This window comes from Elgaria multicarinata, chromosome 7 (assembly GCF_023053635.1).
Source record: "Elgaria multicarinata webbii isolate HBS135686 ecotype San Diego chromosome 7, rElgMul1.1.pri, whole genome shotgun sequence".
Classification (NCBI taxonomy): Eukaryota; Metazoa; Chordata; class Lepidosauria; order Squamata; family Anguidae; genus Elgaria; species Elgaria multicarinata.
In genome coordinates this window covers 113345400-113459225 of record NC_086177.1, presented here as the reverse complement: position 1 = coordinate 113459225, position 113826 = coordinate 113345400, and the positions used below count along the sequence as shown (strand labels likewise).

General features: G+C 47.4%; 1 protein-coding gene across 1 annotated transcript; it reads left to right on the top strand.

Moving 5' to 3' along the window:
• The first annotated feature begins 373 nt into the window (after positions 1-373).
• LOC134401875 (1-phosphatidylinositol 4,5-bisphosphate phosphodiesterase gamma-1-like) lies at positions 374-109197 on the top strand. The gene is made up of 32 exons (XM_063131195.1): positions 374-684; positions 38503-38652; positions 43454-43547; positions 44508-44555; positions 58189-58273; positions 59051-59131; positions 59902-59936; positions 61739-61811; positions 65216-65317; positions 67540-67658; positions 68057-68142; positions 69014-69134; positions 69402-69570; positions 72530-72649; positions 74321-74428; positions 76002-76189; positions 77837-78037; positions 80718-80837; positions 82585-82768; positions 85737-85814; positions 88164-88267; positions 89313-89409; positions 91060-91126; positions 93854-94017; positions 96235-96331; positions 97721-97945; positions 100584-100732; positions 100873-100987; positions 102147-102308; positions 104182-104270; positions 106910-107094; positions 108597-109197. The coding sequence occupies exons 1-32, from the start codon at positions 453-455 to the stop codon at positions 108646-108648; spliced, it is 3900 nt and encodes a 1299-aa protein (XP_062987265.1). The 5' UTR covers positions 374-452; the 3' UTR covers positions 108649-109197.
• Positions 109198-113826: the final 4629 nt, after the last annotated feature.

Genomic DNA, 113826 nt, shown 5'->3' with positions numbered 1-113826 from the left:
TCCGCTGCGATTCCAGCTGCTGCTCCTGGATGGGTTGATGCAGCCCCCTCGGAGGATTTGAGCGCAGCAGCCTCTCCCGAGCTGGAGAATCCCTCCCTCCCTCTCTTCCTTCTCGGATTCGACCTTCGAGGACCACCAGCTCCTGCCTTCTTCGCCGCCTCTTCCCTTTTCCACCCCACTATCCGAGGGTGGTCCATACGCCCCCACCATCAACCCCCCCCCCAAAAAGAGTCCTATGCAGTGCTTGGAAAAAGACGCAGATCCAGCGAAGACCCGAGAAGGTTTTTTTTTTAATAAATAAATAAATAAATAAATACATAAAATCGCAGATTTGACCAGCCAGGGGCTTGGAGTTGTGCATCGCCTCGAGCCAGACTCGCCTCCTTTTCTTCCCCTGCAAAGGCCACCGGCCTTGACTCGCTCGCCACTAGCCCGGCCATGTGGTGAAGACGATGTCTCTGTCCCGGCTGAACAGCTTTGCCAATGGCTTCCTGGAGGACCCCTCCGGGATGGAGGCCGGAGGGGCCGACATCGCCCGGGTCCTCAAGTGCTTGGAGATGGGCACCGTCCTGACTTTGTTCTACCAAAAGAAATCCCAGCGGCCTGAACGGAGGACCTTCCAAGTCCGGCTGAAGAGCAGGCAGGTCGTCTGGAGCCGCACGCCCGAGAAGGTGGAAGGGGATGGTGAGTGTGCGTGCCCCGAGGTTTGGGTGGGGGAGAGGTGGCAGTGGAACCAAGCAAGGTGATGGGTTGAACCTATGGAATCTGGGGCAATGCATGCCTCTGTTGCAGGATGCGGGAGAACCATCTGGAGGTCTTGGGTGGTGGATCTTCATCTGGAAGCGCCATGATCTCCAGTAAGCCTGTATACTCCAGTTGCTGGGGAACATGGGTGGGAGGGTGCTGTTGCACTGTGTCCTGCTTTGCAGGTCCCTGGCCGACAGCTGTTTGGCCACTGTATGAACAGAGTGCTGGACCAGATGGACCCTTGGTCTGATCCAGCATTAGGGCTCTTCTTATGTTCTTATGGAATTTATTCAAATAGGTTGTGGGCTGGACTGGTTCATCCCCTGACCAGCTGCCACAGGAGGCTATCACCTGTGTCGTGTACCTGGTGTGCAAGGAGGCTGCTGGTGTCCCAGTGCTGGTGTTCATGTTTCCTTATCATACTGCGCACACGCGCATGTCTGTATGAATTCTTTGATGGGAAGTAAGGTGTCTGCTCTGACTGAAGCTCCTTCCATGGAAAGGGAAGATGCAAAGTCTTGTTGGGTTTGTCAAAGCTTTGGGGCTCTGAAGTCCCTTATGAGGCTGTTATGGCAGGAAGGAGAACAGGTGCATTGGGTTGAGTTGGGGCCATTCTAGCTTCTTATGGCTTCTCACTTGTTTGCATCAGTCATCGCTGCTTTGCAACAGGGAGCAGGAGCCATTATTGTCTACTACATTCCACCCAAACCTAGGCAGTGTTTTTTTATTATTTGGACTGTCACTAGGGCAACTGGAGCAAAAAAGAGGGAAGGAGCACAGCTCAGCCTTAAAACTGACACTGAGTGGACTTTAGGCCTGTCTCGTCGTTTCTCCATCCTCCAGGTAATGGTGTGTGGGGCTGGGGGCTCAGAAATCGTGGGTCATCCAAGGACTCTTTGGGTGGCCTTGTGCCCTCCCTTTCTCCGTCTGTAAAATGCGGTTGGCGACACAGATCTACCTGCAATGGGAGAGTTGGTTGAGATCCCGGCGTAAGCAAAATGCATTGTATGTGTTTTGCACAAACCAACCATAGCTGAAGGCTGGTGGTTTCCTTCAGCTCAGTACTTCCAGCTCTGCTGTCTTCTTTTGTGCTCTCTCTCATAAAGTATTTTTTAATCCCACCCTTCAATACCAGGTATTCATAGAATCATAGAATAGTAGAATTGGAAGGGGCCTATAAGGCCATTGAGTCCAACCCCCTCAATGGAGAAATCCAGGCTAAAGCATCCCTGACAGATGGTTGTCCAGCTGCCTCTTGAAGGCCTCTAATGAGGGAGAGCCCACCACCTTCTTAGGTAACTGGTTCCACTGTCGTACTGCTCTAACTGTCAGGAAGTTTTTCCTGATGTCCAGTTGGAATATGGCATCCTGTAACTTGAGCCCATTATTCAATATACTCTGGGAGAATTGAGAAGAGATCCTGGCCCTCCTCTGTAACAACCGTTCAAGTATTTGAAGAGTGCTATCATGTTTCCCCTCAGTCTCCTCTTCTCCAGGCTAAACCTGCCCAGTACTTTCAGTCGCTCAGAGATGCTTTGAGGTGGATTCCTGCATTGAGCAGGGGGTTGGACTTGATGGCCTTAGAAGCCCCCTTCCAACTATATTATTCTATGGTTATGTGAATGGTGTCTGGGCAATTGTGTCCAGGGCCACACCCAATAGCTGGGTAGCTCCACATATAGTTTTGGATATGGCCCCACCCATTGCTGGCACATGACCTCGAAGGTGTTTGCCCAGGACCAGTTTGGCCCAGTAGGTGTAAACAAAGTTCCCAACCTCTGCCGTACAACATCTTTTTCATTTTATGTGGTATTTGTAAACTTGCATTTTTTGAACTGTTGTATTTCATGGTTTTAATTGTGAACTTCCCAGAGAGACTCAGCTATTGGATAGTATAAAAATTCAGTCAATTATAATAATAAAAAAATACATAGAGCACTGGCCTTAAATTGGGCCTGCACAACTTCTGATTGCTGAAGTGGAAGTTTGAATTCAGTAGAAAAAGAGCAGGCGTCAAGCAGGAGGTGTGCCCACCTGACATAGGTGTCATAGAATCATAGAATAGCAGAGTTGGAAGGGGCCTACAAGGCCATCGAGTCCAACCCCCTGCTCAATGCAGACAATGCAGTGTCCGGGGAGCGCTCCTCTGGTTTGCCAACACCTGCCATGCTCTTTAATAGCACTGGGGTAATTTGTGGTCATTTGCATGGTGAAATTCAGTCCAAATGTTTTCACAGGTTTCACATGGCAGCACATATGCACAAGGCATGGTGTCACTGAAAGCTCTACTCAAACAGGCACTTCTGCAGCGGAGCACAGCCGTTGTCTAATTCCACAGCCTGCCATGGCAAACAATCCATGTTTGGAGAGTTAACCAAGTCTGGGTGACCCTATGGAAAGGAGGACAGGGCTCCTGTATCTTTAACAGCTGAATAGAAAAGGGAGTTTCAGCACGTGTCCTTTGTCCTTTGCAGCACCTGGTGAAATTTCTTTATCATCACAACAGTGAAAGCTTCAGGATTAAGGGACGGGAGCATCTCCCCTATGAGGGAAGGTTACATCAACTGGGATTGTTTAGCTTGGAAAAAAACGAGGCTGAGGGGACACCTGATAGAGGTGTACAAAATTATGCATGGTGTGGAGAAGGTGGATACGAAGATATTTTTCTCCCTTTCTCAAAATACTAGAACCCAATGGAGTCCTCCCATGAAGCTGATTAGTGGGAGACCCAGGACAATTAAGAGGAAGTACTTCTTCACGCAAAGCATAGTTAAATTATGGAACTCACTACCACAAGATGTGGTGATGGCCACCAATTTGGATGGCTTTAAAAGGGGGTTGGATAAATTCCTGGAGGAGAAGGCTATCCAGTGGCTACTAGCTCTGATGGTTGTGTGCTATCTCCAGTATTCGAGGCAGTAAGCCTGTGTGCACCAGTTGCTGGGGAACATGGGTGGGAGGGTACTGTTTCTGTCCTGCCTTGTTGGTCCCTGGCCTACAGCTGGTTGGCCACTGTGTGAACAGAGTGCTGGACTAGATGGACCCTTGGTCTGATCCAGCATCAGGGCTCTTCTGATGTTCTTCTGAGCCCTGCCCTCTTCTGTATGTGGTCACTCTAAAATAATAATAATAATAATAATAATAATAATAATAATAATAATAATAATATAATAATTAATAATAATAATATATTTATTTATTTGTTACCCACCTCTCCCTCTGGATCAAGGCAGCGTACAACTGTAGCTCCTGCAGCTTTAACTGTTGTGATGAAGAGGGAATTTCATGGGTGCTGCATGCATACAAAGGACACCTGCTGAAATTCCCTTTTCTATGCAACTGTTAAAGATACAGGAGCCCTGTCCTCCTTTTCAGAGGGTCGTCCTAACCCATCCGTGTCTGTGGAAAAAGGCACAGATCCCAGATAAGCCGATGTCATCTTAAATATTTTTTTCCTTTTTATTTTGAATATCAACAAAACAGAACAGAAAATACATCATGTAATAAAAAAAAAACATTACATATGTAGGAATATCATCATTTTTCATCTTGTGTACCATTCATTCAAAAAAGGGAGGGGGGAGTTATACACAAGTTTCAAGAAAAGCAGACCACATATCCAGGTATTTATCCACTCGCAAGTTGCGCCTGTATAACACCCGTTCAAAAGTTTATCGTGGTATTAGGTTCCCAGTCCATTGCATTATGGGAGAGCCTTTGTCTTTCCAATGTGATAATATAAGTCTTTTGGCTGTCGTAAGGGCCCTGACGATCCATCTTGCTTTTGATTTTACTTTTCAAGCAGTGTAGCATCAACCAAAACAACACCAAGACCCTGGCACTGGCTTGCCTGATCAGGAAGAGCAGCTGTGCCCTCCCTGGTTCCATTTTCTAAGTCCTCGGCTTCCTCTCGTAGTCTTTCAGCCTGTTGTGGCATTAAGTTGGCAATCAAATGCTATTCTTAGAGCTTGTCAACTGAGAAGCGGCACCCGGACTTGGGTACCCAACTGGGCTCATGGAGGCTTTTAATATTTTCTTCCTGGCAGAAAAAAAGTTTGGCACGGGAGAATCTGCACCTGTTGGAAGGCCAGCCCTTCCGGGCAAAGGAGGTGCATTAAGGCCCAGTCCTCTGCATGTCCTACAACTCCTGGCTGGGGAATACTGGAATGATTTTTTTCTGTCTAAACATTCACAGGATTGCGCCTTTCAATCACAGGTGGACAGAAGGTTGATTTTCAGATGTTTTAGACTTCAACTCCCAGAAGCCCTTGCCAGTATGGCCAATTGCCAGGAATGCTGGGAGTTAAAGTCCCAAACATCTGGAGATGCACCTTCTGCCCACCCCTGCTTTAAAGATATGCTCCGCTGTTGCACACTTCTACCGCCACAGGCCATTAGCACCTGCTTTATGTCCCGTTTAGGGCCTGGCAGAGGCATACTTCAAAATGATGAAAGCAACATAACATGCAAACAGAGAGAACTACTCTGAGTTGTACGTTTGTAAATCCAGCCAAGCGGGTTTAGGTCAGGGACATTCCGTTAATGGCCAGATGCTTTGGGGTGCAGATGAGATGTGCTGACGTGAGGCTTTGCTCTCATCATCTGGTTGTGTTTCCTTCTTTTCCACTCTTCTTTTGTACTTCCGGTCTTCTAGAATGGGCTAAAAACTGACTATTTCCTGCTGTTGTTGTTTACGTCCCTCCAAGTCATTTGTTGAGCCCTTGATGATTGATACGCTCAAGGATGTTCTTAACTGCTGAGAAGGAGGAATGGGTTGTAGAATGTTAATAGGCAGTGCAGCTTCCGTGAGAGAAGTGAAAGGTCAGGGCTAGGTACAGTCAGTTGGCTCACAGGCAGGCAAAGGGTAGGCAAGGAGGCTGGGTGGGCTGAGAAATGGGAAAAGAGCCCAGGAGGTGAGGAGGCTAATGAGCAGGTAGGCTAGGACGCAGCATGGTTGAAGGAAGAACCAACGGAGACGAAGGCTGGCTGAGAAGCAGAGACCTAAGAGAAGTATGGGTGGAGTGAGGGAGAAGGAAGAGTTTTTCATCATGAGAGGAGGCGCTCAAGGGGAAATAGAGGTGTGATGTGGACAGGAAGAGAGTGCGTGAGAGGGCTGGAAGCTTGAACACTCTGGGCTGCAGCAGGATGAAGAGATGAGAAGGCTGGATAACTAGTTGGGAAAAGAGGGGGAGGTTCTTGGGCTGCAAAAGGATTTTTATTATTTATTTATTTATTTATTTATTACATTTCTATACCGCCCAATAGCCGGAGCTCTCTGGGCGGTTCACAAAAATTAAAAACATTCAAAGTATAAAACAACAGTATAAAACCATAATATAAAATACAATATAAAAGCTCAACCAGATAAAAACAGAAGCAATGCAAAATTACAAATTTTAAACACCGAGTTAAAAAATTATTTATAGACTGTTAAAATGCTGGGAGAATAAAAAGGTCTTCACGTGGCGTCTAAAAGCATATCATGTAGGTGCCAAGCGAACCTCCTTAGGGAGCTCATTCCACGGCCGGGGTGCCACAGCAGAGAAGGCCCTCCTCCTGGTAGCCACCTGCCTCACTTCCTTTGGCAGGGGCTCGCGGAGAAGGACCCCTGAGGATGACCTTAGGGTCTGGGCAGGTACATACGGGAGGAGGCGTTCCTTCAGATAGCCTGGCCCCAAGCCGTTTAGGGCTTTGAATGTCAATACCAGTAGTTTGAATCGGGCCGGACCTGGACTGGCAGCCAATGAAGTTGTAAAAGGACTGGCGTAATGTGATCTCGCTGGCCAGTCCCTGTTAGTAAACGGGCTGCCCTGTTTTGTACCAGCTGAAGCTTCCGGACCGTTTTCAAAGGCAGCCCCACGTATAACGCATTGCAGTAATCCAAACGAGAGGTTATCAAATCATGGATCACTGTAGCTAGGCTATCTCTGTCCAGATAAGGATCCCTCGGTTTACACATAGAACAGCCTTGCTCAGCCTGTTGCCCTCCAGATGGTGTGAGACAGCATCCCCCCAGCCAATGCATCCAGAGGGCTGTGCGAGAGGGGTATAAAATCCTGCACGGTGCAGAGAAAGTGGATAGGAAGGATTCCTGCCCCTTTTTCCAAATACTGGTACCAGTGGGGGGCATCCCGTGAAGCTGAGTGGCAGGAGATTCAGGAGGGCAGGTAACAGGCAGGACTCCTTCCCGCAGGGCAGACTGATGGCATTTGTTTCCCAAAGTCGTGGCTGAGGGCCAGAAGCTTAGATGATTCTGCATAGAGGATCAGGCTATCAATGGCTACTGGTCGCGATGGCTATGTTTTAACTTCAGGATCAGAAGTCGTCTGCGTCTCAATACTGGTGAGTGGACACGGGCGCTGTTGCCCTTCTCTCCTGCTTGTGGGCTTCCATTCATCTCACCTCAGGCTCCTCACCTGGGTCCAGAACCCTGCTGCCCAAACCATAGAATCATAGAATGGCAGAGTTGGAAGGGGCCTACAAGGCCATCGAGTCCAACCCCCTGCTCAATGCAGGAATCCACCTTAAAGCATCTCTGACAGATGGCTGCCCAGCTGCCTCTTGAAGGCCTCCAGTGTGGGAGAGCCCACCACCTCTCTAGGTAACTGGTTCCATTGTTGTACTGCTCTAACAGTCAGGAAGTTTTCCTTCCATTCCTCTTTCTTCTCACTCTGGCCCTGTGATGCCTCTTCCTAGATTCCCTCTGCTGACTCCGTGTCTCTTGACCTCCAATCTCCCCTTAGGCTTGCCTGCCTCTAACCCTTTGCTCTTCTCTGCTGCCCGTGACCTTCACTCCTCCAACCCCACAACTCTTTCTGCTCAAAGGTCTCCTGCGTCCTCAGAACAATCTGCTCCTGCTTGCCTGCCCTTATTTTATTTATTTATTTATTTATTTATTGTAGCACTTTTATCCCGCCCTTTAGCCAAAAAAGGCTCTCAAGGCAGCTTTGCAAAAATATTTCTTAAGACAGTCCCTGCCTTCAGGCTTACAATCTAAAAAACACGACACAGAAGGAAAGGGCATGGAGGAGGGAGGAGGGGGGAAAACGAAAACAAATTCAGGCACTAGGATTCTTAGTTGCAAAGTTCAGCAGCTGCTTCCTCTCCCTCTCATAGCCTCATATAGATCCAGGCACGATGGAGGGATGCCTGGCTGTTGGTTCCTTTCCCTCTGATGGCCTCAGCAGCAAGAGTTGGTAGCATGAGGGAGGGGGCTCTCAGCTGGACCCAGGCGTGATGGAGAGGTCTGGAACTGCCCGCCAGATAAAGATGTGGACACTTGGTCTGATCCAGCATGGCACTTGTTATGTTCTTGTGTGGGAGTGTGGAAGCAGGGATTGGGGGAGAAAAGCCAGGACATTTGAAGAAAATGTGTTTCTCCCCCCAAAATAATTCCCTGGGGGTAAATGAGGTGGGGATGTTTTAGGGTGGATTCCTGCATTGAGCAGGGGGTTGGACTCGATGGCCTTGTAGGCCCCTTCCAACTCTGCTATTCTGTGATTCTATGTGTATGTTTTTTCTGAACTTTTCTGCCTCTCTGCATTTTATCTGGTTCCCCTGCCACAGGCCATCAAATCTCTACTACCGTATTTCTTCGATTGTAAGACGCCATCGATTGTAAGACGCACACTAATTTCAGTACCACCAACAGAAAAAAATCCCTAAGACACACCCGCGATTCTAAGACGCACCCCATTTTTAGAGATGTTCATATGGGAAAAAAGTGCATCTTAGAATCGAAGAAATAGGGTACTACTACTACTACTACTACTACTACTACTAATACTACTACTAATAAATTATTTCTTACCTGCCTCTCCCTCTAGATCAAGGCGGGGAACAACATTAAATACAATATGCTAGTGAATGAATAGTTTATTTGTTTGTAGCACAAAAACCATTACAAAATACAGAATTGCTCACATATAGAAACACATTATTTAAAATATTCAAAATATTTGAGGTACAATCCTTTCTCGACCAAGGAGTCAGTCAGTGGGTCACTCTAGGGGTGCTCCATTTGTCTGCAGCACCCACCCTTTGCTATCACGATGGTGACATACATAAATACAATATAATACATAAAACTAGTTAAAAGCGCATATAAAGCCGATACAATATTAAAATAACAATCACAACATCTTAAAAAAAATTATGTTTAAAATTCATCTGGGTAGGCCTGCCGGAAGAGATTAGTCTTTATGGCTGTCTTAAACTCAAGAGAGAGTATTAAAGTGCTGAATCTCTCCTGGCAGGCCATTCCAGTCGGGGGGGTGGGCAGAAGAAAAGACCCTCTGGATAACAGTTGTCAGCCTAGTTGTGTCTGACTGGAGTAAACCCTTCCCAGAGGACCTGAGTGTACGGGAGAAGGCGATCCCGCAGTTAACCTGGACCCCAACCATGTAGGGCTTTAAAGGTAATGCCCTCATCTCTCACACTTCTTTCAAATTCCTCCACAAGGTCCACCTTTTCCAGGAAGCCTTTGGTGTTCTCCCCACTCGTCCTCTCCTAACTAAGCCAGAGTTAATTGAATTAATTGTGCGTTCTCCTCGTGCTTACCCCTGCTTTCATCACCATCCTCTGTGGCGTCCCCGTGTGACTTTTATTTTGTAAGCCTCTGGGGGCAGGGACCTGCCCTCTCACACTAGATAAAGTGCCGTTTAGATGGATGGGGCGCTACAAATAATTGTAATAATATATATATTTTCTGATGGCAGAGAACAGTGTAGAGGCGGAGCTGGTGGGCTGCCATCCAGAGCTTTGCACTGTGCCTTTTAAAAATCATGGGTGGCGTGGGAAATGAAGTGGAGGCAGCTTCTCCTGACCGCTCTACTCTGATCTCTTAATTTTTGCCTCCACCCACCCTGCCTCTGCTATAGCAAGCCAAATACCAGAGATGCGGCATTGCAAGGTGGTGGTGGTAGGGAGAGCAGGGAATACAAGGCCCAGGGAAAGGGATACAGGTAGGCGTTGAGGCTGCTTTATCTCCCGCCTGCATTAGGCACGGTGGGAATTTCCAAGTTGCAACCTGGCAAACCAGGGCAGTAGATGGGCAGTTCTATGCCCAGGTCGGCAAAATGCCGTCTGAAGAAGAGGGTTTTCCAAAGTTTGTTCTTACCTCCACACTCTTCCTTCCTGCTCACTCTTGAACAATAATTCCCTGTTTCCGAACAAACTGAAAATCCCACCCACCCCCATTGACACCTTTCGGTCTCATGGGTCCTGTTGTCCACGATTGGTGGACGGATGTGGGAGGCCCAGCTGCAAGGAAAGACAATTTCATTGTAAGAGGATGGTGCTTCTTCCAGCATGGAACACACACCGTGCCCCTTGTGATTTGCCTTAGAATCATAGAATAGTAGAGTTGGAAGGGGCCTACAAGGCTATCGAGTCCAACCCCCTGCTCAATGCAGGAATCCACCCTAAAGCATCCCTGACAGATGATTGTCCAGCTGCCTCTTGAAGGCCTCTAGTGTGGGAGAGCCCACCACCTCCCTAGGTCACTGATTCCATTGTTGTACTGCTCTAACAGTCAGGAAGTTTTTCCTGATGTCCAGCCGGAATCTGGCTTTCTGTAACTTGAGCCCATTATTCCGTGTCCTGCAATCTGGGAGGATCGAGAAGAGATCCTGGCCCTCCTCTGTGTGACAACCTTTTAAGTATTTGAAGAGTGCTCTCATGTCTCCCCTCCATCTTCTCTTCTCCAGGCTAAACATGCCCAGTTCTTTCAGTCTCTCCTCATAGGGCTTTGTTTCCAGACCCCTGGTTATCCTGGTTGCCCTCCTCTGAACATGCTCCAGCTTGTCTGTGTCCTTCTTGAATTGTGGAGCCCAGAACTGGACGCAATACTCTAGATGAGGCCTAACCAGGGCCGAATAGAGAGGAACCAGGACCTCACGTGATTTGGAACCTATACTTCTATTAATGCAGCCCAAAAAAAGCATTTGCCTTTCTTGCAGCCATATCGCACTGTTGGCTCCTATTCAGCTTGCAATCTACAACAATTCCAAGATCCTTCTCGTTTGTAGTATTGCTGAGCCAAGTATCCCCCATCTTGTAACTGTGTATTTGGTTCCTATTTCCTAGATGTAGAACTTGGCATTTATCCCTCTTAAATTTCATTCTGTTGTTTTCAGCCCAGCACTCCAGCCTATCAAGATCCCTTTGAAGTTTGTTTCTGTCTTCCAGGGTATTAGCTATCCCACCCAATTTGGTGTCATCTGCAAATTTGATAAGCGTTCCCTGCACCTCCTCGTCCAAATCATTAATAAAAATGTTGAAGAGCACTTTTAGGAGTGGAATCCTGGGGGGCCAAGTAGGACTTCCGTGGAGCCTCCGATGTAAAGACAAGGGATTAGGGCTGGAATTCCCACCCTCCCCTCCCCCTCCCTTCCCCTCCCTTGCTCCAGCTCCACTGGGGATTATATTGATTCATTGGGAAGTCCGATTTGCCGCTTGTCAGATGGAGCTGACCTCCCTGTTAGGGGTGCTTCCAGTTGTAAGTTTCTTTCTTGTCTAGTTCCCACCCTCCCACGTTAATCCTGTCAACTAAGCGGAGGGCTTGAAATAAAGGTCAGTTTTGCAGGCCGTCTCCTGATCTGTTTATTATCAGGATAGGCAGGGTAGGGTGGCCGTGTCTCCTACTTCACAGAGGACAGCCCTCTATTTTAAGAGACCGGAGTCCTCTACTTAAAGCCATTGGCTGTTTGGTGGGCTGTCCAAGTCCAGTTTAAAGACAAAGGCTCATTAGAAGAAGTTGCAGCTAGTGCAAACTGCAGCAGCTAGACTGCTGACCGGTACATCTCACAGGGACCACATAACACTGGTCTTAAATAATTGCACTGGTTGCCTATACGCTTCTGGTCGGGATTCAAGGTGTTGGTAATGACGTTTAAAGCCCTAAATGGCTTGGGACCTCGATGACTGCCCGAGACTTGAAATCTGTTGGAGGAGCCTGTGGCGTTACACCCCACAAGTCAATTCCAAATGTATGTCTGCAGTTTGTAAGTCTCTGGTTTGTAGAATGTTGGCCTGAGTGGGCGGAGTTAGAATGTCTTGGGAGGGGGAGGAGGGATATATAAGGGAATGACGGAGGGGATTGAGAAAACTTTCCAGGGAGACTGGTTAGGGACTCTTAGAGTCTGTAGTGCTCTCTGTGTTTATGGTACTTAAGTTCTGGGAAATCTGAGAGTCAGGGTACTGAGTGGTGTCTTTAGAGTGTGGTGTGCATGTAGTGGAAGTATATTAATCAATACTGATAATAAAGAAAGTTCAAGAGTGATTGTGTGAGAAAAAGGAAAGTGCGATTGTGAGAGTGACAGGATTGTATGGAAGGTTTCAAAAAGGTTTTTAAATGTTGTTATTTGAAACAAAGCTTATGAACTTTTAAAAATAAATTTTGATTGTTTTGTTTTTAAAACCACCACAAAAATCCCACGTGTCTGTTTGGCGTTTATCTTCTTAAGTTTACACATTCAGCACCCACTCTGACAATCACTCACCTAAGCAGATATAACTCACAGCGCATTATTATATATATTAAAATCCATTCTCCATTTTAAACCCCTTTCTCCACATAGTTTGGAGGAAGGTGGGCTTTATCCCTTGCCTCAGGCGTATCAAGTGGTGGTGCTTGGCTTGAGCAGGGAGCAGCCTCGGCCGGGTCTGGTGTTCAGAGCCTGTGTCATCCCATAATAAGTGGTAGCAGACGTGAGGTCTGGTGTTCAGAGCCTGTGTCGTGGCAGAGCCCTCCTCTGTGTCCCACCAGCGCGAGACATACGCTATGGTGGGACGTGGGAGAGGGCCTTCTCTGTGGTGGCACCCCTGCTGTGGAATGCCCTCCCTTTGGGGGCCCAACTGGCGGCGACACTGGTTTCATTTCAGTGCCAAGTTAATACATGGCTTTTAAACAAAGTTTTTAATGGGTAATTTCACCATACATAGTTCTAATTGGTTTTACTGTTTTAAATTCTATACCAGTTTTTGCTTATTAATGGTTTGATTTGTTTTTAGCTGTGTATATTATTTTATTATTGTTTGTTTGATTTTATCTGTATGCCGCCCTGAGATCCTTGTGATATAGGCTGGGTCTGTGGCAGTGTGAAAGTTGCTCATTCAGAAATTTGCACCTAGAGAGCAGACGCACAGGTCACCTGCTCAAAGCCCCATGATATTCTGATTAACAAACTAGTTAAAACTGGGCTAGATGGAACAACTATTAGGTGGATACATAGTTGGTTACAGAATCAGACTCAAGCTGGAGCGTGTTCAGAGGAGGGCAACCAGGATGATCAGGGGTCTGGAAACAAAGCCCTATGAAGAGAGACTGAAAGACTGTTTAGCCTTGAGAAGAGAAGACTGAGAGGAGAGATTATAGCACTCTTCAAATACTGGAAAGGTTGTCACACAGAGGAGGGCCAGGATCTCTTCTCGATCATCCCAGAGTGCAGGACATGGAATAACCGGCTGAAGTTAAAGGAAGCCAGATTCCAGCTGGACATCAGGAAAAACTTCTTGACTGTTAGAGCAGTATGACAATGTAATCAGTTACCTAGGGAGGTTGTGGGCTCTCCCACACTAGAGGCCTTCAAGAGGCAGCTGGACAACCATCTGTCAGGGATGCTTTAGGGTGGATTCCTGCATTGAGCAGGGGGTTGGACTCGATGGCCTTGTAGGCCCCTTCCAACTCTGCTATTCTATGAGTGCTCATCAACAGTACCTTCTCAAATTGGGGGGAGGTTACGAGTGGGGTACTGCATAGGGTGACCCTATGAAAAGGAGGACAGGGCTCCTGTATCTTCAACACTTTTATTGAAAAGGGATTTTCAGCAGCTGTCATTTGTATATATGGGGAACCTGGTGAAATTTCCTCTTCACTACACCAGTTATAGCTGCAGGTGCCCTGCCCTCTTTTAAATCTGGTCACTCTAGTATAGCTCCTGCACCTTTAACTGTTGTGATGAAGAAGGAATTTCACCAGGTTCTCCATATGTACAAATGACACCTGCTGAAATTCCATTTTTTATGCAACTGTTAAAGATACAATAGCCCTGTCCTCCTTTTCATATGGTCACCCTAGTACCGCAGGGCTCAGTCCTGGGCCCAGTGCTCTTCAACATTTTTATTAATGATTTGGATGAAGAGGTGCAGGGAACGCTTCTCAAATTTCCAGATGACACAAAATTGGGTGGGATAGTTAATACCCTGGAAGTCAGAAACAAACTTCAAAGTGATCTTGATAGGCTGGAGTGCTGGGCTGAAAAGAACAGAATTTCCCTACAGACTTTAAGGGAAATGGCCAAAACACTTTTCCATTCCAGAGGCCTTTCATTGACTTGCTTTTCTGAGCCTCTTGGAAGGATGTCCTCTTGGAAACCTCTTCTCTGTCTCTCTCTCTGCCTGTGATCTGGCTTGCGCCGGCTGATTTGTTCGATGGGTGGACCTTCCTTTTGGGCAGAGGTGTATCTGCACTCTTCCCCCCTCCCCAAACTTTGCCAATCAGCTGAGGTTTGTGGGTGGGGTGAAGCGTCGATGCTGTGGTGGAACGATACCTCCGGCTTCCAAATGCCTGGAGCCGGAGTTCCAGAAAAAGCCATCACTGCTGGCTCTTGGCTGTGTGCGCTGTGGTTTCCTTCTAATGCGGAGAGTGGAAGCTCTCAGGCTGTTTTTAATGCTGCTAAAAGCTCCAGGGTCATGCCCTCCTTTAGTGCCTGGTCAAACTCCACGTCCGCCAGGGAAGCAGCTGTGTGTGCATTTGGCCCCTGAAACCCCCTTGGAAACGCTCCGGGTTACTTGCTGACCATTAAAGCACAAGAGGGAGGTTGAATTGCACCTGGAGCTGGATTCCCAAATGTTTTGCTAGCTGCGAAGGCACCTCCCTCCCACTGCCCTCTCCTGCCCTGGCACCAGGTGTGTTTTTGGGCAACGTGGGTGAGGGTCACAGGGCGAATTTGATCGTGTCAGAAATGTTTTGTTGTTGAAAAGCCAGTGCAAATGTGTTTTGAGGGAGTTGTGGCGATGTCCGGTCTGCAGCACCCATGGCCAGGTGTAATTTTGCACTTGGCACCCAATCATCTGCTCGCAGCCAATATATCAGATGAGTGAACAGAATGGAAAATGGAGAATCATAGAACAGCAGAGTTGGAAGGGGCCTACAAGGCCATCGAGTCCAACCCCCTGCTCAATGCAGGAATCCACTCTAAAGCATCCCTGACAGAGGGTTGTCCAGCTGCCTCTTGAAGGCCTCGAGTGTGGGAGAGCCCACAACCTCCCTAGTTAACTGATTCCATTGTCATACTGCTCTAACAGTCAGGAAGTTTTGCCTGATGTCCAGCTGGAATCTGGCTTCCTTTAACTTGAGCCTGTTATTCCGTGTCCTGCACTCTGGGAGGATCAAGAAGAGATTCGATTGTAATTTATTAGATTGTAAGCCTATGCGGCAGAGTCTTGCTATTTACTATTTTACTCTGTACAGCACCATGTACATTGATGGTGCTATATAAATTAATAATAATAATAATAATAATAATAATAAGAAGAAGAAGAAGAAGAAGAAGAAGAAGAAGAAGAAGAAGAAGAAGAAGAGATCCTGGCCCTCCTCTGTGTGACAACCTTTTAAGTATTTGAAGAGTGCTCTCATGTCTCCCCTCAATCTTCTCTTCTCCAGGCTAAACATGCCCAGTTCTTTCAGTCTCTCTTCATAGGGCTTTGTTTCTACACCCCTGATCATCCTGGTTGCCCTCCTCTGAACACGCTCCAGCTTGTCTGCGTCCTTCTTGAATTGTGGACCCCAGAACTGGACGCGATACTCTAGATGAGGCCTAACCAGGGCCGAATAGAGAGGAACCAGGACCTCACTCGATTTGGAAGCTATACTTCTATTAATGCAGGCCAAAATAGCATTTGCCTTTCTTGCAGCCATATCGCACTGTTGGCTCCTGTTCAGCTTGCGATCTACAACAACTCCAAGATCCTTCTCGTTTGTAGTATTGCTGAGCCAAGTATCCCTGCACTCTGGGAGGATCGAGAAGAGATCCTGGCCCTCCTCTGTGTGACAACCTTTCAAGTATTTAAAGAATGCTCTCATGTCTCCCCTCAAACTTCTCCAGACTAAACATGATCTTCTCCTGCCATGTCTAGCTGTCAGCTCACATAAGGAGAAACTGAGGCTCTGCAGCCGGGATGCAGGAATCTAATAGGATAACTTTGTGCAGCCATCCCCAATCATGGGAGTTGTAATCCAACACACCTGCCTGCAGCCAGGGTGGAGGCAGAATACATTGAGAAGTTGGTTGGAGAAGCAGTATGCCCAGAGCAGAGCAGTCAGACGCAAGACTGAGAATGGAACTTAAAGAGGGCCACTGACTGCAAACGTCTTAAGTTCCTGTCTTCATTCACATGGCAGTCTCAAGAGAAATGGTTGTTCTCCTTCTTGGTGACTATTACTTCTTCTCACCTGATGCCACTGGACTCAGGGCCGGCACTACCATTAGGCCAAATAGGCAGCCACCTAGGGCACAGACCTCAGAGGGGCGCAGTACTGCCCTTTAAGGGTCACAGTTTTATTCAAATTAGCTGTTTTAAGAAAAAACATAATAAAAGGAAATTATAATAGTTCAGAAATTCTTCTTGAACAGCTGAATTGAAGTTGGCAATTTTGGGGGGTGGTGCAAGTAGCTCACCTTGCCTAGGGTGCAAATAATCTGGCACCGGCCCTGACTGGACTGCATGTAACTAGACCTTAAGATCAGCCACAGGGGTCCTTCTCCGAGAGCCCCTGCCAAAGGAAGTGAGGCAGGTGGCTACTAGGATCAGGGCCTTTTCCGCTGTGGCACCCCGGCTGTGGAACGAACTCCCCAGAGAGGTCCGCCTGGCGCCTACACTGTACTGCTTTCGTCGCCAGCTGAAGACCTTTTTATTCTCTCAGTATTTTAACACTTAATTTTAACTTAAATTTAAATTTTACTCTTCTAACTCTGTATTTTGATCTTATATCAATTTTTGTTGCGTGGTTTTATCCTGGTTGTGCTTTTTATACTGTATTTTGTATTTGTGTATTTAACCTGTTGGTTGTTTTATTATGGTTTTAATTTTTGTGAACCGCCCAGAGAGCTTTGGCTATTGGGCGGTATAAAAATGTAATAAATAAATAAATAGACGACAGGATTTCCGTACTCCTTTATCACCATCTTTGTTCTGTTTTTTAGACTCATTTCTCCTCGGCTATCCTGTTTTTATTCCATCATATTGCTTACAGGCAATATGATGTGTACATATTTTTGCAAGGGTGGGTGCAAATCAACGCGTAGCTCACTTATTCAGCCCTCCCCAGGGCCTAATCACAGCCAGAAGCAAATCACTGGAGCAATGGAATCAATCACTGATTCCATTGTCGTACTGCTCTAACTTCCTGACTGTTAGAGCAGTACGACAATGGAATCAGTTAACTAGGGAGGTTGTGGGCTCTCCCACACTCGAGGCAGCTGGACAACCATCTGTCAGGGATGCTTTAGGGTGGATTCCTGCATTGAGCAGGGGGTTGGACTTGATGGCCTTGTAGGCACCTTCTGGCTCTGCTATACTATGATTCTATAAAGTCAGGGCCCCTGAGTCCCTGGTAGGTGTGGAGTCCCCACCTGGGGCAGGAGAGCCCATCGCTCCATGGTAAAGTACAAGCCATCTCATTGAGCCGAATATCCACCCCAGCTGTGCGGCATTTCGAAACCGACTTATGCATTTTGGACTCTTGCTTCTTCTTTTCTTTCTTTCGTCCAGTTTTCTTAGTGAACAAAGCAATCAGTGTTTTTCAAGGATAACATCTCTCGAACCCTCCCAGAAGGTTGCTTGCAGATCTGAATAAGCACTGAATGGAGAGGCAGATACGTTGTTGTTGATGTTGTTATTGTTATTTGTTGTTTCCAAAGGCAAAAGGAGCTCCATTTTCATTATACCAACCCTCTCCTCTTCCGCCCTGCCCCCCACAAGCCCCTCCACCCAGCCCTGCGGAGACGCCATAGCCGCTTGCATATTGCACAAAGAAGAACTTTATTTGTAGCTAAATAAATAAACACTTGGGGTTTGGCAGCTGTGAGCCTGGGTGCCGTGGAGGACACGGGGCTATTCAGAGATCGGCCCTGCGGCTGGCAAATCTTTGCCGGGTATTACTGGGGGTAAGAGTGCAGTCAAATGGACCCCAAGGTAAAAGGGGAGATTCTGTCATCAATGGCCCATCCGAGTAGCAGGAGGCTACGTCATCCTTGAGGCCCTGGGCCTCCCAAACCGGTATACTCACACACCCTTGACCTCCCCTGTTGCGATGCTCAGGCCGGGCTTCTCTGACTTAGCAGGAGCAGCTGGACTCTTAGTTAGTCAGGGCCACGAGCAAGCAAAACACAGAAGCTTGTGGGAGTATCACTTCACCCACATTGCTCTGTTGGTGCATGGAGGCTGCCTTGTAGTGTGTCCAGGTGCCCTACTTTACAGGAGACAGTCCTCTGTTTTGGAGAGCTGGCAGAGGACAGTCCTCTCTTTGAAAGCATTCTTTGTTTGAAGAGGTATCCAGTCAAAGTCTGGTTTGAAGCCAAAGAACCATAGGGTCGTGGAGCAGGGATCATCAACAGTTAGCACCTGGAGAGATCATCTGGTCGTACTCATCTTTGCAAAATCATGGAAGACGGGTGAGGTGCCAGACGACTGGAGGAGGGCTAACGTTGTCCCTATCTTCAAAAAGGGCAAAAAGGAGGCACCTGGGAACTACAGACCAGTCAGTCTGACATCCATCCCTGGGAAAATTCTGGAGCAGATTATAAAGAAGTCAATCTGTAAACACCTTGAAATCAATGTAGTGATTACTAGAAGCCAACATGGATTTGTCAAGAACAAATCCTATCAGACTAATTTGGTCTCATTTTTTGATCGGGTAACCTCCCTTGTGGACTGTGGGAATGCTGTGGACGTCATATATCATGACTTCAGCAAAGCTTTTGACAAAGTGCCCCATGATATTCTGATTAACAAACTAGCTAAAAGTGGGCTAGATGGAACAACTATTAGGTGAATTCACAGTTGGCTACAGAATCGGACTCAAAGAGTACTTATCAATGGAACCTCCTCAAACGGGGGAGAGGCAATGAGTGGGGTACCGCAGGGCTCAGTCCTGGGCCCAGTGCTCTTCAACATTTTTATTAACGATTTGGACGAGGAGGTGCAGGGAACGCTGATCAAATTTGCAGATGACACCAAATTGGGTGGGATAGCTAATACCCTGGAAGACAGAAACAAACTTCAAAGTGATCTTGATAGGCTGGAGTGCTGGGCTGAAAACAACAGGATGAAATTTAATAGGGATAAATGCCAAGTTCTACATTTAGGAAATAGAAGCCAAATGCACAGTTACAAGATGGGGGATACTTGGCTCAGCAATACTACAAACGAGAAGGATCTTGGAATTGTTGTAGATCGCAAACTGAATAGGAGCCAACAGTGCGATATGGCTGCAAGAAAGGCAAATGCTAGTTTGGGCTGCATTAATAGAAGTATAGCTTCCAGATCGCATGAGGCACTGGTTAGGCCTCATCTAGAGGATTGCGTCCAGTTCTGGGCTCCACAATTCAAGAAGGACGCAGACAAGCTGGAGCGTGTTCAGAGGAGGGCAACCAGGATGATCAGGGGTCTAGAAACAAAGCCCTATGAAGAGAGACTGAAAGAACTGGGCATGTTTAGCCTGGAGAAGCAAAGATTGAGGGGAGACATGATAGCACTCTTCAAATACTTAAAAGGTTGTCACACAGAGGAGGGCCAGGATCTCTTCTCCATCCTCCCAGAGTGCAGGACACGGAATAATGGGCTCAAGTTGCAGGAAGCCAGATTCCAGCTGGACATCAGGAAAAACTTCTTGACTGTTAGAGCAGTGCGACGGTGGAATCAGTTGCCTGGTGAGGTTGTGGGTACTCCCACACTAGAGGCCTTCAAGAGGCAGCTGGACAACCGTCTGTCAGGGATGCTTCAGGGTGGATTCCTGCCTTGAGCAGGGGGTTGGACTCGATGGCCTTGTAGGCCCCTTCCAACTCTGCTATTCTATGATTCTATGAGAAAGAGGAGGAGGAGTAAGACCAGCTGGTGACCATGAGCATGTCTACATGGGACTTTTATCCCAGGGTTGTTCCTAGGTCATCCCTGTGCGTCCACATGACGCAGAGGGGATCCCGGGGGCAACGAGGGAAACCCCCTCCATTTTCACAGGATCACTGGTTACCCAGTTATCCCAATTTCACCCGTGGTCTTGGGACCGTCCCGAGACCGCAGGAGGTGTGGGCGCCCCTTCCGCCTGATGCCTGCTTTCTCGTGAGTAAGTGCGGCACTAGAAACAAGCATGGAGCCGTGCAGTGCATCTCCGTGCCCATCAGGGAAGGGGGTGGAAACAATTTTGCCACCCCCTCGGATGGCAGGGAGAAGGTTTGGGGGCCGATTTCAGAGGGAAAGTTTTTTTTGCCTTACTTTTTGTTGAAGAGGGGCCTCACTCTTGCATGACAGGCCCCGCTGCTTCCAAAAATAAAGTGGCGGCTAGGACGTCCCTGGACATCGTGTGCCGCATGTGAATCCAGGGGGAGGATCAGCATATTGTGAAATCTTCCGCCCTCTGTCCCTAGGTGTAGACATGCCCCATGTCAGTGAGAAGGTGGACTCGTTGAGGGAAAGAGCCATTGGGGATGTCTCTTTTTTTTTTCTTTTTTTTTTAATAATTTTTATTCATTTTCAACACTATATAAACATAGATAAACATTACCAAAATATAACTGAAACAAACACAAAAGGAAAAAAAAAATCAAATATCTGCTGCATACATATTGAATAATTGTTGAGTACAAATATCAAAAACTATTACATATACCTTATCATACTACAACATCTTCGTTCTTAACATAAAAGTGCACCCCCCACCTCGGGATCATTCTTGAGTCCAAAATCTAATCGTTTCTTCTGCTGGTGGTTTCCCACTTCCCTTAGTAAACACAAACACTAGGAACTGTTTCCAGATTCCTTCGAACTCATTTATTTTAGTTACGCCTTTTCTCCACTTAATATTACATGTCAGTTTATCATTAATGGCTATGTCCCATACTTCTTTATACCATTCCTCAATAGAATATTCCCCTTGGACCTTCCAGTTCCTAGCTACCATCAGTCGTGCTGCAACCAACAAACTCGTTATCAGCTCTATAGTTCCTTTTCCACACTTTATATCTTCAAATAGTGACAGCAATGCTATTTTTGGTGTTTGTTCTATTTTCATTCCCACTATTTCTTCAATTTCTGAGAACACCATCTTCCATAATCTTTGTACATATTTGCATTGCCACCACATATGTAAATACGTTCCTTTTTCCCCACAACCTCTCCAACAATTTGCTGAATGTTGATCACTTATCTTATTCAATCTAACCGGGGTTAGGTACCACCTCCATAAAATTTTAAAATAATTCTCCTTTATTCTTACTGATAAACTTCTCAACACTCTTTGTTTCCATAGTCCCTCCCATTGGGGATGTCTCGCCCAAGGTCCTTCAAAAGCCTGAAACTGGCACTGTCAAGACCTTCTATATGCAAAGCAGGTCTTCTACCCCTGAGCTGGTACACAAGGTTGCACAACTATGATCCTGGGAACTTGTGTGCAGGGATGGCGCTCCGGAGTGACAACCAGTGGCACATAGGTGTGATCTCCGTGTGCATTTTCACAGCTTCCCTTTCCTGGCCCATCCCCCACCCTCTGAGTCTCTTTCCTGCTCTCTACCTTCTATGGTCTATCAAGCCCAGCTGGAGATGAGAATGGCGGCTGAGAATCCCGGGAACTGAGCGGTTTCCTGCAGGACAATACCCTCAAGCCAGCTGTCTCCATCCACGTAGCTCTGATTGCTTCCTCCAATCTCCTCTGTTTGGTGGACAAAGAAAGGCCTCTTTGATCATGGCTGGGAGAACTAATTCACAGTACAATGATTAAGATTGTGACTGAAGCGTTGGGAAGGCCCCAGTTCAGATCAAGCATGGGGTGGCTTTTGGTAAGCCATCTGCTCTGCTCTCCTCCCCGCTCTCCAAAATGGGGATGATGAAATGGAAATTTGCTACCACAGGATGTGTTGATGGCCACTTGCCAGAGTGACTTTAAAAAAAAGGATTAGATAATTCATGGAGGACAGGCCAACGGAAGGCTGTTAGCCACAATAGCTGAGTAGAGCCCCCACGTTCACAGGGAGTCTATCTCTGAGCACCAAATGCTGGTAGACCGTAGTGGGGGAAGGTTATTGCCTCATGATGGCCTGTTTGTGTGCTTGCCAGAGGCGCCTGGCTGGCCACGGTTGAGTACAGGACTGGTGGACCCACCTTGTTCTACAGAGGAAGCTGCCTTACCCTGAGCCAGGCCATTGGTCCATTTGGCCGGTGTTGTCTATAAAGATGAGAAGAAGATAGAGCTCCTGATGTTTTGGACTTCATTTCCCAGAAGCCCCTGCCAGCACAGCCAATGCAGGAATTCTGGAAGTTGAAGTCCAAAACATCTGGAGATCTTCTTTCTGTCCACCCCTGCTCTACACTGACTCACAGTGGTTCTCCAGATGTTCAGAGAAGGGTCCCACGGGGCTCGTCATATAATACTAGCCTGCTTTGCAGAACCGGTGCAAGGTTTTCTGAGGTAATGCGTGTGGCTAGCTTTGACCAGTCTAAATCAGCCCTCTAGATGTGTTGGATTCCAGAGAGTTGCCGTGTAAACGCATCTGGAGGGAGCCAGGTTTGGGAAGGCTGGACTAAGACCTGAGGCTGGGCAGAGGGGAGGGCAGCGCTCTTCTAGGCGCTGCCTCTGGGCCATCTGGTATCTACAACAACAACAGTTTTTAATCTGCAGAAGTAGATTTGCTGTACACTCATTGAAAAATCAGGCCACAGAATACCAAAGTTAGCGCTGGAAACACACACACAGGCATGTACTCTTTTGCATAGTTAATTTAGGCATGGAGTTAGTGTTGAGAGAGGGAGCAGACATTACCCATCCACTTATTTGGCCCGGGCCGAGCACGTATTACACTGGTGTTACACTGCCCTGGTTACCTAGTAGCTACCGAGCCAAGCTCAAGGTCTTGCTGTTGGCATACAAAGCGCAGAATAACTTAGGATCAGTTTACCTGGCGGATTGCTTTCCCTGATATAGACCTGTGCGATTGCTAAGATCATCAGAGGAGACCTTGCTGGTGGTACTGCGACCTGCAGACTGCCATCTTGTGGCAACCTGGAAGCGGGCCTTCTCTGTGGTGGCACCCATGTTTTGGAATGCCTTCTCCTCTAGTATTCAAGAGGCACCAATTGTGGCGTGTTTTAGTTGCCTGTTAAAGACCTGTTTCTTTAACCAGGCCTTCCCTGAGTGAGCGTGTGCTGCCCAGTGAGGTTGCTTATTAATTTTTGCTCTTTTATTTTAAATTAATTAATTAATTTTGCTCTTTTATTTTAAATATTTGTGAACATTTTTTTATCATTTTAACTGATGGGTTTTTGCATTTACTATTATGCATTCTGATCTCTGACTGCAAACAATTTAGAGATGTCTTTATTTATTTATTTATTTATTACATTTTTATACCACCCAAAAGCCGAAGCTCTCTGGGCGGTTCACAAAAATTAAAACCATAATAAAACAACCAACAGGTTATCTTTTGATATGGTAAGCAGTATATAAATTGATTAAATAAATAAACAAATGAATACACAATAACGTTAACAGCTATCTGCTCCCCAAATGTTCAATTACAAGAGTATACGGTACTCTATCATTTCTCATCTGTCCATTTCACTTGGACTTGTGCGGGAGAACTTCTCACTGGATTGTAACTTAAATGCTTCTTTCATCTCCCCACCCCCACTTGTATCATGAAGGGAAGACCGGACTTCAGAGAATCATAGAATAGCAGAGTTGGAAGGGGCCTACAAGGCCATTGAGTCCAACCCCCTGCTCAATGCAGGAATCCGCCCTAAAACATCCCTGACAGATGGTTGTCCAGCTGCCTCTTGAAGGCCTCTAGTGTGGGAGAAACCACCACCTCCCTAGGTAACTGGTTCCATTTTCGTACTGCTCTAACTGTCAGGAAGTGTTTCCTGATGTCCTCCAGTTCTTCTTCCTCTTCATTGAGAAAAGTAGCCTTTTCTTATGGATGCCCTTTTTTATAGTGCATATGTATGAAAGGATCAAATTTCCTTCCAGATTCTGCAACTTGAAATCTCACTAGCGAGAAATCTATGCAGGAAGGATACATTATTTGGATAAAATACCTGTAAAAAATCAAGTTTGCTGTAAATACAACATTTGTACCTTCCCACTCACCTACCCATGGTTGTCCACTGGACATCTGTGTGGCAGACGTTGGATAGCCACCTGCCAGTTCGTGGCCAATTTTACTGCTGCTGCTTCAACATTTATTGAGCACCGGTGCTGTGCACAACATGGAAGTGACATGATCCCTTCCCAGAGATCTTAGAAAGAAAGTGGGATGAATTGTATAGGACACTACAAATAAGTGTGGGGTGGACAAGTGAGGAGAGAGAGGCCATTATAGATTTATAAATACCCTCCTGCCTGATCAGCTGTGGTGAATTAAAATCCGTTGCAGGTAACCAAATGTTGGAGGTTTGTGCAGGTTTTTCTTATTGGTCACAAATAATAAACATGGATTACATACATTCCAATTTTCCACAGAGGCAAAATTATAGTTTTCTTCTATTAGAACACCGGCATTTCTCTGCTCTTCGTTGAATGAGATGGCTACTTCAATGAAATAGACATATTTCGCATAGCTCGGGCAGTGGGGGTTTAGTTAAAAATGGAGGTTGTGGGCTCTCCCACACTAGAGGCCTTCAAGAGGCAGCTGGACAACCCTCTGTCAGGGATGCTTTAGGGTGGATTCCTGCATTGAGCAGGGGGTTGGACTCGATGGCCTTGTAGGCCCCTTCCAACTCTGCTATTCTATGATTCTATGATAAATCATTTTGTAGAACGTTTGGCCGTTATCTGTAAAGCTTTGAAAATAACAGGACAGTATTGGACCTAACTGTAACAATAAAATCCTTTGCACTGGGATGTGGGATAGTAGGGAAAGTCAGGACTGATGCTTACACAGAAAAGTGAAGGAAATGGCAGGAAAGCTACAATTAGGTTGTCATCAGGGACAATCCGACTTGCATGAATCCGACTGCACGTACCTGTGATGAAATCAGCATATATACAATGTGGTTTATTTATGTAGAAAATTTTATATTCCCACCCTTCCAATTCATTTACATTGCTCACGGTGTTTTACATCAGTTAAAAACCAAACAATTCTCTGAAAGAAATAAAGCAACGACATCACAACAGAAACCATCTCAGCCAATAAAAACTTTCTTCACTCTTCTGATTTGTGCAGGCTTTTCTTATGCTAGCGCTGAGCAGGGGGTTGGACTCGATGGCCTTGTAGGTCCCTTCCAACTCTGCTATTCTATGATTCTATGTTCTCCATGCAGAATATGTGTATTGTATAAAGGGGTCTCAATAGGTAAAATCAGGCAAGGAGTGCTAGAGGTATTTTAAATCGGTTTCTGTTGTTTATTTTCTTCCTCCGATTTTTGCATTATTGTTGTTGTTGTCTCTCGCTCATGGTGGTTTTTCTAGATGAGCATTGCCAAGTCATGCTATCCTTTACTGATTCAGGAATTTCCTGACAATTGAGCATGTTTTAAGTATAGCTGCTTTCTGGATGTTGGTGTGGATGTATTTTGGTAGGCCCAGTTTCTGAAGGTTTTCTGTAGTTTTTTGATGTGATGCCAGTGACTGATGTGACTAACGGAATACTTGTGACCTTTTCCTGTTGCCATGGTTCTTTGACTTCCATGGCCAGTGGTGTATATTTTTCTCTCCCTTCCTCTTCCTTTTCAACAACATTTTTGTCATTTGGTATTGCTATATCGTTGAGGTATGTGTGTTTTTCTTTTTTGTCTAAGACTGTTATGTCTGGTCGGTTGCAAGGTATTGTTTTGTCAGTATGAATTGTTCTCTACCAGTATATTTTATGATCTGAATTCCAAGATTGTTTCGGGTGAGTATGTATAGTATGGTGTAGGTTGCTATTTTGGGCTGCATTAATAGAAGTATAGCTTCCAAATCGTGTGAGGTACTGGTTCCTCTCTATTCGGCCCTGGTTAGGCCTCATCTCGAGTATTGCGTCCAGTTCTGGGCTCCACAATTCAAGAAGGACGCAGACAAGCTGGAGCGTGTTCAGAGGAGGGCAACCAGGATGATCAGGGATCTGGAAACAAAGCCCTATGAAGAGAGACTGAAAGAACTGAGCATGTTTAGTCTGGAGAAGAGAAGATTGAGGGGAGACATGATAGCAGTCTTCAAATACTTAAAAGGTTGTTACACAGAGGAGGGCCAGGATCTTTTCTCGATCCTCCCAGAGTGCAGGACACGGAATAACGGGCTCAAGATAAAGGAAGCCAGATCCCAGCTGGACATCAGGAAAAAACGTCCGGACTGTTAGAACGGTACGACAATGGAACCAGTTACCTGGGGAGGTTGTGGGCTCTCCCACACTAGAGGCCTTCAAGAGGCAGCTGGACAAGCATCTGTCGGGGATGCTTTAGGGTGGATTCCTGCATTGAGCAGGGGATTGAACTCGATGGCCTTGTAGGCCCCTTCCAATTCTGCTATTCTATGGTTCTATGGTTGTTTGATAAGGTTGAATTTGATGGCCAGTTGTTGGTGCATTATTTATTTATTTATTTATTACATTTATATACCACCCCACAGCTGAAGCTCTCTGGGCATTTTACAAAGATTAAAACATTGAACATTAAAAACAAGTGAATAAAATTTAAAAACCATGAAAAGCATAAAAACAGAAAATATCCAGTTAAAACAACTATTCTGGGGTCAGAATCCTCCCCATTCCCAGTCCAACACTCTATCCACTATGCCACTCCGGCAGGTGCATATTGTTATGAAGTGTTCTGGCAACAATATATTCGGGGATAAGGGGGACAGATTTGTTAACAGCGAGGCTGTGAAATGCAAGAGATACAAAGGTATTACGACAATTCTGTGCAGAGCTTAAATGTATACAAGAAAAACTCATTGGCCCTTTTTCAACAGCACTAATGAACTAATTAAACACAGCTTCCATGTCCAGTTATAAATTTGCAAGCATATGAAGACTGTCCCATTTGCAAAGAACTAAGTGGGCATTCATTTGGCTTGAGAATGGTGCCAAGCTCTGCTTGTCTCCTAGAGCAGGGGTGGGCAGAAGGTAGATATCCAGATGTTTTGGACCACCTCTCAGGACCTCCTGCTCAGCCCTGCAAGAGTGCCAGGCAGCAGTGTCTGTGAGACATCCCAGAGAGAGCTACCCACGGACCGACCTCTGTGGCAGAATCATCATCCATATAAACAGCTGCGTGGTTGAGCCAAAACCCACAACCTAATGACCCCACTGGCTGTGGTTGTTAGTGGGGGTGTAATGACAGCATGCTTAGAAAGGTGGGGAAGAGGGAGGTTTAAATGGGCACTCGGAGGCAGACAGTTGTAATTTCAAGGGGTGAGATCAAAGCATCCCAGGGAGAAGGGGAGGCAGACAACCGGAGGCAGACAAATGGGAGAGTAAACTGGGCAGGCTGGTGATTAAGGTGTGACTTGGGTGGGTTTGCCATTTCTGCCTCTGCCTTCTTAGTAAAGTTACTCAGGGCTCTACACATTTAAACTGGTTTGAAACCAGCTTGCGTGACATGAATGGGGGAATTAGGGCTTTGTAAGGCCCAAGAGCTCCTTGTTAAAGATTCTTAAAACCTCTTGAAGGCATTTTCCTCCCTCTCCCACAATACTAGAAACCAAGGGGTGTCATCCGACGAAGCTGACTGGTGGGCGATTCAGGACAGGTAAAAGGAAACACAGAGTAAAACTATGGAATTCACTACCACAAGATGTGATGGCCACCAATTTGGATGGCTTTAAAAGGAGGAGTTGGATAAATTCCTGGAGGAGAAAGCTATCCATGGCTACTAGCCCTGATGGCTACTAGTCCTTTTCCGGCTTAACTGCCAGTCCAGGTCTGGGCCCCGATTCAAAGTGCTGGTATTAACATTTAAAGCCCTAAACGGCTTGGGGCCAGGCTATCTGAAGGAACGCCTGCCTGGACCCTAAAGTCATCCTCAGGGGTCCTTCTCCGCGAGCCCCTGCCAAAGGAAGTGAGGCAGGTGGCTACCAGGAGGAGGGCCTTCTCTGCTGTGGCACCCCGGCTGTGGAATGAGCTCCCTAAGGAGGTTCGCTTGGCACCTACATGATATGCTTTTAGACGCCAGAATAAAAAGACGCCTTTTTATTCTCCCAGCATTTTAACAATCTATAAATAAATTTTCACTTGGTGTTTTAAATTTGTAATTTTGCATTGCTGCTGTTTTGATCTGGTTGAGCTTTTATATTGTATTTTATATTATGGTTTTATACTGTTTGTTTTATACTTTGAATGTTTTTAATTTTTGTGACCCGCCCAGAGAGCTCCGGCTATTGGGCGGTATAGAAATGTAATTAATTAATTAATTAATTAATGGCTATGTGCCATTTCCAGGATCAGAGGCAGCAAGCCTGTGTGCGCCAGTTGCTGGGGAACATGGGTGGGAGGGTGCTGTTGCGCCATGTCCTGCTTGTTCATCCCTGGCCGAAGGCTGGTTGGCCCCTGTGTGAACAGAGTGCTACACTAGATGGACCCTTGGTCTGATCCAGCATCAGGGCACTTCGTATGTTCTTATGTAATATTTTTCCAGCAATTACCTGGGAAGTTCCAGCCTTACTTCCATGCCAGTGTAGTTATGCGTAAAGTCATCCAGCCATGTGGTTTGGCTTCCTGCCCGTTGATTTACAATAAATACGATGGACCTTTCAATGGCTGGGTATTATTTGCATGGCTTGTAAACATGCCAGGAAGACTCAGTCACTCATGCCCTAGTTACGTGCAGGTTGGACTGCAACTGGAGTAGGCGATGTGGTGCCCGTAGGCACCAGCTGCCCCCAGACACCTTCCTTGGTGCCCACTGAAGTGCCTGATTCTAACCCCCTTTTTATTTTAACTTTTCTTACTGGCAGCTGGGATTGCTTCGCAGCCAAATGAGGTGTTCAGCTGTGCCTTCTTCATTGCCAATGAATGCCTCTGGGCCACATGTGAGGCTCTGAGAGATTATTTGGAAATGAAGATGGCAGGCAGCTGCAAACCAATGCATGTCTCTATGTATGCATGCGTGATAGATACATGGGGGGCTTGCGCACGTATGTGTGTGTGAATGAGTGGAGAATGGGTAGTTTGTGGTTTGTGTGTATGTGGGGAAGGGAGAGAGTTTTTCTGACCGTCTGTCTATGGGTGGTGAGCCAGGGTGGGAGGGGAAATGAGCTAGTGGAGAATGTGTTGGCTGGCGGAGGGAAGCGAGCAAAGTTTGCCTTCTGTGAAATAGGTTGGTATTGGCACCTCGTGTGGTGCAGAGTGGTAAGCGGCAGTTACTGCAGCCGAAACTCTCCCCACGGCCTGAGTTCGATCCCAGCGGAAGCTGGTTCTCAGGCAGCCGGCTCAGGTCGACTCAGCCTTCCATCCTTCGAGGTTGGTAAAATGAGTACCCAGCTAGCTGGGGGAAAGGGAACCGCGACTGGGGAAGGCCATGGCAAACCACCCCGCTACAAAGTCTGCCAAGAAAATGTCAGCGAAAGCAGGCGTCCCTCTAGGAGTCAGTAATGACTCAAGTGCTTGCACGAGAGGTTCCTTTCCTTTCCCTGGCACTGAAAACTGGGGGTTCAAAGGAGTTTAGTGTCTTGAGGCTCAGACCCCACCTCTGCCTTGTACTCAGTCTTTGGGGCAGGCTACTTGTCTTCCCATGGCAGCCATTTTGTGGTAGTGCCCAAGACAATTTGTTACATTGCCAAATGTGCCCACGGGCCCAAGAAAGTGTCTACTGTAATGCTCTCTATCTGGGGATGCCCTTGAAAACAATTCGAAAAGCTCCGTTAGTTCAGAATGCAGCCACTAGAACTGAAGACAAGTCTTCTGCAACAGCCCATAGTAATGCGAAATAAGGTTTGGGCCGTCGTTACTTGGCATGAAAACAGGGGTGCTATTTTATCAAGGAAAATTTGCGAGGGTCTTCTTTTGGAATTTAGCAGGGCCTTGCTGGACTTTGGCGTGGGAGAGATAGGTTTAAGCTTCACTTCTTCCTTGATCTCTTTTGTGTATTCTTGGATCAATTGTTATCGCTGCTTCAGATTCCACCCCCTCTGCATCTATAAAACAGGAATCGTGGTGAACTAGCCCCCACAATTGCTGGAAGAACAAACACAAAAAGATAAAGGTGGATAAAGCTACAACGTCCTCGCCCGACTTATTTGTTCATCCTGTAACCTATTTCTAGTACCCTGTATGATAAAAAAAGGGGATCCGGAACAGCCACAAGCCAGGAGTTTCCCTAGCAGTAACACTGGAAATAATCGGTGCATAATTTGACCAGGTCTCTGGTGTGATGGACTCTGGAAACTAGTGTCAGACTCCGGAAATGTCTCAAAGTACACTCAATCCTATTTATAACGCTGAAGAAAATGAAATGGCCTCGTTGTAGGGGGCGTGAGTGGCACCAGAGTGATGGAGTGGAGAAGTTTGCAGTTGTTAAATGCCTGGCTTGTTTTTAAGGCACCTTTCCCCCCTTCTTGAACAATGATCCATTTTCATAGGATCATAGAACAGTAGAGTTGGAAGGGGCCTATGAGTCCATCGAGTCCAACCCCCCCTGCTCAATGCAGGAATCCACCCTGCCGGGAATCCACCCTGCCGGTTTGGGGAAGGGCAGGGGAATGTTGGGAGTTCTCGCCTGTACCGTTCCATTCAGTCAGGGGCAAAGAGAACTCCTTCTCCCTTTTTGAGCTGTCTGTCACTAATCCATCCCTCTGCCTGCCCCACCCCGTTTTTGTGTTTGCTTGTGATCGAGTTTTCAAAACCCTCCCAGAATAAAGTCTGGGAAATGGCCTGCCAAGGTGACTCTTCAGCCTGTGGCCGGAGAGGAAAAGTGCAAGGGTGAGGGAGGCTGGTTTTGTCAGCCCGGCTGCACAGCCGAACGGAAAGGGCTAAGCTCCCCAGGGGCACTCCATTAACCAAGCAGTCAAAGGCAGAATGCCACCTGAGATGCCGGGCAAGGCGAATTGCAGAAATTAGATGCTAGGCAAAAGATTCGGAGCTGGCTGAATTGTTTGTTTCATTTGGTGAGAATGCCTCTCAGTCCGTTCCCTCAGATGATTGGGCACACGAGCCTTCTCCAGCATGGTGCCTCTAGATGTGTTGGACTACATTGGCCATCCTGGCAGGGAATGATGGGAGGTAGAGTCCAACACACCTGGAGGGCACCAGGTTGGGGAAAGCTGAGCTATACCATTGTTGCCAAGACTAACGTTGAAATAACTGTGGCAGCAAGAGGCATTTAGCCCTGTCCTGATTGGTGTTTCAGCCACAAGACAGAAGAAGGACGAAGACTCCACAGCCTCCTTCCTTCTGTCTTTTCAACTGTTTTTAGGCAAAGCTTCCTAATTACGATGTTAACATAAAGCAGCAGTCCTGAGCACATTTAAACGGGATTTACCTCTGAGTTCGTTACCTTGTCGTGGTGCTGGAGCTTGAGCACCTCAAGGATGCCATGAGCCGAACCGTGAAGGGACACCCAAGATGGGAAGGTCATGGTAGAGAGGCCAGACTAAATACGATCCCTGGGGAAGGTAATGGCAACCCACCCCAGTATTCTTGCCGTGAAAACTAAATGGATCAGTACAACCAAAGATATGTCGGTATACCATCGGAAGATGGGACTCCCAGGTCAGAAGATGGGCAAAATGCTACAGACTTGACCTTGGGGGAGCTAGGGGTGGCGACGGCTGACAGGAAGCTCTGGCGTGGGCTGGTCCATGAAGTCACGAAGAGTCGGAAGCGACTGAACGAATAAACAACAACAAAACCTCTGAGTCAACCTGTTGTGTATTGCACTGCCTTCCTCCCTTTCTCGTCATCTAAATCCATTCCTTTTGCGCCTTGCTGTCAACGAATTTGTAGTGAACGAAGCTTTGCCTGCTTCTTGCGTTCAGCATTTTAACTCGAGGAGTATTGTTATTAATGACTAATGCAACACCGTCAGCGTGCAGGAGCTTCCAGATGGAGGGCGCCTCGTGTTCACCAATCCAAAAACACCGTGCTCTGCTGTTTCCACTTTTCTTCCTTAGCCAGCTTTTTCTGGTTAAAAAAAGAAAAATGGAAGAAGCAGGGAGAAATCATGGGAGGATTACATATGGAAGACGATGGTGTCGCTGAAGACCCCATGAAGCTCGGTGAATGAGGCGGTGCAATTGCGCAATAAAAGCCTCGAAGGGGAGCACCATTCATTACCCTTTTGAGGGTAGCGTAATTTAAAAAATGAAATAGGTCCCTGTCTCAATCTGAATGTTGATATTGTTTCCGAGCCCAATTCAAGGTGCTGGTTTTAACTTATAAAGCCCTACATGGCTTGGGACTTCAAAACCTGATGGAACGCCTCTCCCGACATGAACCTACCCATACACTGCGCTCAACATCTAAGGTTCTAGTGCCTACTCCGAGGGAAGCTTGGAGGATGGCAACAAGGGAGAGGGCCTTTTCAGTTGTGGCCCCCCGACTGTGGAATGATCTCCCCAATGAGGCTCGCCTGGCACCAACATTGTTATCTTTCAGGCGCCAGGTCAAGACTTTCCTCTTCCCCCAGGCATTTAATGACATTGAACAACACTAAGTTTGTTTTTTAATGGACCCCAGAACTGTTGTTTTAAATGGATGCTGCTGTTTTTATACTGTTGTTTTTATGTCTCTGATGGTTTTTAAATTTTGAATACTTTTAATGTTTAGTTTTTTTAGTTTTTGTGAACCGCCCAGAGAGCTTCGGCTGTGGGGCGGTATATAAATGTAATAAAATAAAATAAATGAATGAATCCTGAGAAGAAAATGGGAGAAGAAAAGGCAACGAGGGAATGGAAATTTGTCCGCAGAGCTTCCATTCAGCCATAGCTTAGTGCAGTCCCCAACCTGGTGCCTTTCAGATGCTGAGGCTGATGGGAGCTGTAGTCCAACACAGGGTACCAGATTGGGGACAGCTGGATGTCTGAGTGCCGCCAATGACAGATGGGTGACTGCCTGATATTTTATTTATTCATTCATTTATTTATTACATTTCTATACTGCCCAATAGCTGGAACTTTCTGGGCGGTTCACAAAAATTAAAAACATTCAAAGTATGAAACAACAATATAAAACCATAATATAAAATACAATATAAAAGTTCAACCAGAGAAAAACAGCAGCAATGCAAAATTACAAATTTTAAACACCAAGTTAAAATTTATTTATAGACTGTTAAAACGCTGGGAGAATAAAAAGGTCTTCACCTGGCGTCTAAAAGCATATCATGCAGGTGCCAAGCGAACCTCCTTAGGGAGCTCATTCCACAGCCGGGGTGCCACAGCAGAGAAGGCCCTCCTCCTGGTAGCCACCTGCCTCACTTCCTTTGGCAGGGGCTCACGGAGAAGCACCCCTGAGGATGACCTTAGGGTCCAGGCAGGTACATATGGGAGGAGGCGTTCCTTCAGATAGCCTGGCCCCAAGCCTGGCCTCAATATAGATTGAACTGTTTATTCCCAAACAACAGGAGAACAGGTCCTGTGAAAGACACAGATTTGGTTGCATAGAAGTGGAGGTTAACAGATGTTCACAGGCATGGATGGACACAGGGAGAAAGGAAAATAGATACAGAGAGGGACAGATAAAGTAGAAGAGGGGAAACAGATGGAGTGAGACAACAGAGAGATAAAGAGGGTGGCCCATTCCAACAGGTGATTTGGTGCAACTTTGTTAGAGAGACCTCAGCCTGGTTTGCTGATCTTTTCTCTTTGCTGGCTTAGTGTGTGGAAATAGAGACAGGCTGGGCAAACATAGGAGGCTGTGGCAAATCAGGATGATCAGAGATAAGAAATGGGCAAACCTGCTTTAGGGACCTGTGCCAGCTCCATGTGCCAAATTTGTGTCAGAACATGTTGATATTACAAAGATGCCCTTATGCCATTTTCTGCACACCCATAAACACGCACGTGCACACACACACACAGAGAGCGAGACATACACAAGGTGTGAGCAGGGAGAAATAACAACCAACAGTTTCCTTCAAGTTATTAAGGATGTCTAAATAAAAAATGTTTTTGAGGTACATCCATTAACAATGATTATTGATCGTTTTCCAAAAATGAATCTCCCTTGGTGTTGGTGTGTATGTTTCTGAATCTAGATGGAAAGATCCATTTAAAACTATCCAGATGGAAGGGTATTAACATTCAAAGGCCTAAACGGCTTGGGGCCAGGCTATCTGAAGGAACGCCTCCTCCCGTATGTACCTGCCCGGACCCTAAGGTCATCCTCAGGGGTCCTTCTCCGGGAGCCCCTGCCAAAGGAAGTGAGGCAGGTGGCTACCAGGAGGAGGGCCTTCTCTGCTGTGGCACCCCGGCTGTGGAATGAGCTCCCTAAGGAGGTTCGCTTGGCACCTGCATGATATGCTTTTAGACACCAGGTGAAGACCTTTTTATTCTCCCAGCATTTTAACAGTTTATATATAAATTTTAACTTGGTTGTTTTATACTTTAGATGTTTTTAATTTTTGTGAACCGCCCAGAGAGCTCCGGCTATTGGGCGGTATAGAAATGTAATAAATAAATAAATAAATAAAGGGGGAAGGGGGAAACCCCAGAACTGGCACTGGCAGAAGACAAAGTGGTGGAGATTGTCTCAGGGGAACATTGAGGAGAAAGCTGCACATGGAACAAGCTGTAAGTGGGCAAAGAACCCCCTGTAAGGTAGGGTGACCATATGTAAAGGAGGACAGGGCTCCTGTATCTTTAACAGTTGTATTGAAAAGGAAATTTCAGCAGGTGTCCTTTGTATATATGGGGAACCTGGTGAAATTCCCTCTTCATCACACCAGTTAAAGCTGCAGGTGCCCTGCCCTCTTTTAAATCTGGCCACTCTAGTATAGCTCCTGCAGCTTTAACTGTTGTGATGGATAGGGAATTTCACCAGGTTCCCCATATATACAAATGACAGCTGCTGAAATTCCCTTTTCTATGCAACTGTTAAAGATACAGGAGCCCGGTCCTCCTTTCCATATGGTCACCCTATGTAAGGAAATCGTGCTTGTAACAGGAGAGGGAGAAGAGTTGTGATGAAAATGGCATAACTGCAACAAGAAATCATTGCAGGCCTAATTCAGCCTCAATGTTCTTTGACACTGGTGTGTGTGAGTGTGTGTGTGTGTGTGTGTGTGTGAAGGGCACTGACATGACCAGAGGAAAATTGGCCTCTCAGGCATTGTTCTCACGTGGCACCTTTTTGCAGGGGCATACCACGTTGAGTCCCCCAGACCTGGCATTCATTTTCATGCCAACCCCATTGTATCCCATTCTACACACACACACTCCAGATTGAGTATTTGTCATAGAAACAGAGATTCCCTTGCTCAACTGAATGCAAGTGGATGATGGCCTGGAGTTTCCTGACAGCATCCTGGCGTTACCGGGGCAGCCAGTGCATGAGGCCTGCCTTGTGGAAATGGTTTACTAAAGGGAGAGATGCATTTTGGGGCCCAGTAGTGGAACCTGGGAAGAAATCCTGCACAGCTGTGCTGTGGGCACACTGATCGTTTTGACAACACAGAGTCTGTTTTTCCAATGAAGATGGGTCACATGTTTGGCTGAGAGTCAAGTGCTGAGTTACCTGGGGATGGACATGTATGTGCAAACCAGCCCTGTGCTTCTTCTTTACATGCAGAAATTCAACAGGTTCATTCGTCCCTCATCACTACATCTTTATGCTGGGAACAGCTGCACCTGTTGAATGCTGCCTGCCCCACAGTTGTCAAAAGCACAAATCCTCGGTCAGGAAACCCTGCCATCTCCTATGTCAAGTGAGAGAGTGAATTAGACATTTTATTTGTTCACTTGAAAATATGTGTATTCCACCTTTAAGAGTAAAACCCTCTAAAGTATGTGGAATTATATCTAGACAACAAATAACATGCAGTTTATTGTTAAGGTAATGAGAGCATTAGATCCTAATAGGGTGGGTTTTAAATCCTACATTAATTCCATACAAATACCACTCTGGGAATCTTATGAATTGGCTTTGAATATGGAACCAGATGGCGGTGTAGAATACAAGATTATTATGGTCTGTAGTTCATGATGCTGAAAAAACCCAGGCTGTGCTGGTTGCAATTCACAGCATCAAAAGAGGAAGTAATTCTCCGAGCAACTCCAGAAATACCGAGGACTGGGGATTGTCTAGCAAATATAATCTTTCGAAGGATTTGAACAACTGAAGCTAGGGATAACCTGGCTTTAGTTATCTATACTCTGTAATCTCCAAATTAGATTACCGCAGTGCAGGGTGCGTGGGGCTGCCTTTGAAGGTGGTTCAGAAGCTGCTGTTTGTGCAAAACGCGGAGGCCACATTGATAACAGAGAAAAGATTACATGCTGCCCTTGGGTAATCTTATTCAATCTCATGGCCTCCAATATCACCTGTATGCCGACGATACACAATTATATCTCTCATCTCCGGAACTCTCCCCCGATGTTCACGATTGTATCTCGGCTTGTCTTTCAGATATCTCAGCCTGGCTGCTTCATCGTCGTTTGAAACTTAATATGGCAAAAACTGAACTGCTTGTTTTTCCTCCTAAACCTTCTCCTCACCTCTCATTCTCTCTTACTGTCAACGATGTCACGCTCTCTCCGGTCAAGGAAGCTCGTAGTCTTGGCTTTATATTTGATTCCTCACTCCTTTATTCCTCATATCGAGGCAGTAGCTAAATCCTGTCGTTTCTTCCTGTATAATATTGCCAGGATTCGACCATTTTTGTCTGTCTCTTCTGCCAAGACTCTCGTTCACGCACTGGTTATCTCTCGGTTGGACTACTGCAACCTTCTTCTCTCTGGCCTTCCTTCGTCTGACATCAGTCCGCTGGTCTCTGTCTACCACTCTGCTGCTAAGATCATCTTCTTGGCCCGCCGCTCTGACCATGTCACTCCACTTCTGAAATCTCTTCATTGGCTTCCAATTCACTCCAGAATCCAATATAAACTTCTCCTGTTGACCTTCAAAGCTTTTCACGGTCTAGCTCCTGCCTATCTCTCCTCTCTCATCTCACACTATTACCCCGCTCGTGCCCTCCGCTCCTCTGATGCCATGCTTCTCACCTGCCCAAGGACCTCCACTTCCCTTACTCGGCTTTGTCCTTTTTCTTCTGCTGCCCCTTACGCCTGGAATGCTCTTCCAGAACACTTGAGAACTACAAACTCAATCACAGCTTTTAAAACTCAGCTAAAAACTTTTCTTTTCCCTATAGCTTTTAAATATTGAGCTTGTTCTGACTCTATACTGTTAGCTTCACCCCACCCGGAGCCTATTTACACTTCCCTGTGCCTGTTTGCATTCTCTTTCCCTCCTCATTGTTTACTACAACTTTATTAGATTGTAAGCCTATGCGGCAGGGTCTTGCTTTTTACTGTGTTATCTGTACAGCACCATGTACATTGATGGTGCTATATAAATAATAATAATAATAATAATAATAATAATAATAATAATAATAGAAGGTCCGAACATGTAACACCAATTCTGGCATGCTTACACTGGGTGCTGCATGTTTCCGAGCCTGGTTCAAAGTGCTCATTTTGACCTATAAAGCCTCAAGTTCACAATACCTAATGGAGCACCTCTCCCAACATGAACTGACCCATATACTATGTTCAACATCTAAGGCCCTCCTCCAGGTGCCTTCTCCCAGGGATACTCAAGTGTGGCAACAAGGGAGAGGACCTTATAGAATCATAGAATCGCAGAGTTGGAAGGGGCCTACGAGACCATCGAGTCCAACCCCCTGCTCAATGCAGGAATCCACCCTAAAGCATCCCTGACAGAGGGTTGTCCAGCTGCCTCTTGAAGGCCTCTAGCGTGGGAGAGCCCACAACCTCCCTAGGTCACTGATTCCATTGTCGTACTGCTCTAACGTTCAGGAAGTTTTTCCTGATGTCCAGCTGGAATCTGACTTCCTGTAACTTGAGCCTGTTATTCCATGTCCTGCACTCTGGGAGGATCGAGAAGAGATCCTGGCCCTCCTCTGTGTGACAACCTTTTAAGTATTTGAAGAGTGCTCTCATGTCTCCCCTCAATCTTCTCTTCTCCAGGCTAAACATGCCCAGTTCTTTCAGTCTCTCTTCATAGGGCTTTGTTTCCAGACCCCTGATCATCCTGATGATCTCAGGTGGCCCCCCAACTATGGAATGATCTCCCCAGAGGCTCACCTGGCGCCAACTTTCTTATCTTTTTGGCACTGGATTAAAAGCTGCCGTTTTTTCTCAGGCATTTGCCAGCATGTACTGAGTTTTTAATCATATCCTGAATTGTCTTTGGTTGTTTAAAAATTGTATTTAGATAAATGGTGTGTGTGTGCGTGCACTATCTGTTCATATGTTTTTATGTAAATGGTTTTGCATTTTGCATTTTTCATGGTTTTTTATTTTTGTGAACCACCTATGGGGTGGTATAAAAATATAATAAATGAAATGAACAACTATTAACCCATTCACCACTCTCTTCTTTGTTGCAGTGGATCTTAGGGAAATTAAGGAGATCCGACCAGGCAAGAATTCCCGGGATTTCGAACGATACCCAGAAGATGCCCGGAAGCTGGACTCCGCGTTTTGTTTCGTCATCTTATATGGAATGGACTTCAGGCTGAAGACATTGAGTGTTGCTGGTCAGTAGAGGGTGGTGGGGCAAACCTTAACCTCTCAATATATTTGCGATTAAGGGGGGCTGTTTCTTGCCACCTTTCTTTTCTTTCTTTTTTTCATTTGTCTTGCCAAAATGAAGACTCACATCCACTTTGAGTGATCATGAAGATAATCCAGGCAAACTCAGCCAGCATAGGAGGGTGCCATCTTGTGTTTGAGAGCTCTCTCTAATTCTGCCGATTACATGTGTGAATGGGATTGCCACGTTGTAAGCTGGAAAATTAAGAACAATACATCCAATCACTCACTGTGGTACAATGACTTTTGTAAACCGCCCAGAGAGCTTTGGCTATGGGGCGGTATATAAATTTAATAAATAAATAAATAGATCACCTAGAATAACGTGATTTGGAAATAAGCAATTTGCAACCTTCGTAGATCTAACCTCTGCTTTCGATTAAGTAAATCGAGACTGTCTGTGGTTACATCTTTAACATAGATTACAGATTACATCTCCTAATAATAGGTTTATATTACATGCTTTGACTTGAGCAAAACATTTACAGGTCATGAAACCAAGAGCAATTGGAGCAGGAACAAACCCTGCGAACTCAAAGGGATAATTTTGGTGATACAGCTGAAATTATTGCTGTGCTCCCTTGTGGGCTGTGAGACCCATCGAAATCTTATAGTTCAGAAGCGATTGTAAATAAATGTTTAAGGGTGCAATTATATCTTCCTCTGAATACATCAGAAGCCACGTTGAGATCAGAAATAGGTCTGCTGTCTGTCTCTTTTAGGGTCTGTGTTCCTGCAATTTGGTATTACCTGAAGTTACATTTTATGGACCCTCACAAGCTGCTTGTTCAGTGCATTCCTAAACAATTAAGAACTTGGAATAACTAGTTCTTGTCCTGGATGTTCTCTAAATACTTTACAATGATTACTTATATTTGGTGGGATTGCTAACGAAAGAGCTCTTTATAGCCAATTCCATATAACTAGAATAAGATGGTAGGATAGTGGGTAACAGACTGAACTATAAATCAAGGAGTCCCTAGTTTGATTCTCACCTATGCCATCAATACACTGTTCTCAAGCCACACAACACGACAATCCACACTCAACCCATACTGAAGGTTAAGTATGGATTGAGTGTGGGTTAATGTTGAATAAGGGGTTGTTGTGTTGTGTGAACCCAGCCATACTAACTAGCCATAGTTTATTAAACACAAACAACTCATGAAGTGAACCTATGGTTTGTTGTTGGGTTGTGAACTGTCGGTTATTTGTGGTTAATAAACCATGGTTTGTTTAGCATGGCTGGGTTCACACAACACAACAAGCCATCTTTCAACGACAACCCCATACTCAACCTTGAGTATGGGCTGAGTGTGGGTTGTTGTGTTGTGTGAACTGGGTCACTCTCTCTTAGCTAGTCTCAGTCCCATCCCCTCCACCCAGTAATATTGATAAGGAGTCCAGCTAATTTGAAAAATGCTTTGAATACTTGAAAGTGCTATGCAAATCTTAAGTATTATTATACAGCATTCTTGCAAGCAAGTACAAATTCGCCTTACTATAATTGTTTAAAAGACTCCCACTATGTGGGAAATTACCTCTTAGAACTCTCCTATCACCCATTAAGATGGGTCTTCATTCAGATTTCAAAAAAAACCTACCAATGTTTTGAAAGGAAAGGAACCTCTCGTGCATGCACTGAGTCATGACTGACTCTTGGAGGGACGCCAGCCTTCGCTGATGTTTTCTTGGCAGGCCTTATAGCGGGGTGGTTTGCCATTGCCTTCCCCGGCCGTTATTCCCTTTCCACCAGCTAGCTGGGTACTCATTTTACCAACCTCGGGAGGATGGAAGGCTGAGTCGACCCGAGACGGCTGCCTGAGAACCAGCTTCCGCTGGGATTGAACTCCGGCCGTGGGGAGAGTTTCGGCTGCAGAAACTGCTGCTTTACACTATCTCAAAATACATCTAAAATGTGCCTGATGTAGTTGTAGAAGAGGTTTCTTGAGAGAATATGGCTCCCTTATCTGTTGAACAGTCTTTTGTGAACTGACATTGGAGCCCAAAGTTAGAGAACATGAACGCTGCTGTGATGGAGGGGCAAAACAGCATCCTTCTGGGAGGCAACAGTGCAGAGCTAACCAGGAGGGTTGTGAACTTTTCCTGGTTTCCATTACAGACATTCTGCTTTAATGCTGATTTGTTGCGTTATCGTTTGTTCTAATATTTTAGGTCATGTGTTTCACTAGCTTATTTTTACTGATTAGTCTAACATTTGGTTTTAACCTCAAATTTTGTTTTTGATCTTATAGCTCTTATTTTGGTTTGATTCTAATTCTGGAAGCTGAAGGGTGACATTGTCTGTTTGTTTTGTCTTGCTCTGGCCTCTGGCCAATACAAATAAACTTCCTATGACTAACAGAACATGAAGGGTGTGGTGCAACTGCCTTCACGTCTGCTTTAGCCAGTACAGATGCAAATATCTGTGCATTTCCCCCCCTAGTAAATACCTCTATTTTCCTTTGCACACAGTTATACTCAAATTTGTCTAAAGATAACTTTCTGTATTTGAAATTGGAGTGGTGTGAGGCCCATGCCAATGTAGAAAGTAGAAGGCATCACATTTAATTCAGTTTATCAAAATGGCAAATCCATGGTCTCTCATCGCCTCTGAATTTTTGTGTCCATTCAGATTTTATTTATTTATTTATTTATTTGTTACATTTATATACCGCCCCATAGCCGAAGCTCTCTGGACGGTTTACAAAAGTTAAAAACAGTAAACATTAAAAGTATACAAAATTTAAAAACATAAAAACAACAGTATAAAAACAACAGTATCTATTTAAAAACAACAGTTCTGGGGGTCCGTTAAAAAACAAACTTAGTGTTGTTGAATGGTGTTAAATGCCTGGGAGAAGAGAAAAGTCTTGACCTGGCGCCGAAAAGATAACAATGTTGGCGCCAGGCGAGCCTCCTCAGGGAGATCATTCCACAGTCGGGGGGCCACCGAAAAGGCCCCCTCCCTTGTTGCCATAGTTGTCTATATTATCCTTGGAAAATGTAGTTGTCTATATTATCTTTGGAAAATGTAGTTGTCTATATTATCCTTGGAAAATATAGACTAATAAGAGTTCCACTTAAGTCTGAAACATGAACTTTCTAGAAGAATTCTGAAATTAAAATATGCCTCTTCTATTCCTTCCTAGCCTAAGCAATGGGGCTGAAATAATCTCTGAAGCTATCCAGAGTTTTTGTTAGAGAAAGCCTCACTGAGTTGGGCAAAAGGTCTTTCTGTTTTCCCAAGTGTAAGTAAAATGGTTTGTCTTGTGGCTCCTAGGGTGCTTCCACCAAATTTTTGGAGAGGACCCAGACGTCGTCGTCTTGCATTTGCACCCCATGTTTTAATGCCACTTCCTCCATCTTTCTTTAGCACATAAAATTGGTTAAGGAAAAAAAGACAGAATAACTGCACAATGTATTTTAATTGGTGGCGCCTGGGAGAACCCTCTTTAAGGTCTGCGTAGCTGTACTCCTCCTCCTCCTTCCCCAACTGACACTCCTCTCCATGGATAAATTTGCCTGCATACAATTCCCAATTCTATCCCTCTTATCATTTTCCTTGGCAGACAGAGTCCTACTTCAATAACAGCCCTTCCCTGCTATTTGGTAAGGAACACTAAAGTATGGGCATGTTTACACCTCCCGACGGAGCGGGGAGGATCTCGCAATATGCTGATCATGAGATCCTCCCCTTCAATCCACATGCGGTGCGCAACATCCCAGGAAGAAGGAGGACGTCGCGCCAGCCATATTTTTTAAAAAAGAAAAGGAGTTGGAGCACACCTGTGCTGCAGTGCAAAATTAAGTGGGAAAAAAGCCCCGACCCTGCTTCCCTCCTCACCCCACCCTATGCCCAGTTCCTGGCTCCTTGCGTTTACTTGAGCCAAGTTGAGGACTTGGCTCATTATGTTCTTCACTGCCACCTTTATAAATCACCACGGACCAAATTCATCCTCGCCTTTCTAAACTTCCTTGAAGGTCACACGGAAGAGTTCAAAATCAGGTGGTTGCTGGCAGACACAGACAACTTTGTAAGCTACAGGGTGGCCGTATTTGCCCTAGCAGCAGTAAAGTTAAGGAGAGCTTTTGTGGCAGGTCTGGATTCTGACCTTGGGTAAGGTAGACAATAACACAAAGAGTATGGCATTGATTTAAGATAACGTGTTTTATTGCTGCTCTATTTTGCTTAATGTGTTAACTTGTCCTACAGTTTCAACAGTTTTAATCAGATTAATGTTTTAATGTTTTTAATGTTTTAATGTTTAGATGTTTAAATGTTTTATGATGTTGTGATGGCCATTGGCTACAAACAATAAAGAATGATTACTTGCAAGGAGCCAGGATGAAACAAGGCGGCTGCTCACACCTCCCACGGTCTCAGGAAGACCCCGAGACCGCGGGAAAAATCGGGCTAAAAGCCATCCAGGTAATCCCAGGGAGATGGAGTGATCTTCCCTACCTGTCCCCGGGATCCCCTATGCGTCATGTGGAGGCACAGGGATGATCCCAGGGCGATCCCCGGGATAAAGCATCATCTAGACATGCCCTATGAAGGGATGCACTGGGCACTTTGAAGGCTAGATACTCAGTAGATGGTTGCAATGTGGTGTGTGAGGAATTGGCCTCCGTCCCGGATCCTGACAGGGAATCTGCAGCAGGCCTTCCTATGGGCCAGAATCCATATGACCAGAGCTGTCTTCCTTTCTGCTTCATCTCCTTTTATTGTGTTTTCTTTCTCAGCCTTTTGCGAGGACGATGTCAATCTCTGGGTGGCAGGCCTGAACTGGCTGGTGACGGACACACAGCGCTCGCAGACACCACTTCAAGTTGAAAGGTGCGGGAGAGCTAGAGCAAATATACTCTGGGACAGAACTGTGCAGAATTTGCCGCGAACAGTCTCAAAGAGCATGTCACAAATGAATAAAATGTCCCAACGTATCTTTAATATTAATTGATCCCATCTTGTCCCTGCTTCCCTCAATCTCCTGGCTGAGACAATAACAATTTTCTGCCCTACTGTTCCTCATACAGGTGAGGCCGACCCAGGTAGGGCAGAAAATTATGGGCTCTTCCACACTAGAGTCATTCAAGAGGCAGCTGGACAACCATCTGTCAGGGATGCTTTAGGGTGGATTCCTGCATTGAGCAGGGGGTTGGACTCGATGGCCTTGTAGGCCCCTTCCAACTCTGCTATTCTATGATTCTATGATTCTCTATGATTCTAGGATCCTCCTCTGCTCTGCTTTCTAGAGGGGAAGTGAGTCAACGCCTCTCTTTTGGATAGAGGCACCCTGGGAACATTAGGGGAAACATCTTAACCATATGAGCAGCTTGACAATGGAACTAATTACCTGGGGAGTGGGCTCTCCCTCGTCAAATGTCTTCAAGCAAAGGCTGGAGAGCCAATCTGTTGGTGACGCTCTCACCCTGGATTTCCTGAGTTGAGAAGGGGAGTGGATTAGATGTCCCACAAGGCTCCTTCCAGCTCCCTCATCCTGTGGTCGCCCACCTGCTATCTGCACCTTAGTTTGATCCAGCAAGGCAGTTCTTATGCTCTTACGTTCAGAAGGAGGAAAAGTGCAATTATTTTAACCATTGCAGCAGGGGAGTTGGGTCAAGCTCTGCCTCTGAACTAGATTAGCAAGTGCTGAAGACCGTTGTGATTCCAGCCATCCAAGAGTAAATTTCCCTGAAGGTCCTTGATGAACACTAGTTTTCCTGTGCCGTGTGGTGGTTACCACACAAGATATCTCTGGCTTACGGCTTAATCCCTCCCTCTCTCCTCTTTCCTTAGGTGGCTGAGAAAACAGTTTGACACGATGGACAGATCAAGAGAAGGCAGGTGAGTGGGGAAGGTTCTGGTCAACACACCTAAAGAAGGATATTACAGAGCTGGGAAAAGGGCAGAAAAGGGCAACTCAGATGATGAAGGGGCTGGAACATCTCCCCTACGAGGGAAGGTTACATCAACTGGGATTGTTTAGCTTGGAAAAAGGAGACTAAGGGGAGACATGATAGAGGTGTACAAAATGATGCATGGTATGGAGAATGTGGACAGGGAGACATTTTTCTCCCTCTCCCATAATACTAGAACCCAGGGCCATCCCATTTAGTTGATCGGTGGGAGATCCAGGACAAATAAAAGAAAGTCCTTAACACAGCGCAGAGTTAAATTATGGAACTTACTACCACAAGATGTAGTGATGGCCACCAATTTGGATGGCTTTAAAAGGGGGTTGGATAAATCCCTGGAATCGAAGGCTATCAATGGTTACTAGCCCTGATGGTTGTGTGCTGTCTCCAGTATTCGAGGCAGTAAGCCTGTGTGCACCAGTTGCTGGGGAACATGGGTAGGAAGGTGTTGTTGCACCATGTCCTGCTTTCTTGGTCCCTGGTCAGCGGCTGGTTGGCCACAGTGTGAACAGAGTGCTGGACTAGATGGACCTTTGGTCTGATCCAGCATCAGGGCTATTCTTATGTTCTTAAGGCAATTCACTTCCTGAAGGTCATGAAGGATGGCCTTATTTAGGAGTTGCTACTTTTTAAATGTTCGCCCCCTTCTTCAACAGCTCCCCTCTTGTCTCCAGTCCTATTCATGTACAGAGAGCCAGCCCCTCACAAGAATACAACACTCCCTTCACAGCCCTTCCACACCAGCCTGTGGCCAAGGGCAGGTAAACATGTCCCAACGTGGGCAACAAAGAGGCAAGGTGTGAGCCAAATATATGAAGACTTGCATTGAGCAGGGGGTTATTATTATTTATTTATTTATTTATTTATATAGCACCATCAATGTACATGGTGCTGTACAGATTACACAGTAAATAGCAAGACCCTGCCGCATAGGCTTACAATCTAATAAAGTTGTAGTAAACAATAAGGAGGGAAAGAGAATGCAAACAGGCACAGGGAAGTGTAAACAGGCACTGGGTAGGGTGAAGCTAAACAGTATAGAGTCAGAACAAACTCAATATTTAAAAGCTATAGGGAACAGAAAAGTTTTTAGCTGAGTTTTAAAAGCTGTGATTGAGTTTGTAGTTCTCAAGTGTTCTGGAAGAGCGTTCCAGGTGTAAGGGGCAGCAGAAGAAAAAGGACGAAGCCGAGTAAGGGAAGTAGAGGTCCTTGGGCAGGCGAGAAGCATGGCATCAGAGGAGCGGAGAGCACGAGCGGGGCAATAGTGTGAGATGAGAGAGGAGAGATAGGCAGGAGCTAGACTGTGAAAAGCTTTGAAGGTCAACAGGAGAAGTTTATATTGGATTCTGGAGTGAATTGGAAGCCAATGAAGAGATTTCAGAAGTGGAGTGACATGGTCAGAGCGGCGGGCCAAGAAGATGATCTTAGCAGCAGAGTGGTGAACAGAAACCAGCGGACTGATGTGAGACGAGGGAAGGCCAGAGAGAAGAAGGTTGCAGTAGTCCAACCGAGAGATAACCAGTGCGTGAACGAGAGTCTTGGCAGAAGAGACAGACAAAAATGGTCGAATCCTGGCAATATTATACAGGAAGAAACGACAGGATTTAGCTACTGCCTCGATATGAGGAATAAAGGAGAGCGAGGAATCAAATATAAAGCCAAGACTACGAGCTTCCTTGACCGGAGTAAGCATGACATCGTTGACAGTAAGAGAGAATGAGAGGTGAGGAGAAGGTTTAGGAGGAAAAACAAGCAGTTCAGTTTTTGCCATATTAAGTTTCAAACGACGATGAAGCAGCCAGGCTGAGATATCTGAAAGACAAGCCGAGATACGATCGTGAACATCAGGAGAAAGTTTTGGAGATGAGAGATATAATTGTGTATCATTGGCATACAGGTGATATTGGAGGCCATGAGATTGAATAAGCTTGCCCAAGGGCAACATGTATAAGGAAAACAACAACGGGCCAAGCACCGAGCCTTGCGGAACCCCTACTGAAAGGGGAAAAGAGGAGGACAAGGTGCCGTTAGCCGACACGCTGAAAGAGCGACCCTCTGGATAGGAGGCGAACCAGTTATAGACAGAGCCACAGAGTCCAAGGTCATGGAGGTTGGACTTGATGGCCTTGTAGGCCCCTTCCAACTCTGCTATTCTATGATTCTATGATATATGAGGATGGCGCAAAATTGTTTTCTGTTGCTCCACCATTAGGGGTCAAAAGACAAGAAAAAGGATTAGACTAAACATTAGGAAGAACTTCCTGACACTGTGAGTTGTCCAAACAGTGGAACAAACTTCCTCAGAAAGTGTTGGACTCCCTGTAGTTGGAGGTTTTTAAGCAGAGCACCTAAAAGGAAAGCAATAATAATAATAATAATAATAATAATAATAATAATAATAATAATAATAATAATAATATTTCTTACCCGCCTCTCCATTCTGATCAAGGAGGGAACAACAATAAATATATAAAATACATAAAACTGAATTAAAACATAATATACATTTTTAAAACATCCTAAAATCATTTTAGAAACATCCTAAAATTCCAGTGGATAGGCCTGCTGGAAGAGATCAGTCTTAATAGCTTTCTTGAATGCTGATAGACTGTTACGTTGACGAGTCCCCTCCATCAGGCCATTCCACAGTCTGGGAGCAGCAGAAGAGAAGGTCCTCTGGGTAATACCTGTCAGCCTAATTTTGGCAGACTGAAGTAGATCCTTCCCAGAGGACCTGAGTGTGTGGGGCGGATTGTACGGGAGAAGGCGATCCCACAGATAGCCTGGACCCAAACCATGTAGGGCTTTAAAGGTGATAACCAACTCCAGCTGGTTCAAAGAGCTGCAGCCAGATTGTTGACCGGGGCTGGTTACAGGGAGCACACAAGTCCCCTGTTAAAACAGCTCCACTGGCTTCCAGTCTGTTTTCGGGCACAATTCAAAGTGCTGGTTATGACCTATAAAGCCCTATATGGCTCGGGTCCAGGTTATTTGAAAGACCGTATTCTCCCTTATGAGCCTGCCCGTGCTTTCAGATCTTCTGGAGAAGCCCTTCTTTCAGTCCCAGGCGCGCTTGGTGGGAATCTTCACAGGCGCGCTTGGTGGGAACGTGGGAGAGGGCCTTCTCGGTGGCTGCTCCAGTGCTCTGGAACTCTCTTCCCGGGGAAGCTAGGCTGGCTCCCTCCTTGATGGGCTTTCGGAAGCAGGCAAAAACTTCTTTGTTCCAGCAGGCCTTTGGAGAATAATCTGGCCCTCCATCTGTGTTAAGGACTTATAATTTTGTTGTGTATTTTAAATGTTTATGGTTTTGTTTCCCCCCGCCCCATGCATGTTTTAAACTTTGTAAGGCCGCCTTGAGGCCCAGCATTGGGCAAAAGGTGGGATACAAATTATTATTATTATTATTATTATTATTATTATTATTATTATTATTCACCCGGATACTAATTGGCAGCCAGTGAAGATATTTTAAAACTGGATCTCCTACATCGGTGTGGGGTTGGAGTGAGTTATTTTTGAGGCCTGGTCCAACTCTCTTGACTTCTGAGATTCAGAATCATAAAATCATAAATTTTGTATGGGGCTACCCTTGGGTTTGGTCTGGGAGCTGCAGCTGGTGCAGAATGCAGCTGCGACACTGCTAACAGGGACCCTGCATTGCTCGATGGATGGTCTGCAAGCGCCCGCAGCCGCCCACTTCTGCCTGCGAAAGCTGGGCTCCCAAAAGTGCGCAGATCTGACCTTGCACACAACGGCTGCCCTAAATGGCCATTTCTGCAAGATTAGAGGCAATGGGAGGTGTGCGCGTGACATTTTTAATGTATTTTTCTTAAGAAAATACTGGTGTCCAAAGCAGTAAGCAGCTGCACAAATGGAACGAAACCCTAAGTGAAGGTTTATTTATTTTTAAAGTGTGCCTGGTGCCTTTCTGCAAAGTTGGATACTCCCTAGCAGATGGCAAAATTAATCAAGACAAAGGTTATACCATAAAGTTATTATAACGTATCCCAGGACAGGCTCCCTCTGGTGTTACAGGAAGTGCCTTTGTTGACATAATTGATAGAACTTGATTCGTTTCTTTTGCCTGCTTCCACTTTTGTAAGTTCCCTCCACACAGCCATACCCTTACCCAAGAACGACAGCTCTTTTCTCCAGGGACATTCTATTTTTTGAATTTCTCGATCCTTTGCCTGTCTCATGCTCATACGCCTCTGACTGCCTTCATCATCTAAAGGGCCTCTGCCTCCTAGGCAGTTGAAGACATCATATATCTTGACTTCAGCAAAGCTTTCGACAAAGTGCCCCATGATATTCTGATTAACAAACTAGCTAAAAGTGGGCTAGATGGATCAACTATTAGATGGATTCACAGTTGGCTACAGAATCGGACTCAAAGAGTACTTATCAATGGAACCTTCTCAAACTGGGGAAAGGCAACGAGTGGGGTACCACAGGGCTGGGCCCAGTGCTCTTCAACATTTTTATTAATGATTTGGACAAGGAGGTGCAGGGAACGCTTATGAAATTTGCAGATGACACAAAATTGGGTGGGATAGCTAATACCCTGGAAGACAGAAACAAACTTCAAAGGGATCTTGATAGGCTGGAGTGCTGGGCTGAAAACAACAGGATGAAATTGAATAGGGATAAATGCCAAGTTCTACATTTAGGAAATAGAAACCAAAGGCACAGTTACAAGATGGGGGATACTTGGCTCAGCAATACTACAAACGAGAAGGATCTTGGAATTGTTGTAGATCACAAGCTGAATATGAGCCAACAGTGCAATATGGCTGCAAGAAAGGCAAATGCTATTTTGGGTTGCATTAATAGAAGTATAGCTTCCAAATCACGTGAGATACTGGTTCCTCTCTATTCGGCCCTGGTTAGGCCTCATCTAGAGTATTGTGTCCAGTTCTGGGCTCCACAATTCAAGAAGGACGCAGACAAGCTGGAGCGTGTTCAGAGGAGGGCAACCAGGATGATCAGGGGTCTGGAAACAAAGCCCTAGGAAGAGAGACTGAAAGAACTGGGCATGTTTAGTCTGGAGAAGAGAAGATTGAGGGGAGACATGAGAGCACTCTTCAAATACTTAAGAGGTTGTCACACAGAGGAGGGCCAGGATCTCTTCTCCATCCTCCCAGAGTGCAGGACACGGAATAACGGGCTAAAGTTAAAGGAAGCCAGATTCCAGCTGGACATCAGGAAAAACGTCCTGACCGTTAGAGCAGTACGACAATGGAATCAGTTACCTAGGGAGGTTGTGGCCTCTCCCACACTCGAGGCCTTCAAGAGGCAACTGGACAACCATCTGTCAGGGATGCTTTAGGGTGGATTCCTGCCTTGAGCAGGGGGTTGGACTCAATGGCCTTGTAGGTCCCTTCCAACTCTGCTATTCTATGATTCTAAGAGCCTCAAATGGGGGACATGATTCTGGCAGTTAAAGGGAGAACAACAGGGTGGGCGGGCAGATCAGATACTTGTGTCTGGTCCTTGTGAAATGCAAAGTACAGGTAGACCCTCCAAGCACTCATGCCACATACAGACACAATCCCGGTACACAGAAAACTAGAAGTCCTGGTCCTTGACGTGTTTGTTTTCTAGGTGCAGGAGTGTGCGTGTGTATGCATGTGCATGTTCAAGGAGCATCCCATCAGGTGCGCCCTGAGGCTGCAAAACACAGGTTTGCAGCCTCAGTGAGAACTAGTCTCTAGGCAAGCCTGAGCCTGCAGCCTTTGCCTGGTGTTTGTGCGCATTCCATTGCTCCCGCCCTGCCTTCCGGGCTGCCCTCCTTTGCCACGGACTCTCGTTTTCCTTCCCAGCTGCAGTTAATTCGTCTCAATAGGGATGTTCCAATTCATTTCCCAGCTCCAAAACCCAAGTGGCTCTCGGGGATGTCGGCTTTTGCCCCATGTGCTAGCCAGAACCCTAAATGTGATAGAGTTGGAACTTGGCGTGGGTTGGGGTGGAGGGCGTCACTGAGAGGAAGCAGCGCCAGACAAAACTGTTAGAGCAGTACGACAATGGAATCAGTTCCCTAGGGAGGTTGTGGGCTCTCCCACACTAGAGGCCTTCAAGAGGCAGCTGGACAACCCTCTGTCAGGGATGCTTTAGGGTGGATTCCTGCATTGAGCAGGAGGTTGGACTCGATGGCCTTGTAGGCCCCTTCCAGCTCTACTATTCTATGATTCTATGATTCTGTAAATGCAACCCTTCCTTGCGGGCTTCCTAGAGCCATTTGGGTGTTGGAAACAGGATTTTGGACCGGCTGGACGTTGGTCTAGCCCAGCAGTGCAGTTGTGACATTCTTGGGTAGGGAGAAAACGTTGGCAGTTTTTCTCTTGTTTTGTCCAGGGACAGGTCAATAACTGTTTCCACTAATTGAGCCCTTTTTGCTGTATGTATCTTCTTTATCCGAGAATGGACCATCAAAGTTTGTCTGTTTCTCCAACGAAGACATCGCGAGGGAGGCTGAGGGAGGAATAGCAAAGGAGACACAGCTCCTGAGCGAGACACACGTCATGGACGGGAGGTGGGAGCGGTGACCCCTCACCCTTCCTCGTATGCCAACAATCTGTAAACAGGATGTTGGATAGGAAAGGATGGGGGACCATGCAGGAAAAGAAGGGCGTGGAGGCAGGAAGGGATGTGGGGCTGAACGAGGAGAAAGCGGAGGTCCGAAGGGAAATGCTTTCTCAACCGTGCTACGTTCAAGCTCTAATGAGCCACGTTGAGAATTTGCTTTAATCCACAGAGATTATTTTGCGAGGTTTGGAGTGTTCAGCATTCTTTTTATTTCCCACTGGATTCATTTTAAACTCACTTTAATCCTGCCCACATTCTTTTAATCAGTTGCTCATCTTAACCCTGGAGGAATTCATTCAAGACGCGACGATCCTAATTACACTTGGATTATTTGATCAAAATATCCATTTTGTCCCCCTGGTGTCGCGTTAATCAAATGCTTTGTTTAATCCCGGTGGAATTATTTAATAAAAAGATTCTCAGTTCTGCTTTAATCCAATTTGGATTTCAAAGCAGGCCTAATCTTACTATCATTATTACATACATAATAAGACTGATGGTATATGACTTCATAAAACAGGCATTTTCAGCAAACTCTGAAAATGTTCTGCAACACCCATTTTTTAATCTCAAATTTTATATTAAAACTCATTTTTAATCCATGTTGGAATGAAATACGCATCAGCCTGGCTTGTACATAATGCTAATCCATGGTTTATGCAGCCCATGGTTAACTCTTGCTTTGTTGCCCTACCCGGGGGTTGTTTGTCAGATGATAGAACAAACTGTGGTTTGTTTTTTCAATCCCTGGGTTGTTTGTTTCCCTGCTGTTTCAACCTTCCATCCCTGTATCCCTAATGCCTTTGTGATGGTGTAGTACTGGAACGTAGATCATTTTGGTGTTTTCTTACCACGCTTACCTACTGTCCCTATAGCCTAGCAAAATAACCCATGGTTTAAACAACCCATAGTTGACAATGCAACAACAAATCATGGATTTGTTTCCAGATTGTTCCCGGTTAATAAACCATGGTTTGCTAATGGCTGGGTTTATTTAGCTCATGGGTTAGCGTTATTGTGAACCAGGTCTTCAAGAAAATCTGTCTATCAGTCGGAAATTACATCATAGAATCATAGAATAGCAGAGTTGGAAGGGGCCTATAAGGCCATTGAGTCCAACTCCCTTGCTCATTGCAGCTGCATCTTGAAGGCCTCTAGGGTGGGAGAGCCCACGACCTACCTAGGTCACTGGTTCCATTGTCGTACTGCTCTAACAGTCAGGAAGTTTTTCCTGATGTCCAGCCGGACTCTGGCTTCCTTTAACTTGAGCCCGTTATTCCATGTCCTGCAGTCTGGGAGGATCAAGAAGAGATCCTGGCCCTCCTCTGTGTGACAACCTTTTAAGTATTTGAAGAGTGCTGTCATGTCTCCCCTCAGCCCTCTCTTCTCCAGGCTAAACATGCCCACTTCTTTCAATCTCTCCTCATAGGACTTTGTTTCCAGACCCCTGATCTTTTGTATTTATTTATTTATTATTTATTTATTTATTTATTTATTTATTACATTTTTATACCGCCCAATAGCTGAAGCTCTCTGGGCGGTTCACAAAAATTGCATATCTCTATTGCTAGGTTTTTAATGTATATGTTTTAAATTTTGTAATGCCACCTTGAGGCCCAGCATTGGGCAAAGGGTGGGATATAATCATCGTCATCATCATCATCATCATCATCATCATCATCATCCTGGTTGCTCTCCTCAAACACACTCCAGCTTGTCTGCATCCTTGTTGAAGTGTGCTGCCCAGAACTGGACGCAATACTCTAGATGAGACCTAACCAGGGCCGAATAGAGGGGAACCCGTTCCTCACGTGATTTGGAAGCTCTACTTCTATTAATGCAGCCCAAAATAGCATTTGCTGTTTTTGCAGCCACATCGCACTGTTGGCTCATATTCAGGTTGTGATCTGCAACAATTCCAAGATCCTTCTCATTTGTAGTATTGCTGAGCCAAGTGTCCCCCTTTATTAAATATAACTGAGTCCTACTTAGATTACAGCATGAACATAGTAAAATAGGAAGCTGCAGCTTAATACTCAATCCGGCCTTCGGTCCATCTAGACCGGGACTGTCTGCACTGAATGGCGTCAGCTCTCCAGGATTTCTAACAGGAGCCTTTCCTGACACCACCTGAAGATGCTGGAAATTGAGGCTGGGACCTTCTGCATGCAAGCAGGGGCTTCCCCACTGTCCCCTAAATTATCAGCAGTGCTTGTTTTCTGCTGCCAGAGTTTCAAGCCAGCCTAGAGATCATGCCCTCGTATTGAAGAGCTGTGCATTAATCCTATATGTGGTTGTGGCTCAAGCAGAGAACCTAAACTGTGTGTGTAGGATTCCCCATATGGTTTGGGGAGCCCTGCGCAATCATTTTTCTAAAAATCACACAGGAGCCGACAAAAATACAGCAGGTGCCTTAAACTAGGAGCAACATAATAAAACATGACGGCAGCCGAAACAAATACAAAACTCTGGGAAAACAAGTTTTTCTCCTGGTAGGGAAAAGACAACAAATTTACATAGGTAGTGGACCGGACCTAGGACCCTTTCCATGAGGATGCTCCAGATCGGGAGCTCTCTCCCCATTGGGGGTCGCCTGCCTCCCACTTTCATAGAATCATAGAATAGCAGAGTTGGAAGGGGCCCACAAGGCCATCGAGTCCAACCCCTGCTCCATGTAGGAATCCACCCTAAAGCATCCCGGACAGAGGGTTGTCCAGCTGCCTCTTGAAGGCCTTTGCTGCCCTTCACGATTTCACAGACACACACGCTCGCCTGCTAATGCCCTGGACATCCAGCACTTTCAAAAGGCACGAGACAGATGCCATTGAAAAAAAAGGCAAATCTGTTTATTAATTAATTGCATTACATTACATTACATCTATTTCCTGCCTTTCTTCCAAGGAGCTCAAGGTTGTGCCACTGATTCTCCTGTCCCCATTTTATCCTCACAACAACCCTGTGAGGTAGGTTAGGGTGAGAGTGAGAGAGAGTGAGAGAGAGAGAGAGAGAGAGAGAGAGGGACTGGGCTGAGGTCGCTCAGTGAACTTCATATCTGAGCGGGGACTTGAACCTGGGTCTCCCTGGCCCTAGACCATCACTCTAACCTCGACAGTGGCTCTGAAAATAGTTCGTGGTGCCTGCGAGCTTCTTTGGCCTGCACTGTGTGGTTCCTTTACCCACCGGAATTTCTGAGTTGAAATGCCCCAGGCAGCCATGCCTGCTGCTCCCTCCTCAAAGTGCCCCCGTCCCGTGCCCAGGCTGCCCTGTGTCCTCGGCCTCTTGCGCTGTGTGCAACCTTCTCTTGGGTTGCACGACCATTCTCCACACCTGGAAAGGAGGAAGGAACGTCAGTATTTATTTATTATTGCATTTATATCCCGCCTTTTTTCCTCCAAGGAACCCAAGGCGATGTACATAACCCTCCTCTCCATTTTATCCTCACAACAACAACAACCCTGTGAGGTGGGTTGGGCTGAGAGTCTGCGACTGGCCCAAAGTCACCCAGTGGGTTTCCATGGCCGAGTGGGGACTAGAACCCGGATCTCCCAACTCCCAGTCCAACACTTTAGCCACTACACCACACTGGCTCTCTATGCAGTAGGCACAATGGGAACTGGGTGCTGCTTCAGGTTTAGCATTTCGGCTCTTTCTACCAGCCTCTTCCGTCCTTCAGTTGCTTCTTTCCTGCAACCACTGTTTGTGCAGGTTGAAGCCGGGGGAAGGAATCATAGAAAAATAGAGTTATAGAGTTGGAAGGGCCCTACAAGGCCATCGAGTCCAACCCCCTGCTCAAGGCAGGAATCCACCCTAAAGCATCCCTGACAGATGGTTGTCCAGCTGCCTCTTGAAGGCCTCTAGTGTGGGAGAGCCCACCACCCCCCTAGGTCACTGATTCCATTGTCATACTGCTCTAACAGTCAGGAAGTTTTTCCTGATGTCCAGCTGGAATCTGGCTTCCTTTAACTTGAGCCCGTTATTCCGTGTCCTGCACTCTGGGAGGATTGAGAAGAGATCCTGGCCCTCCTCTGTGTGACAACCTTTGAAGTATTTGAAAGAAGGGAGTAATCCAGAGGGGTGTTAAAAGTCTCCTTTCCTAGGAAATTGCACCTAGCAAACGCCTCCACGGAGCAGCTGGCTTAAATTAGCCAAGGCCAGGAGGGTGGGGCTGCAGCGGGGGGGGGGGGGGGACTGTTGCCGGAGGGCTTCACCCTGCTGCCATCTGCCGTCTCAAGCAGGGAATAGCAGACGAGCCCCAGCCTAGATGGGCGGCTGTCAGTTCGGCTGCAAAGAGGCGGCAATGCACCCTGCAGTAAACTGTATGAAAGGCCTCTTTGGAGATCTCAGCTGGTGAAGAAGGCAGCTGCCTGCCTCCTGGTGTCACAGAGTATATGGTACCCTCATGGTTCTGCACTGGCTTCGTTTTAGACCCCAGCGCCGGAGGCCACGCCACAACCCTGGAGCCAATCAGGCACCAGAAGGCTGATCTGTGATCAGGGACAGGTGACCACTTCTCCCCTGTGCCTCACTGTTTACATGTAAATTTAGATCTGCTGGAAACATCCTTTGAATGATTCAAGGTGCGTGCTAAGTCAATGCAACAACAGAAAGCCATGTGGTGAGCGTAGGGATGGATCCTGTCCAGAGTCCACCCATCATAGGTCCACCAAAACCGGTCTGATCTGTGACTGGCAGCCCCTCACCAAAGCTTTCCTAGCCCTGCAACCAGAGATCTGGGGACTACACGTGGGACTACACTACACCAGTTGCTGGGGGACATGGGTGGGAGGGTGCTGTTGCACCGAGTCCTGCTTCTGGGTCCCTGGTGGACAGCTGGTTGGTCTCTGTGGGAACAGAGTGCTGGACTAGATGGACCCTTGGTCTGATCCAGCATCAGGGCAATTCTGATGTTCCTATTCAATGTAACTTATTTATTTATTTATTTATTTATTTATTTATTTATTTATTTATTTATTACATTTCTATACCACCCAATAGCCGGAGCTCTCTGCTGCATGCTTAAGCAACAGCATGCAAAATTATCCACCTGCCTTGCTGTGGTCCTCAGGATTTCTGGGTGGATTAAACACTCTTCAGTGTTGGAGATAGTCCATTCCATCATGCATTCCTGGAGGCCTTCAGCTCCTCTTGCTGCATTGAAACTCAATTGTACTTTAGTTTGATTTAATAATGTGCCTTATCTTGAGGGCTTTGAAGGGTTTATTGCAGGGTTCGAAATAGTAGTGCCGGGAATGGATACGCATCGCCTGCTCCACTTGGCTGAGTGTCCCCCTCTTTTTATCTTATTTATTTATTTATTTATTTATTTAATTACATTTATATACCGCCCCACAGCCGAAGCTCTCTGGGCGGTTTACAGCAATTAAAAATAGTCAACATTAAAAGTATACAAAATTTTAAAAACATAAAAAACAGTATAAAAACAACAGTATCCATTTAAAAACAACAGTTCTGGGGTCCATTAAAAACAAACTTAACATTGTTAAATGCTGTTAAAATGCCTGGGAGAAGAGAAAAGTCTTGACCTGTCCTGGCGCCGAAAAGATAACAATGTTGGCGCCAGGCGAGCCTCACCGGGGAGATCATTCCACAGTCAGGGGGCCACCACTGAAAAGGCCCTCTCCCTTGTTGCCATCCTCCGAGCTTCCCTCGGAGTAGGCACTCGGAGGAGGACCTTAGATGTTGAGCACAGTGTACAGGTAGGTTCATGTCGGGAGAGGCGTTCCATCAGGTATTGCGGTCCCAAGCCATGTAGGGCTTTATAGGTTAAAACCAGCACCTTGAATTGGGCTTGGAAACATATAGGCAGCCAATGCAAGCGGGCCAGAATCGGTGTTATATGTTCAAACCTCCCTGTTCCAGCTATCAATCTGGCTGCCGCATTTTGCACAAGCTGCAGCTTCCAGACCGTCTTCAAAGGCTGCCCCATGTAGAGGGCATTGCAGTAATCTAATTTGGAAGTTACCAAAGTATGGACAACTGAAGCTAGGTTATCCCTGTCCAGATGGGGGCGTAGCTGGGCCACCAACTGAAGTGGGTAGAAAGCACTCTGTGCCACCAAGGCCACCTGAGCCTCAAGTGACAGAGATGGTTCTAGGAGAACCCCCAAGTTACGAACCTGCTCCTTCAGGGGGAGTGCAACCCCATTTTTCTTCCCCCCACCTCCCGCTCCAGTAATCTGATTGCAAGTTCCTCCTTGCCTCTGGACCTTAAAGTCAGGAGGAAGGAGGGAACCAGGTGGGCGTGTCTTGAGGCTGACTAGGGGGTCTGACCACCCTCTGCCCAACCCCATTTCCAGTCTTAAGAAGAAATGCACAGGTTGACCAAGCTGCTGGGCAGTGGTGAGACGGTATATTGTGCTGACTGGCAGTGGCTCTCCGTGACCTCAGGTGATGGCTCTCCACGCCATCACCTGTTACCTGATTCTTCTAACTGGCGATGCCAGGGATTGAAAGTGGTCCCTTCTGGATACGAAGCGGGTGCAGTGCCCCTGAGCGACGTCTGTCTCCACTTGTGCCACCGTGCTCAAACCTGGACAAGGCCTCTCTGTAAAGCAGCCCTCTCATGCGACGAGAGGTCTCTGCATGCAGCCATCTTAGTTTGGCTCTGCGTAGACAAACTACAGCAGCGGTAGAGTTTTGTGCGTGGCTTTATCCCTGCAGGTTTGGAACCCACCTGCGTGCCCTGGAGACTTTCTCACCCTTTCTGTACATTGTTTTGGCTCAAGTGAATTCTAATGGACATCACCAATATGGATCTGGGAGTGGCGTGTATATTAATCTGAGTTTTAAAAGAACTCTGAGGATACAATGACATAATTTTGGGCACGTGGCACAAGAATTAGTTCGTTCTCAATGGTCCACGGAAGAAGATATGGATAACGATATGAACATGCATTCACATATCCACGCACACCCCTGATTCCATAGTCATCTTTCTTCTCTTTCTCTGTGTTGCAGCATCACACCCAAGGATCTGAAGGCCATGCTCCCCCAGGTCAACTACCGCGTGCCTAACATGAGGTTCCTGCGGGACAAGCTTCTGGTAAGAAGACCCCACCCCACCCCTTTCTCCCTCTCGTTCAATCTGCTCTGCTCTGTTAACAGAAGAGTGTAGGACTCATTGACCAAGTTCACACGATCACAGCAAGGGAAATAAGCCATGGTGGCTTATTTCCCCCACCATGCCTGCCCGAGACCTTAGATCTGTTGGAGGAGCCCTTCTCCGCATCCCACCAATGCAACATATACGTTATGATGGGACAAGGGAGAGGGCTTTCTCTGTTGTGGCACCCTGGCTGTGGAATGCCCTCCCCTTGGAGGCCCGATTGGCACCAACATTGATTTCATTTCGACGCCAAGTAAAAACATGGCTTTTAAACAAAGCCTTTGATGGTTAAACTCACTGGCACATTGTTTTAACTGTTCTAACTGTATCTATTGCTTTTAAATTATATATTGTTTTAACTTGGATCACGGTTTAATTTGTTTTTAACTGTGTATATTTATTGTTTTATATTGTATGTTTTTATCTGTACGCTGCCCTGAGATCTTAGTGACATAGGGCGGGATATAAATATTTTAAATAAATAAATAATAAATAAATAAATGTGTGCTGGCAGAATTTGCCTCATTACTCTAGTTGGTGTGGATTGGTATGTCGTGTGAACTCAGGTAGCAGGGCTTGTTGGTTATTTGAGGGTAGCACACTTCTATAAAAACCTGATGTTTGACGCCCAGAAATCGGTAAGAACCTTGGAAGAGTTCCTGCAGCCAAGGGAAGTCTCATTAACTCCTTCCTTTTTCTCCTCTGTCTGAACAGGAGGTAGAAGTCCGCACCGAAATTAACTTCAGCCACTTTGCACACTTCTATAAAAACTTGATGTTTGACGCCCAGAAATCGGTAAGAACCTTGGTAGAGTTCCTGCAACAGATAGACAAGTCTTTTAAAGTTTTTAACTTCCCAGCAGCTCTGAGTTTTTATGATTGGCATTTTTATTCTGTGCTGTGCTGTAGTTTTTGTTTTGTTTTGTAATGTTTATACTTCTTACTCTTTAGTAAGCCACATGGGAATGCTGATTAGACATTGAAGGGCAGGACATACATTTTAGAAATCAATCAATTAATCATTCAGTAGTCAGGACACCAGACTGGTCCACAAGCGTGTATCTAGAGAGTGGTTTGCAAAGTAGTTCAAAGTTAGAGTTGCAGAGATCCAACATAGGGATTTTTTTTTTTGGAAGTGGCGCTATATTCAATAGCCAGACTCCATTCTTAAATGGAGGGGACAGCTGGATTGAACTGAGGCATAGAGTTGGCCTGCAGAAAGAGCACAGTTCTGCTATAATAATGTCCAGAAGCGTTGGACATCACTTCCTTAAAGGGGAAAAGGGTTAGGCCTATTTCCTGAGCACTAAGAAAAGAGTCTCTTTCCCTCAAAGTCCTTTGACAGATGTGCCTGGGATGCATATGATTTTCTTAACTTGGCTCTTTATTCCTTTGCCCAAGGAAAATACTTGTAAAAAACAACTCATTTTCACATCACTGGTGATATTCCCAATTGACTGGTTTAAACATCTGTTCTGAAAGCTTTAATTGTTCAGTCCTACTGATTGGTTTAAGTAACCATCTTAACTGCATTGTTGACGGTTGTGTCACTCCTCTGCATTTCAGATAATTGAACAGCTGGAATTGTCCTTCCCTTTACGGTAAGTATGAGACACCCTTCTCTTTCCTAGGCCAGAACAGCTCACTTTGAGACAATTTCCTTCCTCTTCGTGCATATGTTCAAATGGAAAGGGAAGCACAGCTCAGGAAGGGCCTTGAAACCTTTACAAGCTTGTAAAGATTCCAAGGGCAGCGTCAAAGACGATAAAGGTTGTCTAAGAGCATAAGATTTGCCTTGACTGATCAGATCAAAGTATTTATTTATTTATTATTTATTTAATTTATATACCGCCCCCACAGCCGAAGCTCTCTGGGCGGTTTACAAAAGTGAAAAACAGTGAACGTTAAAAAAAGTATACAAAATTTAAAACCATCAAAAACATAAAAGAAACAGTATAAAAACAACGGTGTCCATTTAAAAACAACAGTACATATGAGGAGAGGTATACTGTAACAGGGTACTGTAATATCCTTCTATTTCCATGATATGTATGTCCCAATCATTGTAAAGAACAACCGTTTAAGAATGGGATGTGGCTGGGATGTGCTCTTAGGATGTTGTGGTTTTTCAATTCTACTTAAGAAGGTTCGACATGGGCTGGGTTGCATGTGTATAGTTTGCTGATATCTTTTTACCAAGCTCCTCAATTGTTAAACTGCTATCTTCAGTCTTGGTGGATCTACTGCAGGTCCACACTTAGCCGCATCTACCTGATTGTAGTCCTCTATTAATTCTGACGAAGATGAAAGTAGATTCAGCTAGTCCCACTTCCTGTCTCCAACCGGGGCCGGCCAGAAGTCTCTGCACTGCCCAGAAGTGGGGGGTTGAAGGCAATAGTCAGGGCCGGTGCCAGACTATTTTGCACCCTAGGCAGGTGAGCTGCTTTCACCCACCCCCACCCCAGCGTACCTGGGCGCAGGGAGCCATCTCGCCCGCCCAGCCGAAGCGAAGCCAGGACGCTGGGGTTGGGGGTTGGGGGCGTCGTCGGAATGGCACACCCGTCCGGAAGCCGCTCTGGGAGAGCAACTTCCGGGTGTGCCTTTCTGAAGCTGCCCGCCTGCCCCCCCACCCCAGCGTTCTGGCTTCGCTTCGGCTGGGCGCCCACCCAGCTAAAGCGAAGCCAGGACGCTGGGGTGGGGTGGGTGGGTGGGTGTGGCTTCACTTCAACAGGGTGGGCGCCCAGCCAAAGCGAAGTCAGGACGCTGGGGTGGGGGGGCTGGCAGGGGGGGGCTTCAGAATGGCACACCCAGCCAAAAGCCACTCTGGGACAGCGACTTCCGGGCACGCTGTTCTGAAGCCGCCTGCCTGCCCCAGCATCCTGCCTTCGCTTCGCCACCCAGCCGAAGCGAAGCCAGGACACTGAGGCTTGTGGGCGGCTTCAGAACAGCGCGCCCGGAAGCCACCCTTTCAGAGCCACTGTGGGAGAGCTGCTTCCGGGTGCGGCATTCGTCGCCCCCCTTACCTTGGCGCTCTAGGCGGCTGCCTGAGTGGCCTCTATGGTAGCACCGGCCCTGGCAATACTCCTGCCCCACTGTGGCTTCCCAGTGGCTGGTATTCAGGAGTAGACTGTCTCTGAACATGGAGGTTCTATATGGCCATTATGACTATGAGAGACCTTCCCTCCAGCAATACATCTGATTCCCTTTTAGAGCCATTTAGCTAAATGCAAGTATTTGAAAGACAGGCCAAAGGGTACAGATAAATATAATAATGCCTGGCCCCTTCAGTTCTAGTTCTGGCATCTGACCTGCATGTAGAGACATAAACAAAGGCTGTGTCTGTATGTATATATTCCACGTAGATTTTGTGATCACACTCTTGACTCTTTGACTGTCTTCTCAGAAATGTGGACAGGCCAGAACTCTGCCAGATCACGTTGTATGACTTCCAGAAGTTCCTGCAGTATGATCAGAAGGTACTTTCAAACTGGGGGGCACTTATTTTGCTGAGATGGCAGAAAAATGGGATTGCGAGATCTTCTGCTATATGTGGCTAACCCTTTCCATCAAAAGAATCATAGGATAATAGAATAGCAGAGTTGGAAGGGGCCTACAAGGCCATTGAGTCCAACCCCCTGCTCATCCACCCTAAAGCATCCCTGACAGATGGTTGTCCAGCTGCCTCTTGAATGCCTCTAGTGTGGGAGAGCCCACAACCTCCCTAGGTAACTGATTCCATTGCCGTACTGCTCTAACAGTCAGGAAGTTTTACCTGATGTCCAGCTGGAATCTGGCTTCCTTTAACTTGAGCCCGTTATTCCGTGTCCTGCTTGGATCTCTTCTCGATCCTCCCAGAGTGCAGGACACGGAATCATGGGCTCAAGTTACAGGAAGCCAGATTCCAGCTGGACATCAGGAAAAACCTCCTGACTGTTAGAGCAGTACGACAATGGAACCAGCTACCCAGGGAGGTTGTGGGCTCTCCCACACTAGAGGCCTTCAAGAGGCAGCTGGACAACTATCTGTCAGGGATGCTTGAAGGTGGATTCCTGCATTGAGCAGGGGGTTGGACTCGATGGCCTTAGAGGCCCCTTCCAATTCTACTCTTCTGATTCTAAGATTCTATGAAAAACTCTTTATCATTAGTAACTGAAAGTTAGTTGTTATGATACTTGAGGCCTTTTTGGTTCCAACAGTAAATATAGCGTATTGAGACTTTGGGCTTTCCATAGAGTTGGAAGGGCTATTGAAGGTCATCTAGTCCAACCGCTTGCTCAGTGCAGACTCTGCAATGTAGGATCCAGCTGCAGCATCCACCCCAACCCCACACATACTGGTCTGTCATGCCGCTAGTGATGAGCATCACAGCTCCTCTTGCTGCCTTGTCCATGATGTTGGTTGTGAATTTTTAAAAGTTATTCCTTAGATTAGCTGCAGCGTCACAGATACAGTCATGTAACTCTATACTATTTCCTCGTCTTCCTCTTCCTTTAATTGCAAGCACCAGCATCTGCCTCCCGCTCTGGCAGAACTGCCACACCGCCCCCCACCCACCCATCACCACCACCAATTTCGGAACCTTTTGCTTGGCGACGGAGCCTATTCAGTTCCTTGTGGGGTGTATGCGTCTCTGTCAGGGCTGCTGCTCAGCCTCTGTGATTTTTAAAAAACCCCAGTGGTGAACAATGAGAGGGCCTGCAAGAATATTCCATGCAAGAGCCAGCCACCAGCACCAGAACCACGCTGTGGATGGGATCTTTTACTGGGCTGAATAGTACCACACGCAGTAAAGATAAAATAGCTGTGGAGGCTGAGGAACAGCGCGAGCTGCCAAGTCCCTCTGGGTAGCCAGTGTGACGTCGTCGTTAGGAGGTCAGATTAGGGGCGGAGAGGCCAAGATTCAAAACTCTGTTTAGCCATGAAGCTCACTGGGAGACCTTGGGCCAGTCACAGGCTCTCTCAGCCTAACCTACCTCACATGGATAAAATGGGGGGACCATGTATGCCACCCTGAAAGGGTGGGCTAGTGCTGCAAAAATATAAAACAAATAATGTAATAATGTAATGTAATGTAATAATGTATGGAAGCTTCAGCTGGTACAAAACAGGGCAGCCCGTTTACTAACAGGGACTGGCCGGCGAGATCACATTACGCCAGTCCTTTTACAACTTCATTGGCTGCCAGTCCAGGTCCGGGCCCGATTCACGATCGTATCTCAGCATGTCTTTCAGATATCTCAGCCTGGCTGCTTCATCGTCGTTTGAAACTTAATATGGCAAAAACTGAACTGCTTGTTTTCCTCCTAAACCTTCTCCTCACCTCTCATTCTCTCTTACTGTCAACGATGTCACGCTTACTCCGGTCAAGGAAGCTCGTAGTCTTGGCTTTATATTTGATTCCTCGCTCTCCTTTATTCCTCATATCGAGGCAGTAGCTAAATCCTGTCGTTTCTTCCTGTATAATGTTGCCAGGATTCGACCATTTTTGACTGTCTCTTCTGCCAAGACTCTCGTTCACGCACTGGTTATCTCTCGGTTGGACTACTGCAACCTTCTTCTCTCTGGCCTTCCCTCGTCTCACATCAGTCCGCTGGTCTCTGTTCACCACTCTGCCACTAAGATCATCTTCTTGGCCCGCCGCTCTGACCATGTCACTCCACTTCTGAAATCTCTTCATTGGCTTCCAATTCACTCCAGAATCCAATATAAACTTCTCCTGTTGACCTTCAAAGCTTTTCACGGTCTAGCTCCTGCCTATCTCTCCTCTCTCATCTCACACTATTGCCCCGCTCGTGCTCTCCGCTCCTCTGATGCCATGCTTCTCGCCTGCCCAAGGACCTCCACTTCCCTTACTCGGCTTCGTCCTTTTTCTTCTGCTGCCCCTTAAACCTGGAACGCTCTTCCAGAACACTTGAGAACTACAAACTCAATCACAGCTTTTAAAACTCAGCTAAAAACTTTTCTTTTCCCTATAGCTTTTAAATATTGAGTTTGTTCGGACTCTATACTGTTAGCTTCACCCCACCCGGTGCCTGTTTACACTTCCCTGTGCCTGTTTGCATTCTCTTTCCCTCCTTATTGTTTACTACAACTTTATTAGATTGTAAGCCTATGCGGCAGGGTCTTGCTATTTACTGTGTAATCTGTACAGCACCATGTACATTGATGGTGCTATATAAATAAATAATAATAATAATAATAACATTCAAAGCCCTCAACGGGTTGGGGCCAGGTTATCTGAAGGAATGCCTCCTCCCATATGTACCTGCCCGGACCCTAAGGTCATTTTCAGGCGCCCTTCTCCGTGAGCCCCTGCCAAAGGAAGCGAGGCAGGTGGCTACTAGGAGGAGGGCTTTCTCCGCTGTGGCACCCCGGTGGTGGAACGAGCTCCCCAGAGAGGTCCGCCTGGCGCCTTCACTGTACTCTTTTCATCGCCAGCTGAAGACCTTTTTATTCTCTCAGTATTTTAACACTTAATTTTAACTTAAATTTAAATTTTACTCTTCTAACTCTGTATTTTAATCTTAAATCAATTTTGCTGCGTGGTTTTTATCCTGGTTGTGCTTTTTATACTGTATTTTGTATTTGTGCTTTTAACCTGTCGATGGTTTTATTATGATTTTAATTTTTGTAAACCGCCCAGAGAGCTTCGGCTATTGGGCGGTATAAAAATGTAATAAAATAAATCAAATCAAAAAATAAATCTCACCCGAGCCACGAAGCAAGGGTTGCATTCTTCATGTTAAAGCAAGCACAGGATGTCTTTTCAGCCTGGAGAGAGTGACCCCATCGTCTCCTCCACCACCACTACCCACTGCCATTGCAGAAGGGCTGGATAGAGATCCTCCTTGTAATCCTGCACTCCCTTCCTTCTCTCTAGGAGCCGTGGGCTAGTGACGTCGCCAAAGTCCGGGAGTACATGTGCAGCTACCTGCGGGATCCCTTCAGCGATATGACAGAACCTTTCTTCCAGCTGGATGAGGTGGGTGACGCGTTATTTATTTATTTATTTATTGCTTGCACTTATATACCGCTCCCATAGCCAGGGCTCTCTGGGTGGTTTACAGAAATTCTAAAATTCTAAAATTGAAATAAAAACAAGTATACAAAATTTAAAATTCTAAAACACAGAACATAAACACATAAAGCATTAAAAACCGTTAAAAAACTAAACATGCGGGTGATTAAATGTGCCGCCATATGCCTGGGCAAAGAGGAAAGTCTTAACCTGGTGCCGGAAAGATAGCAGCGTTGGCGCCAGGTGAGCCTCATCAGGGAGATTGTTCCATAGTCTGGGGGCCACCACCGAAAAGGCCCTGTCCCTCGTTGCCATACTCCGAGCCTCTCTCAGAGTAGGCACCTAGAGGAAGACCTTAGATGTTGAACATAGTGACTGGGTATATTCACGTCGGGAGAGGCGTTCCATCAGGTATTGTGGTCCCAAGCCGTGTAAGGCTTTATAGGTCAAAACCAGCACCTTGAATTGGGCTCGGAAACATACAGGCAGCCAGTGCAAGCGGACCAGAGCAGGTGTTATATGGTCGAACCTTCTGGTTCCCGAAATCAATCTGGCCGCTGTATTTTGCACGAGCTGCAGCTCTCCCACACTAGAGGCCTTCAAGAGGCAGCTGGACAACCATCTGTCAGGGATGTTTTAAGGTGGATTCCTGCATTGAGCAGGGGGTTGGACTCGATGGCCTTGTAGGCCCCTTCCAACTCTGCTATTCTGTGATTCTATGACGGCGCTGTCCTGTTCCAGCTGTTGCCCCCCCAACAGCTGGCATTCAGAGCTATCCTGCCTCAGGGCTTGGGGGTTCCTTAAAGCCATGGTTAGACCCCTCGTGCACGAATTGGTCTAATCCCCTCGTTAAAAGCAAATTGCAGCATCTTTCTGCATCGCCTTCTGTAGAGAGGCGGCGGTTCATAGCCGTGGGGATTGTGCTCAATTCCAGCTAGGTTGGCAGCGCAGCATAGAATGAGAAGAAACGATTCGTTAGAAAAAGACAATTGTGCTGTGAAAAACAGAAGGCAGAAGGAAAAGAGGAAGAACACGGAAGAGATGGATGGACTCCGTAAAGGAAGATACGGACATAGAATCCTAGAATCCTAGAATAGCAGAGTTGGAAGGGGCCTACAAGGCCATCGAGTCCAACCCCCTGCTCAGTGCAGGGATCCATCTTAAAGCATCCCTGACAGATGGCTGTCCAGCTGCCTCTTGAATGACTCTAGTGTGAAAGAGCCCACCACCTCCCTAGGTCACTGATTCCATTGTCGTACTGTTCTAACAGTCAGGAAGTTTTTCCTGATGTCCAGCCGGAATCTGGCTTCCTTTAACTTCAGCCCGTTATTCCGTATCCTGCACTCTGGGAGGATCGAGAAGAGATCCTGGCCCTCCTCTGTGTGACAACCTTTTAAGTAGTTGAAGAGTGCTCTCATGTCTCCCCTCAATCTTCTCTTCTCCAGCCTAAACATGCCCAGTTCTTTCAGTCTCTCTTCATAGGGCTTTGTTTCCAGACCCCCGATCATCCTGGTTGCCCTCCTCTGAACCCGCTCCAGCTTGTCTGTGTCCTTCTCGAATTGTGGAGCCCAGAACTGGATGCAATATTCTAGATGAGGCCTAACCAGGGCCGAATAGAGAGGAACCAGGACCTCACGTGATTTGGAAGCTATACTTCTATTAATGCAGGCCAAAATAGCATTGGCCTTTCTTGCAGCCATATCACAAAGCATCCCTGACAGATGGCTGTCCAGCTGCCTCTTGAAGGCCTCTAGTGTGGGAGAGCCCACAAACACCCTGGGTAACTGGTTCCAATGTCGCACTGCTCTAACAGTCAGGAAGTTTTTCCTGATGTCCAGCTGGAATCTGGCTTCCTGTAACTTGAGCCCGTTATTCCGTGTCCTGCACTCTGGGAGGATCGAGAAGAGATCCTGGCCCTCCTCTGTGTGACAAGATCTGAAGTTACAAGATCTGAATAGGGGGGTGAACAACAGATGCCAATGGAGGTCGCTGATTTATAGGGTCGCCATAAGTTGAAGCCGACTTGAAGGCACATAACTAACAACTCGCTAACTGCTAGCCCGGCCATGTGCCCAGCCAGTCAGACTGCGTTGCCTTTCATTCACCTGCCTTTCTCATCCCATTTCCTACCCCACCCTAGTTCACCAGTTCCCTCACTGTGTTTTCTTTCTCCCGACCCCTCACAGTTCCTGACGTTCCTGTTCTCCAAAGAAAACATGGCCATCGACTCCAAGTATGAGCGGGTGGTACCAGATGAAATGAATTACCCTTTATCTCAGTACTGGATCTCGTCTTCTCATAACACGTAAGAGTTTCCCTGGGCAATCCGATAATTGGCTCATGATTCCAGGCTTTGTGGGTTATAGGGAAGGGGGCAGTGTGGGTCTGGCTAAGCAGGGGACCTCTGAAGCTTTGCACGGCTACAAACCTGGAACCACGGTACTGGCTTAATCATATTCTCCAAACCAGGGGGATGCTTGGTTGATGTGGTCTAACGGATGGCAGGGATGGTTTTTTGTATCCATGCCATTCCATAGATTTTATCATTAGATAGATCGCTTGACTCCAGCTGTGGGCCACCCTGTTTGGAGCATTGCCAAGGAGGCCCTAAAAGTAGGTGTCCTTTTTGTAGCGAGACGCGGGCCCTGCAGGTATCGCCCCCATGTTTCACATCAGTCGTTCCTTCTCTTCTTCTTCTTGCAGGTATCTCACGGGAGACCAGTTCTCCAGCGAGTCCTCCCTGGAAGCCTACGCCCGCTGCCTCCGGATGGGTTGCCGCTGCATAGAATGTGAGTCTGGTTTTGGGGTTCTGAGTCCAATTAGCTTGCAACAGTTTCTTTCCTGAGCATTGAGCAGGGGGTTGGACTTGATGGCCTTGTAGGCCCCTTCCGACTCTGCTATTCTATGATTCTATGAAACCACTCTGGTCTGTGGCCTTTTGTGCAAGGCCATCTTTTCATTGCCTACTTCAGGAACAAGTACAGTGGGTTTTAATTTTAGCCAGGCTTCAGGCCTGGAATCTCTTGGGGTCGGAGCTGTCAGGTATTTGATTTGAAAGTGTTCATATCTAAGTGGAAGTTTTTCTGGAACTGAAGAACAAAAGTAACAACCTCTGAGATAGCCATCTCAAGGTCTTTGAGAGCCGTCAGGATGTGGCTCTCTGACCAAGGCCGTTTGCCCATGGGTTTTTTCTTGAGGCATAGCAACACAATCCCGGTGATGCAATCCGGTGTTCATATTGCATGTGGACACTATGATTGGCTCACAAGGCTATTAATATGTGACATGTTATTGAAGAGTGTGGAGATTTTGTGTGAAGAGTTATTGTGTAAAGTTCCTCAACTATGTTATGCTCTATGTAAATACTTGTAAAGTAAACTTAGATTAGTAGTCCAAAACGCTGTGTTCCTTCACTTCGTGAACATCTGCCTGCTGCCAGTGACCTCTGTCTCTGCTAACGTGTGCTTGCACTCTGTGCATGCTCTGAGGGAGTGCAATACATCAGACTCCTAACAGGAGCAAGACTAATAAGTGAGAATCCTCTTGAGCATGTGCAAAGTTATTTTAGTCAGTAAGACGTTTTAAACACAATTAATCTGACTGATTAAACATCCCTAACCTTTATAAGTTAACCAAAGATTAAAACCTCTCTGCCCCCAGTGGACTGTTGGGATGGTCCCGATGACCTTCCGATCATCTACCACGGCCACACGCTCACCTCCAAAATCAAGTTCTTGGACGTGTTGCACACCATCAAGGAACACGCCTTCACCACCTCTGAGTAAGTCATGGGGGTCACCAAACAGGCCTTGGGAGGCGCGTCTTTGCAGCCCTGTCCTACGGTAACTCCAGCGGTGTGTTTAGCACATGAATGTATGGAACTGCCTGATATTGCATCAGGGCACTGAATTGCAAGTTCCTTGGGGCAGAGATCTGTCTTCCTGCACTCTGTCAAGCACCATGCACGTGGGTGGGACTATCTAGATAAATAAACTATGCCAAGGGAGTCTCAGGTGTGCCAGATTGACGCCGCGTGCTTGCCCTCTAGATTTCCCATCATCCTCTCCATTGAGGACCACTGCAGTATTGTCCAGCAGAGGAACATGGCCGCCCACTTCAAGAAGGTTTTCGGGGACATGCTGCTTACCAAGCCAGTGGACATCAACGCTGACCAGCTACCCTCACCTGCTCAGCTCAAGAAAAAAATCCTCATCAAGGTAAAGGAAGGATCTTGGAATTGTTGTAGATCGCAAGCTGAATATGAGCCAACAGTGCGATAGGGCTGCAAGAAAGGCCAATGCTATTTTGGGCTGCATTAATAGAAGTATTATTATTATTATTATTTATTTATATAGCACCATCAATGTACATGGTGCTGTACAGAGTAAAACAGAAAATCGCAAGACCCTGCCGCATAGGCTTACAATCTAATAAAATCATAGTAGAACAATAAGGAGGGGAAGAGAATGCAAACAAGCACTGGGTAGGGTAAGCAGGCACAGGATAGGGTAAAACTAACAGCATAAAGTCCAGTATAGCTTCCAAATCACGTGAGGTACTGGTTCCTCTCTATTCGGCCCTGGTTAGGCCTCATCTAGAGTATTGCGTCCAGTTCTGGGCTCCACAATTCAAGAAGGATGCAGACAAGCTGGAGCGTGTTCAGAGGAGGGCAACCAGGATGATCAGGGGTCTGGAAACAAAGCCCTAGGAAGAGAGACTGAAAGAACTGGGCATGTTTAGCCTGGAGAAGAGAAGATGGAGGGGAGACATGAGAGCACTCTTCAACTACTTAAAAGGTTGTCACACAGAGGAGGGCCAGGATCTCTTCTCGATCCTCCCAGAGTGCAGGACATGGAATAACGGGCTGAAGTTAAAGGAAGCCAGATTCCGGGTGGACATCAGGAAAAACTTCCTGACTGTTAGAACAGTACGACAATGGAATCAGTGACCTAGGGAGGTGGTGGGCTCTTTCACACTAGAGTCATTCAAGAGGCAGCTGGACAACCATCTGTCAGGGATGCTTTAAGATGGATCCCTGCACTGAGCAGGGGGTTGGACTCCATGGCCTTGTAGGCCCCTTCCAACTCTGCTATTCTATGATTCTGTGATTCTATGAAATATGCAGAGTGTTGTTTTCTTGCATTTGTCAAGCCCTGATGTTAATACTTAGCATTTGCACAGCGCTCTTTGAATGTCCGAAGCACTTGGCACATATTATTTATTTAAAGTTTTTATTCTCTGCCTTTCTATCCAGTAGGATCTCTCGGCAATTATTTATCTCATTTATTTATTTATTTATTTATACATTAATCCATTAATTACACCCTTCTTTGAAGATTTACCAAAAAAATTAAAATATACAGTACAATATATAATCAGAACAAATCGACAAACAGCAGGAAAACCAAGTTCTCAAAAAAGCTGTATTTTTCTACTAAAAAAGGTTTGGGGGAGTTAAAAAAAAAAGGCCTGGGGTCATTAAGTCCAGGTCCGGGCCCGATTCAAAGTGCTGGTATTAACATTTAAAGCCCTAAACAGCTTGGGGCCAGGCTATCTGAAGGAACGCCTCCTCCCATATGTACCTGCCCGGACCCTAAGGTCATCCTCAGGGGTCCTTCTCCGGGAGCCCCTGACAAAGGAAGTGAGGCAGGTGGCTACCAGGAGCAGGGCCTTCTCTGCTGTGGCACCCCGGCTGTGGAATGAGCTCCCTAAGGAGGTTCGCTTGGCACCTACGTTATATGCTTTTAGACGCCGGGTGAAGACCTTTTTATTCTCCCAGCATTTTAACAGTCTACAAATAAATTTTAACTTGGTGTTTTAAATTTGTAATTTTGCATTGCTGCTGTTTTTATCTGGTTGAGCTTTTATCTGGTATTTTATTGTATGATTTTATACTGTTGTTTTATACTTTGAATGTTTTTAATTTTTGTGAACCGCCTATTGGGTGGTATAGAAATGTAATAAATAAATAAATAAATTAAACCGGTCCTCACTTGGCACCAAAATGAGAGCAGCCCAGGTCCCATATGAGCCTTCCTGGGAAGAAAGTTCCACAGGTGGGGTGCCATGGCCGAAAATGCCCTCTCCCTTGGTTATCATTCACCTCGCATCTGAAGGCAGGGGTACTTGGAGAGGACCATCAGAGTACGAGCCGATTGCTATGGGAGCCGCATTCCTTCAAATATCTGGCTCTAAAGCATCATGTGGTGCTTTAAAAGTAAGCACCAGCATCTTGAATTGGGGTTGGAAATGGATCAGAAACCATCAGAGTTCTTTCAAATCTGACGAGTTTGGTTCCCATTTGTTGGTTCTACAAAGGTACCAAGACAGGAATTCAGGGCAACATCAAAGAATTTGGCACAAGGTCTTATATGGGTCAGTGGAGAACACCCCCTCCCTCTCCTTCACCCAGATGACTCCCCTTCTGGCTTGTGATGTTCTGCCTCCTGGCTTCCTCTGCCTTGGGCGGTTTCTCACTGGGTCCTTTTGTCAGCTTTTGGTACTGCCATTGCCACCTGGGGCCGATCTACACCAAGCAGGATATAACACTTTGAAAACAGTATGAAAACGGTATTTGTAATGTGTCCTGGGCCTGAACAGTTGTCATAACCATTATAAACCCTTACAAGCAGTAGTGTAGATCCTGCCCGGCTCTCTGGGTTTAAGAACGAAAGAAGTGCCTTGAAGGTGGATCAGACCGAGGGTCCATCTAGTCCAGCACTCGGTTCACACAGTAGCCAACCAGCTGTCGACCAGCGACCAACAAAGCAGGACATGGTGCAACAGCACCCATCAGGACTAGTAGCCATGGATAGCCTTCTCCTCCAGGAATTTATCCAACCCCCTTTTAAAGCCATCCAAATTGGTGACCATCACTACATCTTGTGGTAGTGAGTTCCATAGCTTAACTATGCACTGTGGGAAGAAGTCCTTCCTTTTATCTGTCCTGAATTTGTTTCCCTGGGCACATTTATTCCTGCTTTCTGCATGTGCCACGTTGGCTCTCCTCTCTGGTCCCCCTTGAACATCTAGTAGGTCATGAGAACATCTAGAAGGTCCAAGAGAAATAACATGTTTATTTATTCTGTGTCCCTCGACTCCGATTGTCCACATCAGATATAAGAGGCGGCCAGCACAGCTGCGCTGCTCTGCCATTTCCTTCTCTTCCACTTGCAGCACAAGAAACTGGTCGAAGGGAACCTTTACGAAGAAGTCTCCATGGCCAGTTACTCAGAGAATGACATCAGCAATTCCATCAAGAATGGCATCCTTTACCTCGAGGATCCAATTGACCACGTAAGGCTCTCGCTCGGTCTTCTGAGATGGATAATCTGTGTGGGCAAGGGGGTATTCATGTTGCCAGTTTTCCTCAGCAGACGCGCTGAGCTATTGCATCAGCCCCTGTTTTGTTGACATGTTGAAGAGAACTGAGACCAAGGAAAAGAGTCCCTTATTAAGCACAGGCTTTGGCCTTCTGCTTTGGACACCAGACTCCACAATTGTCAGCAGTTTCATCCCCCTGTGGTGAGTTCTTCCCTCCCTGAAGACTAAGAAATTGGTGGTGGTGGTGGAATATTTCTACTCTCCAAAGCTGGCTATCATATGGATGCACTTTAAGGGACCACCTGTCTTGTTATGAATCTGCCTGGTTATTATCTGCAGGAGAGACCCTCTTGAGGGCACCATTACCCAAAGAGGCCCGTTCATTGGCCGTGCATGAAAGGGCTTTCTCTTGTGTTGCCCCCAAACCACGGAATGCATTCCACTCGCTTGGCTTTAGCGTAGGCGTGCGCAGCACATTTCATTAGGATGTGCCCACAGGGATCTTTTTAAAGGTGAACATTTATTGAATACTCAATCATAAAGGACATTATTTTTATTCGTTTATTTATTAAACACTGTAGACACTGGTGACTACTCTGCGTTCGGCTTGCTTGACCGTGGGAGGGCCCGGAATTGGTGGGGCTTTGTGGTGACACTGGCCGGAGAAGGGGCTTACAAGGCGATGTTAGCCTTTGGGGGCTCTTTGAAGTGTGGCTCCTGGCAGAGAGGCTCCCAGCAAAAAAATCCTTTTTGCTTTTGGTGCTGGGAGCAACAGGGTGCTGTCAGCGGGGGGTGGGGTGTCTTCTTCAGAGCAGCCAGAGGACTGTTCTCACTGCATCTCGATCCTCCTCTGAATGCCCCCCTCAATTTGGTGCTCATTGCTTGAGACATTAGGGTGTGCCTGGGCACACCCGGCACACCCCTTGCGCACCACCTACGGGCTTCAGAAAGGGTGTGAAGGCGCACCTTTTTTAATTCAGCCTTTAAAATTGTTTAGTTGCTTTAATGTTTTACTGTTTTTAACGCTATTGTTTTTTTGTTTTTTTACGATTAAGGTTCTGTTATTTTAAATTGTTGTCCTCTGCAATGACGACTATATAACAAATACAGCGGTATATAAATGCTGAAATTAAATGAATCACAGAATATTGGGCACAAGCTGGCTGTCTAGACATTTTGTGGGCATGACTGCCTGAAAGGTGGAGTTCCATTGTGCCAGGCCATCTCTCTTCCTTGGTCAGCGAAGGCAAGGAATGGGATCAGAACAGGTTCCCAAGAAGGCGGCAGCAAGAAGTAGAAAGATGGGTCCGCAGGGAGCACAGCTAGGATTGCGTCCGGGTGCCTGGTCCAGAAGTGCTGATGGGGACGTAGGCAGGGGGAAAAGACAAGTTCTGAGGAGCACTTTCCCTCTCCTCACCGGATGGTTTCATTTAGGGACTAGCAACATAGGAAGTTGTTTTGTGATGGAATTATTGTTGTTGTTGATTTCATTTGTATCCTGCTCATAGCCAAAGCTGTCTGGGCAGTTCACATTTCTGGGATCCTGCACTCCTTTTTTGGGGTCCATTTGCATCCTTTGCCTGACGTCCCACAAACTGGCACGCCCCTTTCACCCTCCATTCTCTTGACCCTTCTTTTGGGCAGACCTGGAGTCCGCACTATTTCGTTCTGACGAGCAACAAGATCTATTACTCTGAGGAGACGTCCCGCTACCAGTCTAACGAGGACGAGGAAGAGACCGAACAGAAAGAGGTGATGGGGAGCTGGGGAGAGGGAGCAGAACTTTGCCTCACATAGGACCGGGGTGGGGCAGGGAAGTCTTTGCTGGAATCTTGGTGAGGAAGCTGGGATTTCGCCATTCGTGTTTTTATAAGGGTGGGAACCAAATCACAGCATCTGAAGGCCGTTTTGCATTATCCCTGGATGCATTGTGGTCATAGAAAACGTGCCTGAAAATCTTGCACGCGATGGATCTGGACCTGTGTTTGCCCTGGTTTTGTATGCCTGCTGCTTCATGCAAGGTCAAGCTTTCAGAAAGCCCAGGGAAGCTTCAGCAATACTACAAACGAGAAGGATCTTGGAATTGTTGTAGATTGCAAGCTGAATATGAGCCAACAGGAATAGAGGTTGTGAGATGATGGCTCTCCAAAGGCAAATTTGTAGCAGAGGCAAGGTTTGAACTGGGGGGTTTCTGGTTCACAGCTCAGTCTTACAGTCGTTACATTATTCATTTATTTATTTAAAAATGTTACCCTGCCTTTCCATTATAAACAAAAATGTTAAGCTATCAGTATTTATGTATTTATTTATTTATTTTAAAGGGCAAACAGGCAGGAGTAGCTGGTAAAATCAGCAATATCAAGGAAGGATGTAAGGCATTAGATTAGGTCTGACTCTTTGTGAATCCGATAGCTCACTGGAGTTAAGGCTGGCTCCAAATTGGGCCGCTAACATTCATTCATTGAGCAGGGGGTTAGACTTGATGGCCTTATAGGCCCCTTCCAACTCTACTATTCTATGATTCTATGATCTGCTCCTGTTCCATACGGGTGATATGAAATCATAGAATCATAGAACTATAGAATAGCAGAGTTGGAAGGGACCTACAAGGCCATCGAGTCCAACCCCCTGCTCAATGCAGGAATCCACCCTAAAGCATCCCTGACAGATGCTTGTCCAGCTGCCTGTTGAAGGCCTCTAGGGTGGGAGAGCCCACAACCTCCCTAGGTCTCTGGTTCCATCGTCGTACTGCTCTAACAGTCAGGACGTTTTTCCTGATGTCCAGCTGGAATCTGGCTTCCTTTAACTTGAGCCCATTATTCCGTGTCCTGCACTCTGGGAGGATCAAGAAGAGATCCTGGCCCTCCTCTGTGTGACAATCTTTTAAGTATTTGAAGAGTGCTATCATGTCTCCCCTCAGCCTTCTCTTCTCCAGGCTAAACATGCCCAGTTCTTTCAGTCTCTCTTCATTGGGCTTTGTTTCCAGACCCCTGATCATCCTGGTTGCACTCCTCTAAACACACTCCAGCTTGTCTGCGTCCTTCTTGAATTGCGGAGCCCAGAACTGGACGCAATACTCTAGATGAGGCCTAACCAGGGCCGAATAGAGAGGAACCAGGACCTCACGTGTTCTGATGTCCTGATCCCTAATGGCTGCTGGTGCACGTGATTCCCATTTTTGAAGACGCTTCAGAAAGGCTGAAAAGCTGCTAAGGGCGAGATGGTATTAAACCTGCTGTGTGTTTTTTCTCCTCTCTGGCTTTGTCCCGCCCCGCTTTCCTCTCCCTTGTGTGTTTCTTTGCCCCTCTCCTGCTGGGGCTTTTAGGAGTTGAACAACAATGAGCTGCACTTCAACGAGAAGTGGTTCCATGGCAAGCTGGGCGGAGGCCGCGACGGGCGCCAGATTGCAGAGAAGCTGCTGCACGAGTACTGCACAGAGACGGGGGGAAAAGACGGCACCTTCTTGGTGCGGGAGAGCGAAACCTTTGTGGGCGACTACACACTCTCCTTCTGGTAGGCCATGCGCCAGGGAGGCAGGCAGGCAGGAAGCAGCAGGAAGCCCACCACGAGCCGAAAGGCCTGCTGCGGCAGAGTCCTGAGCGCTTTCTCCGCGCGTGTGAGCTCATGCGCGGGCTTAACGAATGCTTGAAATGAGGGACAGAGCACCACATTGCGCAAAATAAGGGAAGCGCGGCCATTCTCTGTGGAGTGTTCTGGCTCTTTCAAATGGCTGAGAGTACATGCAGAACGCCTGTGCCGCGAGGCACAGAAGAGCGTGGTTGGAAATAAGCGCCATTTGCAAGCGTTCCCTAGGAAGCGCCGCTTGACGCGTTTGAAGGTTTTTCCAGTGTGAATTGGTCTGGCATCACAGCCACCGTTAGGCGTAGATACAGACCAACCATTTCACCAAGTGAGTAACTTCAGCCTGGCGCGCTTGTGAAGATGTGGTGCGTCAAGGAACACAGCAGGAAGATCCCGCCAGTAAGGGGGAGCATTTTATCAGAAATCCAGGGGCACGTCTCCACGACACAGGCTCTGAACCCCAAGCCTGGCTGCGGCTACTCCCTGCTCAAGCCAAGCACCACCGCTCGATACGCCTGAGGCAAGGGATAAAAACCTCCTTACTCCAAACTATGTGGAGAAAGGGGTTAAATAGAGAAGGATTTCAGTATATAAAATAAAACACTGTGAGTTATATGTGCTGAGGTGAATTATTGTCAGAGCGGGTGCTAAATGTGTAAACTTCAGATGATAAATGCCAAACAGACACGTGGGATTTTTGTGGTAGTTAAAAACAAAATAATTAGAATTTATTTTAAAAGTTCACAAGCTTTGTTTCAAATAAAACCTTTTTGAAACCTTTCATCCAATCCTTTCACTCATTCACATACACACTTTCCTTCCTCTCACACAATCACTCTTGAGCTTTCTTTATTATCTGTATTGATTAATATACATCAACTATGTGCACACCACACTCCAAAGACACCACTCCCTACACTGAACCTCCAACTTCCCAGAACTTAAGCACTCTAAACACAGAGAGCACTAAAGACTCTAAGAGTACCCCAAAAGTCCCCACAATCCCCTCCGTCCTCCCCTTATATATCCCTCCTCCCCACTCCTAAGATATTCAATCTCCCCCCACTCAGGCCAACATTCTAAACTCACCACAGACTTACAAACTGCAGACATACATTTGGGAACTGACTTGTGGGGTGTAACGCCACACACGTCTCCACGAAGGGTTTGCCCCGGGATGGCTTCGCAGTAGCGGCCCATCATCTACATGACGCAGCAGCCATTCCCTGCCCCTCATGCCTAAATTTAGAGAATAGTGTACTTGAGAGAAGTGAACCCCTCTGATCCTAAAACAACTTAAAAGCTAGATTAAAAGATGTTAACAGTGCAACTGTGAGATTAAAATTCAGGCCTTTTGCATTTCATAATTGAGTGGAAGTTTGCAGCCTGGTTTTGGGAAACGTGTGCTCTTGCCTCGCCTGAGTGCAATCCAGGCCCTGCCTGTAGGCCCTGCTGTGGCTCCAGAGGGTCTTCCCAGGTGCATGCAGCCCCCTGTGCCCCTCCTGTCTGGTTGGGAGAGAGACCCGGTGCCCACTGACTCTCCCTCTTCACCGGCGTCCCCTGCCCTTGTCTTTGCAGGCGCTCCGGCCGCGTTCAACACTGCCGCATCCATTCCCGGCAAGAAGCCGGCACCACCAAGTTCTACCTGACGGACAACTTGGTCTTCGACAGCCTCTACAGCCTCATCTGCCATTACCGCGAAGTGCCGCTGCGCTGCAACGAGTTCGAGATGCGGCTGACAGACCCCGTGCCTCAGCCTAACGCCCACGAGAGCAAGGAGTGAGAAGAGCCCCGCCCTCTCTCCCTTCCGCTCTGCTCCTCTTTCCTTCCCCTGCAGATGCATGCAAACACCCGGACTTGGGCCGTATTTGGCGTTGGAGTCTGGTGGAGGTTGAGGAGGAGGAAGCAGCATGGGAAGCATATATATGGGTGCCAATGACCCCAGCAAAGGAACGCTGAAGGGAGGGCTCTGTAGGGTTTAGAGGGATGTAATCGATGTGGGCCTGGGTCTCTCATTGATGCGTCTTCCAGCTCCTCCACCCAGGGCCAATTGCACTGGAGCCATTGCAGGAGAAGGGCTCGACTGGCCCAGGGGGCGCGCGGGAGGACTGCAGGACGCATTCCCAGAAGTCCGGGAACGTGTTCTCCAGCCCCCGCCCCCAGCGCTGATCTAGCCTTCTGCTGTGCTAGATCGGCACTGGGGGAGGGCTGGAGGACGTGTTCCCAGAACTCCGGGCTTCTTCCAGCCCTTTTCCCTGGTGAATTGGGGGCCAGTCCCGGTTGCCCCTGAGACCGCCATTTTTCTGGAAGTCTCCGGGGTTTTCCGGTGCATCTGGTCACCCTAGTTTCTGGACACAATTCAGAGTGCTGGTTATGACCTATAAAGCCCTATACAGCTTGGGTCCAGGTTATCTGAAAGATCGTATGTTCCTTTACGAGCCTGCCTGTGGTTTGCGATCTTCAGAGGAAGCCGCCCTCTCAGTTTCATCACCATCACAGGCGCGCCTGGTGGGAACGTGGGAGAGGGCCTTCTCGGTGGCTGCTCCAGTGCTCTGGAACTCTCTTCCCAGGAAAGCTAGACTGCTTCCCTCGATGTGTTTTTGGAGGCAGACGAAAACTTTCTTGGTCCGGCAGGCCTTTGCTGAATAACGTACCCCCATCTATGTTTTAGACTTTTAAAATTTAATGTGTATTTTAAATGTTGAAATGTTTTAATATTGAAACTTATTTAATTATATTTTAACCTTATAGCTTTTACTTGTATATGTTTTAATTTTCTAAAGCCGCCTTGAGGCCCAGCATTGGGCAAAAGGCGGGATACAAATAAAGATAATAATAATTATTATTATAATTATAATAATAATAATAATTCTTCCACACACATGCTTAATTTGAGCCAGGGGCTCACCAGGTCTCAGCTTCTGAACCTTTTTTCCGAATCAAAAGTGAGTCCTGTGAGAAGGCTTCTGAGCCTATGCAGAGTACATTTCTTGCATGACTAGGAAAAGCTAACTAGGTTTCATGCATCTCAGATTAGGGGTCTGGTAGCCATTCACTGTGGCTCCTTGCTTTGAAAGATGCTAGTATTCTGGGATCTCTCCTTTAGAGGAGGGGGGAAAGGTGCTCCATAAGGGTAGCAAACAAGGACCGATCCCCTTATACAAATCTATGGTGTGACCACACTTCGAATACTATGTCCAGTTCTGGTCGCCGTACTTAAAAGGGGATATGGTAGCATTGGGGAAAAAGGCAGAAAAGGGCAACTAAAATTATCAAGGGGCTGGAGCATCTCCCCTATATATAAAAAGGGTTACAACAGCTGGGACTGTTTAGCTTAAAATAAAGTCGACCGAGGGGAGACATGATAGGGGTGTACAAAATGATGCATGGTGTACAGGAATTTATTTATTTATTTATTACATTTTTATACCGCCCAATAGCCGAAGCTCTCTGGGCGGTTCACAGAAATTAAAACCATAATAAAACTACCAACAGGTTTAAAACACAAATACAAAATACAGTATCAAAAACACAACCAGGATAAAACCACGCAGCAAAATTGACGTAAGATTAAAATACAGAGTTAGAAGAGTAAAATTTAAATTTAAGTTAAAATTAAGTGTTAAAATACTGAGAGAATGAAGAGGTCTTCAGCTGGTGATAAAAAGAGTACAGTGTAGGCGCCAGGCGGACCTCTCTGGGGAGCTCATTCCATAGCCAGGGTGCCACAGCAGAGAAGGCCCTCCTCCTAGTAGCCACCTGCCTCACTTCCTTTGGCAGGGTCTCTCGGAGAAGGACCCCTGTGGATAATCTTAAGGTCCAGGCAGGTACATATGGGAGGAGGCGTTCCTTCAAATAGCCTGGCCCCAAACCAAAGTGGGTAGGAAGACATTTTCCTCCCCTTCTCATAATATTAGAACACAAAGGTGTCCTCCAATGGAGCTGATTGGTGGGAGATTCAGGACAGATAAAAGGAAGGACTTCTTCACACGGCGTGGAATTAAACTATGGAATTCACTTCCACAGGATGTTAGTGACGGCCACCAATTAGGATGGCTTTAAAAGCGGGTTGGACAAATTCAGGAGGAGAAGGATATCAATGGCTATTAGTGTTGCTGGCTAGGTGCTACTTCCAGTATCAGGGGCAATGTACCTATGTACATCAGTTGCTGGGGAACATGGGTGGGAGAGTGCTGTTGCCCTTGTGTCCTGCTTGCAGGTTTTCAAGGGCAGCTGCCTGGCCACTGTGTGAACAGAGTGCTGGACTAGATGGACCCTTGGTCTGATCCAGCAGGGCTCTTACGATCGCAGGGTCTTACAGGCATTGGCCCCATCCTGTGTGTGTGTGTGGTGTGAGCAGGGTTACGGGGCCTCTTTCCCTCACCAGACTCCCTGAGCACCTAATCAGGAACAAATCCACAGGATGTGCCAACCTAACCGCATATCCTCTCTCTGCCAGGTGGTACCATGCCAGCCTGACCCGCCTGCAGGCCGAGCACATGCTCATGCGGGTGCCCCGGGATGGCGCCTTCCTGGTGCGCAAGCGCAGTGAGCCCAGCTCTTACGCCATCTCCTTTCGGTGAGTCTCCGCATCCTTGCGCCTCGAGAAGGAAAATGCCTCCGCCCCTCCCCCTGCCCCCAAAGTTCCCAGGCGTGGTGGGGGGTGAGGGAACCTGTGGGTCTGGGGGGAAGTGGTGAGCAGAGACAGGGCCGACCTCCCACCCCCCACTGCCCTCTCCCACTATTTCTCTGCCCCAAACAGTTTCCTCCCAAAGCTACCTTTTACGCTGGTCAGTTAGTTGATTTTTAGTCAATTTCTTTAGTCCATTTCTGTGCTGTCTCAAGAGAAGTGTTCTCACAGCAAATCATTGTGGTCGACTAAAAACAAAACATTTTTGCCCTAATAGGAGCGGCCCTCATGGTTTTGTTACCTGCACTTGTGCGTAACGTGAAGTTAGGCCAGGAGACCCCCCAACCTCTTCTTTCTCTCTCTCTCTCTCTCTCTCTCTCTCTCTCTCTCTCTCTCTTTCTCTTTCTCTCTCTCTGGCTTCTCCCCCTCTCTCTCTCTGGCTTCTCTCTCTCTCTCTGGCTTCTCTCTCTGGCTTCTCTCTCTCTCCCTCTCTCTGGCTTCTCCCTCTCTCTCTCTCTGGCTTCTCTCTCTCTCTCTGGCTTCTCCCTCTCTCTCTCTCTGGCTTCTCTCTTTCTCTCTGGCTTCTCCCTCTCTCTGGCTTCTCTCTCTCTCTCTCTGGCTTCTCTCTCTCTCTCTCTGGCTTCTCCCTCTCTCTCTCTCTGGCTTCTCTCTCTCTTCTCTCTCTGGCTTCTCTCTCTCTGGCTTCTCTCTCTCTCTGACTTTATTTCTCTCTTTCCCCCCCCCACTCCACACGCTGCCTTCCGTAGCTCACCCTGTGCCTCCCCCATCCTGCTCTTCCTAGCCTCTACCATGGATTCCTCAATCCCTGCGTGGCTCTTCTCCGCTTTCTACACGACAGGGGTCTCTTTTCTTTCCCCCTTGTTTGGGTAGATGGATGCATTGCACAACGAAGACCTCGCTTGCTGCTACCCGCCGCCTACTTTTCCTTTTAGAATACCTCTGGGTCCGTGTGGGGCTCAGAGGCATTCTGTGGAAACAAAGATGGCAGCAGCTGGAGGCCAAAGCTTTGCTCTGAAATTAATCCAATCACACTGGGGTGATTATTATTTTTATGTGGGTGGATACAGCAAAATTATCTCATGGTTGTGAAGATGGGTGAAGAAATGACATTTCAGAATCATAGAATTGTGGAACTGGAAGAGAGCGTAAGGGTCATCTAGTGCAACCCTCTGCAATGTGCAGGAAAACCAATTAAACCATAGAATCATAGAATAGCAGAGTTGGAAGGGGCCTACAAGGCCATCGAGTCCAACCCCCTGCTCAATGCAGGAATCCACCTTAAAGCATCCCTGACAGATGGTTGTCCAGCTGCCTCTTGAAGGCCTCTAGGGTGGGAGAGCCATCCATGAGAGGTGGCTGAAGGCCAGGTGTAGGACTGAGCAGCATGCCTAAGGTTTATGGGAAGGATCCCTCCAAAGGAAGCCATCTGGCTTCCCCTCCCCCTTTCAGATGGTTGTTCATGCCACACAGATGCTACCAAAGCATAGGTGTTCCCCATATAAGGTGCGGACTGTTACCAAAACTGCTCATTCTCACAGCGCAGGATTCGACGTCCCACAGCTGAGCTGTAGTTAATGTTCGGAAAACTTCTCGACGGGGCTAAATCTGTCTTCCTCTCGTGTAATCCCGTTACGTCTCGCCCTAATGCACGTTTTCTGGGCTGCGTTGGCTGCAGGGCGGAGGGCAAGATCAAGCACTGCCGGATCCAGCAGGAAGGGCGGCTTTTCATGCTGGGCAGCTCGGCGGAATTCGAGAGCCTCCTCGACCTGGTTAGCTACTACGAGAAGCACCCGCTGTACCGCAAGATGAAACTGCGTTACCCGATCAACGAGGAGACGCTGGAGAAGATGGGCACAGCGGTGAGCAGTTGCTTTATTTATTTATTTATTTATTTATTTATTGCATTTCTATACCGCCCAATAGCCGGAGCTCTCTGGGCGGTTCACAAAAATTAAGAACATTCAAAGTATAAAACAACAGTATAAAACCATAATATAAAATACAATATTTGGCTCGCCGCTCTGACCATGTTACTCCACTGCTGAAATCTCTTCATTGGCTTCCAATTCACTTCAGAATCCAATATAAACTTCTCCTGTTGACCTACAAAGCTTTTCACTGTCTAGCTCCTTCCTATCTCTCCTCTCTCATCTCACACTATTGCCCCGCTCGTGCTCTTCGCTCCTCTGATGCCATGTTTCTCGCCTGCCCAAGGGTCTCTACTTCCCTTGCTCGGCTTCGTCCATTTTCTTCTGCTGCCCCTTATGCCTGGAACGCTCTTCCAGAACATTTGAGAACTACAAGTTCAAGCACAGCTTTTAAAGCTCAGCTAAAAACTTTTCTTTTTCCTAAAGCTTTTAAAACTTTATTTTGTTCTGACTTTATACTGTTAGTTTTACCCTACCCTGTGCCTGTTTACCCTACCCTGTGCCTGTTTGCATTCTCTTCCCCTCCTTATTGTTTTACTATGACTTTATTAGAATGTAAGCCTATGCGGCAGGGTCTTGCTATTTACTGTTTTACTCTGTTTTACATTGATGGTGCTATATAAATAAATAATAATAGTAATAATAATAATAACGGGGAGTCATTACACTTTTGCCTGGAGAAAGGTTTTCTTTGGGGCCTGGGGCCATCTTGTTTTCTCATTCCTGTCTTCTTCCAAAACCCTGGGAAAGGTCAGTGAGGGGGAAGCACAGTTTGCCATGAGTTTCCCTTCCATGCAAGAACTGGAATTTTCTCTGCTGAGGGCAGCCTTCAGTTATGTCCACGCATTCTTGTACGAAAACACCTGCCTGCACCTGCTGTTCCAAGACAGTGGGGGTGAGGAAGGCGTAGTGGCGAAAAGCCCCTTCAATACCAGTACGTGGATAAGTCTGAAGCAGCGTTGATGGAGAGTGGACTGTCTCCCAGCATGCACCAGTGTCTTTGGATTATGCTGCTTGGGTGTTTGGGGGAATGAAAGATCCCCTACTAAATAGGTATATCTGTGTTGGTTTACTTTGGCCCCGTTCAGAAGACACCTTAAACCATGGCTTTAACTACAGTGAATAAGGCTTTTTGCCTTTGTGTGTGTGTGGTTTAAGGTGTCTTCTGAACACGGCACAGCTTTCTGGCTTAACCACTGTGGTTAAAGCCGTGGTTTAAGGTGTCTTCTGAACACGGCCTGGCTTTCTGGCTTAACCACCGTGGTTAAAGCCGTGATTTAAGGTGTCTTCTGAACGGGGCCATTCAGTCCTGGTGAGCCGTGCCTCTTCCTTTCCTCTCTACCTGTTCTTGCCTTCCTTCCCAATTGTAAGCTCCTCAGGGCAAGGACCTCTCTCTTTTTCTCACGTTAATTTCTAAAACACCGCACGCAGTGAAGGTGCCTTGTAAATAATAGCAACAGCAACAGCCACTAAAATGGGGATGGCAAGTGGAGATATAAATTTCCATTCTGCCCTAATTTCTCTGATTTGACTTGGGAGCTACAAACGGGCAACACGACTGTTACGAAGAAGGCAGCAGTGTAGAACTGTGCCTCTGGCCCTCTAAAAGGGGTTCCATCTTTCTGAGATCACCTACCTCTCCCCACCCTCCACTTGTCCTCTGCCGTGCTCCATGCATCCTCTCCCCATTAAGAGGAATGAGAAAGAGGAAATAATGGATTTTCGGGCTGTTCTGAGCTGCAATCCTTTACACCAGTGGTTCCCAAAGTGGGCGGTACTTCCCCCTTGGGGGGTGGGGGTGGGATTGCATAGGGGGGTGTTAAGAGGCAAGGGGGAGGCAGGGGGTGCTAAGAGGCAAAGGGGCGGCAGGGGGCCGCTCAAGGCGGTCTTTTCCGAGAAGCGCCTCTCCAGAAGGTCTTAAAACCCAGGGCCATTTTTATGGGAGAAGGTAGTTTGGTCCCAAGCCATATAGGGGAAGAATCCACACATGTATTAATACCGTTTAAGAGTCCTTTTAACAGTGAATTGAAATGTTTCAAAAGCACTAAAACGCTAATGAAGAGACATACCCTGCTTGGTGTGCCCCGCCACGCCGGCTGCAAAACAGAGGCATCACTCTCTTTTTCCTCCCTCCCTCGGCAAGCCTGCGGCGGGTGCTTCCCATTTAAAGGGGCCAATTGAGCTACAAAATGACATTTAGCTGAAGCCAAAGTTTAAGAAATCGTACCAGGAGTTTTGGTTACAGAAGGAAATTTCTGATCGCTATCCTGCACTATGGAGAGTGGTTCAGAAGCTCCTGGTTACATTTCCAATGTCATATTTGGTGGAATGTGGTTTTAGCGTGGTCTGCCTACTTCTCTCCAAGCAAAGAAATCAACTCCAGATTACTAAACGTGGTGATTTAAGGCTCATGTTAAGTGACTTTAAACCAGACATTGGGAAACTGGTATCACTTCATCAAGCCCATCCATCACATTAAGAATTTACAGAATAGTGAGTTACTCTATCTACCCTAGTTAATAAATGTGATATCTTGCTAAATGACTGTCAGACTTTGAAAAGATGATATCACTGGATCAAGTTCATCAAGTATGTTTAATTGAATAAACTAAAAAAATGTAATTGGATTTTGAATAAGTATTCAATTAATTGTTACTGTTTTGAATTTTATTGTTATTCTCTTCCTTGAAAACCGCTATTCTGAATAATGATTTTTATAGTGTAGGGTAGGGGGCACTGGGCACGAGTTTGTGAAACCAAGGGGGCGGTGACCTGAAAAAGTTTGGGAACCACTGCTTTACACAGTTACCCGGGAGTCAGCCCCATTGAATACAGTGGGTCTGTTTCAGAGTGAACCGGCATAGGTTTATGTTGTTAATGGGACTCCTTTTCCTTGCAGGAATTGGACTACGGAGCCCTGTATGAGGTGCGGACCCCTCACTTCTACGTGGAAGCGAACAAGATGCCCACGGCCAGGGTAAGTGAGCGAGGCCTATAGGATGCTCTCTGCTGTTTGTTTGTTTGTTTACATTCTAAAACCATATATGTCCTGCCTTTCCATTATCACAATTAAAAACAAATTAAGAAACACTGACAGAGGCAACCGGTGAGATCAGATAAACTGAAAGAGCCACTTACCATTTCCTGGGCCAAGGATTATGGGGACACATTTCCCAGCAGCCTTTGCAGATACACTGCTTTCAACCTGGACATATTTTTTTTTCTTTTTAAAAACTGTAAACATATTGACTGCTCCCACCAACACCCTAGTCCCCATGAAACCTGTGAGAAAACAATCCTGAGTTGGATCAATATTACAGGGGTCACACGGCTTGGGACCTTGATACTTGAGGGAGCGCATCTCTCCCTATATCTGCCTGCCCGAGATCTGTTGGGAGGAGTACTTCTCCGTGCCCCACCAACGCAAGATATACGCTATGGTGGGATATGGGAGAGGCCTTTCTCTGTGGTGGCACCCTGGCTGTGGAATGCCCTTCCCCTTGGAGGCCCAACTGGCACTGGCTTCATTTCAGCACCAAGTTAACACATGGCTTTTTAACAAACCCTTTGATGGCTAAATCCAACAGCCTGCACACTGTCTTGTTTTAATTGGATTTTACTAGCCCCGTTCAGACAACACGCTAAACCATGCTGCTTAACCACAAAAGGGTTAACAGAATTTGATGGTTAAGCAGCGTGGTTTAGCGTGTTGTCTGAATGGGGACACTGTTTTAAAATTTCATATTGGTAGTAACATATTAATGGTTTAATTTGTTTTAGAATTGTATAATTATTGTTCTATTTTATATGTATTGTTTTATCTGTACGCCACCCTGAGATCCTTGTGATATAGGGCGGGATATACATGTTTTAATAAATAAAAAAATAAAAATAAGACTATGCTCTGAACATAAGTTATATTATAATTGATAAGTTACAGTGAAAGGGGGCAGTGTTGGGGGATACAACCAAATAGTGGATCACTCCACCAATTTGGGTTCCTGGCCACATATTTGCATGTTTTCTTCAGGAAGCTGCAGGACACTGGTGGCGTGGATCCATTATATCAGTGGTTCCAAATTGGTGGTCCGCGGACCTCAGGGGGTCCGCGTAACCCACCCAGGGGGTCCGTAGCACCATTCACCTATTAGCTCTGCAAAGGTCCGCATTTTAATAAAAGAAAATACGCCGTCTCCCACGCTCCATTTGCTTCAGTGGTGACGTCATGTGCGAAAGCACCTGCATGATTTAGCGACTAGCTTCAGAGATTCCTTCCCTGCACCTAATCCTGAAAACTCTTGGAGAAGGAATCCTTTTGAATGTGGTCATGTGCAACTAACAGCTCTATCTGCAGAAGAGCGAGATGCACTTGCTGACGTGACTTGCGATGGTTCATTGAAATCATTTTTCATAGACCGGACCAATTCTGGGTGAAGGTTTTTCCTGATTATAAGAAGTTAGGTGAAAAAGCTTTGAAACATTTAGCTCCCTTTTTGTTCTGCATATCTTTGTGAACAAACATTTTCGACATTTTGTTATATGAAGAACAAGCATAGAAATCGGCTCAATGTTGATCCAGATTTGAGATTAAAAGTAGGAAATATTGAACCGGATATGGAAGGGATTGTTCGGGACAAAAAGAGGCATGCTTTCTCCCATCACATTTAGGTTTAGTAGCTGCTAGACAAATCATAATTTGTTCAATTGTAAAGTAGACATTAGTAAAATTAAATTCGTCTTTATATTCCTAACTAAATCATTGTCATTTTGGCGTGGTAATATCACAAATACCACAAATTTTATGGTCTGTTTTTTTAGTATACCTAAAATCCTTTGCTTATTAGGGGCTACCCCTTATTTTCTCCCCAAAATTGCTTCGCACAGGTAACTACCATAGAGATAACACATTTTTCAAAAGTAGGGGGTCCATGGCTTGGCATTTGAAAAACAAGGGGTCCGCAGTACTTAGCTAATTGGGAACCACTGCATTATATGGTTGTCCCAGAGTTGGGCTGGGCAGGCAGGGATCCCAGTATCAGGGGTAGAAGTTCCTTCTTCTCCCTTGTGAACTACCTTTCTTGCATCGTATCCCAACCATGGCTGTATGTCCTTCTTCCCAGCAGCGCCATCCTTGGGGAAATAAGCATTCCGGTTCTTTTTAAAGCCTAGATCCTGGAAGCAAAATAAATTGTGCAGAACAAGCAAAGATTTGCTGGGCTGAATCTGCAGTTTTGTTCGGTGTGCAGACTGGGACTCCCTTCTCACTTAATTTTGAGAATGTTATTTCTAGCACGAACCTAGTGGTACCAACTCTCTTTCTTCGTAGTGTACAGTGAAGGCCTTGTATGACTACAAAGCCCAGCGGGAAGACGAGCTCTCGTTCTGCAAGCAAGCCATTATTCACAATGTTGACAAGCAGGATGGAGGATGGTGAGTCCTGCTGAATTCAGAAGGGAAGCAAGAAGCCGCCCCTAGGAAGCCGCGAGATCTTAGCGATAGTTTCTGTGTCGAGTGCAAGCTGTGCTTTGCAGGGAACGACAGCTTTACCAGTTCAGATGGTAAATCGTGGTTATTGCTAACTAGGAAAGGGAGGAGGAAGGAGCATGGCCAGGCTGACGGGGAAAAGCGGAAAAGGGAGGGGGGTTTGACTCCATGAGCCTGTGGGACACCTTCCGATCCGTAGTCAGAGGACCTGATGCCTGGACTCCGGCCCTGGTGTTCCCTAGGGGAAGCTCTGGGAGATCAAAACACTTGAGAAGTGGGTTGCGTTTGCCATGTGAGTCAGCCTGCAATCAGGGCTTCACTGTTCCAGGACACTATGCCACCAGTTGATCTCACTCTTCCCCGACTGGATCCTAACGTGGAATGGAATCCTTCAGCCTCTCCAACTGCATGGTTGGGGGAAACGACACCCGCCTACCTCCCCTACTCATAGAATAGAATCATAGAATAGTAGAGTTGGAAGGGGCCTACAAGGCCATCGAGTCCAACCCCCTCCTCAGTGCAGGGATCCACCCTAAAGCATCCCTGACAGAGGGCTGTCCAGCTGCCTCTTGAAGGCCTCTAGGGTGGGAGAGCCCACAACCTCACCAGGCAACTGATTCCATTGTCGTACTGCTCTAACAGTCAGGAAGTTTTTCCTGATGTCCAGCCGGAATCTGGCTTCCTGTAACTTGAGCCCGTTATTCCGTGTCCTGCACTCTGGGAGGATTGAGAAGAGATCCTGGCCCTCCTCTGTGTGACAACCTTTCAAGTATTTGAAGAGTGCTATCATGTCTCCCCTCAGCCTTCTCTTCTCCAGGCTAAACATGCTCATGTGTTGCCAATGAGAGACGTTGTGTGCTTGTGCGTTTTTTAACAGCTCCTTTCCTGTTTTCCCATCCCAACTGTTCCCCTGCCATTGCGTGCAGTGTTGGCCCCACCCCTAACGCTCCCCAAGTCAGTCTGCTTGCCTTGTTCCTGTTACCCCTTCCAGGTGGCGAGGAGACTATGGGGGCAAGAAGCAGCTCTGGTTCCCTGCCAACTACGTGGAGGAGATCATGAACACCTCCGCGCCAGAGCAGGATGAAGCTGTAAGTTCAAAGCCCCGCCCCGCCACTGCCTTTTCATCCGGCGCTGGGGCAGGGTCAGCACCACCATTTCCATCGCGAAACAGAGATCTATAACCCACCGGGTTTCACATTTTGAAACCTCACGCTTTGCCTTGGCCATGTCTGCGCTAACGTTACACTGCTTTTGACATGGTGTGATTGTTATTACCGTATTTCTTCAATTCTAAGACGCACTTTTTCTCCCATATAAACATCTCTAAAAACGGGGTGCGTCTTAGAATCGCGGATGTGTCTTAGGTTTTTTTTTTCCTATTGGTGGTACGGAATTAGGGTGCGTCTTACAATCAATGGCATCTTACAATCGAAGAAATATGGTAATTTCATTTGTGAGGTTGCCAAAAATCAGCCGCCGAACGCAAAGTCCCCTCAAAGAAACACAGTTCCACAGTTTCGTTGGAGGTCCCTGCTCAAAGGGGACCCGAGATGCCGAGGAAACAATGAGCTCATTTGGTTCTGATGCCATCGTTGTGCTCTGTAGCCTCTTCCTTCTTCTTCCCCATCTTCCCGCTCTTGCCGTGGGCGGTGTTCTCATTCCACGACTGAGATGAAGCCAGTTCTGGCCTCTCAGTCTCTCCCGGAGCAATCTCTTCCCTTTCCTTATGAGGTTTCCCAGTTCTCCCCTCTACTCCCAGCACCCCGATGCCAACAGTGCAGGATTACGCTGCAGGGAAATGGTTTCCATTAGGTGCAAAGCAGGCCAGCGTCAGGGAGTTGGCAATATGGATGAGAACGGGAGACCTTTAGGAAGAAGGTAGCGGACATCCTCCTAAAGGTCTGTGGACGTGGCTCCCTGGGGTCTGGGGTGGGGGGCTGCCTGCACGTGGAGAAAGCCCTGCGGTGGCTGTGGGTCTGCGCTCCGTCAGTTAGACGACGTAGGTGCAGGATCACAGGGAAAAGCGGGGCATTTTGAAAAAGCCAGGGATTTACCCCAACTTTTCCAAGGGAAGCGACGTCAACACATCGCTTCTGCCGTGTTAACGTCGCTCCGCCGCCAGTCTGGGCCGACCCAAGGCAGAGCCTAGTGGAAGGCGAACAGTGATTGGTCGCCTTCCACCAGGAAGAGGGCAGAGGCGGCTCCAAGACCAGGATGGCTGCCCAGAAGCCCCGTGGTCCCTCCTCGGCATTGGGACTACACAGCCTCAGGAGAGTGAAAGCGGAGGGAGGCGGCGCCAGCCCAGCACTGTGAAGGCAGCCCCTGGGTGTGATGTTTTATCACAACGAAGGTAATTGTGGGGTGGGTGGGGGGGCATAACAATCCCTGTTTTAAGACACTTTTCTACAAGGCTAATGAATTTCTTGATTAACCAGGACACTCCTAGTACCTGCATTTAGAGCTTTGTCCATTTAAACTGATTAATCAATTAAAGTGTGTAGCCTGTCCTTGTACAACATATTTTATGTCTATTGGTTGATGTGGAGTTGTTAGTTTTAAATAAATGTGTAGCAGTTACTCTTGTGTCTGGGCAAGAGAAGCAGGAGAGCCTGAAGGTGCCACGGAGCAGGGCCCTGCCTGGCCTCAGGTCCTCCTGTTCCTTGCTGATTAAACGCCCCTCCTTTTCCTTTTCCCCTAAAGTTCTCTACTCTGCCCTTTTCTCTGTCTCTCTCTTTCAGTCGGTAGAGAACAGCCCTCTGGGCAACTTCCTGAAAGGGTTCATTGATGTCCCTTCCTGCCACATAGGTGAGTGTCCGTCAGAGCTGCCGCTGGAGGCGGGAGGGGCTACCAGTGCACCCTTTGGGAGGGAAGGAGCCGCGCTTGGATCCACAGACGTAGTATCCTGGGAAACAGACCTCATTGGCGTGGATCGTAGCCTTAGAGCAAAGCTCTCAGCCCTGATTTGTTTATGGAACATTTTTCGTCCACCGCAGAGCCAGTGTGGTGTAGTGGTTAGAGTGTTGGACTGGGAGTCAGGAGATCCGTGTTCTAGTCCCCGCTCAGCCATGGAAGCCCACTGGGTGACTTTGGGTCACTCACAGACTCTCAGCCCAACCCACCTCACAAGGTCATTGTTGTGAAGATAAAATGGATAGGAAGAGGAGGATTATGTACGCCGCCTTGGGTTCCTTAAGAGGAAAAAAGGCAGGATATAAATGCAATAAAAAAAAAATCCTGGGTGGTGTTCAGATGAATTAAAAACATAAAAATTCAAGATAGCAATGAAACAAAGCACATGATAAATCCAAGATAAAGCCAGCAGCAGGGATAAAAACAATGCAGCACAAAATAAAACCAAAAGTAAAGCCAGGGGGAAGGACAAAACAGCGTGAAGGCACTGAAGGCACTAAAGGCACGGAAACAGTTCCTAAAATGCCTGGGGGAAATGAAAAGGTCTTCACCTCTCACCAAAAGACAGTGGTGCAGAGGTAGTTGGAAACTGCCATTTGGATGAGGAGGAAAGGAAAGGAAAGGAACCTCTCGTGCAAGCACTTGAGTCATTGCTGACTCCTCAAGGGACGCCTGCTTTCGCTGACATTTTCTTGGCAGACTTTGTAGCGGGGTGGTTCGCCATGGCCTTCCCCAGTCGCAGTTGTTTTGAAACCAATGTTTTGGTTTGGTTTGGTTTGGTTTGAAACCAATGTTTTGAAACCAATGTTTTGAAAGGAAAGGAACCTCTCGTGCAAGCACTGAGTCATGACTGACTCTTGGAGGGACGCCAGCCTTCGCTGATGTTTTCTTGGCAGGCCTTATAGCGGGGTGGTTTGCCATTGCCTTCCCCGGCCGTTATTCCCTTTCCCCCAGCTAGCCGGGGTACTCATTTTACCAACCTCGGAAGGATGGAAGGCTGAGTCGACCTGAGCCGACTGCCTGAGAACCAGCTTCCGCTGGGATCGAACTCAGGTCTTAGGGGAGAGTTTTGGCTGCAGTAACTGCCGCTTACCACTGTGTGCCACACGGGGCTCATATTCGGATGAGGAGACCGCCACGCAAAACAGGGGCATCGTTCTCCCCCTTGCCCTCTTTAATCCCTCTTTAATCCTTGTTTGGAACTCGAATGGCCACAAAATGCCACCCAAACGGTACTACTGGGACTGAGGCACCTCGGTAAGAAGAAGCAGTGAGGAGAGAAGCGTCTTGTCCGGATAGAGAGCATCGTGTGTCCGCATGGCGGGGGGTGGGGTTGGGCAGAAGGTAGGACCCTGTCCAACTTCTGGTGCTGGGATTCTTGCGAAGAATGCTGGAGTGGGTGGACCTTGGTCTGATCCAGCAAAGCACTTCTTGCATGAATTCCCTGTAGCAGGGGAGCCTCATTCATTGGGGCTGGATTGTGGGGGGTGGGGGAGGGAGGTCACTGCTCCCCACTTTCCCCCATCAGACCCTCCTGATTTGGGAAGAGGTGCTGCTTTGCTCGAGTGGTGTTTCCCTGCGGGCGGTTTTAGTGGTGGTGGAGGTCAGCGAAATCCTGTTCAGTGTTAAGTGCCTTCATTCATAGAACCTTCAGCACCGCAGCAGGGCTGCACGTACCAAACGCCGTGCAAGGGTACTGGTGGGTTGGGTGGGTTGGGTGGAACAAGTGGGTTGGGTGGGCCCAGAAGGTTTAGAAGTGAGGTGAGTGGGTGGGCGGAGCCCAAAGTGTTTGAGAAACACTTGCTTGGTGTCCCTCCCAAAAGCGTTTCCATCCAGAAAAACACACATTCCCATAGATCAGCCTTCCTCAACCTGGGGCGCTCCAGATGTGTTGGACTGCATCTCCCAGAATGCCCCGGCTGGGGCATTCTGGGAGTTGTAGTCCAACACATCTGGAGCGCCCCAGGTTGAGGAAGGCTGCCATAGATTGTCTTGAATTAAATAACCACATTTCTGGGAATTCTGATCTAAATTAAAATGATGGCTTCCCACATTAGAAATATTTCCAATAATTTTCTCAAGTCAGAACCTCCCCCTACAAATCCACACTGGAACCAACGTGAATTCTCTGCAGCACGTGCAGCAGTGCCCACAGACCCTCCCTCTCTCCACAGGGCCAGCCCCAGATCACGAGGGCCTTCTGGAGTAGCCAGATGCAATAGAAGGTGGGGCTGGTGCACCTTTCATAGTTGGGGAGAAGAAGAAATTCCATGCAAGCTGCACCAGCTGCTGAAATCAGCTCTTCTACCCAACTATGCAAGGTGCACGAGCCCAGTCCTCTTTTGCATCTGGCCACCCTAGGACGCTCTTGAGGCTTGCTTTCCTCCGCTAAAGGGAAGAGCCACGCCCCAGCCAAACTCTTCTGTGCCAGCCCCCTCTCCGCCTTCCCCAAACCAGAATCATAGAATCATAGAATAGCAGAGTTGGAAGGGGCCTACAAGGCCATCGAGTCCAACCCCCTGCTCAATGCAGAGAGCAGGAACAGCCAGTTAGCCTGCTTGGAGCAGTCCTCCATTGGGAGCCTTTTCCAGTAAAGCCACCCCCCCTCTGGTATCCTTGTAGTTATCTCCAAAGACGGGAGGAGCTCCAAACCATTTGTCTTCACCATCCATTCCCAGCAGATGACCCACCCATCCCAATCGCTGGACGTTGCCACGGACACCCAGGAAGAGCTCAACGACTGGGTGGCCAAAATCCGGGAGGCCACGCAGAATGCAGATGCCAGGGTGAGCGCATGCCCAAAGACGAGCTCTGAGGGGGTGGGTGGGTGGTGATTCCCAAAGACGTGAGTTGGGGGCTCCTTGAGGAGGCCCCAGGACGGGCGGAAGAGAAAGGGAGAAAGGGAACGGAACAAGCAAGCAGAGGAAGGGAGGCGCGAAAGAAGGAAGGAGGATTCCGGCGACTCCCTTAAAATTGCTCTAGAGGTCTTGATTAAAAGCAGACCTACGATCTTACCCCATACAGAAAGGCAGGTGCAAAGCGACGGATTGTTTTAGCCAATCCACGACAACTTTTCAGCATGCACCTCTAGTTATATTCCTGATTTGTCCTAGTGAGGTTCAATATGTTCCCTCTTATGCAGGGAGCACTATTCTGTTTTATTTGATTGTATATATGTTTGTAATGGCTCTGGCTACACAAATAAACTTCTTTTACTTTACTTTACTGAGACGCCCAGGGGGTTCAGCCTTCTGAGCCCCGTGGAAGTGGAGGGTTTGAGTGGAAGCAGTGATTTGAGGCTGCTGTTTGGAGAAGGCTCCCTGAACTGGGGTGTGAGAAGACAGCCTGGCTCCGGTGCTGTAAAGGATGATAAATCTTTAATGGTATTGTCGAAAGATAAGATTTTTTATTTTTAAAAAAACTCCAAAAAGCTCAACGTTTTGGATACCAGGATCCTTCGTCAGGAGCATTTTCTGTGGAGCGTCCTCTTCGAAAGCTGTGTTTTCTATCTAAAAAGCTGTTTAAGCCACAGCTTTCGAAGAGGACGCTCCATAGGAAAACTGTCAACCTTTGCTCCTGACGAAGGGTCCTGGTATCCGAAACGTTGAGCTTTTTGAGTTTTTTTAAAATACTTTTTTTTTTAAATCTTTCGACAGTACCATTAAAAGATTTATCATCCTTTACAGCACTGGAGCCAGGCTCCCTTCTCACACCGCTTAGTGGGCCTTTTTCTCCTTTTTTCTCATCTCCGTGAACTCGGGGGGGGGGCTCTATACTAGAGGGTCTGCTTTAAGGGGAGGGAAGGAGGCTGTACTTTCTTTCTACTTCCTATTTAGTTTACTGCTAAGCTGGCCACTTAGAATCATAGAATAGCAGAGTTGGAAGGGGCCTACAAGGCCATTGAGTCCAACCCCCTGCTCAAAGCAGGAATCCACCCTAAAGCGTCCCTGACAGAGGGTTGTCCAGCTGCCTCTTGAAGGCCTCTAGCGTGGGAGAGCCCACCACCTCCCTAGGTCACTGGTTCCATTGTCGTACTGCTCTAACAGTCAAGAAGTTTTTCCTGATGTCCAGCTGGAATCTGGCTTCCTTTAACTTGAGCCCGTTATTCCGTGTCCTGCACTCTGGGAGGATCGAGAAGAGATCCTGGCCCTCCTCTGTGGGACAACCTTTTAAGTCTTTGAAGAGTGCTCTCATGTCTCCCCTCAATCTTCTCTTCTCCAGGCTAAACATGCCCAGTTCTTTCAGTCTCTCTTCATAGGGCTTTGTTTCCAGACTCCTGATCCTCCTGGCTGCCCTCCTCTGAACAGGGGCAACCAGGGGGCAGGTTTCAGATTCCTCAGTGAGGCCTGATGGCGTAAAACTGTCCTGAAACGTCATTGCCTTTTACTGCCTTAGTCTCAGAGTCTGACTCAGTTTGTTTATTTATTTATTTATTTTATTACATTTATATACCGCCCCACAGCCGAAGCTCTCTGGGCAGTTCACAAAAGTTAAAACAGTAAACATTAAAAGGTATACAAAATTTTGTATCACATTTTGTGATAGTGGCTAGAGTGTTGGACTGGGAGTCGGGAGATCCCAGTTCTAGTCCCCTCTCGGCCATAGAAGCCCACTGGGTGACTTTGGGCCAGTCCCAGCCTCTCAGCCCAACCTACCTCACAGGGTTGTCGTTGTGAGGATTAAATGGAGAGGAGGAGGATTGAGTTCTTTGGACGAGAGAGAAAAATGGCGAGATATAAACAAAAATAAAATACATCTCCATATGACCACAGGTTTAATTTCCAATCTGCCTTATCCATTTAGCGTTGATGATTAGGCATATGAAAATGGGGAAGGCTGTGTTTTGCTTTCTGTGGGAGAAGCAGCAACCCTGAAGATCTGTGAGCAACGTCCAAGACTAAGATTAAGAACAATGTTGGGATTCCTTTGTTGTCCGTATGTGTGTACGTGTGTTTTGCGCCCCTGGTTCATTCTGACTTTTGGCCCTTGTATATCTTGCATAGATGCAGGAAGGGAAGATCATGGAGCGGAGGAAAAAGATTGCTCTGGAGCTGTCAGAACTGGTCGTTTACTGCCGCCCGGTGCCCTTTGATGAGGAAAGTGAGTCTTGAACCTACCCGTGCACTGCGCTCAACATCTAAGGTCCTCCTCCAGGTGCCTACTCCGAGGGAAGCTCGGAGGATGGCAACAAGGGAGAGGGCCTTTTCAGTGGTGGCCCCCCGACTGTGGAATGATCTCCCCGATGAGGCTCGCCTGGCGCCAACACGGTTATCTTTCAGGCGCCAGGGCAAGACTTTTCTCTTCTCCCAGGCATTTTAACAGCATTTAACAATGTTAAGTTTGTTTTTAATGGACCCCAGAATTTTTTTTAAAAAATGGGTACTGTTGTTTTTATACTGTTTTTATGTTTCTGATGGTTTTTTGAATCTTGTATACTTTTAAATGTTCACTATTTTTAACTGTTGTAAACCGCCCAGAGCACTTCGGCCATGGGGCGGTATATAAATGTAATAAATAAATAAATAAATAAATAAATAAATAAATAAATAAATATCCATCCCTGTCCATAGGGTTTAACAATAGTCAAAGAATTCTAGAATCGTAGAGTTGGAAGGGGCCTATAAGACCCTAAACGGCTTGAGTGTTACTTTATTTATTATTTATTTATTACACTTATATACTGCCCCCATAGCCAGGGCTCTCTGGGCGATTTACAGAAATTCTAAAATTAAGATAAAAGCAAGTATACAAAATTTTAAATTCTAAAACACAGAACAGATACACATAAAGCATAAAGCATTAAGCCTTATGCCCCTCTCTGTATACTCTTGGGGGGGGCGTACATTTATGTGGGGATGTGAGGGCCTTCTTGGCTGTGGCACCCCAGTTGTGGAACGCCCTGCCCTCGTAGTTGCCACTGGTGTCGACTCTGTCTTCATTTTGGCGCCACATTAAGGCCCGGCTCTTGACCCAAGCCTCCGGCTCTTACTCAGGGCAGCTCAGTTTTGATTTGGTTGCTTGAGTTACTAATACTGATTTTGTAGCTTTATGCAGAGATGGGTTTTTATTATTGTATCCTGCCCTGAGGTCAATTGATATAGACCAGATTAGAAATATTTTCATAAATTAAACAGACCTGAGTCTCTCTCCTTTGACACTCTGAATTCCTGCCTCTGGGTGCCTTTTCCTTCCCTGCCAGGCGCCTGGAGCACCTGAACATGTGTGGGAGGGTACACTGCTAGGCCGAAGACGGACATGAACGGAGAGTAGGGGAGCGCTGGACTGCCCGTCCGCACCTACTTAGCAAAGCTGCACTATCGGAGGCTCTGAGACGATTCGCTAGGCTCAAACTTACACGCTCCGAAAGCCGGTGACTGATGCCACCTGTGTTCACTCACTCCACATCGTTGTGGTGATGTGATGACCCTCTTCCACTCGGGCCCCGTGATCGCCGGCTTCCAAAATACCTTGGCCTGTTTTCCCTTCCAGAGATCGGCACAGAGAAAGCCTGTTACCGGGACATGTCCTCCTTCCCCGAGACCAAGGCGGAGAAGTACGCCAACCGCAGCAAGGGCAAGAAATTCCTGCAGTATAACCGCCGGCAGCTGAGCCGCGTCTACCCCAAGGGGCAGCGCCTCGACTCCTCCAACTATGACCCGCTGCCCATGTGGATCTGTGGCAGCCAGTTGGTGGCCCTCAACTTCCAGACGCCCGGTAAGTCCTCCCTCTTTGTGCTAGCTGCTTCGCTTCTCACACAGCTCAGGCGCTTGCTGTGCCCGGGCAGGGTCCAGCCTTTCTTCTGGGGAGACGGCTCCATGGCAGGGTTGGATAGCAGCGGAAGCGGATTTTGGGGTGGGTGGGTGGGTGGGTTGGCAAACAGGCCGAAATTAAGCAAACTGCCGAGGGACGGGATTGGTAGCAGACAGGGCCGGGGCTCTCACGAGGCAGGGTGAATCCCCCACCTCAGGCAGCAGGGTGGGAGGAGTATCAGATTGCATGCGCTCTCCTCCCCCTCCCGCCACTCCAGGAATGCCCCCACTACTGCTCTGGAGAGCCCCACCGGCTGCTATCCTGCTGTGGCAGAACGGGGCCGGCAGGACTCCTCGGAGCTGTGGCCCTGGAGAGCGGCGACCACCCTGCTCCCCTTCTTGGCAAATGCCGCAGTGGGAGAGTGGCCACCAGGGCTGGTGCTACCCTAGAGGCCACTCAGGCGGCCGCCTAGAGCGCCAAGGTGAGGGGGGCGCCGAACGCCGCACCTGGAAGCCGCTCTCCCACAGCGGCTCTGAGAGGGCGGCTTCTGGGCACACCATTCTGAAGCCGCCCGCCCGCCCCAGCGTCCTGGCTTTGCTTTGGCTGGGCGCCCACCCGGCCAAAGCGAAGCCATGCCTGCCCCCCCCCCCTCCAGCATCCTGGCTTCGTTTCAGCTGGGGGGCACCGAAGCGAAGCCAGAACGCTAGGGTAGGCGGGCGGGCAGCTTCGGAACGGCGCACCCGGAAGTCGCTCTCCCAGAGCAGCTTCCGGCCGGGCGCACCGTTCCGAAGCCCCCCCCCCCATTCCAGCGTCCTGGCTTTGCTTCGGCTGGGCGCCCCCCCCCCCCCCCAGCGTCCTGGCTTCGCTTCAGCTGGGTGGGTGAGATGGTGCCTCGCGCCCAGGTACGCTGGGGTGGGGGGTGGGTGGGTGAAAGCAGCTCACTTTCCTAGGGCGCAAAATAGTCTGGCACCGGCCCTGGTGGCCACCCGCCCTCTAGCTTACTTTGAGGATCTCAGAGTGAGCCACAGGCGGGCTCTCTGTAGGCCCGTATCAGTCCCACGAAAGCAACGGGCACGGCTCTTCAGAGAGCCCACGGAATGTCAACAAGGCAAAGGGGGCAGGAGGGGATGCACAATGAATGGGGCGGGGGGACAGTGAGTGACAGGTGCAGTAATGTGTGTGCATGCATGCGCCAGTTCTGGCAACAGGTATCAAAAGAGAAGACCAGGCCAGACCACTTGTCCCTTTAGCCTAGTCTTGACTGCTCTGACCGCAGCAACGGCTCTCCCGGGTCTTCCCCATCACTTCCTGTCTGATCCTTTGAACCAGAGATGCTGCCGGGGGATTGAACCTGGGCCTTCCTGTTTGCCAAGCGGGGGCCCTTCCGCCACTGAGCTGCGGTCGCCCCCCCCCGCCCCCCCAGGGCCTGGCTGGAAAACAGGGACCCGTAAGGCCTGGGTGAGGTCTGATGGGGTCAGATCCAGCACACAGGATCAACCTTGGCTCCCCACATCCGAGGGTTTCAGTGCTGCTTTTGCTTTATTCCCTGCTGCTGGGCTAAGATACCAGTTGAGATTCAGACAACTGGAGGGGGTGGGGTGGGGGGTGCAGCTGCCTTCATGCCCCCTGCTTTGTGAGCATTTCAGCAGCATCTGGCTGCGGCCCACAGCTGGAATCAAGACGTTGGATTAGAAGCACAAGCCGTGACCTGCTCCAGCAGGGCTTTCCTTAGCCTCCCATTCATTTATTTACAACATTTGTGTATCGCTCCGTATCTAAAACAGATTCCGGAGCGGTGAACGTAAGAGGTAAAATAGCAGGAAGATAAAAAAGATTAAAACACCTTATTGAAATTATTAGAAACAGGATGCCAATAAAAAGGTTGTCACACAGAGGAGGGCCAGGATCTCTTCTCCATCCTCCCAGAGTGCAGGACGTTGAATAACGGGCTCAAGTTAAAGGAAGCCAGATTCCAGCTGGACGTCAGGAAAAACTTCCTGACTGTTAGAGCAGTGCGACAAGGGAATCAGTTACCTAGGGAGATTGTGGTCTCTCCCACACCAGAGGCCTTCAAGAGGCAGCTGGACAACCCTCTGTCAGGGATCTTTTAGGGTGGATTCCTGCCTTGAGCAGGGGGTTGGACTCGATGGCCTTGTAGGCCCCTTCCAACTCTGCTATTCTCTGATTCTATGAAAAACCGTGGCTGGCCATTTAAGGGATGCTTCCTGGAACAGAAGTATTTTCAGGAGCTGCTGGACGTGTTCTACCTGCAATTCTCTGCCTCCTGAGCACTGATGTAAGGAGCCAAAGAACCTGCATTCCAGTCCCGTGGTGGGTCCAGTTTCCCTTCCTGGACCACCTGGAGCCGTATTTTCTTAATAAGACTTATTTTATGTCATGCGAACATGCATGTGCCACTTCACGCGCAGGGGAGACCCCCCCCCCCAAGCAGTTCTCTTGAATTCTTCCTTCGGGGCTTCACGCGCGTCCTTCCGGTTCAGCTCACCTCCGCTTCGCCTCCGGACCCCTTGGCGGTTCCATGGAACTTGCTGCAACATCACACGGTTTCCCTCTGAGCTCTGATGGGTTTTTGTGCTTCCAGACAAGCCGATGCAGCTGAACCAGTCGCTGTTCATGCTGGGGGGCCGCAGTGGATACGTGTTGCAGCCGGACATTATGCGAGACGACCTCTTTGACCCCTTTGACAAGAGCAGCTTGAAGCACGTGGAGCCCATCACTGTTCAGCTTCAGGCAAGTGGACGCGGGTGGGTGGGTGTGTCTCGGAGAGGGAGAAGAGGCCGCCGCGCCCCGTGGCCATCTCCCATCCCACGCGGTTTCTTTGGCAAACCTTGCCGTTCCCATTTAACCCAATTCAGTCTTCCTCCCCACAGATCCTAGGGGCCCGACACCTCCCCAAGAACGGCCGTAGCATCGTTTGCCCCTTTGTGGAGGTGGAGGTCTGCGGCTCCGAGTTTGACAACAGCAAGAACAAGACGGATGTCGTGGGTGAGTGAGCGAGCGAGCGAGCGTGCCTCCCGGCATGTCTGTCCCTGCGCGCACGAGAGATCGGGGGTCCTTTACCTCTCACAGAGCAAAGCTAGTCCATCCCGATGCCCGCGCACTCACGCAAAGGGCTTCCCCAGCCCAATGACCGCACAGGCGTCTTCGGAATCACTCGCCACAAACTCTGGTTTTGCACACTTCCTATTTACCCCCAAATGTGATTGAAGCAATTTGCCTCCCTGACAGCTGAGACGGCCCATTCCTTAGGAGGAGGGTGTTGTAGATGTTCAAAAGGCGGGGAAAAGACACCCGTCGTACACAGAGTGGAGCCATGGGGACGTAGGAAGCTGCCTTGGGTCCACCTAGCTCACGGTCTTTGCCCAAGTATTGTTTGAATTCTGGCTTCTAGGGAAATTCAAGTTTGAATTAACATTTCCCCAAAACATTCCTGGGCAGCACATCTTACTAGACCTTGCCTCTCCCACGGCCAAGTAATTCATTCATTTTGCTTTGTTATATTATCAATCCTCTGTATAACGTACCACAAAAGAGGCGTGCCTCCATTCCTTTGTCAGGCATGGGAGGGTCTTTTAGAAGCAATTTTCTGTACAGGGGCAACTGATGTTGGACTGCAGTACAGGCTCAGACAAAGGCCTCATTCTCATTATTGTCAACCTGAATTGGATTGTACCATTTCAAACCGCAGGTGGGGGACTCGCATGATGTGATGTTCCCATCATTTAAAAAAACAAACACTGCAGATGGAAAACTAGTATCTCAGGGAGAAGGATTGCCGCTTAGCCTTCTCCCTGACATACTCATTTTCTATGTGCAGGGATATATATATATATATTTTTCCTTTGGAGCAATGCAAGGTCATGCAAGTCCTCACCTGCAGTCCAAAGTAGCACAATCAAGACACAGGTTGACCACCTCAGTGAGAACGAGGCCGAAGTCAGCAGAAGGATGGCTCCGTTCTTCCAATGCAGGGCTGTGTGTGTGTGTATCTTTTTGCAATGGGGTGTGCTCCATTTTGCCTAGGGGAAGGCAGTGCCCCACACAGAGGCCTTGGCCCCAGCGGGAAACCCTCTGTGCCTATCTGGATTCCTCACAACCTGCTGTTTTCTTTTGATTTGTTTCCCCCCTCTGGTCCCCTCCCCAGCTGACAACGGCCTCAATCCTGTCTGGCTCATCAAGCAGTTTGTCTTTGACATCAACAACCCTGAGTTTGCCTTCCTGCGCTTTGTGGTCTATGAGGAGGACATGTTCAGCGACCCCAACTTCTTGGCTCAGGCCACCTTCCCCATCAAGGGCCTCAAGACAGGTACAGGCAGAACCTCCACCTGCCCACCTCCTGCCCCTGGCTTCCTTCCTCCCTCCCTCCCTTCCTTCCTTCCTTCCTTCCTTCCTTCCTTCCTTCCTTCCTTCCTTCCTTCCCCTCAATAACCTACGGCACGGAATTTGCCTTCCTTGGCTGGGGCTCTCCACGGGGTGCTGAGGCCAATGTAGCACATTCTCCTTCAGCCCCATTGGCCAGAGATGCCGTGGAAATGATGAAGCACCACCGCCTGCTTGGTCTTTTTTTGGAGTGGGTGGGATGACCCACACTTTTACTTAACAATGGGCCTGTTCCGACGATGCTTCAGGCTCTGTGGTTAGTGAAACTGGTTCTCTGGGGTTAGCACTAACCACAAGCCGTGCCGTCGCACACAACACTTTAAGCCACGGTTAGAGCTGCTAACTTTGATGCAGACGGTCTGACTGGGGTTAGTGAGTGCGAAAGCAAGGAAAACCCCGCAGGGGAGTAAAAAATAGCCAAAGGCAAGGGCGGAACCAAGTAATCTTCTGCAATATTATTAGTAGTAAAAGGTTTATTAAAGTCCCAGGTGCCTACACGTTTCAAACGCGGTTGCGTTCTTCCTCAGGGCTTTATCTAAAAAACAAAGAAATCCTTTGTATCATAATATTTACAATTAGAGGCATTTTCCAAGTAACTATACCTTAAAAATTTATAATATCTAGTTAGAAAAACTTTAAAACAATATGTATAATGATATATAAATATATTGTACAATATGTATAATGATGATATATTACATCTTTTTTGTTTGCAATTTGTATGTCTCGTTATAGATATTGTTTTAAAGTTTTTCTAACTAGATATTATAAATTTTTAAGGTATAGTTACTTGGAAAATGCCTCTAATTGTAAATATTATGATACAAAGGATTTCTTTGTTTTTTAGATATTATTTATTATTATTATTTATTTATATAGCACCATCAATGTACATGGTGCCCTGAGGAAGAACGCAACCGCGTTTGAAATGCGTAGGCACCTGGCACTTTAATAAACCTTTCACTAATAATATTATTGTAGAAGATTTCTAGGTTCCGCCCTTGCCTTTGGCTATTTTTTACTCCCCTGGGGTTAGTTGAATGAGCAGGGTTTAGCCAAACACATCGCTCAAGACACCTCCAGCCTTCCTCAACCTCAGATATGTTGGACTACAACTCCCAGAATGCCCCAGCCAGCTCTGGCTGGGGCATTCTGGGAGATGCAGTCCAACACATCTGGAGCGCCCCAGGTTGAGGAAGGCTGGCTTAAACCCTTCTGCTTAACCAAAAGCCTTAACCAGCAGAGTTTAAGGTGTCTTCTGAACAGGCCCGCTATTATTTATTATTAAATTTGTTCCTGCCATTACTCACTTAACATTAATCTAGCCCCAACAGTGTGCTAGGAGCTGCCTTGAGAGCCACTTTTGGTACAAAGGGAGGGAGGAGGGGGAGTTTACAAAGTAAATCCATCGAATATTTATAGAGCATTTTCAGTATACGAGGTGGTTCACAGTAAAGGTTTTCACATTTGCACCTCTCACCCAGCTCTTCTCTGAACGTTAAATAGCACCAGACCCAGTTCAGATCCTTGGAGGGGACCCCACATATTACAAGCCTCCATTTTGTGGGGCCTCTGCATCCTGTTATTTAAACAGTTACTAATCCGTAAGAGAATCCATCCTCTGGCGGCAGACAGCTTGTGCCGTGACTGCTGCGTTTCCTCAGGAGTGACTTCGGCAAGAGCGTTTTGAACATGCAGGAATCCAGTCTCTACTGGATCGTGCTTGCATTTGTTTTGCTATTCGGCTGTCTGATTGAGAGGATTTCTCTGTTCCATTAAACTTCGGCCCCTGCCTGCAGGTTACAGGTCGGTGCCGCTGAAGAACAGCTACAGCGAGGACCTTGAACTTGCTTCTCTGCTGCTCCACATTGAAATTGTCAACGCCAAGGTAGGCGAAGTGCTTGTGCTGTTTGAGATCCGCTGCTGGTGTTGGAAGGCAGGACCATCATTTGCACATGGTTGATCCTTGCAAATGCCGGATAACACAGGTCCCAGTTAAGAGCAGGCACCTGTAGGGCTCTGTGAACCTTCTTACCTTTGGCTTTCTACATTTAGACCGATAACGTTCAGAGGGCAGTTAAAGCAAGAGGTTGAGTTCATTTAAAAAATAATAATTGGCGTTCTCAGGGTTTTAAGGATTGCTGTAATTATTCTCCTACCAAAAAATGCAGAACTTCTTGCATTTGGACATGTGTTGCATTCACGACATGCAGTGCTACAGCAAGCAGGGCCAATTTAGCATTGCTGTTCATAGAAGAGCAGAGTTGGAAGGGGCCTACAAGGCCATCTAGTCCAACCCCCTTGCTCAATGCAGGAATCCACCCTAATGCATCCCTGACAGATGCTTGTCCAGCTGCCTCTTATTTATTTTATTTATTTGTTTTATTACATTTATATACCGTCCCACAGCCGAAGCTCTCTGGGCGGTTTACCACAATTAAAAATGGTAAACGTTAAAAGTATACAAAATTTAAAAACCATCAAAAACATTAAAAAAACAGTATAAAAACAACAGTATCCATTTAAAAACAACAATTCTGGGGTCCATTAAAAACAAACTTAACGTTGTTAAATGCTGTTAAAATGCCTGGGAGAAGAAAAAAGTCTTGACCTGGCGCTGAAAAGATAACAATGTTGGCGCCAGGTGAGCCTCATTGGGGAGATCATTCCACAGTCGGGGAGCCACCACCGAAAAGGCCCTCTCTCTTGCTGCCATCCTCCGAGCTTCCCTCGGAGTAGGCATTCGGAGGAGGACCTTAGATGTTGAGCGCAGTGTACGGGTAGGTTCATGTCGGGAGAGGCGTTCCATCAGGTATTGTGGTCCCAAGCCATGTAGGGCTTTATAGGTTAAAACCAGCACCTTGAATTGGGCTCGGAAACATATAGGCAGCCAATGCAAGCGGGCCAGAATCATATGCTCAAACCTCCCTGTTCCAGCTATCAATTTGGCCGCCGCATTTTGCACAAGCTGCAGCTTCCGGACCGTCTTCAAAGGCTGCCCCATGTAGTGGGCATTGCAGTAATCTAATTTGGAAGTTACCAAAGTATGGACAACTGAAGCTAGGTTATCCCTGTCCAGATAGGGGCGTAGCTGGGCCACCAACCAGAGTTGGTAGAAGGCTCTCCGTGCCACCGAGGCCACCTGAGCCTCAAGTGACAGAGATGGTTCTAGGAGAACCCCCAAGCTACGAACCTGCTCCTTCAGGGGGAGTGCAACCCCATCCAGAACCGGTTGAACGCCCCCCATCCGATCAGAGGAATGCCTCTAGTGTGGAAGAGCCCACAACCTCCCTAGGTTCCCTTCAGTCCTCTCCCTGTCAACTTACCCATTGTCTCTTCTGCCCTCACCACGATTTCGATGAAGTCCATTGTTAGCGTCACCTATAAAACCTCATGGCACATTAATCACATTACCCTACATAAGATGCTGCAGCACCCTTGGGTGCTTTGTCTGTTAGTATGCAAATGCTCCTTGATCCCTAACACCTGAAAGCTTTGGCTTTTAACTTAGGGATATAATTGACACCATACATGATGTTAAGAACATCAGAAGAGCCCTGATGCTGGATCAGATCCATGGTCCATCTAGTCCAGCATTCTGTTCACAACCCTCCCACCCATGTTCCCCAGCAACTACCCAGTTGAATTTCAAGATGTCTGGCTGTTATTTTAATAATGTATTAGTTTTATATGTTTATGAGCCTCGTGTGGCGCAGAGCGGTAAAGCAGCAGTTTCTGCAGCCGAAACTCTCCCCAAGGCCTGAGTTCGATCCCAGCGGAAGCTGGTTTCAGGCAGCCGGCTCGGGTCGACTCAGTCTTCCATCTTCCCGAGGTCAGTAAAATGAGTACCCAGTTAGCTGGGGGAAAGGTAACAACGGCCGGGGAAGGCAACGGCAAACCACCCCGCTATAAGGCCTGCCAAGAAAACGTCAGCGAAAGCTGGCGTCCCTCCAAGAGTCAGTAATGACTCAGTGCTTGCACGAGAGGTTCCTTTCCTTTCCTTTTATATCAGCCTTCCTCAACCTGGGGCGCTCCAAATGTGTTGGACTACAATTCCCAGAATGCCCCAGCCAGCTGGCTGGGGCATTCTTGGAGATGTAGTCCAACACATCTGGAGCGCCCCAGGTTGAGGAAGGCTGTTTTATATGTTTATGTATTTTATAGTATTTTTGTATTCTGTTTTGTTCCTCGCCTCGATCCAGAGGGAGAGGCGGGTAAGAAATATATTATCATTATATTATTATTATAACCGGCGCACACAGGCTTCCTGCTTCGGATGCTGGAGGTATTCCCAACACAAATAATTTGGACAAGACCCACCTTTTCACATTCCTGTGAATATGTGTAGTAAAGATGCATAAGGACGAGCTTTCTTGTCACTGTGTCTAGCCAGCCCCATCACACAGATGAAAGGGAATACGCATGCCGCCTTTTGAGCCTCTTAGAAAAGCAGCCGCAGAAGCCGGACCGCGAGCACGGCTGCCTCCTCTAGGAGCGCGTGAGATATGTCTGTTTCATGTGCCGCAGGAAGAAGATGACGAGAACTTGTACTCCTCCATCCAGCAATTGCGCGACCGGGCCAACGAGCTCTCCAACCAGGTGTCCAGCTTCGAACACAGCAACAACGCCGACTCGCGTTATCAACAGCGCCTGGACGAGCTGCGGGCGGCGCAAGAGAGGCTAATGGAGCTGACGGAAGTGCGCAACAGGAAGTGAGTGGGAGCCACCAGGCCTCCTGCCGTTCTGGAAGGGAACTCCTGCCCCACTTGGGAGGGTCCTCGGCCCTTGGTTTATTTATTTAGAGTATTTTTATCCCGCACACCAGCCAAAAGGCTCTCTGAGCTGCTTACAATGTATCAATAAAGAAGACAGACCCTACCCTCAGGCTTACATTTTAAAAAAGACACGACACACAAGGAAAAGTGGATGGGGAGGGAAGAGGGAGAAAAAGAGGGATTGTAAGAAAGGAAGGAAGTTGGCATTACACAATTGTTGAGGGAGGCACTTCTATGCATAAGGAGAGCAAGGAAATAAGGGTGGGACCATTTGAGGGGGCACAAAACCTTCAGACAGGTAAGGCTGGTGGAATTGGAGGAGAAAAGGTCATGGATGTGACAGGATACAAGAGCAGAGAGAGAAGGTAGGGGCAAGGCCATGGGAGACTTCAAAAGAAGCAAATAGGAATTTATGCTGGGTTTGGGAGCCAACAGGAAGACAGTGTAGGAATTTGGGGAAATGTGTTGCATGGTTACAGCAACAAGAGAGGTATGTGATTTTGATGACAAAGTTCCGGATAGAGGTCAGGGTGACCAAGGTGAGACCATGGAAAACCAGAGAGGAGGACATTGCAGTAGTCAAGGCTTAGCCAGCGCCCCATTTCCAGCCTGCTTGATTTGCCCTCTGCCCTCCTGTCAAAGACTTCTCCTGCGTCTGCTTCTGTTTCTGCTGCCCGCACACCAACACACCAGGCTGCGGCTCTTCCTCTGGGCGAGAGCTGCTCTAGTCTCTAAGCTCAACGGAAGAAAGGCCTCCAAACCGCCAAATCTGCCAGATATAATCAAAGGCACAGAAGTGGCTTCGGCATTAACGAGAGGGTCCAAGAAGTGCGAGAGTGTGGCCCGGTCCAGACGACACAAACCGTTGGTTCCTCGGGAGTGAGCATGTTGGCTCCTGACTGTTCCCACTGTGTGAAACAGCCCAGGTTAAACTATGGGTTCTAAGTCTGTTCCTCCTCCCCCTCCCGACAATCCATGTAACCTGGGTTATTGCAGCAGCAGTGGGCAAACAATCAGGAGCTGGTACGGTTGCTCCCTCTTGCCCATTCGCAACAACCCAGAGCTTGTTTAAACCATGGATGGCTGTGTCATAGACTCATAGAATAGCAGAGTTGGAAGGGGCCTACAAGGCCATCGAGTCCAACCCCCTGCTCAATGCAGGAATCCACCCTAAAGCGTCCCTGACAGGTGGTTGTCCAGCTGCCTCTTGAAGGCCTCTAGTGTGGGAGAGCCCACCACCTCCCTAGGTAACTGGTTCCATTGTAGTACTGCTCTAACAGTCAGGAAGTTTTTCCTGATGTCCATCCGAACCGGGTCAGCATCTCTTGTCCTCTGCTCCGCTAGAATCAGAGGCCTCCAAACATGTCTGTAGCTACTCTGGGGAGGGCCGAGCACCTTGAATTCTTCAGCCTAAAGCCATGTTCTTTTTTCCAACGCAGGTTGATGGAGAAGAAGAAACGGGACCGGCAGTTGGCCAACAAGCGTAACTGAACCAAGGCTCCTGCCCCTGGCTTGCCCCTGCTACTGGGAGCCTGGAGCGGCCTCCCCCGTCTCCCCACGTAACCCCAGGGAGGCCTTTGATACCAGCTCTTACCCAGACTGCTGCCCACGTCCAGCTGGCTGCCTGGTCGTGGGGCAGAGGCTACCGTGGCTGATGCCACCACCGTAGTAGGCACGCGCTCCTCAGCAGTGCTGGGAAGCTGGGGCTTTGCTGGCCATTTCTCCATTGTAGTAAGCAGGCTGGCAAGATGAACACAACAGCCTGCTCGGAGGGAGGCCAGGCCATTCCCACAGGCCTCATCACAGACATTCAGTGTGAATCACTCCATTGAAAAGTTTGGTTGAGCTCATTTTAATCCATAGCTTTTTCCTTCCACACAGACAGAGGAACCAGTTCTTTTTAATTGAAACTCCCACGCACACACACACTTTCTTTTAGGGGGGCAACTTATGGCAGTGGCAGAAGTCTCTAATATCACTTCCCCAGAGAGCTTCACCCCCACCCCACCCCCACACACAGTACAAACCTACACAGCTAGCTGAAAGGAAGCCAAAAGCCTGGAAGTTGGAAGCAGGGGACAGAGGGATTGCTGAGAGTCATAGCTGGATCAAGAGGGCTTGCAAGACAGCACTGGGCAAAGAAGATTTCAAGAGTGATGTGTAACACGAGACCACTGAGTGGGAGCGAGACTCACGAAGGGCAGGGGGGTATGAGGAAAGCCAGGGTTAAAGATGCTCCCTTAGTGGTTCAGGGTTTCAGTGTGCTGTGACCCAGAGAGACCTGTACCTCTTTTCAGCCCCACAGCTCCCTCCTTTCCATCTTTAAGCACACCTTCCAAAGCGACCGGCCGCAGCCTTGCCCCCTACATGGTGCTCGATCCTCTGTGTTTATTCAGAAGTCGGTTCCATTTAATTCAATGGGGCGCAGTCCCAAGTAAGTGTGCACAAGAGGGCTCGTTTGGTGTATTTATTTATTTATTTATTGTAGAGGGAAAGGTCCCGTCCCCCCAACCCGCTGGCTTTCATAGGAGAACATTTCTCAATAGATCCTACACTGCTGGCATTGGAGAGAGCAGAACCCAAACTTCCCTGAAGGGTCACCTTCTCCATAGCAAGAGGTAGGGAAGTTGATCCAGGGCAGTGGTCATGATCTCAATCCCAGCTCCACCAGGATGATGCCCATCAATCTTGGTGTGAGGTCTTCTGCCAGCTGCAGTTTGAGAGTCTTGCTTCATTACCAGTATCTTCACAAGGAACCAGGATAGGGAAATGCAAAAACCCTATAGAGAAATCCTTCACTGCAGAACCATGATGAGAATTTTCCCTAATCTTGTCAAAACTACTTTGGTTTCACTTGAATAAGCCCTACATTTGCTTCAACTTTCACCTTAGGGACAAGCTCTAAACTGGAATTAAATTTTGATGGCTTTTGAAAGGAGCAGTTTTCAGGAGAGGAAACCTGCCAGAGCTAGGAATCATCTGGGGCAAAAAGATACGGTGGATCACAAAACCCCATAAGCCCTCCCAGAGGCAGCCCTAAAAAGTACCTGTCTGAACTTCAAGAAAGATACCCTGCCCTCTTGCTGATCTCCTCTGACGCTTTAGCAGTTCTTTAGTTCTTTAATCTAATTCCCGCCTCTCCTCTTGCTTGTGCTGTCCTATTAATTTTCATGTTTGACTTTAGGCTGCCAGGAGAACAGTTTAAGACACCACAAGGCAGGAAGGGATGTTGTGGATAGGTCTAGTGGCTAGGATAAGAGCAGATGTGAGGGAGAAGTCCTTCTGCCAACCTACCAGAGCAGTGCGGAAACACCATTCCAAAGCGCTGCAGAATGTCAGTAAATAACGCCTTCCGTTTCATGCTGAGGAGGCATCCAGGATGCCCAGCGCAAGGCAGGGAATCACGTGAACAAAGATCTTTGCTTTGGCCCTGACATTCCCCCAGTTCCCTCTCAACTGCACTTGCGCTTTATTCTCTTTCACACTATGCTGGTTAGGAAAAAAAAAGTCTTTCTTGTGAAGAATTCCAACCCAATGAATTCCACGTTTTGAGAATCTGCCACAGAGATAAGATTCAAACACGTGCGGCTTGGTTAGGTTTAAAATCTCTGAAGGGGTGTGGGTGGGTGGGTGTGGCCCGGAGCAGGGATATCAAGCCAAAGCTTCAATGTTCTGCTTAATTAGTGCCTTGCTGTTTCCCCAACTCCGTGCAGCAGAATCTTGTGTGCAAAAGAAGCAACGTTATGAACAGCTATGTGCTTCGTGCCGATGGCAGAACTGGGAAGGACTTGACAAAAGGCAAATCCTGGGAGAAGATAGGAGACCAATCTTTACACTGGAACGGAAAGGAATAATGGCGTAGCGTACACCACAAGATGTAGCGATGGCCACCCATTTGGATGGATTTAAAAGGGGGTTGGATAAATTCCTGGAGGAGAAGGCTCTCAATGGCTACTAGCTCTGATGGTTGTGTGCTATCTCCAGTATCCGAGGCAGTGAGCCTGTGTGCACCAGTTGCTGGGGAACATGGGTGGGAGGGTGCTGTTGCACCATGTCCTGCTTGTTCATCCCTGGCCGATGGCTGGTTGGCCACTGTGTGAACAGAGTGCTGGACTAGATGGAGCATGTCACTTCTTATGTTCTAAAGGTGACATCAACATGGGCCTAGCATAAAGCAAAGCAACAGGCCCAAGCTAAAACTGCAGGGAATGCAGGCCGCTGGCTTCACGGGAATGAAGCTGTACTAAGCTGCTGCTGCTACTGTGAGGCCTGTGTAAGTGATGGTCTTACTAGAGGCTCTTGCAGTACCAGCAATGAATAAGTAGGCCTACTTGCAGAAGTTAAAGGATTTGCACAGTAACCCAGCTCCAATCAAAGCGAGCAGTGAGAGTTGAACCGGCAGCATGGAAGGGCTCACGGCACTTGGCTCACTCCTCCACAAACCCTGTAGAGAGAAATGGGAATTGTTTCCAAGAATACTCCGGTGCCCCACTCGTTTCAGTGATGTTTGTACAGGAAATATTCCAAGAAAGTTGTGGTGGGTTGAGAAAAGGGAAGATGTGGTCACCGCACTGAAGAAAGCTGACAGGAATTGTAAAAAGTAAAGAAAAAGAAAGGGGGGGCACGCTAAGAGACCAGAATGATTTCAAAGCTGTGAGTGTAGCCCTCCTGACCAAATTCTGTTTGGTGCAGTTTTGTTCTACCACATTAGGACATAAATTGAACAAGGGGAAGAGCCCAAAAGCTATCTATTGCAAGAGATACAGCAAGCCGCTCAGTGGAGCTGATGGAGAGGCAGCAGTTTTAAAGGACAACATTTAGGGCCTCTGAGGACTACGCAAAAATGAATGACCGTGAAGAGTTGATAAGGCACAGAGGTGAAAGACGGGAAAGAGGGCGGCACCTCTTCATTCACCCTTTCAAGAAGCTGATGCCAAAGCCACAGAGCAGCAGCCGTTATTAAGCTGTAGTGAACTCTGCACAGCCACCAGCATGGGGAATTTTGTCAGACTTGAGCAGGTTGAGGATCCCAATTTTCATTAAAAAAACAACCACCACCATGCAGTTGCAAAGAAAAGCTTTGAAATCCTGTGGTAATCTCAAAGGCTAGAGAGAGAGAGAGGCTGAATGAGTCTTGCAGTGAACAAGAGGCATTCAAGAGGTGCCTCTAGTGGGCTCTCCTACACTAGAGGCCTTCAAGAGGCAGCTGGACAACCATCTGTCAGGGATGCTTTAGGGTGGATTCCTGCATTGAGCAGGGGGTTGGACTCAGTGGCCTTGTAGGCCCCTTCCAACGCTGCTATTCTATGATTCTATGACAATGGAATCAGTTACCTAGGGAGGTTGTGGGCTCTCCCACACTAGAGGCCTTCAAGAGGCAGCTGGGCAACCATCTGTCAGGGATGCTTTAGGGTGGATTCCTGCATTGAGCAGGGGGTTGGACTCGATGGCCTTGTAGGCCCCTTCCAACTCTGCTCTTCTATGATTCTATGGGGGAGAGGTATGTTGTGGTGAGCGGCTAGCACACACAAAAAGTTCAGAGCTAGAGATGTGGGGAAGGCTCCTCCGACTGAAGGGGATCAGCCATGAAGTCCTGCACATAGCCCCGCCCCCAGAGCCAGTGGAGTGTGTGTGTGCATATGTGTGAAAGAGAACTGCCAGTTATACAAGTATCTGGGGTAATAGGACTGGGACGTATGTCTATTTGCAACTGTTTGCACAACTGCCAGTCAAAATTAACAGTACTTGGTTAAGTGGGCCATTACTCTGACTCCGTGCAAGGTAGCTTCTTATATGTTCATATTATCATAAAAAAAAAAACAGATTCTTTGATTCATTTCAACGTACACCATCAAAGAGTTTGGTTTTTTCCCCATTTGAGTTTAGGTACAAGTAAACCACTGCTCCATGGGGACTTTTGCCAGAGCCATGCACTCCAATTTACCTCCCATTCCTGCATTTCACCTAGGAATTTTCTTGCTCTTCAGGTCAGTACAGGCGGATCACAAACTACTTGGGATAGGGAGGGGAAAACTTAAGAAAGCAGCTGCCCTCTCAATGGGAAACTCACCTCCTGGGGGGGAACTTTGGACAGTGCCACTCCAGGCTGGTTTGGAGCCAACTGGCCAGGAAGAAGTCATCTCTTCTCCTTTAGAAAATGACACATCAACGCTTATTTGCGGGAAGAGGGGTGGCTGCAGATGTATGGTGGTGGGGAGACCCCAGCGAGGGAGGACCCCAGAAGCACAAGCAAGTGGGCAGGCGCACCAGCACTGCTGCAAGGAGATCACGTCCCTTCCAGCGCTACTCTGGGGAGGGACCCATGTATCCTTTGTATGAAAATAAATCTATTTAGCCAGTATTTATATATGAAGGTGTTTGCCTGAATTTGTTTTTCTCTTTTTCCTGCCAAGTGATGCAATTCTTTCACAGTACTACCAACATCTGGTTGATGGAATCACCCTGCTACCCACACCTCAGGCTTTCTACTGTAACAGATTGTAGCAGACTCAAGTGATTAAGGGAAGGTTACAACAGCTGGGATTGGTTAGCTTGGAAAAAAGGAAGCTTAAGGGGAGACATGATAGAGGTGGACAACCATCTATGGTTGTGGATCAACCTTCTAAGGAAAACCATCTGTCAGGGATGCTTTAGGGTGGATTCCTGCAA

Excerpts from the sequence above, each read along its gene's own strand:
- LOC134401875 (XM_063131195.1), top strand. The coding sequence starts at position 453 with ATGTCTCTGTCCCGGCTGAACAGCTTTGCCAATGGCTTCCTGGAGGAC. Across the intron at positions 59,937-61,738 it reads GAATTGTCCTTCCCTTTACG|AAATGTGGACAGGCCAGAAC; the intron begins GTAAGTATGAGA and ends CTGTCTTCTCAG. Across the intron at positions 102,309-104,181 it reads CATCAAGGGCCTCAAGACAG|GTTACAGGTCGGTGCCGCTG; the intron begins GTACAGGCAGAA and ends CCCTGCCTGCAG.